Source organism: Mugil cephalus, chromosome 7, assembly GCF_022458985.1.
Source record: "Mugil cephalus isolate CIBA_MC_2020 chromosome 7, CIBA_Mcephalus_1.1, whole genome shotgun sequence".
Classification (NCBI taxonomy): domain Eukaryota; kingdom Metazoa; phylum Chordata; class Actinopteri; order Mugiliformes; family Mugilidae; genus Mugil; species Mugil cephalus.
This window is the reverse complement of record NC_061776.1, coordinates 16,894,157-17,000,260: the sequence shown is the minus strand read 5'-3', so window position 1 is coordinate 17,000,260 and position 106,104 is coordinate 16,894,157. Positions and strand designations below refer to the sequence as shown.

General features: G+C 41.5%; 1 protein-coding gene across 3 annotated transcripts; it reads right to left on the bottom strand.

Moving 5' to 3' along the window:
• Positions 1-8,634: 8,634 nt before the first annotated feature.
• On the bottom strand, positions 8,635-102,540 carry gpc5c (glypican 5c). 3 transcript variants are annotated; one of them, XM_047590239.1, is made up of 9 exons: positions 102,382-102,540; positions 91,017-91,178; positions 76,531-77,231; positions 63,054-63,217; positions 61,887-61,943; positions 61,150-61,272; positions 38,492-38,612; positions 25,953-26,094; positions 8,635-11,383 (listed from the first exon to the last, which is right to left on the bottom strand). In XM_047590239.1, exons 2-9 carry the CDS (start codon positions 91,123-91,125, stop codon positions 11,214-11,216), a joined length of 1,587 nt encoding a protein of 528 aa, XP_047446195.1. In that variant the 5' UTR covers positions 91,126-91,178; positions 102,382-102,540; the 3' UTR covers positions 8,635-11,213. The 3 variants fall into 3 exon arrangements, with proteins under 3 accessions (XP_047446195.1, XP_047446193.1, XP_047446194.1); XM_047590237.1 differs by lacking the exon at positions 102,382-102,540 and adding an exon at positions 100,161-100,630; XM_047590238.1 differs by lacking the exons at positions 61,887-61,943; positions 102,382-102,540 and adding an exon at positions 100,161-100,630.
• Positions 102,541-106,104: the final 3,564 nt, after the last annotated feature.

Genomic DNA, 106,104 nt, shown 5'->3' with positions numbered 1-106,104 from the left:
AAATATAACATCTTAAAAATAGTCTAAGAATCAGGTAGTAAAGTTACAAAAAATATTCTGAAGGTATACAGTCCAATCTACAATCACAGACATGAGGCATATACATTTTAAAGTGTCTCAGGCCGGAACCAAAGTATCTCAGTGTTTGTTAAATAAAGTGTCTATAAAGTGTCTTGTATGTAGATGCAGATGTGCAACACCCATCACCCATAACCGCCAGCCTGCTAACAGTTAGCCATGTGACAAGCAAGTATTGATATAGAAATGTGGACATTCACTTTGCCAGGAAGTAATGTCTTTGCATCACTGTTTTCTAAGTTGCTAACCCTAACCCCAACACATTAAACTGTCATTCCAATTTTTGTCAACTCTGACCCTGACCAATGTGCTGTGTTCTGTTGTGTTAAGGTTGGGAAATGATTCCAGATTGCAACAAAAAAATGCATAATTCTAAGTAATGGTCAAACCAAGAGGAGTGTGTTTTTTTGTGTCACTGCTGTGACCAAGAATCTGCCCGGTATGAGCAGGGGACAAATGAGAGTAACTTCTGGTAGGCCTGAAACATTGATTTCCCCTACCTCTTGCCCCGCAGAATCGGACAGAAACAGAGCGGATCAATGCTGCTCCTGCTCCTCATTCATCCTTGGCCACACGCAGACGTCCCGCATGCTTTTGCGGAAATGCGTCCGCAAAACAAGTTTCAACAAACAAGTCAGTTTGTGCCTTTATGTCACGATTATGTAAGCCGTTCAGGAGAGAAATGCGTGAGAAAATCCAGACAAGCCAGAGACAATAGTCATGCAATTTTCAGATCTAACGTGACAGAGATAGAAAGGAAGGGGAGAGAGGGAGAGAGCTGGAAAGGTGGAATGGCACCCAAGGGAGCTGTGGAACATTCACACTGGTGCTCATCCATCTCCAGGACATGAGCAAGGAGGCTGCCTGTAGCATGCCAAACAGAGCGAGCCCGATGGAGGATTCAGCAAGAGACGCGGTCCAGCCTTGAACACACGTGACAGACAAGCACGCACACACACACACACACACACACACACACACACACACACACACACACACACACACAACTCCTTCTTAAAACTCCTCAATCACCGCTCACATTACACACACACACACACATCGATGGCGAGCTCAGTGGTCTAATTGGAGCGGGAGACTCGTGCTAGCAGGGGCTACATTTCTCTCTGGCTGGCTATTGTCGTGTGGAGACATAGTTAATCTGTTTTCCTAACGGCCGGGCATTCATGTTGACTAACGCCTGTGCCCCTCTGCACTGCCTTATTAAGTCACGATACATTCTAACGACACCCCGCACTTGTGTTTCTTTCGCCGGCCAAGCAAATACCTTTGAGTCTTTTGTGGGAAATGTGGTGTTCGCGTTATGTGCGACAGTTTGCATCTGTCGGTCAGACACCTAGCAGAACGTGTAGGTTGATTCCTGTCTTTTCATGTGTTGCGCTAAAACCGGGAAATACAGTGAAAACGGTGACAGCCGGACTTCGGTGTCAGCAGTCACTCTCTTCAGCAGATGGCAGAGATCATGTGAATGTGAATGTGGGCGTTGTTCAGTCAAAAACACGGCTCTAAAACTGGCTGGGACAAAGGCTTGGAAGAAAAAATAACTATTAACATCACCATTTTTTCATGCGGCCAAAGTGGAGCAATTAAACCCTGATTATCCTGTCCAGCTTTGCTTTTCGGATTATAATTCAACAAGCTTCAACAAACGAACCATGTTTTAATTTACTGTAATTAGACGAAATGCGAAATCTGAAACACATGCGACTGTAAAAAGGGGAATTCTCGGCTTCGCAGCAGGACATATGACTTCGCAGAAGTGCTTTCAGACAAAGCAGACGGCTGTAATTTATTATCGGTTCGTTCTGCAGCCCAGCGAGCTTCCTCTGTCATTTGCATCAGCATCTCTTAAAGGAGCAACATCCCTCTGTGGAATACATTTGGATGAATAAACGGAGTTTCGTCATTATCGGATGACCTTCCTGGAAAAATAATGTTCGACATTATTAAAATGACTGTAGACCGGCCAGCCAGAACTTTAAAACCACTGACAGGAGAAGTGAATAACACTGACACAGCTGTTTTTGGAGACCTACACAATGTTAGAAAGAGGGTCATATTGTTATGCCTGATTGGTGTAGAAAGACCCTGTGTAATGTCACCTGTTCTGATGAACTGGGAGCTTATTTCTGCTATAACGTTTTAGCATTTTAATATTCTGGAGCCAGTCTCGAGTGCTCATTTTCAGAACTGCTGTTTTTGGCTCTTTCGTGTTTGCATGTTTGCTTAATTTTTCAGGCCCAGATGCTGCCACTTGGTTAAAAATATGCAGACATGCACTGTAAAACTGAAGAAAAAAAAACTCACTTCAGTTCACATTTCAAGTGAGATGCTAGTGCAATTTTAGCATCTTATTTCTGCCAGGCACCAACACGAGCCTCTACAGTTTAATGAGCTGAGAGGCTTTCAAATTCAATCCACAATTCAAACATACGATAAACTGCACAAGCCGTATCTATTTGTTGCATTAACTCGTCTCCTCTCTCTCGTCAGTTTCAGACATGTGAGAAGAAGCCAAAAACTGGCCTCCCACCCATCTTTCCTGGTATGATTCTGACAGCAGTCTAGAAACCCCTTTCATCCGTGTCTCTCCATCGTGAGTGGTTAGAAAGTGGTCCAGGCCAGCGATGCAGTCTGCTGGTCTGTGGCGTGTCGATTCAAGTCTGCCTCTATTTTTCTTTCATAACAGGAAGAATAAGTTGGGATTCTTGAAGGATCTGGAACGATTGCTAAGCAGAATGACTGTTCATATTTGATGCTCTTCGTGCACATTCAGGGTCGACTTGCCAGAGGGAGAGAGCCACAGGCCGCTGGATGACACGTGCAACTTTCTTTCTTTCCTTTTTTTTTTTTTGCGGCTCTTGCCATGCATGAGTTGGGCTTTCGTAGATTCTGTCCGTAGGAAACAAAATGGATGGATGCCTTGTGGACGGCCTTGCACCACTTTTCACCCAGCGTCTGACAGAAAATGACAACAACCACATCGTGACTGGCAGGAGGATGACACCACCTGATGCTGCTTTCCTGCCCTCTGCTAGCAGAGCAGTGCATGATGAGAAACACAAGTGACAAGTGAGGCCAATCAGTGGATAGGATGGAAAAAGAAAAGGTTCTTGTGTCAGTGTTGCCGTTCTCATGTCCGTCGGAGTTGCTGGTGCTCCTCTTGATGCTCCATCGCGTTGAAAACGTGTTTAATTAGACTCAATTAGGCAGCTCAGGAACTCACCGAGCACAATGCCAAGTGGACGGGGGAGCGCGGTGACAGATCGACGACTGGCAGCGACAGCATGTGTTAGCCTGTTGCGTGAGCGGGAGGGAAAGGGATACAGTTGACGGCTGAAAGTCAAGAAGGGGAGCTGTGGTTAACAGGAGCCGCAGGTCCCCCTTCATATCATCCACCCCGTGGCTCACCCGATTGTCCATGTTGAAAAAGCTATTTCCAGTGCTCTCCTCTTTCCTTTGCTTCCGTCATCCAGTCTCGGCTCCTCACTGTGATCCCTCCGCGCAAATGGTAAGACAATCTGGGGTCAGGGGTACTCCACTGTCACCATGCTATTGCACAGGTTGACTTCGGAGGACATCTGTTGGAAAATGCATTCATGCATCTTAAGGCTCTGTTCACAGTGCGTATGTAACTGTGGTTCAGGTCTGACTGTGCGGATAAGTGTGTGTTTATGCTAAGCGTGTGCGAGATGCTGCCTAAAGTAAGGTAATGTGTATATGTAGGTATACTTTTTATGAATTCAAATCTCTCTTACAAAATTGCAATCAGACTTCTTGATTTAAAAAAAAATCCATATTTAATGAGCGCGTACTGGGTTTATCATTATTCTCACACAATGCACACAGATCCGAATTTAATAAGTTTATATCAAGTGCACTGACATACAGCGAACTTAGAACGGGGGACTCATAAGAGCGGAGAAATTGCCCCACCGCCACATAGGGGCTTTATCTGGCCTTGAGCTGGCTGATAGCAGATATTTCAAGAGCAAAATGACTGCGACAAGGAATTTTGCACTTGTCACAACAGACTGGTAAAAGATCAGCGACACCACGCTGCAGACATTAAGCATGTAGCATCTGCTCTGACCCTTCATGTAGGGTAACCGTATATTGCATTTCCCATCAGGTCTGTTGTCGCATAAGATTTAAAGGTGTTTGTATTCCATCAACCTCTCCTTGGTAATGGCCACAGTAAAGAGCAGGGTGTTTTTTTCCCCCAAAGTAGTCGAGCAGGTGTTGGCACCGCTGACGCATCCCACTCAAAAATAATTAACTAAAACAATGCAAACTGTTTTGTACTCACTGCACTGTCAAGTGATTTCAGTTGTGTAATTCATAATAACAATGCAGCCTCCAGATTATATGCATAGTGTGTATGCTTAAACCATCATCTGTATATTAATATGGACAACGTGTCCCCAGTTCCTTGCATTGCCCAACCTGACACTATTTCCCCAGGGATATGGATACAAAACTCAGAAACAATTACACTTGAATGTGAATTAGAATTAATGTGAATTATATTAACCACATAAAATGACACAATCCATTACATATGGAAGAGGTGGAGCTTATGACCTATACTTCATCTAGTCACCAGGGGGAGCTCTACTTGCTCTGGCTTCACTTTTTTTTGAGTATCTGTTCCACCGTCCATCTTTATACTGTCTATGGTTTAAACATTTCACTGTTGGGATGTTGTTGTTGCCAATGGAAAGGCTGGAGCAAATAGGAAATAAACTTGTGGTCAAATTTCCTTTTTTTCAAGCACTGCTTTTTTGCTTCTCGGTGGTTTCTTTGTTGAAAGGCAAAATTACCCTAAAATTATAAGGTTACAAGTTATTGCTGCAACATGCCAGTGTATTGTCCGTCCCAAAGTTCACTATCAGAAACTGAAAAAGTTGACTTCCCATTTGCTCTGTAGTGTGGACTCATAAGGTGGACTTGGATGTGTTTGGTTTTCTGAATTAGATACCCAGAAACAGAAACATGCATCTAAGGGCATTAACCGCTCATTTACACCAAACTGTGCAAAGGTGTATTGAGCAAAAACAAATGTATTCCCTCTCTTGACCAAAAATAATTTAATATGAGCTTCATCAGAAGGCCAACATATTTAAAATGTATGAAAAACTGGTTTCACAGTGTAATATACAGAATGTTAAAGATGTTGACGCGCTAGTGTCGCCTTCACCCGAGGATCCTGACAACTGCATGTTTGGTTTGGGCTTGTGCAAGCACTGTTTTTTTTATGAGTTCTCATTGAGCCCCAAACTCCAAGAGTTTTTGGGAGTTGGAAAATCTTGGCTCTAACTGACAAGTGAGGCATAGTGATAATATTTTATTGATGGGTATAGAGTTGGGCCCTTTGTCCATGTTTAAATTTGAAAAGGGTAGCGACAGAGACAACTATGACCTTTGGCTCCTTTGCATCAGTTCTCCAGCTTACTGTATCACTTGCACACATTTTTAATTCAACTTTCACCTGAGGCAAAATCCCCTCAATATGGAAGATTGCTCTGGTACCTTCACTGTTGCAACAACAACAACAGCTCACAACTATGTGTTGTTGTTTTTTTTGAGAATAATTATGTCCTTATAGCCACAGAATTCATGCTTGAGACCAGCCCATAGCGCAGTCACTGCTGCTGCTGTCATATCTTACAACTGGTTTGCATCTCAGAGTTCAAGTTTAAGGTTGCTGACAGCGAGAAGTGAAGTGCCCATAAGAGCTGATAGAGGTGTTCCTCAAGGTTCAGTATTGGGGCTACCAAGAATTCTATAAATAAATTCTATTTATATTCCAACTCAGCTCTGCATTTTTATGCTGATGATATCACTGTTATAAACTACAGACCAGGTCTTCTCCTGGTTACAGATTGCTTTTAGGGATCTGCAGACCTCTCTGTTCAAATAAAAAATTATCCTAAACTCTAAAAAAGCTAGCTGTGCTAATATTTTCAACAGCTCATGCCACTGATGTCCCCGATCTCAACTATAATTTAAATAGTTTTGTTATGAAAACAATCATAAATAATTAGGAATAAGGTTTTATAATGTTTTGTCTTACAAAACTCATGTTGACAATCTTTCTGAAAAATAAATTGCATTCTTATACGGCAACATAGACTACTTTTCCTACAAAAGCAGAACAAATCATTACACTGTCTACCGCACTGTCCACATTGGATTCCAGAGATATTCTTAATGATCACGCCGCTGCCACCACCCTTAAACCCCAGACGCTGTCTGCCACAGCACCCTGTGATTCATTACCATGCAGTAATCTCACTCACCACTGTCACTTATTATGTCAAATGGCTGTCTGGATATCACTGACAACTACGAGGCACAAGCACATTTCATCTTCATCTATAAGGCCTCGCTATCTGAGCTGCTGAAATATGAAACACCTTTAGTTGAGCTCTTAGTTTATCATCAGAATTCAAGATCGCAGGAGAAATTACATTTACAAGTCCTTTACATAGACATGGAAAAAGGCAACACTGGTTGGCAGCACTTTGCACCGGATCATGGGAATGAACTGAATCACAGTTCGGACCCATTTAAAGAAAAAAAAAAAAAGTAAAGCTCTACTAGCTCTCATTGTCTTTACCACTTTTAATTATTTAATCTGGAGATGCTATTTCGTTGCATGTGGAGTGTGTATGTGTTTAGGTGAACACTTGGCTAAGCCAGTGGGACAGAAGCGCTGATGTGAGCTACCGTTTAAAATAGCCCAGACAGACAGCTGAGCAGCTGTGACCTCAGGTCCCCTGAACTCTCCGTTATACTCAGTGACCACACTGTGTCCTGCAATGTGTGTGTCAATACCTGCAGTGTAATACTCTGAATCAGTCATTACCCTTTTTAGGTACATTCTCATAGTTAATTTAAGACCGAAAGGGTAGTTTGAAGTAATTCTGAATCTTCCATTTCGACTCCTGAGTTTGTTCCTCTTATTGTCTCTATTTTAAAGTCAGCCATAGTTTTCCACGTCAGTCAGTGGTGTTTATTAAAAGATGACAGACGGCTTTGGTATTGCCAGGCAGGAACAATGAAGCCCAATTACAACTCGGGCAAAGTGGAGCCGTGATATCCTTGGCCCGGACACTCTCCCCTCTCCTCTCCTGCAGCCAGACACTCACATTCGCAGCAACAAGCATGAAATAGACTCCAAGGATCAAATATGGTGTGGGTGCAATTGGAAGTGTACAACTGTTAGACAGGGTGTGTGAATGAGATCATTGGTGTGTGTCTGTGATGATTTTTTTTTTTTTTTTGGTGTATGTGTGTGTGTCGCGTGTGACATTGCGCCCCTTTGCCAGGAAAGTGCTATTAGTTACATGCTCTCAGGCTGATGGCTAAAACAGTGGGAGGAGTGGTGAGACTGAGAAGGGCCACTGTCGCCTGATACACTGCCATCGAATGCTTTTATAATAACTGTGGAGGAAAAAAAAGATCAATTCTGCCCTGAAGACCAATTACACAAATTACTTCTGAATAGTTTTTGCTTCGGCCCTATTATATGTCTATGTGACTAATCTGGCTAAGGCTAGTAATGCTAAGATACATCCAAAAACTGAAGGACCGCATGACTTACACCTGATATAAACCAGGACCTCGCCGTCTTTCTTCTTCAGTTCTTTCCGTGTACTCTTTGTATCATACCAGCAAAATTGTGCATGCCTGCTTTATGTCCATGTGTGCTGGGGACAGACAGTGTAGACAAACTGGGGTCAAATCATGTTAATGAACACGCAAAGTTCCCCTTCAGGAGCGAACAAGGGGCCAGCCAAACAGCAGCAGAGAGTAGAATGTGACGGACGATGTCGCTGCCATTGTGACGCTGCCGAACCTGTTCATGTCGTTTGCACTTTCACACCGCCCCTTCTCTCTATTCCTGGTGCAAATACAGGCTGATATGTTTAGCAAAAGGCTTCCTGGATGCAAACAGAGAAGGTCAGAGCGACACAGCTCGCCCTGCCAATGCCCCCATAACTCTTTCTTCCTCTCTGTTGATGAGCAACAACTATGATAATGCTATTTATGCTAAAAGCTAATCCTCTGCTGGTTCCATAGTAGTGTCAGGGAAACCACAGGCATGTAGCACATAACGTGTACTTCCCAGTGTGTGTTCCTTCAGAAGCTCATAAAGTATCTGGTAGCAATGCTCCTACAATGTATTCCTTTTTGAGGACAGGGGAAATGTGTGTGATGACAACATAAACTATTGAAAAGCCTGCACATGCGCACAGGTGTTCGTGTTTATTAATCAGATGGGGCTTAAAAATGGGCGGAGCTACGCAAGAAATTACACAGCACGCTATTAAAACAACCGCATGTGCCGCCCTGACGGGCACAACACGAGAGTGGGTTACATGTAAATCAAGCACTGCCTGTACAAGCTTGCATACAGTCATCCTAAGGCCTCATCGGGAACCACAACTAAAAATACCTGCGTGTGTGTGAGTGTGTGCCATGACTGTGAGCCCTTTTTAAGGAGAACCTATTGAAGCTATCGAGACGATCAAAAGAGCAGAGCACTTTTAATAGAGCTCAACTACACTGTATCATAGCGATACAAAAGAAACAAAATGAGACACAAAAACAAATGGCAAGTGATGTAAAATATGTACATTTATACACATGCGGGGGTATAGGACTGTAAGTGATCAGCGGGTGCAATGCACATTGGTCTGGAACAAAAGCGTACATGGTGGGAAACAAACAGTTATGGTTACAGAACACAAAGTGTGACACACTTGAACTGCCAAAACCCTACATCGCAACAGTCACTTGTCATTAACTGCAGGGTTAATGTATGTATATGCGTGTATTGTATACACCTATTTAGCTTAGATACTCTTTCTGTGTAGCTTTTTTTAATTTTTTTTTTTTTTTTTTTACATGGTATAGTCAGCTTTATACTGAGTTTGCATAGCACTGACCATACATTCATTATCCTCATTCACACAGGCACTCCACCGTGCTAATAACAGTAGATATAATATTCCCGTCAGCACAAGAAAGGAAACAGCTGTACAGAAGAAGCCACTGTAGTCAGGTCATTCTGTCTTCTCCATTCCCATGCAGAATCATTTAGAAATAATAAACTGAAGATTTTTGCTTTGAACTGCTGCAGTTCCAAGGAATGGTGTGCAGATATCGGAGCTTAGGAGTCCAACAGAGGACTAAACATTTGACACAATACAGGAGGAGGAACTAAACAATACCATAGTCGATCAAACTGAGGAATCATGCAGGATTGTTCATATAATTTAGGGGTTTTTGTGTGCTACACCTACCTGGGTTGTAATCCAAAACTATACTTTGGAAGAAAAATGGAAAATCAGATGTGACAGTAATGATGGGAAAGAAAGGTTTCCATATTTTAGGTGGTATCACTTTAGAAAAGTTTGAAAAAAAAGCTGACTTTTTTTTTTTTTTTAAAGGCGCTTAGTGGGAAATGGAAATACTTTAGCCAATCCTAGCTGACATGAAAGTATAACTTCCTACATGTCCTAAAATCCTCGAGCCCTCTCCTTTTTCTCTTGTTGTGGGCCAAGGTGACTGCTTCTTCTTGTTCTTTGTTGAAGACTTTTAACACACACTTGTTTTATTTATTGCACCCATGCTTAAGGTATCCTCTCAGACCACCTTCTGATGACACCGCATTGCATATTTCATGTGCTCCTAACCACCTGATGGAAACGTGCTGTTCTTGTAAAGCTCACACAAGTCGGCTTGCTAATAATGTGAAGGGACAAACAATTTTGACAACCTTTTCAGATAATACATGCATTAATGTGCAATTCAACAAGCAAACACACAAAACAGGATGCACGAGAAACATTGGTTAAACCAACATTGTGCACATTTCGTTCAAATGTCCTTTTATGTGAAGGGGTGTTTTTAATAACATGTACGTGAGCTTGTGTATTTGGTAGTTCGGACTTGAAAAGATGACCATTCTGTAACAGAACAGCACACATGAATTACTTCCTGGGACACCTGGTTGTCTCAAGGGCACACAAGTTACTTCTCAATGTGTCCTTGATAAAAACGAGCCAGGCAAAAAACACACGTGAGTATGTGGGCTGTGCTCGGGCAGCAAAGTCCTCAATATCCCCCTCAAGAATATAAGTATAGACAAAAACACATATTGTTAAATGCCCAAGGGCTTGAGATGGAAGTTGATGCACATTCCTGCTTTATTTTTGATGGACAATAAATTTTTTGTGTTTTTTTTTGCATTGGTTTCTATCTAATATGGAGCGGTCAAGCACAGTCCATCCATTGCTAATTTCTGAAAACAAAAACCCATTCAGCTCAACCTGTTCAGAGCTTCTTCTTTTTTTTTTTTTTTTTAAGTATCAGACCCTCATAAACTCATCAAATCTTTCCACCTATATACAGTTACTATACACACCTAGTTCATCTGCTCAATATGTTCAGCCGTGCAAGTGTGCCTGCGTTGTACCTGTGAAGTCATTACATTTTAATCCCTGCCAAAGTACACAGTCATTAGAGTATGTCAAATCTTCACTTCTGGGCCAGGCGCCTGGGATTCATCTATCAGTCTATCATGCATTCCTTAATCCACAAAAAGAAATGAGTCGAGTTTTCAAATGAGCTGAGTCCTTCTGCCTGGCTGTCGAGCGGCGCCGCGATGAGCTTATTAGCTTGAAAGGATTAAAACCAGCAGCAGAAAAGGAAGACTTGCATATGTAAAATTCTTGTGAGTGAGTGTTTATATTTGTTTAAGTAAAATCAGAATGACACAGTCATTGAGCTGTAGGGCCGTATTCGTATGTCAATACTCATGTTTAGCCCCTAACTGCGCAGTGGAAACAGGAAGCCATATCAATGTAGATGAGAGTACATGGAATCAGTTTGTGCAAACACTCACACTGGTGATGCTACAGAACGAGTTCCTGTAATAGACCCACATCTACAGTGTCCTAAAATGCTTGTAGTTTCCCTTAATGGCCATCCAACCCTGTAGGACAGGAGCAAGGAGCATATGTGTGATATGTATATGAATATCTGTGTGCATGTAGGATCCTAAAGGGGCAGGGGTGAGGGTCGATTCACAGACGGCGCTGGCATCAGAACAGGATCCACTGCAAGCAGAGTCCAGCAAAAAGCAGTGCAAAGTTCCAGCTGACAGATGGCAAGCCCCCTATCACCCTCACTGAGGGGGGCCTGGAAGGGTTCACTTGTGGGTTGTCACCTCCGGGCACTCTCCCAAGTCCTTCACTGGAGACGACTTCATGTGCTGTGGGGACAAAAACAGAGAGAAAGGCAGAGATGAGGAGGCAGAAACAGAAATTAGTACTTCAGTGTGATCACGTTAATCTGCTTCAATGTTCACAGACCTTTGGCCTTGTCAAATTGTATATCATTGGCTAATCATCAGGATCCAATCACCATTCCCATTTCCTCATTCCAAGGGTTTCCAAAAACAATCAGACATTAAAATGATGTATGATTATAACTGTTACACTTTAAGTGGGTACATATGAACATCTGAAGAAGCACAGCTGTGACTGTTTCTTTTCAAAGCAGCCATAATTTACTCTCAAGAGTCCTTTAAAGCATTTCACAGATGCACTGACAGTGCCACTGCATTGCTGTTCATATACCAGTTCACTTATACATTTAACACAGATCAAACCAGTGTCACTGTATACAGTGTTTTTCCTCTACCCTCTATCTCCGTACACATCAATGAGGATTGACTAAGTGTCTGATCTCCAGCAGTAGATGATGGACAGTCCTCACGGTGTCATGAGGGTATCATTTTATAACAGACCCGCATTGAAAGTTACACGCAAAACACTCAACTTTCTTGCTGACATCAGTGAAATCTCAGCTTTCCTAAACTTCTATTTTGAGTGGTGACAATGTCAGTTGGTGTGTCTAACAATCGAAGGGAAATGGATTCCCTTTGCTCATTACTTCTGGATTCTTTTCATGGATCCATGTTTTTTTTTTAAACTGCTATGACTCCCACTGCTGTGTTCAGGTGTCCGATCAAGTACGTCTCTGTAGTGATGACCTAGTTGTCTAACAACTTGACAGATGTGTGTAATCAGTTAAAATAAACTCAACTAAATTCTAATTCTTGAGTGATATAGAAGAACAACATTTTTACTCTTACTCTAATGAATATTTTGCCTCCTTGTATTTCTAAGCATGCATTCCTTTGTTGAAGTGAGAAGACACATCAACCCATCCCTAACTGCTCTCGGGTTTGTAAGCATGCTTGTCTGAATAGGGCTAGGCAGAGCTCTAGAGACAAGACCGTTTCCCGTGCCAATGGTTTTTGTTGTTCCAGTAGACAATAGACAAAGACATCACTTATCCCAAATCAGATTGCTGTTATTGTTTCAATGGAAATGGGCTGCATCTCATCAGGGAGATGTCAGAAAACAGCATCTGAATGGGCCAACACAACACTAACACTGCTCTGCTACAGACTAACCAACTGGCTAATTAAGGGATCAGCTCCTTGCCAGAACAACTAATTATGGCATGGACATGGCTACTGCCAACTAGCTAAAATCTGTTTTTCATATAAGGTAGGTGCTTTGTGATCTTTGGAAAGAAGAATATTGGATACAATAACAGTTACAATGGGAATCAATAACCCATTCACCCAGGTGCATACACCGACCAGGCATAACATTATGACCACTGACAGTTGAAGTAAATAACATTGACCATCTTGTGATAGATGATACAATATTCTGCTTGGACCTGGCATTTGAGTGTGATGTTACCTAGGCATGTACCATCCACCCAGACCAGGCACCCATTCACAGAGGCCCCCACTAACAATACTACATTGCCAGACACCACAGGACACCAATCAGAAGACCCATGTCCATTCCCTGATGAGTCACAACTGTTTTGGAGGCACATGAGAGACCTACAAAACATTAGGAAGGTGGTCATAATGTTATGTCTGACTGGCGTCTATGGCAAATTAGTAAAGAAGTATTCTGTGCTCACTAGCCCAAGACAGAAGAGAGATTGAGCTCATTTGTGTATCCCGTCCCAAGAATGTTCTAGTATCCCTCATAGTGACCTGGAGCCAAATGGGTCCCAAATAATGGTGGAGGGATGGATCAGTTTTTTAAAGATTTTTTTCAAAATGCCTTAAACATCTCAAATATATAGATTTACAATAATAAATCATTAGCAAAACCATGGGCTTGAAGTCTCCAATACTGTTGAAGCTCAGAGCTCTACCACTGGTAGGGGCAGTAAAACTTTACGACATAGTTATTACTTTGTACTAAAAATGCAATGAAATATTTATCTTGGAGAAATTACTTTTCAACAAACTCTTCAACGTTTACTTTGGCAGGTTAATGAGGAAAAGTTCGTAATGTAAAAAAAAAAAAAAAGGCTAACAAACGCATAGAGCCAAACATGCACATGACATTAAAGCCCAATATTTTTTATTCTCTCTTTAGTTTTAACTACTTATTTTTATTTCAGATATTTGGAAATAAAAGTATATGAATACAACATTGTGACATACAGTTAATATGAAATCCATTTGAGAGAAAAAATAATATAATAAATAATGTCACAGGTTGGAAGGAGTTAATTAACGTAGAACAGTAGAAACAGAAAAGAGACAAAAAGAGGTTAGAGAAAGTTCCTACGGGTGAGCAGTAACTTGAGGCAAAAAGAACAGGAGGGCAGGGGATAAAGGAATGTGATGTTGTTGTCATAATGAGACAATGTTAGCAGATAAGCCGTCCTTCATGAGCTGGCTTGTGTGTAAATCCCCCAAATATGGTGGGGAAAACGGAGCGAGATAGAAAAACACAGGGTGGGAGGGAGTGAAAGATGACATAGAAGGTTAGAAGATGAAAACAGTTAGTTCAGTTTTTCAGCATGAGGAGGATGAATATCCATCGTCACTTGTGTCGAGACAGATGGAATCAATCACTTCAGGCGACTTCAAGGCTATGCGATGGCACATTGACATGCGCCTCCCATTAAAACAGTCAGTGACACGTGTTCTCCATCAAAGGCAAATGGGATTTGATTTGTAAAAGGAAAATCAAAAGCAACCAAAAAAAACTGACCTATGACTTTAAATTCTGTGTAAACACACAAGTGTGTGTGTCTATGAATTTGATTTGCTCCAAGCTTGCAGTAAACCGAGACTGACTGCGAGGAAGATAATAGGTATCATTTCCTTTTGTGCGTCTAACCATCCAACACTCAGTCTGTTATATATTGATCGTAGTACGTTTATACAGTTTAGGACCTTGTTGACCTTTGTGTTGGCGAACTGTGTGAGAAATTGTTCATACTGTCCTTTGCCACTAATGCCTCTCCAGATGGGTAGCTTGTGTGTTTGGAGGCGCCTCCAGTCTCACTGGCCAAAGAGGAACAACAGCTGCTTCTAACAAGCCTGGCCAGTGCACTGAGGAAGAGGTGGACGTCAGGCTCTGGCCAAGAGGGAGGAGGGGTGTGAGGGGTGGGAGACGGAGACGGAGACAGAGAAATAAGGGTTGGAAGGTGAGTGGGAGGAATAATAAAAGTCTTGGCCATCACTTCTTTGGAAAAATTCTGAGGGACAGAAAATTGCATGATGGTTCTCTGGGCAACCATGTCCGTTGCTTCCCTTCTCTCCCCTCCCACCGTGTTTCTTTTGGCTTGCCAGCCCACAGCCACTGTGGCCTCAAAGATTAAATCCTCAAACCTATGCGAAGGGAATTCAAAGACGGTTCTCAAACAATTCTCTTTCTGCCTTCAACTGATAAGATTTAGTCTCTCTTCTCCTCAGAGTCTCCTACTAGAATGCACAGTCAGATGGCATGCGCACAACACACAGGTATGTGCAAACAAATGCTTACAAAGAGTGTGTCGGACAAATCCATTGACTCAACAGTGGAAACTCAGGCTAATTTCCAGAATGTGTTTTTTCACCCTTGTGTGTAAGTATATACTCCATGTGTGTGTTGTGGATGCCTGCTTAGGACGCTCGACACACCGTGAGCTGCAGAGCTGTAATCCAGAAAGGAATGGTGCTACTGTATACTGAGGCTTAGCACATTGCCACACTGTCTGATATCAAGATAGCTTTCCAGACTGTACACAGACTTGTATTCACTACAAACATCGGTATGCAATATACTAATTCACTGAACTGTCTTCTATTTCCTTGACTTCAAATCCATCCAGAGCAGTAACGACACTGACCTGTTATCATGACATTTAAAACACGGTTGTCAGCTTTCACTCCCCTTGCCTGCTATGTACAATTAAAGACAGTCAAAAGGTGGAAGTTAGATTTATGACACATTGAGGGAGTGTAATGGAACTAAGTGGGGGTCAGTAACTTGTTTCTTCTCTGTTTCACTCTCCCTGTTTTCATCTCTCTTGGCTCATATCCCTGTCTTGACCTTGCAGCTCTCCTCCCTGCTAAGCTGTTGATGGGAGGCGGATGCAGGGTGTGGGGGTTGTAAAGCAGCGCATGGGTCTGGCTTTTGACAAGGCCACTGGATCTGCCTCATGGCGATGTTTCATTAACAGAGGTGACCTCTGACACAGTCTTTACCACTCACACAGGCAGACACATAAAGTAAGTATGCACACAAGTGAAAAGATTTATGCTGCACATGGTGCCTGTACACACACACACACACACACACTCAGAGACACACTAACAGGCTGTCTGAATGTCAGGATTATAATGTGATTAGCTAGTCACCTCTCACCTGAGAGAAAACAGGGTTTATTTAACTGCTATCTTTCATCAGCAAACGCTCTGGCAAGCGGCTAAATAATGAATGATGATTTTTCTAGATCCTGGAAAGTCCTTTTATGACTTTTATGCAATATACATTATGTCTGAAATGCTTGGTTGCTAGGTCACTACAATTCAAAAGCAGAGAAGTGAGTAAAAGTTATCTGCCATTAACAGAGGCAGAGCATTCTTGGCCGATTCAACCTAATGTGTAACCTTTGCCAAATATTTACTATGGTACCTGCCATCCATCTCTTTGACAGCAAGAAACGTTCTGGTTCCAAAGTGAAGATAGGAAAGTGCCACAGAAATGGTACAACATTTTGTATATGCACAAACTCTAAAGAAGAATGAACACTGGTTGTTTTCTACACTACGTTTTCTACCATATTATACTGAGCTTGGATAAGCTGTTAGCCAGGTCTCCTTTCTCACCACTATAAGGTCCTACATCAAAAATACAGTGATGTGAAAAGGTAAGAGTGTCTCACAGAAACTGTTGACTTTTTCCATCATATTTGAACAAGCAACCCCTCATCCTCTTTAAAACCAAAAAAAAAAAAAAAGGTCAAATAAAGGGTATATATTCAAACGGCTAAAAGAGTCATTTTTGTAATTTATTGGAAGTAGAATGGTATATTCACAGAGGTAAGTGTATTTATTTCAAACTTTCAAATCCTTAAAATTAGAATGAGGTTTGCCAGATTAGGTGCAAAAGACTAGAATCTTCTTAGTGAGTGACAGGTGGAACTTTATTTAAACTTTGGATACAAATGAGCCTTGTAAAGGATTTGTTTAAGCTCCCCAAATCATTTAAAATACATAATTCCACTGGAATGAAAATCATTTACAAGTGGTGTATATTTCAAGTGACTGTCAATTTGTCCAGGACACACTGTCCAACAACTCCAAAGGTCTGCAGGTAACTCTTGTACCTATTAGTCTCAAAATGCACGTCTTAATCAAGAGGTGATTCAATGTACAATGCAGGAGATGAAGCACAGTGTTGGAAATGTTTGTGGTGGCTTTGGTATCTCTGTCACTCAACAGTCAATCAACTTTAAAGTCTCATATCAAAGAATGCCTCCGTGCCAGTTAGCGTTGAATCAGTTCAATGATCACTGTTACTCTATGGTTTGCAACATTTTTTATTAACACTGTTTCATTGCCTGCATGTTGAGCCCTTTACACACCAAGTAGTATGCAGGAGTCTTTTTTCATTCTTGGGCAAAACCAACCCATTTCCATGAGTAATCAGCGTGCCTCCAGTCAGACCTTTGGGCACCAATAAAAGACTGATGTTGCTCTTGGTGGCCATGGATCATTGGTATCCTGACATTCTTTGCTACAGATGGAGAATGCAAAAACTGTTGGGCCACTATGCTTCTTAAGGCCCCTCTTTCACTGTTCCACACAGACATTTACCTTCCTGAGCACTCACACAAAGTTTTCTTATCTCTTTTCACACACACTGTCTTACAAAGAAGGGTAAGGGTAGTGGGTGGAGAGGAGGGGAGGATGAATTCACACAGTTCATTACTGGCCATCCATCTCTGCGCTGTTTTTGTCCACAACCCACTCTTTATGTGGTGGCATGTAAGGCAGGGGCTCCTCACCCCATCAAACTAATCTCCCTATTCAGTTTTCTAAAGACACACACACACACATGTGCACACACACTCAGACACACACAAACTCAACATCTCTGAGAACTGTCCTACTGGTTCATAGGCAACCTATATAGAGAAACCAGGACACTGGTACAGGTTTTCTGGCAGGCAATTCAAGGGGGCAAAACTACTGGGGCACCACTGGGGTAAACATCCTAGCCTAGAGCTAACCTAGCAACGAGCATTGCAGCATGGCAACTCCAGCGCGATGGAATTTGTCCAGTGCCATTCTTGGCTGTACCAGGCTATTAAGCTCCTTGGCAAGATTTAAAATTTACACCCTCAACACACAAACACATATGGACGGAAACAAATCGGGAAATAGGGCCCTGGGAGGACAGTGACCTCCACCAGTCGACGTGACAGTTTCTCAAGATGGAGTGGAATCCTAACCAGAAGAAAGCAGCCTCTATCTGAGGCGGACATTAAAGACCCAGTACAACTCTTCAATCTCACACATGGAGGCACACATGCAGCACTGCGCACATGGGAACACACACACACACTACACCTGTGTGCACTCAAACACCAGATGCCTCATTGCATTGACAGGTGTCAGGTTGTCCTTGTAGATAGACAAGCGTGAAGGATGCGAAAATAAACTCACATTCGTATTTCCTTGCTCTACCTTTCACACTCGCACACTTGCATGCACACACCATCCATTATAGTCAAGAGGAAGTGCACATCAGGTACCACTCAAGAGACACTGTGTGTGCGACGCCCCTCTTGGAATCAGCCAATTGGTAGAGAAGACACAAGATGAATGCTCTCACCTGCTCCTCTCTGTGCAACAGAACCTTTTCAGGGTGCACATTTTACAGTTTGTTGTAGGAAAGTATAGATATTACTCCTGACAACAACAACGAACATCTGTATCCGAGCAAGCCAGAATGTATAACAATGTATATGTATGACACTTGCTTGGCCACATACATAAACAGAGCGGAGTAATATGAATTAAACAAAGGCAAACTGTTTGGTGTGCTCTCATATCTGTGCAATCTTGCCCTGGAGTGTTGCGGTATAGGATTTTTCAGCTGTTGAAGTTCAATTGACACTAAAGGATGAAAGGGCTGGGGGAGGAAAAAAGGTTTTAATGTGAATAAACTGTCATTGAGCAGGGTGCTACCTGCAGTACGAAAATAGGGCATAGAGAAAAGAGTGCAGGCTTGTGTTGCTCCATGCAACCAACCTCTATGAATTAACTGATTTAAGCTACTCGCCTTTACAACTTCAAAGTGTTTTCAGAAATCTATGTGCTATGAAAAAGAAAAAAAAAAAAACAACAACGGCGTGCTGTGATGTTATAAATGTTTGATTATGCGGGGGTGAGTGAGATACTTTGATGTAAACTCTTGGTTGCATAACTGACTGCGGTTTTAGAATAAAATTACTTGAAACTCAGCACTAAGTGCTCTGTCATTGGCCGTTTGAATCTAATCTGTAATCAGCAGAATCAGTGAGGGGACATCTCCGTCCCAGCCCTCAGGTCTGACTGTCTGTTCCAGGTTCAGCCCTAATTGCCACATTAGTTATGGATAAGAGAGAAGGGCTTTGTCGCTCTCAACACTGATCAGTGGGATTGGCTTTTAATGAAGTGTTTTGTGTCTGTGTGTGTGTGTGTGTGTGTGTGTGTGTACCTCTGATGCAGATATAATGCCCGTACACAGACTTGCATGGCAGGTAGTCAATACAAAATTGGTCTCATTGTTACCAGCCTCCATTATCTGACCACTCATGCAATGCTAATGCACTTCCATCACATAAAACAGATACTCAGACTTTACTTTACCATGAAAGTTTGCATTGCTTGAGATTGAGATAAAATTGCCTCCCGACCTCCTTCGGCACTTTCCTTCCCACTCCCCTCACCTAGTCTGTGTCTCCCCTAGAATACCAGGCTGAGATGAGACAAAGAGGATCATACTCATCCTTGCTTATCCTGCTACTGTATTTTTCAATATAAATGGAATGTCTGCCTTTATTTGCAGAGTGCGGTGTTACAGAAGGAATGCCTGTCTCTGTGTTAGTATCCAGGGTTGTGCTCCAGACGAGGCAAGACAGCCAAGGGGGTTACTCACTTGAGCTCAGACCTGCACCCTCCCCTCCAATCCCCATTGCAAGCCGCAGCATAGAAGCCAGGGTATGGGCATTAACAAAGGAGTTTAAATAAACTATGGGCATCATAAAGTTGTCTCAGCTGTGGGTCTGTCGGTTTCTGTAGCCAGCGACAAAATATTTCCGTAAATGAATTGAATACTGATTAAATCTGGTCTGAGTGAGAACTGAATCTAAGCCAGACTGGGGATAAGGGCAGAAGAGTGATATAGGGTGCTACGCATACAATAAACCTGAAGTCATATCCACTGCATTTGCAGCTTCCTATAAAGAACACTTTATGAGTCTGGACACAATCTTTAAAAAGCCATTTACTGCTTGGAAACTTGCACGTGTTGTAGGGACTTCTTGTTATATTAGTGAATAAGAGTTCCTTTTGTGGTATAATAGTTGCGACTTATATGTAGTTATGGTATCAGAGCACTGAGCTCCTTGTATTGTGTGTCCCTCCGCCTCACGGCAACCATCCCAAATGTGGAATTCCATGCATGATTTTCACTAATTTCTCTGGGTAGTAACTCCCACCACTTCCTTTGGTTTATAACCTGTTGCCACACAAGAGATTCTTGGTGCTTCTCACCCAGGTTCATGAAGGTGTGCTGGAGAGGCTCAATCATAAAGGACTTACAGGTACTGCTTAGAAAGGAAATGATGATGCTGGCTAATGAGAACCATTCTCCTCTGATGACCGTGCGCCTAGGGAGCTTTTCAAGTTAATATGCTCTCAAAGTGCTATGAAAACCACAGGGCAGAATATTCGAGGGTAGAAGAAAGGGCCCACTGGAAGACAAGGTGGAAGAAGTATAAATGGAAAAGACACAGACAGCAGGAAATGGAAGGAAGCTGGTTGCAAATTTAAAAAAAAAAAAAAAAAAAGTGAGAGTGATATAATAAAAAAAAGAGATAACCTTGTAGAGAGTTTAAATTTTGACAAATGGGTTTGAACACGTATTAGCCTCAAGGATTTGCGCCGATCATTAAGAGTTCTCTCATGTTCACTACACAGAAAGGACATTTCTCTGAATAGTTCACAGACTTGCTCGAGCCATGTATGGAAATCTTATGCAGTTATTAAGGGTCAGATACAACAAACAGATGACTCTGCATATATCAGACCAAATATGTGACTCACTGCTCCCATATCTATCCTCAAACCAGACCATCCTCCTGGCCAGCCAAAGCCATCTCTGATCCTCTTGTTCCTTCCTCTACAGCCCTACTCTGCCCTGCGGAACTCTCCCTCAGCCCCTTGAGCTCCAGATGAAAGGCTAAGGGAAATGGCAATCATACTGGTAATATCCGCACTGGGACGCAACCGCTACATCTGCGAGCCAGCCAGTTTCTACACACGCCAGTCCCTAGGGGCCCCATTCAGCCCAGGTCCTAGGATGGGAAGATTGGATCTATCCAGCTTGCCAGGGCACACAAGTACCAAATCCTCCATCCACCCTCCTAACCCTCCTGTCTCACGGTAGATTGAATCATAAGTTTGTAGGTTGAATATGTCTTCTCTGGACCTCAGTCTTTTTATTCTCATGTAACTGTACTTCCATGTCTCTTGTGCTGTAATGTCAAACTCAGACAGCTTTGGCTTTAACGTTCAATTCTTTTCACCGTGTCAGATCCTCTTCTCTCCCCTTCTCCTTTAGTTATGACCTTGAGTCCTCTGCCACGTTGCACTTCAACCTTAATTTCAACTTTTCTGATCCTCCTTGCAAGTTCTTTAACATTAAAGGCAGGTGCGTGCCGGGTCCAGGTCAACAGCAGGCTGTAGTGGGCTTGTGGTCGCTCCAGTGTAATCCTACTAACACGGGTGTAGGTTTGGCGTATCCTGCCCAAGCAGCCATTCATGACAGGAATGTGCTGCCCTTGCCAGGGTGAACAGCTGCTGCACACCTTTACGGCCTTATAGGGTTTAGAGAGAAGTTCTCTCTGTGCCTTTGACATTCAGTTAAAAACATCCCTCCAGTGCTGTTATAAAACTGGTATGTCTGACCACTGACAAGGTCAGATTCAAAGACATGTTGGACAAACCTCTTCTTGACAGTCAGTACATATATGTAGACAAGAATACAAAAGTGAATAGCAAAATACTCATGAGTGTGTGTGCATGTGTGTGTAAGAGAGACTGAAACAGTGGGCATTGATGGATGGGGAGCACAGATTTGCTCTGGTGCCCTTCAGGCTTTCATGCAAAACCTGCTGAATGGAGCTTTCCTGGGCCATACTGGCCTACCTTCCTTTCTATAAAATGTGTATTTGGAGGTGAAGTTGTTAAGTGTAGAGCAAAATACACAATAACACAATGCTGCAATGTCAAGAACCACAAAGCTAACAGCCGTAGATGTAAAATAGAGTTCAGAGTTTATATTCCTTGAGGTCAGGTTTACACTCAGGCACACAAAACACACGGTCATATCCGGGAGTTTCTTGACAATACACACAACAACTCAGTCTGAAACCTTGTCATAGCTAGATAATTATTTTATGTTATGTAGACAGGATGGCAAACCAAAACAGTAATTGCATATGCTTTCAAATTAGGCAGGTATAGCTATGGAGCTGCAGAGTGTGTGGAAAAAAAAAAAAAAGAGAAAAAGCCAGAGGTGTTGTGAGTTTCTTGATGAGCTCACCAGTGTTCCTGACAGATGGTGTTTGTTACCAGAAGAGAATTGTACTTTCATGGCTGTACGGTTCACACTTTTTCACTGCACATCCCTCCGGCTCAATCACAGGAAATGTTTATCCATGCATTTACTTCTCCCCCCTCCTCTGAGGTGAATAACCTGTCTTCCCTTCTTTTATGACTTCTCACACCCTTACCAGGCAGACGGCTTCGGGACACTGTAACAGTTTTTTTTTTTTTTTTTTTCCCCAGCAAATACAAAAGGTGTTAGCAGTGTGAACATATTTTGTTGTTGTTGTTGTTTTCTCCCAAGTCCCATCCTAAACTTTAAAGATGTCATGCCAACTATAAGCAACCCTACAATATTTCCTCTCTGTTTCATTCCCTCGATTCACCTGTTCTTACAAATCTATAGAGAAGGCCACAGATAACTCTTCCTACTTCCTTGGACTCATGAAAGCAGGCAGACAAATAAAGCACTGTCCTGTCTTTTGATGCACAGACATTTGGAGTCATCTTCTCTAATGTGCTGCTGTGGGTATTTTAGAGATTAATACATGAACGAGCTATCTACAAATGAATGGCTCCTTTGGAAGCAGCAGCGTAAGAGTTCCCCGGCTAATACAGCTAATAAGCCATAGTCACGCCAGAAAATGTACCACAGAAGAGGCTCTTACAGCTGCAGGGGAGATGGATAATATGGTTCATTAAAGATTTGCTGATTTATTATCCTCTTCGTGGCTGTGGCATCGGCAGTCCGTACATGACCATGCCTTGTTTAGCTGGCACACAAAGTACGCCCGCATGTCTTGAGGCAAAACAAGCAGGAACTGAACCAAGATCAAACACGGATTACATCATGTAATCACGCTGAACTTTCTTTGAGTAGTGGAGAGAACGGCAGCCAATGGGATGGGAATATGAGTATTAAATCTGGCTTGTAGGTCTTTTTATTGTTGGGGCATATCTGTAATATTTAGCTAGACAGTCTTAGTCTTTCAGTTTACCTACAGTATAAACAAGCTATAAAATCTAATGGTAGGTAAATCTTAAGTATGTATGTACAAATATATGTATGTACATTCTTAAACATACCGTACTCTCTGTATGCAATAGGCTACAAGTGTGAATCTATCGCATCTGAATGACTGTACAGACAGTGAGTCTGTTCTCTGCAGATTAGCACTGTTCATTAGCTTGGTAATGAAGTCTCTCTCAGCAGAACAGTGGGCGGTCATGCCCCCTTTTAACATGGATCTTGGGAACTCTGCCATAGCTACACAGAGGCAAACAAATGCAAAGACTGATGGAAAGTAAAGTAAGTCTCCTATCCTACAATTTCACCCAGTATTTGAAAAGTCATAGAGCAACAAAAGACATAACATCTGTCTTGCTGAACCTGCCCGCCTTGTAATACATGCATTAATTTTGATTCACTACGATTAAATATCATCCATCAAGATCAAACTGGTCACTTCAAAGATCCTGGAAGAAGATAATGTGACGGATGCCACATATGACTGAAAAAACAGAGCTGGACAGCCATTATCAACCTGAAGCGTCCAGAAATTCCCCAATAGTTGGACTCTCCTTGTGTCAGATAACAAGTATGCCATCTCTTGCCTCTATCTTTCAACTAGGCAAAACTAGTCACAGTTGTCATGTAATAGATCCAATGGAGGAATTAGTTTTTATTAGGCCAAACAATTTTCTAGAAGATGTGATTTTGTAAACAGATGACAAACATGTTTTTAAAAGCTAAAAGACAAGCATGGGATATGGATTTATACTTCGAGCTCAGGCTAATGGGGTTTGTTCAGCAAATCTCAGGCAGTGGTTTTGATTTATTATTCCCTGCTGTTGAGATACTGGCACTGCTCTCAGAGCTCCAATAAAGGCTGGCAGTTTTTATCCACATTGGAACAAGGTGCAAAGCTGAAAGGACCTGTTTTGACATGTGCGTAACCAGGATTGTAATGGCTATTGACTGGTGTATTAACTGTACTGTGGAGTTTATTACCTGTGTTATGCCCCACTGGTCACTCATTCTTTATATGCTTACCTAGTCTTATTCCTCTATTTTAAGGAAATTACCAATCAGGCAGAACATTATGACTAATAGCATGAATAGTATGCAGGTCATCCTTGTGCCTCCAGAACAATTGCGGCCGTCCTGAGGGTATCCTAAGGTGTCCTGACGTCTTAGTGAGGGACCTCTGTGGATCAGGCTTGTTAGTGCATCCCATAGATCATGATCAGTTTAGGATCTAGTGACTTTGGAGGACAGGTCAAAAGCACCTTGTGCTGTTTTTTATGTTTTTTTTTTTTTTTTTTAGTTCTTCCTAAACCATTTTTGTGTGTGTTTTCGGTGTCTGGCTGCCTACTGCTGAGGGTGTCATTGCTATGGGCTGGGGATGTCTGGTCTGGTCTAGGTGGGTGGTACATGTCTGAGTAACATCCACAAGGATGTCAGGTCCAAAATTTTCCCAGCATAACACTGTATTGTTATGATCACTGTGAAAAAATCTTTTTAAAGGATATTTTGGGTCCATTTTGGCCTTATTGTGACTGAACAATAACAGAGGACAGGGAACATGCAGCAAATTCAAAATAAGGACATCACTAGACACAGAATTCAACTATGTGTCTAGTGTAAAGTATCTGTTAATATGGTGGTTAGGGATTTGTGTTGGACAGAGTTAACATGCCACCTACGTACAAAAAACTGCTGAATCAGCAGCAGATATTTTCAGCAGTCTTGCCCTTGTAGGTGCCCCCAGTGGGGTCTTAAAACTTAGATTTTTATGCAACAACACCGAGGCAAACTGTGTTCAAACTTGTATGAACAAATATACTTAACAATAAAGTCTTTCCTGATTCTGAGCCTTTCGCTTTCAATATTTCGTATGTGCTTTCCTCCATCTCAGACAGTAATATCTGCTGACTGCTTATTTACAAGCCACATGAAAAAAGTCAGAATCTCGGTATATACATAATAATATATACATATTTGTTGCCGTGTGCATAGATTGGCGTATTTTTGCACCTCTACATTCCTATCTAATCCCTCCGTGCTCATAAGACAAAGCTTTACAGCTGACTCCCTTGTGTGCAGGTGGAAAAATCAAACAACATGCTTATTAGTGATGATTAAATTAAAACGTCTGCAGGAGATCAAATGATTATCATCAAAGCCAACACAAGCCCCCACAGCTCCTCTGTGACACCTCGTACTGCACGTGTCGGTGTGCACGCGGAAGTAAATTGGCTTGTTGTCTCAGGATCTGAAGAAGCTCCTGAGACACCACCTTTGCTGAGCCTCCGCAGAGTGTGAAAAAATGGGACTTAAAGCTAATTTCTCTTGCCATGTAGGAGGTAAATACGAGTGAATAATCTGTCCTCAGAATGCAGTTCAAGCATCACTGAGCTAGAGAGAAGAGAGAAGGGACACTGTCTTGTCAGAGGCACTGCTGTTCATTGCTGTACACTGCAACATGTCCACTTTGTGAAGGTACAATTAAAACAGTGAATCACCCCATAGATGGCCATCACTATAATGTGAATGTGATCTTTTTCTATGGATCATGAGAAAATATGTGAGGTTACAGCATGTCGGAGTTTGTGCAAGTGGAAATGGGTATGTGTCACTTACACTCTTTTTCTTGACCATCTCCCGAAGCTTGACAACCGTCTTCATCATCACAGTCTGTGGTGCTGCCCTCCTCTGTTTCCCCACTACCCAGCTCATCCCAGGGATCCATCTGGTCCAGTTTTGGAAACTTCTCCTGGGTCTCCTACATGGACAAAGACATATGAGGCTCATTACACAATGGTTCATGTCTGCAGAAGTTTCTTTTTCATACTTACCTAATTTTGAGAGAGAATCATTCAAGAATCAATGATTAGATTGATTTATATAGAACAGATTAGAGAAATCCACATGCCTTAGATTACAAGTGTTTTGTCAGACATTTTTAGATAATATTCCATAAGTGTACACGCTCAAATAAGAAACACTTATAGATACTGCCACACTGTTGTACCAGCATGTCCCAGAAGAACACTGTGCTTCCTAGAGTCCCTTGTGTAACAGTTGTGAATTTGACACATTTTGTCTTGACATATAAAACCTTGTTACTGAAAGCAAGGGCCAACAGATGACACATAGTTTCCCGGGGAAACAAAAGAGCAATGTGGGCGGTGTACAACAGAGAAGGCCCCGGGTGGTAGGATGATGTGTTTCATTTAATTACAACCACATTTTACGAGAAGCATTTATTTAAGCTTGAGAAAGATCCATGAAATAAAATCCTGTTAACATTTTTTTATCTCAATAAAAACTCTCATAACTACTGTATGTTTGCGCATGAATACATCACAGAACAACACTGCTCATCTTTATGATGAAGCATTTATTATTAAACGATGTCCTCAAACGGTTGCAATATACAATACACATTTTAATTATAAAACATTTTAAATCAGGAAACATATGCAACAACATTTTGAGATAATTTCACTACTTTTATGGGAGGAAAAAAATTCCAACACCTTCACTTAGAGGAAACATCATATCATTCTATGACCACAGATCAGCATGGAGACTTCCTCAGCCTGGAGCATGAAGAATGACTCCTAATGGTGTCCTTCCCTCCTTGCATGGGGCCAACTAATTAGATCACCCGCTGGTCCTTCCTGCTGTCAAGCACCGTCAAGGTGGTCTCGGTTCTGTCACATCATGTCTGACAAGGGGCTCTCTTGACACAAGAAGAAATGAATCTTTTGGATTAAGAGGTTGAGAGGCACGAAAAACCAGGAAGGTTTGATGCATGCATGAGAAAGCAGGATAACGAGATCATCCTGGTACACAGCTGACCTTCATGTAAAGATGTTGAGAGGTGAGTAGGTGAGTGGGAGGGATGGGGGGGGGGGGTTGGGGCTTCGGGTGTTGAGGGATGACAAATATCCTTGACAATGACACCTCATGTACCTGACAGTAAAGGTGACCTTGAGCTAATTTTCTCAGATGTCTTCAACGCCCCCATACGAAATATGTGTACATGCATGTGTGTGTATGTGTACATGTGTATATATAATATAATAAACTTAATGCTAAATGTAAAGCACCACCGTGAAAGAAGATTAAGTGTCTACAGCTATGTCATCAGCCCCATGAGGCCATACTTATGCACAGTGGTACTTCAAGGTAAATGTCAACATCAGCATGCTAACATGCTCACACTGACAATGTTAACATGCTGGTGGTTAGCAGGTATAATGTTTACCTTGCTCTTAGCTCAGTTCATGCCACTGCTTGCTAATTAGTAACGTAGAGAGTAGCTCAGACAGATGGGAATGTTATTATTGTGGCATAAGAGGAAAAGTCAGGGAACACTTATCTTCTAATAATCCCCTGGGAGGCCAGAATGTGTATATAAAGACTTGTCTTAGTTTTGAGTGTTACATTAATATTCAAGTCACTGACCTGACAAGCAGAAATAGTGAGGTAAATAATATGGAAGCCACACAAAACTTCTGGAATGCTGTCTTATGAATATTTGATTGTCAGCAGCAATTCAGTAGCAGCTCAGCTGGTGTCAGAGTTATTAAAAGAGTAGTTACAAACATTCTTTCTGCATTTCTTCCAGTGGTGATTACAGCTGTCTGCCAGGAGGAGTGACAAGGGGAAATTAAAGAGATCCTGACAAAAGCAGGAACTCATGATAATGTAACTCATTACATCTGTCATACACCCCATTAGAATTCAGTGTGAACGAAGATGTACTTCCTCTAGCCTGAGTGAGTAAAATTAGTGCTACACTGCAAACGTACAACCACAGCACAAAGCCAGGCTTCATGAAATTCAAGTGGGCCCTTAAATACGAGCAGGCAAAACATATCACTTACAGGAAAAGTGAAAGCCGCTGACAAAAGCGGTGTATCTCAGTTTCCATAGATGGACAGTTAAGTTAGAACAAGATTGCTTAGAAAAATGAACAGTATTTCATGCTGGTTTCAGTTGTGCATTTTGTAGTTATGCGTCAGCTCGCATTACAACCTGTTGGCAGACTCTTTGTGTGTTCTGTATTTGTTTCAGAGTTTGCAATGTGGTATTGTGTGTTGGAAATATGAGCAGTCTTAGGTAGAGAGCCCATAGCATGCATGAGTCAGACTAAAATGTCAGGCATAACATTATGACCACTGGCAAGCAAACAGCGCTGACCGTCTTGTGACAATAAAACATTCTGCTGAGAAACTGACATTGGTGTGCATGTTACTTAGACATATACCACGCACCAAGGCCAGACCAAGTGCCCATAGAAATCCTCCTTGATGACCCCCACCCCATAGTAATGACACTTCTTGATGGCAGCAGCCATACCCAGCAGGATGCAGCCTGACACAGGAAGACCAGCATAAGGTGTTCACCTAGCCTCAAAATTCCCTGGATCCCAAAATGAACAAGCCTGATCCACAGATCCTGGTCCTCCCTCAACCCATAGGACCCAAAGTCCCCCTCTAACAGCATTCTGTTTCCAGACTTCACAGGTCAGAAGGCCCCTGTCCATTCTCTGATGAGTTACAACTGCTTGGGAACAAGCGAGACCTACACAATATTAGGAAGGTGGTCATAACGTTGATGTGATCATATGCTCTCTACGTCTATTTCGATAAGGCATGTGATGTTTGTAATTATTGCAAGAACAGACAAAATGCATTTCATGGTCCTAGACGGCAACCACGATAAAACATGAACCTTTTTATATTATGTAAAGCAACTTAATAAATTCAGTGCACATTCCATGAATTCACGAGCTAATGCTCTGCTGAACAGCAGGATATTCTGTTCCATTAGCATCCAGACAACCAGTTGGGTATTAAGCTTAATAACTATGCCGTTCGGGGGGCGATTAATACAATGCTGCTTGGCCCAGCTGTCCTTAAAGCATGTTAATTAGAATAGGAATCAATTAAGGTGCTGCGGCTGTGGAAACCACAGTCGTACAATTGGTGGTTGGCTGCTGTCCAGTGAAGTTTGTTGGGTTGTGTTGTTTATGCCAGGACTGCAAAACTAGAGTTTTCTTTCTCATCCTTCTCTTTCTTTCAACTCGTAATTTAAAAATGTTACACATGGGGAGCTTAGATGTGGTATTCAAACAACATATCAAAGAAGTTTCCAATTTATCCTTGGAGGCAAAGCAAGAGAGATATGTAGTATTTCAATATGAGTTCTAAAAAAAAAACTGCAGTTTGCATAGAAAGCAGTGAACAGTCTTCATCTCTCTCTCCCTCTCTGGTCTCTGATAGAGGCTGCTGCTCTGGGCTTCGATGAGTCTCTTAAGTTTCTCAGATTGTCTTTTTCAAAAATGCTTTTCTTTCGCCTTTATAGAGGAAGCATTCATCACATCGGGGGATATGTCACACACATTATATGATAAACTGTGTCAGTGCATTTCAAACACGGAAAAGGACCGCAACTATGAAAATGATAGAAGAAGAAGAAGATGATGATGATGATGAAAAGAACTCAGATCCCATACATGAACAATATGTTCAACAGTAGAAAGGATGAGCTGTAAAAACCAATCTCCATGTCATATCCTGCTGCTCTGTCTGCTATGGTAAATGTGGACCTGGCAGAACATTCAATAGCTGCAGGCTTCATGTGATGTGCTAAGCAGAGGTCCACTGTGACCTTAAACCCTACAGGGAAAAATACCTTTGTTCTAACATCACCCAGGCTTTTTTGAAACACAAAAAATACTGCACATTAGCGCTGGATAAGACATACTTCTGCTGATTGAGAACAGACTTCTGGTAATGAGAAAATAAGCTGTGGAATTTCCTATATTGTGTATTTCTTATTGAAGATAATTGCATGTGCCAACTTCTCCCAGAACGATTTTCATTATTGTATGTGATGTAAACTAGAGCAATCAAGATTTGCAGATGCGCAGGCTAAGAAAATAGACACACTATGAAATGAAAGGAGAAAGAGAAAAGTGGGAGAGTCCGAGAAATAAACTTGAACTGAGTGATACTTTGCACGTAAAATTCAGACAGGCGTTTACCGTTGTGTGAGCACATGTGAGGGCTGAGTGTGGAGGAGTTGGAAAAAAACAAAACAAGATACCAGCGTTTGCCTTTAAGGCTCGCCTTGAAATTACCCTGGCATCCAAAGACAAATCAGGTATTCCCAAAGGGCTTTGAATGAAATCCCAAATCATGAAATATTTTCTAGTTCTCCTCTCGCCGTGCCAACTAATTCCCCTCTCTCTTTCTTTTCAAAAGCATTCTTTAGTCAGAGGATGATGGGGCAGGTTTTGAGAGCATCAAGGGCTGAATTCTTGCATATATTTGACTGCAACCCAGTCACGCTAAAATCCGCGCTGCCAGGAGTAACCAATCACCTCCTGAAGGAGTCTGGTAGAAAGACGGCACAGTTCAGAGTGTGTATGTGCGCGGAGCTTAATCAGACGGCTGCTACAGACAGAAGTTCCAATTTTAGGTGGAAACTCTTTATAAAATAAATGATGAAATGTAAAAAATGTGAAATGTGGTCAGTGGGGATGGAATAAGAACCCTGAAACTTTTGCAATAGTTGTGTGTGTGTGTGTGTGTGTGTGTGTGTGTGTGTGTCAGCGCACACAATGTGTAATATGTGTGATACTGCCAAACTAATGAACCAAGATCATAAGTCATAACCTTTGCATGCCCACATCAAGGCATGTGCTCTTTTTCTGCACTAACAGTTTGAAACAGTATCCCTTCATTGAGGGCAGGGGAGGCGAGACTACATATGTGGACGGTGAAAAAAAAAGAGATGAGGAAGGAAAAGCTGGAGGATGCTGAAGGAAAAAGTGACAGCGGTAAAAAAAAAAGAAAGAAAGAAAGAAGAAGTCTGCACAAGTCCTCTCAACTTTTATAATAAAATTCTCTCCATTCATGTATACTGTATACCATGAAGGCTTTTGAGGTAAAGAAAAAAAAAACATTGACTGAGAGATATAATAAGCATGTATTATGGGTGGGGGAGTCTGTTTATGTCCACAGATTCAGAGGAAATGGTTGCAATTCTGTCTATATCTCACACTGCCTCTCTAAGAAAAGGCAGCCATGGGAGGACAAAGAAACAGCATATTTTCCAAGTGCAAGTGTGGACAGAAATGGAGCATTCTAGGAAGAGTGACAGGCTGCAAACAAAAGTAACTGTAGAAAACTTTGCTGCTCAGTCAGCCATAGGTGCTGATTCAGGAGGAGATACAGTATGTTGTAGGTGTGGATTAATGGGGGTCTTTTCGGTCAGCCGGTCTCCAGACAGTCCCTCAGTGATGGAGAAGCAAGTTCTAGACCGGACAGCACTAATAATACTCAAGAGTGGGGACTTAAGCAACAGCCTGCATTGCCATCCATAACACAGACAACCATGTATTTGAAATCAAAGGCTTGACAACACTCTGGGACAAGTACTTTTCTGCCATTGCTGTTAAAAATGAAGCCGCTACAAATGCTTTGTTCAGAGCTGACGGACTGATATTTCGCCTTGTTGACCTTTATATGCGAAATCCATACAGAACGTCTGAAAACAAAAAGACAGACATAAAGCTAGATCTCAATAAATGGCTGGACTCAACGATACACAAAAGCATATGTGTGTGGACAACATAACGAAAACTTTTACCCATGGTCACATTCAGTGGGTGGAATGAATTCACAAAATCAAATTGTGTACCTACCCTTTTTTCCTAGTTTTCCTTTTATTTAAGTGGTTTGCGTCTCAAGTACTTTTCCACATTTCCAGTCACAGTCAATAAAAAAAATTATGTCCACTGGCAAGAAAAGGCTGGTTTGGTTGGATCTGCTGGAGGAAAGAGATTTGTGTCCAGATAGGAGACACCCAGTCACTCTCGGATCACATTCTCTGAAAGATATGTTTGAATATTTTACTTCAACAATGGAGGTTCACCGACCTCTTCTGTATCGAGAGGTGCAGGTGCGAGAGTTGCAGCAGAATGCATTGAATTTGTTAGGGGACTAAGATTAGCATGTAACCTGTCTGAGTAAACTCAATTTATCATGCAATGCACCACCTAACAAGCGTGCTAAGTGACCCAAATCAACCACATGATGCTGCATGTCAGGAAAAAAAGGGTGCATGTCGTGTTTGGCTAAATGCCAGAGCGCTCACGGTGGACCTCCTATCTCCAACTTCAGCATAGGAACTTTGATTTTAAATGAGGTGTGGAAGTCTTTTTTGGCAGTTTGTGATAATCCATCGTGCTAATTTAGTTCGGTGTTTGAAAATGTTGCCTGAGTGGCTAAATGGACTGGATATATTTTTAATTTCAGTACAATTGTAGAGCACTTTTTTACCATCCTTGTATTCACTCAGTGACTTATGAGTGAAACTTATCAAGCTGTTTTCTAGTTTAAATGATGACAACGTTGTATATTCATGGATCTAAAACTGCATCAATCAATAAATATTGCTCCTATTTGAGGGTATTTGTTTATTTGGCTTATCACCACTTAAACTGTTCAACTTTTTCACATCACATTCAAAATTTGCCAAATTATTAGAGGAAAATTAACAATGCAACAAGTGTGAAATCTGGGTTGAACACAACTGCTAGAATATAGAGAATATACAGTAAATGAGACCAGAAAAATGTGGCACATAATTTGTGTAGGCATTAATGCTTACAGAACGAAAGATTTGTCTCCAATTAGTGAACGCAGTTCTTCTTTCTCAGGTATTATGAGCCAAGTGACCGCATAGCTGTGTTTCCTAATCAGGTCATCAGAAAACCAACTAACTTTTTCCAAATGTCTGAGCAATGCTCGGAATATTTTTCAAACAACAGTGGAGCCACACGCACACCTCCCCACAAGCTAGCACAAGCTCATTGTGTTGCAAACTTCTGTGATTCTTTATTGGCCATGACCTCACGTAACCCTCGTGATTCAATCATGGCAACACACAGTGGCTTTGGGCTGTCACACCCTGCTCCTGTCAGGCACTGACTGGAGCTGAATGTATGCATGTGTGAATAAACTTTGCCTTCTGTCAGGCAAATGAAGGAGAGGATATTGAAAAATGCATGACAGTTTGAATGATATCAGCATTTTTAAGGAGAGCGTGCCCCAACAGCTACCTAGCAGATGAAAAGTTGTTGTGAGTGCAGCGAGGGTCAGAAGATGGTGGAGGCCAGCACCTGTGTTGGCGGGAAGCAGAAATGTTTGTTACAGAAAAAAAAAAAAAAAAGGGATTTTGGAGACCTTAAAAGGCAGCGGCACAAAAAGTTTGAAGAGCTGCCTTTATAAGGTATCACTGCAGGTCACTCGCCATGAATGTCTGCCTTAATGGTAATAACCAGCCTACATACCGGCTCAATCAGTGCAGCTTCTACAGCGATCAGCCACAACATTAAACCACCGGCAGAAGAAGCAGCCATCTAGGCCAGACCAGGCACCCCCACCCCATAGTAATGACACTTCTTGATGGCAGCGCACACTGATCTGTGGGATGATGCATAGAGGCCCCTCTCCTCAACCCATAGGATCCAACCCCACTAACAACACTGTGTTTCCAGACACCACAGGACACCCTGAGAAGGCCCATGCCCATTTTCTGATGAGTCACTGTTTGGAGGCACAAAGGAGACATACACAGTTTTAGATTGGTCTGCACCTGCAGTTCTCCTCAGTGAATACGAGTTCTTTTATCTGATAAAACTCTTGTTCAAGAATTTAACAGAAATTAGTTCAGTCCAATCAAAGTAACGTGAATCAACATTTTCACAAATGAAACTGAGTCAGATCAGGGAATTCAGGACAGGCATCCAGCCCTATAATCAAAAACACTTTATAACCCGTCATTCCTGTAATCAGTAAAAAGCAGTCTCTCTCTCTTTTTTTTCAGTAATATTTACCAAATAGGAGAAGCCTCAGGAGTGTTTTTACACATGCACACCATATCTGATTTAAAAAGGGATTTCCGTAACTATGTGCCAGAAACACAAACAGGTCACATAGTTTCTCTTTGAGACAGATTCCCTCTCTTCATGGAACCCATGAGCAAATATGACCCAACTCAGAAAAAAGCAGTCACAGTTCACTTCATTTTTATGTTCATATCTAATTATGGTGGTAAAAATGTAATGCTTAAATTACAGCCTGGGTTAACGGAGAGCTCTGGGCAGTGAGACTTGTTGCTGTGTAGTTGCCACAGCAGCAGCAAAGAGCAGCAGAGCTCCTGTGAAGACCAGCTCCACCATCTCCTTCAAGTGGAAAGAATGTCCCCTCCCTGTGACTGACTGCCAGCTCAGCCCAAGTCTTTCTTCATCCCCGGACTCCACTAACACTTTAAAGCTCAGACCCTGTCAGAGTGCTGCAGGGACTGCTAAAAAATAAACAGAATAAAAGAGATGTACTGTATACGAAGGCATATAGAAGTCACAAAACCAACTGTTGAGTTTCCTCCACACTTACATGCTGTTTAGGAGTCATTTGGTTACTTTTGCAGTCTTCTCATGTGCAAACTGAACTTTCTAACAGAGAGAGTAGCTCTAAGTCTGTGCAGTAGCTGATAGGGCAATGAATTGACTGGACCCAGGGAGAAGATGTGCTGAGTGTGTGTTAAACACAAGCGTGGCTTCTTTGATGTGGAACCTGGCCGGGCCCCTAGCCAAACCAGACAGCAAAGCTGTAGTTAGTCTCATCAATCACATATACAACTGGCCTTTCTGCAGTGGATTTTTATGCTGGACACTTTCCAACACTCCAACCAACACAACTTTCACCATTTTTAATGACGCCGTCTGTGTATGTACACGAGTGTGCGTCTGAGAACAGGCCGAAGTAAAGCCTGAGAAGCGGTTCTCCTGCCTCGCATGCTGCCAGAGACTCTTCATTTACCAGAGTGCAAATGGACAAACTGACAAATGATCTGGACATGATACTCAAATGGAAACAGATAGACCATTGTAAAAAGATCCCCACCCAGAAACAGCTGGGCCGGTGGCTGGGAATCAAAAATCCACTTTGAAACATTTATTGTCCACATTAGCAATATTTACAGGAGAGAGAAAAAGGATAGTCAGAGGAGATACACAGTGGAGGACCAACTTAGCCTACTTAATGGACCATTTTATAGGAGGCCAAGAGATTAGGCTTGCCCTGTTATTCCTAGATTTTACGTACTTGATTCGATGGGAGAAATCTTACACATGTACAACTGTGTATGTGCTCGTCCACCAAGCTTATCATTCCACCTTAGTCTGTATGTTTGTGTGGTTTGCTTTGGGAGCACTGTAAGGTTCTGTGAATGCCAACTCACACACACACACATCTTTTTTATGTACGGCTTTGAATGCTCACACAGAAGAATGCCATGTGTGGTTGAGGGAAGTCTGTGATATATCAGCAGCAGTTTTTCAGGCTTCTTAGTGCCACGGTGCTCTGAGTCTTCCTGCTATTGGGTGGGTAAAAATATACACGTCTGAACCTCGCTAATCCTAGAAATTGAGGTTATTCAAATTTGAAAAAACTAAGGCTACAGATTCATTGAAATACCTGCGATACCTTTCAAGTCATAAAAGAATATGCATGTATTTTAAAGCCAGTCAGCTGCAAATGTTTTTTTTATATTCAGTGAAAATAAGAACCCAAACTAGTTTAGAGGACAAAGAAAACACACACATGCCTATGTCTAACATTGCCGCAAAAGAATAATCTAACCTGAAACAGTCCTTTGAAGAACTCAAGACTCAAACACATTCTCGTTCTGAGAGGCTGAAAGTCAGAGTGGTTTTTGCAAAAAATGAAAATAAAGGAAACACTCCCACACATATGTAGACACACCCAAAATCCCAAATTAACAATACGGTGACAGATAACATATACAGGCTATGATCTGAATATGACTATTACAGCAGAGCAGACCCAGCAGATGCATTTATTAAACTATGTTCCCATCTTCTAAGCTTCTGTCACTATTAGTGTCAAGATTTTCATACACCCAGCAAAAGGCTGCTAGGGTCTGAACATTTTATGCTTGTTTATAACAAAAGGATCAGATGTTTAAAGGAATGTATTTATTTAAAGATGTAATCTGTAATATTTTACTGCCTCCTTTGACATAATGACCATAACATACAGTACTAACATGTCCTTGCAGGTGTTCCAGATCGATGCCAAGCACTTTGCTATTAGCTCAATAGCTGCTGAGATTGCAAGAGTTCTTTGTGTATTGTGTATAGGAATGCTCCTGGCTTCCAGACCATGTGAACTACCCACTGTGTACGAGGCACTTAATTTCTCTCCTGTTACTCAAAGGACTATGAAAAGCATAACAGCTTTAAACATTTGCTTCTTGTATTATCCTTAAAATGGAGATGATGATTTTCTTTCTCCCGCTAGGCCAAAAACTGTGCAGTATCAAATTCTTATTCTAATACCGTCACAAAATCGTGAAATACTCAAAACAAGAAGTGTGTAAAATAGATAATTAATTCACAACAATGATATAAAAATTTATAAGAGTTATGCAGCCTCTTCAATGAATTCTCAGCTCGCCGTTATGAAATGTTTTTTTTACTTAATATTCTATTTTTTTTTTAAAAAAAAGGTTATGTCATAATTTGTATCTAATAATGTAAAGACATATACCACTGAATAATGTATTAATATCTAATAATGGAGCTGATAGTTGCATTTGTGTACAAACTTCCGTAAGATTGTGACCAAAACTCAGAAGCCATCTTAGCCTAGCTTCGGCGGTAGGAGTCACCTCACATAATCCACAACATTTTTACAAGTAATGGTGTAATCTACTGCACAATGAGAAGAAAGACAGGAACAGTGAGGGCAGAGGAAATATGAGGAAATATGAGGGCTCTATAACCAAATTGGGGAGTACACCTGTCAAACACATCCTAGGACTTTTGAGCCTGGAACATGGATGGTATTCGCTTAAAAATTCAAAACTTGTTTCAGTGCAGACTTTTTCCTACGTCATACATGCTGCACCTCCGTAAACTGCACTTCAGGAAAACTACACACACATTATGCACTTAAAGACTCTGTGATCCTTCGCTCTTATCTGGCGCCGACATAAAGCTAAGCCAAGCTCTGGCACCTGGTCTAGATTCAAGGTAGGCTTTTCAACCCTGTAAATGTCAACAGGACCCTCGCTCATTTCTGCATAGTTTCCATGACAACAAGGTGCTTGACAGCCACTGTGCACAGTGGCAACACAGATGATCTTGAGCTGTCAGTGGCAGACAGAGTGATATACTCCACTGTATGCAAGATACATGATACACATAAAAAAAGTGGCAAATGTGGATAAAGTATATGTGCATGAAAGTAAGGTAAGTGTAAATTCATTCACAGACAAAAAAAAAGCTTGATGTATTAGATTAAATGTAACTACAAAAATATAAAAAAGGAGAAAGACAGAGCGATTCAGAGATAGAAAGTGAGAGATGGGCAGTGAACTATCTGTGGGCATAATTTTCAGGGCAACAAAAGGGCGGGCAGGCAGAGGGGAACCAAATCCTGGTCCGTTTGTCTCCTCAAATGGCCTCTAGGGACTCTCTGAAATAGGCCTTTTCTTCTTGGTCCTTTTCAGTCCTAAACCCCATCTACATGACAAACAGTGTCACTTTGAAGCTGCTTGTGTCATCTATGCCTATCTGTCACTCATTCCTGACCTTTTGCACCCTCCTCTCATCTTTCTTTTTCTTTTTTCTTCTCCACCACAGTAATTCACTTTTTTGTCGCTGTCTCTCTTTCACCCACTATCCTTTTCATTTATCTTTGATATGTGCCTCTGTCCTCAAAACAAGTCTTTGGATGGAAAGAAAATGGCCGGGACATTTCAGCGGCTCTAAGACTTGGTGTTATATTGTATGAGGAGCGCTGAAATTAAGAAAAGGCCATTAATTAAGACTTGGGTGATGGCTTTTTCAGTTGTCTAGACACAATGTTACTTAACCCTGAAACCTTTATTAACACTTGAGGTTTTATTATCCATTTAAAGCACCGGTAGGCTAAACAGTAGCACTGTGATGTTTACTTGTATTGGTATATTATTGCAGGGAACCCTTGACACTCGAAGACATTACAGAAAAAAAAAACAGATACATATATCTGTTTAAAGTATGTAAAGTAAGTTTGTGATTGTACCTGGTTAAAGTGCTCCAATCTCTCCTTGACCTCAGCCATCGAAGGGTCCACAGTGCGAACTTTGACCTCTGGGTTTTGCCTCTGTGCGTGCACACCTATTCCTACAACTTTGCCGTTGTAACTGTGAGAAAAAGAAAGAAAAACACAGTCATATTAGTCGCATGACATAGCACCAGACGTTTAAATAAAGTTCTTTATTGCAGATGCGTCAATGTGTTAAATGTTACGAATGACCACAATGGAAATACAAATTGAGAAATAAGCTGACGTATTTTGCTTTTACCGTCAGGCTGCTCTGAAAACCCAAGCAGAATTATACATCATGTACAATCAGTTCGCTTCAAAGTGTGCCAACTGCACCACGGCACCTCTTCAAAGCAAACTAAAAACCATTAAGGCCTCATTTGTCAAAGACGAAAAACAGAGCATGTTAAGTGGAAATCATTAAAAGCTCCGTCATGCAGTATCTCTAACATCAGCACGGAATCGAATGTGGTCACTTAATGTTTCTTTCATGTTCTTCTGTGACAAAAAAAATAAAAATAAAAATAAAAAATTCGGGGGAAATAGGAAATACACCTGAACACAGCCGCGTAAAGACAAGACCGGGGGAGGCGGTAAGCTTCATCTTCTGACATGCTCCGCGGGCCTGCAGCTCTCCAGGTTGGAGCTGTTGATTTGTTGCGTAACACACATCAAACTAATGTTTTTATAGTTTCATGTCAAAACTTTTCAAAAGCATTTGATGGTTTATTAAAGGCATCTGTACCTTCGCAAACTGAGCTTTCACTGAAAGGTTGTGATTGAACCAGAATGTAGACACGAAAATAAGCTTAAACAACATGAATACTACATTTGTTGATATTGATTATTGATATCAATATTAATATTGAATATTTGAAGACTGCTCCATTTGTGTGAATTGTTAGTGAACCTTTGGTAAACAGATCCCCTTCATTTTCATTTTCACTTTGACTTTTGTTATGATGCAGCCAGATGGTACAACTAAACCTTTTCACATTCATCTTCACTCTGTACCGCATAATGACAAAGCCAAAATAGAATTTTAAAATGTTTTGCAAATTTATTATAAAGGAAAAACTGAAATATCACATTGAAGTGCTGAGACCCCTTACTCAGTAGTTGGCTAAAGAAAGAGAAACCTGCACAATAGGTGGTCATAATATTATGCCTTGTCTGAAGTTGTCCTCTTGTATCAATGATTTCATTCAACTGCCAACACAAAAGCTCCTAACCATACAGTATAGATTACTGTCATACACCCCACTGACTCTTAATGCTGTGTCACACACACAATGGTCACCCATATTAATTTGAGAATCGTATATCGATCCTAATCTCCCATGCGTGGGGGGATCTAACGGCGCTGAAGAGGAATGACGTGTACTGGCATCAAATCAATTGACGCTTCCACCAGCAGTGCGAGGCTGATAAAGTCATTATGGATACTTTAAGTGAGCGTGTCCATATGGATGTGTGCGTGCCGTTTGTGGTTGCGCATGCACACATTCATGTGAATATGAGCGGAGGCAATCTTAAAAGTGCTGAACCTGAGAATCTCTGGCTTGCGATCTAAGCAGCGTCTTGATAAGGTCTGTGCTCCTTCAACTTGCTGAAACAGCACTTCACAGATCAGCCCCATAAAAATGCTAACATTTCTCACTTAACTCTCCAATGCTGCACATTAACTTAACATCACATTGTGTTGTTTTTTTTTTTTTTATTTCCTCATGCTCCATGAATTGCTTGGATTCCTCCGAGTCAGACACACACAAACAAACTTCTGCTTTAAGAACGATTAAAGCTCTTAATTGCCGCCTGTTTTGTACGTTCCCAACATGGAAACAATCAATAGCTTTCGGAATTCCCCTTTCTGACATAAATGATTAATTGAAGAATCAAACAGCTCCCTAAGCAGTGGTTGAGAGAAAGAGGGTTGGCTGTGTGTTAGGGAGCATGTCTGTCTCCAGTCTTGGCTAGTGATAACAGCTTTGGCGCGGAAATGAGCTCATCAGATTGGATGCCAATGAAAGGGAAGTGTCATGGTGAGTCTGGCGTGTGTGTTAAGCCCGAAACATTTCGTTGCAGGGCATGTTTGATAGCGCATAGGAGAATGTGACAACTGCCGCAGCAGGACATCCCAGAGTGGATTACCTGACAGACAGTCAATTAATGCTGCACATTTCTGGATAAATCCGCATATGACACCAGCTCATGATCGTTTTCCTGCCAATAGCAACAGCGTACTTTTACAAATACTGCAGCACCCAAATGTCGTTCTCTACATGAATAATCATTAAACTCCTCTGGTGGTCTCAAATGTTCCACCTCAAACATTTACTCGCGTATATCTTCAGCCTCTGACTCTTTTCTATGGAAATGACTCATTCCCCTGTGAATGTTCAATTGATGCACTCTCCTAAAAGCAGCTTTGTCTGTTCTCGTCTTTCCCCTTTGCCTGGAGCACAGGCTAGCAGTGACCTCCACTCCCTGATCCTGACCTCAAACTGAACTGTCTTAGTCTTTTTAAGGCAAAGAGGAATGCTTGAGGGTTTTGAGGCAGAAAACATACATTAAATATTCATCTTCATGGCGCGCGGGGATAGAACTGGAAGAATGCGAGCATCTGGAGTTTACTGAAGTTTTTGAATATTTTTATGGGATTGACCATTTAAATAAAGTTATGGCTGTAGGATAAAGGGCATTTCAAGCATATCTGATAGGGTTTTTAAAGAAGGGGAGTACAAGAGACCTCATACATATGTTTTCAAATGAAAATTAAACTAATGTGTGGTCATATTTCCCATTTAAAAAAAAAAAAAAAACACTGTTTATACAAGGTTAGTTGATTATTTTTCAAATCTAATTGATTAATTGCACTCCTGCTGCCGCCACTGAGATCCGAGTTGTTAAGCAGATTATCCACTTGTATCTGCCAGGTACAGAAATGGTTGAGATGATTAAAGGCAGTTTGGCTGAAATTTTGGCTGCACTTAAAAAGTCGCTGAAGGCTCAATGAGCACAGCAAGATTAAATTACGTGCTTGATATTTTGGATCTCAGAGTCGGTTTATCTGGACCTCTGGTTCAGTAATTTGAATCAATAACCCATCTTGTACGAGCTCAACAATCTAGCTGGTACATCAGTGCCCTCATGCAGTGAACAAATTGGATCATAACACTGCATAATTCATTATAGAATATAAACACATAAGATTAAAGGAATATATATGTGTGTATATATATATATATATATATATATATATATATATATATTAGTATGTCTGAACAATACAGGTTTCTGAATAATATGGAGGAGTTCTAGTAGACAGTAATCAACATTAGAAGACAGACATACTACTGCTAGAGAGCAGTTTCTACTGTAGTGAAAACAAATCTGAAACTGTCGCCCCCTGAAAGCCATGGCTCACCTTCAGGCAAAGCCTTTGACATGTTATGTGAAGAAATACCAGAGCATTGTGGGTGCATGTGTGCGTCTGTCAGCAAGGTGTTATTACAATTCACTGACATTTAAACATAAAAAGACCACCTGTTCCTATGGCTGAACTACTAACTACTAACAGCGACTAAAAATATAAGATGAAACAAACTTTCCATCATCACCATTTTATTAAATTTATACCAGTATTAACTTTTTTATAGCTCATTTATTTTTACTGTAATGTTAAAACAAAAAAATAAATAAATAAATAAAATACCAGGACTTAACTGACTGGTTTATATTCGCTTGATGGATCTGCCTTCAACGTATTTCTGTTTGCATCGTTGGTTCCCTCATTGCCGCATGTTAATTGATTTGGATAAATGATTTCAGAGAAACAAACATCAGGCGAACTGAGGAGGGGGGAAAGAGTCGGTGATTAATCACAGAGAAGAGATGAGGCGGTTTTCATGTGAGCGAGTGTGTGTGTATTTTTGTGACTGTGGGTGGTACCATCTCAGCTGAGGGGAGCGCTGGATTAGAGCTGGTGGTATCGCTACAAGGGTAAGCAACAAATTGTTGGTTGGTCGTGATTAATAGAGCTTCTCCTCAGCATTCTGGATGAGTCAAGTCCTGTGATTGCAACTCACTGGGTCATGTCAGTCGTGTCTCATGATGCTGTCTGTGAGACTTGGTACTTTCTCTAAAAATGTTCTCATTTTTGCTGTGGTCTCTTTGCTGCTTCCCACTCAAGTAATGCAGACATTGCACACACAACACAACTAACTACTGTATGATTACTGTATGACAAGCACTTTGTAAAATGTGAACTTCTTGCCAAAGTCAAGAAGAAAGGAAACTGCCATAGAGTTTTTAAGTTGATCCTCCACGAGGTCTGGTGTTTATATTTCAGGAACATGTATGCCATAAATGTGGGAACCCACTGGCTATCATTTGATGATTTAGATGCCAGAGACAGATTTTTTGGGGGCTTCTGGTGTAGCTGATGAAAATCAAACCTGATTTGGAAACCAGGCTGTGTCTCATGATGTCTGAGGAGAAGCTTCCCAGATATTCTTCTCTCCAAACTCAAACTTGCACGTACTAAAGATATTACTTAGATTGTCATGTCAGATCAGGGAGCATCGAACACACTACCACGCAGGATCTCAAAAGGAAATGGACGCAAAGAAAATGGAGACTGCGGTGTGACAACATTCTGTAAATCTACCAAACTTGAAGAAGTAATGCTCCTGCAAGTTTGCCAGTTGCGAAGAGTTCCAAAAGAAGCAGCCATTAAGAGGAAGAAATGTAACCTTTGCAATACTTTGTAGTAAGACAATACAAAAGCTAAAGGAGAAGGTTAAAAAATGTGTGGATGAAAAAAAAGGTTGCAGAGACTCAGCAAACATCAGGCGCTATTCTTCAATCTCCCTACTATGCTAGCTCATGTTAGCCTCAAGGACTAGAAGGATTTCTCTGCTGATGGTCAGTTTTCGTTTTTAGTATTTGACAAATGCGTTAGCTTGCTTTCCATCAGGGTGTTCTGTCTATTTTACTCTCCTCACAGACTATTTACCTGCAGGCAACCAAGGCGTACTCAGTCGAGACTGGTCAATAACACCGAGACTACCAATCGGAACAAGAAACCTCTCCGCACCAAGATTTTGTCTCTTGCCTACAGATTCTGCATGTTTACATGCAGAGATCAGGACGACACAGACCAGTCCAAAATAAATTGAATGGACACGGTACACATGACATGAAAAAGTAAAATAAAATGCTATAATGTATTCTTTCATTATGTTGTCTTTATGCACATGCTTAAGGCATAGACACCAAAAAATAAACAATGTACCACATTCCAGTCTGAAGAAACCCATTAAAAACACTAATTTAACAAGAGTCTACTTGGACAAATGTACTAATATATTTTTGGTTTGATTAATGTTAATATTACAAACCGCATCACTCACTATGCTTTTCTCTATATACAGCTAATCATCCAGTAACATTAAAAGTGCATCATGCACACATGCGGCTTTACAACTTTCTGTTCCAGCTCTGTGGTAGAGGGGGACCTAAAATCCCAAGAGAAGGCAGTAGTGAAAGCAAGGGAGGGGCTGAGTAGCTGTTTGTAGCCAGCTAACTTTACGAGCAGGGCTTGGACATGTTGAAATACTCTGAACGGGAGGTTTTGTTCTCAAAGGCCAGACTGTTCTCACATGCTGGGAGCTTAGCAGCTATTCACTGTATAACAAACACCAATCACATGAACAGGCAAGCGGTCAAAAGCCAATTTGCAAACATTTAGCCAAGATGACATATGAGCACAGGCTGTCCCTTGGACGGTAAACATAAACAAGTGCGAACACATAAAAATGCCTGTGCCCCGTAACGTAATGTGAACATGTTCACACAGCACACGCAGACCTGCCATAAGCCCTCAAACCCAAGATGTGTTCCCAACGGTAAACAGTGAAAATAAATATTTCAAACATGCACCGGCAAAATCAGTTGCTCTTGAAGATGTCCAAACTTTTGGCACCATGTAGCGTAGTTTGCCGTACTTCAAAGACATCTTTATTAGAGATGAAACACTCGGATCATAAAACGTGCACGGGGAAACAGCAAGCAAATCAGGAGGGGTCACCTGCGGGTGAGTCAGACTCAAACAGTGTGCTTTTCATTCTATGCTCCATTTCTCTCATCCACTGCCTCTCCCGCCTAATATTTTCTGTTCTTAAATGATGTCTGAGTTCAGCAAGAGTTTTGAGTTCAGGACATCTTTCTTTTCTTCCTCTTGATTTCCCTTTACCACAAACTCCATTAAATGCCGCTTTCTCCCTCTTTGTTCTTGTTGCTGTCATTTGTGACACAGCTGGGAACCATGTGTACATTCTGAATGCCACCGGTAGCTGTGGTCACTTGGAAGTTTCCAAAGTAACTGAGAATACAGTCATGGCTTAATTTTCCTCTAGCTTTATTCCCAACAACTCCTTTTCTGCCCTCTTTATCTGACTCCGATTTTTTGACCTGACATCTTGCTTGTTAAAAGTTTGGCAATTTAGAAATGAGACAAATCTATTGTCGGTCATGTTCAACAGAGACACAGGCCAAGCGCATGTTCAGAAACAATGTTATGCTGCTAATAAGGCTGACTTTGAGAAGTTGTCCAAACCAGAAAACTTAACAAAGGCTAATCAAATTTACTGTAACTGTTGACTTTCATTAAGGGTTTGATCGCCAGTTTCCTCTGCTTGAAAGTCTAACTTTTGACTGTATTTCCAAGCAGTGAGACTGTGTGACACTCCCAGTTAATCTCTTTAAGAGCTGAGTTAAGGGTGCTGTGTGAATTTGTAGACCTGGCTTGTAGCCCAGGAGGCCTGCTGTCATGGCTTTTTGTAGCCTGGCAAGCTTCTGTATGAAGTGATGACTCATAGATGTCGACAAAGTAAGGCAGGGTCAGAAATATAAAGAGTAGCAAGGGTATAGCAATCATGCTGGCAACTACATTCATGATCAGCAGTCACTTGACGAATCCAACGGTCTCATCCCTCTTGTGTTGAAGTTAGCTGGAATTTGTTTTGATGATCTAATACTGACTAGACGCTCTCAGTGTGCCTGCATGACTAATCATGGGATCGAGAGGAACTCTTTAAACTTGTATTGCTTGTATAATAATTCTTGTCTGAGTCCACGTGTAGACTGAAATGTTCATCTGAGACTGCATTTAGTAGCTAAATGAATGCAAGTAGTAGCTCCTAGATCTTTTCACGTGTGACAACTTAAATAGGCCCTATTATGCTTTTGGGTTTCTCCCATTGTTTTATTTTGGTAACTTAACATCTCCGCAGCAATGTGCTGTAAAAGAAAATTAATGTATTAAGAATACGACTCCCACACTTACATCACACTTGTCTGTTACAAATAAGGCTACGGAGCGCCGCAGGTTAGCCTAGTTTTACACAAAGACTCTGTGACAAGATGCTAACCAAAGCTAACGGGCTGCGGCCTGTTAGAAGGGTAGTACTTATTTTGATGATGTGGCTCCACACACATACACAGACTTTAATAGTCCACAGGCTGTTTTAACTCCAGTTACACCTACTCCAGGGTTGTGTCATGTCAGCCAAGATGAAACATTTTTGTCCAGGACATTTACATTAATGGATCTTTAAAGGTTTTGTCTTGGACATTACCTGAGGCACGACACCTGTGTGGAGCTGTCGGTATATGTGGCTTTGTGGAGCTTTGCAACCAGTGAAATATAGCTGTTTATGGCTGTGTGGTCGGGTTGGAATTACACACCACTATGTCAGTCTCAACTGCTTTGCCACTTCTTAAGAGGTCCCAGGGTGATGTTACCAAGACCAGCCTGGTTTATTGAGTGGCTGCACTGTTCCAGCTATATGGCTGAAGGTCCTATGGCTCAAATTACTCACTATTGCACACTAAAAGCCTGTCCTCTGTAGTGCAATAAAAGGTGTTACAGCATCTACGAATGCCACCCCTCATTGCGTTTGTTTTCGATATCCTTTTTAATGCCTTCAAATACATGTGCATGGCCTTTATTGGGTCAGGTCAAGCAGCAATAATTCTCTCGCATCTGTTTTTCAATGCATCCATCACTGCAAACACTCACTTAATATTTCTGAGGGGAATCTAGCTTTCATAGTCAATCATTTATGGCACAATTCAGCATTTAGTTTATTGACGTTCCCCCTTTTTTTTCACAGTGACCAGAGCTCTGTGAGGCAAAGCGAAGCAGCCTGGATGTTTGCTTGTCTCAGAGTTTGTTTGTGTGATCAGGCTTGGTGGCTGTTGACTGGATGTCTCTTATCAGATTGGTTGGTGGATGAAGATGAAAGCTACTGGACCCCAGTCCCTTCTGGTCCAGTAGACCATAGGCTTGTGGAGATGTGGCCCACTGCTAATAGCAGTCTGGAATGCTATTTGATGCAGGGATTTCCAAGATGTTCAGTGCCGAATTAATGAACATACTAAAAGAAAAAGGAAAACCCAGCTATATTTCTAGTGAGAGTTTTCAGTGAGCACCGGCAACCATGGGTATATTCCCTGGATATATTAAGACTAAAATATTAAATATAAAATGTGAGTCTAGTCCTTGTTTGTAACATCACACAAGCTCGGCTGTAGGCCACGACAACTTATACTATCTTTTGGACTCAGCCCAGGCCTAGTCATGTATCGGTATGCTGTCTAGGCCACTGTGACCTGGGTCAACCCTGAGGATAGTCAGGAAGCTGGAATAGAAACTGAGATAAGGGTGAAGGCAGTGACTTTGTATTAGGAAAAAAAAAAAAGGAATGGAAACATGGAAAAGGATGTCTGACTAGACTTCACTTAGAATGTGCATATACTTAGCTGTAATCACACTGTGTGATTACATGTACCCGGGAGGTGTTTGATATCATTAGGGCTATTATATTCATCTATTTTTATTTCCATCTTCAAGCTAGGTGAGACAATATCTAGCTCGGCTCATCATCAGTCCATTACTAGCCTACACATCGCCAAGCATGTTTCATTTCAATGCTACTCCAGGCTAATGAACATGTATTGATTTATCTAACAATCACGGCAACTGCAAAGAGCTGAATTAATTTGGTGTAAGTGACTTGCTCTTGGCAACAAACTGCTGTTGCTCCTGCTTTGCTCTTTATATTACGAGACGCTGTGTCTCTCTCGATCCCTATGGCCTCTAGAAAAATCACAAGTAGCGGAAGAATATAATGTACACGCTATGAGCCATCAGCTGCAGCATACTCTGCGTACTCAGTTCTGCCTTACACATTCCTAAAGGGCTGAGATACTTTGTCAAGCAAAAAAAAAATAAATAAAAAAATAAAAATAAAAAAAAGAATATAAATTGATAAAATTAGAGTACAAGCCTAATGCCTCCCGGCTAAGTTGCAGATCTAACAAAATATGCTTTCACACTGCACCCGTGTGGCCAGTACTATGTACTGAAAGCATTCAGCATCCATCATTAAGAACAAGCTTAGAGTCATACAGTATTCACAGTACAGTATGATAATATATACAATATATTTTAACAACATCAATTCATTTGAACATTGTCCTCTGGTTCAGAGGAAGGATAGTGAATATATAGGTTTGGAGGAAGACCAAAGAGGAAGTTTATGGATGAAGTGAAGGAGGACGTGAATGTACGTGGTGTAAGAAAAGAGGATAAAGAGAAGAGGGCAAGATGGAAGCAGTTAATTCACTGTCATGATCCCTGAAGGGAACAGACGAAAGGAAACGAAGAACAATTCATTTGAACCTTGTATATTGGCTCTTAGAAGACTTACAGAGAGAACATTCTGACATTAGTTAACAGCGTTTTAATGCTTAAACCTTGGTCTCTGTCTCATTCTGGGGTTTGGCAGTTTTGTCTGTGCTTGTAGATGTTTAACTCGATTAAAATGTAGCTATTTCAACTCAAACAAGTTTACTCAAACGTTTTCTCTTGTTTTATGATCATCTTTCAGATTTTAATAATGCTGACATTAGTCTGATCAAGAGTAACGTAACGTTTTTCCTGTAAAGGATGCAGAGCAAAACTTTCAACCTAAGTGAACGTACAGTAAAGATTATTGCTGAAATGTAATAAAATGTCTGATGAAAACTGTTTATATCTGCAACAAAACAAAACACTCAAGTATCACTAGGTGCTGAACATAAACTGTACTACAGTAAATGCTTAACATCAAAGCAAAAAAAGTATTTTCAGCTATGCACTCGAGCCACTTCCCATATTCTCTACCCACAACTACAAATTTATGTGACTCCTTGGTTACATGGAAGTTAAACAAATTACAAAATAAAGGAGTTAAATTTGTCAGTCTCAAGTGGTACAGACAGACAAATGGAAACATAGAGCATAGCTATAGTTTAAAAGTACTAATAGTCTCTGGTGGCAATTACATAGATTACAACTATAATTGGCTCGTGGTTTGCTTTGAGGACGTTCCCAGGCCTGACTGTCCCGGCTCTGTCTGTCACTGGGTGTAACTGCTCCCCACCTCAATGTGTCGCCTGCCTCGATGTACCAGCAGACGCACTGCAGGCTGAGTCAACAGACCACACAGATTTCTGGGAAAACGCTACGAAGCTCCATTAGCTCGGAGTAGCAAGAAAAATCATGCCCACACACGAAAATCGCATGCGGACGAGCATCATTTCCGGAAAAATATGCCCCAAACCAACAACAGCCTTTGCAAACATGCACAAACAGCCTCATCTGTATTCAAATTCAAGCGGTTAACTTCAAAAGTAACTTCACGGCTTAAAAAGACATAAATATTAGTTACAGTAAACTCTGGCTTGACAGTTCTGACTGTAAAAATGTGACACGTTGAGCTGTTTTCCTTATATATTTCCAAATTTAATCCTTTAACCTGTGTAAATTACTGAACCAAGGGCACCTATTACTATAGCACAGACAAGTCTGTCCAACATATTTTTTTTTGCTTTATGCAAAACACTTATTTTCCCAAGCCCAAACCTCTTAACAGGCAAAGTACATCCCTGTTTCAATGACACCACTTTGCCAGTAGGTGGAAGCACTGGCCAATTTATAATTCACAAGTTCCCAGCAGCTAAGCCGAATGACACTGAATCTGTGACAAAGGGACAAAGTGATGTGCAATCTGACAGAGAATGTGACAGAAAAGAAAGTAAAGACAGAATTTTGGTTTTAATTCTGATCTCCAGGACAGATGCTATAATATCTATTACAAGTAACAGAAAGTAAAAGAAAGTAAGAAAGAATAAAAGCATACAAGAAAGATAGAAAGACAGAAAACTTTTACCCGTCATACAGTGATGAATCTATCCCCTCTTCTAGCCACATGCCTACATGCCGAGGAGGGCACGGATGACTGAGGTTAGAGGTCTGGGGGGAGCTGGAGGGGCAGTTGGTGTTTGGAAGGCAGACAAGGGCAGGCAGGGGCAGAGCCAGGAGAGTAAACTATGCCCCAGCGCACAGACGGGTGGAGTGGACCATGATCCTCTGGTGTGGTACGACCACCTGTTTGTCTGTCTGTCTGTCTGTCTAATCCAGGTCAGAATGGCGTGATCTACTGCTTAAGGTTGACAGCTCCAGTGTTAAGTAAAAACCAGTCTTGGGGTTAACCGCCGAACATACCGTACGTCCAGACATTATGTGTTTAATTCTCATCCGTATATACAAGTTGGTTTTGTAATCACAAAAATGTCCAAGTGTATCGCAGACGTGTCCAAACACAGAAAGGGGGAGACGTGGCGTCACATCTAAACTGTATATGGTGCAAGTGTAGGCAAAGAGGACTTAGTGAAAACATTTTAGTTTCAACTCAAACATACTGTAGATCGGACCCGAGGCAACAAACATGCAAACGCACCCTCCCAGTCTGATGAAGCGGAGAGGGTTTGCGTGGGTGTTGAGTGGGGGGGGTCAGGGTTCAGATTCTCTGCTGCTGAAAAGGGCACGTGGGAGCACGGCTCATACGGTCCTCTGAAATGAACACATGCACAAACAATCAAGGCACCCACAGACAACCCTTAAGCCCATTTATTAGGCCTATATGAAATCCGTATATAGTCATCACCCACGCACAGTCACGAACATGTGGACACGGTCCCCAGACACTCAGCAAGATGGACATTTGAGAGCATATTGTAGATAGAGAGATAATGAGCGTGCTCCAAGTGAAGCCACCCGACACCAGAATAACACATATAAGGATTATATGCTGCAATGTTATCCAAACTGCTGCTAAGGTCAAGGAGTAAGAGAGACTGACTGTATTGCAGTCAGAGCGAAGAAGGGCAAAGGTTAGGGAGCTGTTAGCCAAATGAAGTCAGGCAGATGGTAGCATTGACAAACATGTGGACAAAATGGCTTTCTTGGCACAAATCCCAGGCATAACTATCAAGTTTGTCATAAGCAGACTTATCTATCAATCAGCCACAGTTTGGAAATGGTGCCCGTCATTATAAGTGAGTCAGTAATTTGAATTCCAGGTTTGGATTAAGAGGTTTCAACCATAGATGAATAAATGTGTCCCCGGGGTCATTAACAGTATCACTTTTTACTAGATTAGTGCAAAGTCCTCTACAGACTTCCATGCATTTTAATAAATGACATTCAACACAAGTTCTTTTGTTCTGGGATTATTCGTGGATGTGGTGATAGTTTAAGGCCACTGTCTTGAATGAATAAGTATATGCAGTAGCTATTAGCTACAACTGTGATGGTGCTGCCAGAGTCCTGATAAGAACCAGAAGAACCGAGCATATAAACCCTATTCTTAAATCTTTGCACCGGCTTATAGCTGCTTACAGAGTAGATTTTAAGGGCCCAAGTCACTTTCAATTTTCAGACGACACATGAATAAGGGTAAAAAAATTCTCCAACAAAACTCAAACAAGTCCAGTTGCCTTTGTTTTACTCTTATTTTTTGGATTAAAAACAGGTAATGTTCTCATGTGCTCCACACTTTATTGTTCTTACTTGATTTGATCCTGGCTTAAATTTGTTTTTGAAAGTCGTTCTGATGCCGCTAATTTGCCTCAAGCACTTTGAACAGCCTCTGTGTTTGAAATGTGCCATAAAATCTGAGGTTGCATTTATTTGCGTAACAAGCATGTAATCTTTCAAATATGAACGACACGATGTGGGCTTTGATGGGTAAAACAACCATAGTAAATTTAAATGGAAAACATTTCTTTTTAGTGTTTATTTACTGGCGTCTTTGTGGTGCTCACCAAAAAAAGGACTTGTAAACTGGTAATAAAGTGTTATTTTTTGGGTGAATTTAGCCTTGGGTGAATGAGGCATGGTAATGCTACTGGCATTGGTACTAGCATATTCCTAAATATGAACATGTCTGTTTGACGCTCTCAGAAGCTCAAAAAGTTAAGTGTTTTTAGCATTTTCCTGATTTCTCTGTCAGCTATACACGACCAACATTTGTGCTCAGTCAGATCACCCACACTTACAGGGACGACTACTCAATTAAATGTCGTGTTGAGGCGTTAAGCTGTCTGGCTCACATATAATTTACGTCTGAAGTCGTAGACCGTGAGATGAGGCCTGTTACCTGATAAACGAGCCACTGTTATCTAGCGATGATGACCGCATGGCGAAACAGTTTGGCCCGAATCCTCTAACACTGGCCAGAAAAGCTAGCCGGAGCGCTGCTAAATAGAGCCGATTCTCCCTCATGGATGGGCCAAGTCCGCACCCTCAAAGCCTAGTCAAATCTGGCAGCTCTATATGAGCCAGGTCCAGTTCACATTTAGTCCTTCCATGCAACATTACTCATTCACAATCAGGCCCGACTGTGTGCAAGACATTGATACGCCAATTTTTCAAGCTACGTTCCCCGACCTCAAATTAAGTTATTTAGCAAAGGACGGGACACGGTTGCGTGCAGGTAAACAGATTAATAAAGACTAGTGGATTAGTAAAGATCGGTAAGAATGCATTAGTTGATGAGTATGTACGCTGCACCTTAACTAGACGAAACTAGTTGGTAACAAATATGTCTGCGCTGGTTTGGCAGCAATGTAAAGTGCATATGAACGTATGAAAATAGGGCGGGACTTTCCCTTAATTTGGTACCTCTTCCGTGCAGAGGCCGCATTCCCAGCACCACTCAGGGGGCTCGAGTGAGCGAGCCACGACACCAAACCCACCCGGAATTCTAGGAACGTTTTCCCTGTGGTTTCAGGTTACCACACACACACACACTGCTGATCCCTGACACACTCACACAACAGCCTCCACAGTAGCATACTGTACTTTTGTTGTTTGTACAGAGTTGGTTTTGTTAGCTTTCCCTCTCCTCCCGTGCCTGTCATTCATTTTCATTTTAAACTCGCATACCTTTGCGGTGGGGTGAACGACGACTGGGACTAAACGCTTAAACTTGCAATTGGACTTGGTTCAGATTCTCACTCTTATGGTAAATACCACACACTGAAAACTTCAACTTATCCACACATTCACACTAAAACCCTACAGGGCATCTTGCCAGTGCTCAGTGTGGGCCCCAAATACAGAAATCCAGGTAAAACATTGCATCATGCAATATTCACTTCAACTTCAGATGAAAAAAACAAAAACACAAAAATTAAGCAATCAAGATCAGCGTTACATTTTTAAAAGTCTGCTGCAGCTCCTGGGAAAAAGGATAACAGTACCCCTAAAAATAGTTGCGACAGAGAGGTTTGGCTTCGTAAGTCAGGCGTGAGCACACTGTGCGAGTGTTGTTGCGTGTCTGCAGGACACAGAAATAGTGTGATGGTCTATATGGTCGTAATCCCGCGCCCACACGGCTACGAGCTGCATGTCTGGATCAAAGCAAAGGTCTGAAAGTGGATTTTCTCTGCCTTTGAACTGATGGATTTTTCTCATACCATGGGCTGCATTACCTGAGAACTAGTTTTATTTTTATTTCTTCTTTTAACTGCGCTAGAAAGTCACACTTCGCCACTTCAGCAAGTGCCAAATGTTTCTTACTTTAGTCGGCATCATGATGTGGACATGTGGTGCTGCTCCACGACTCCAACTTCACAAATTCAAACCACATGATATCTGATGCGTGATATACCATCAGATTTTGTATGCAAGACTTAAAAAGGAAGGAAGTAAACTGACTCCTTTACAAAGTCCACGAGCATCCAGACATACAGAGACAGCTCTAATATCTGCAAAAACAAGATACACATATCACAGACTGGGCTCCAAACATCAACAAGCACTCAACAGCCAACAGCCGCTGCATAACTGTGGTGTCTTCCGAGGGAACTTCATGACAAGAGATAAAAGTCCGTCTAAAATGTAGAGTTCACCCTGACTTTTGTTATATACGTAATACTGCAGGTTGTTTACGTGCAGCAGAATATTATCCGTAGTTTTGACATCAAGGGAAACACGTCTGTCCTTTGTTCTGTGGTGCGCCACATCAGAATGCGTGTCAAACTGAAGAGAAATGTTTGAGAGGCTTTCAAACACACACAGAGGACAGTGATATACAGGCTGCTGTTGGCTGGCACCCGGACACGCTAGCACTGAGGACTTCAAACAGGCTCACAGAGGCAATTAAGCCACAAAGACAGAGGGCTCTCCTAAAGCCACTGCTTCCTGCTGCCACTGACCTATATCCCTCATTTTCCCCTCAATATCCACGAGTTCATCTCTCCTTCTATCCATTGTTTTCTCATTGACACTTCCTTCCCCCCCGTCCCCACCACATCTATCCCTCCATTTCTCATCCTCCTCTCCTGCTATGAGTTTGACGCCTTGCCAGTGGGCAGGCACAGAGGTTAGTGAGTACACTATGTCTACCTCGCCCAGTAGGAACTGCTCCAGTAAAACATGCCAAACTATTGTGCCATTTTAATTATATTAGCTCAAGCCACTCCATCGGCTGGACGCAGAACACAAGAGCGAAGCTGTAAAACTGTGTCCTTTCCATGAAAGTGACGGTAACAAGGCTGAAAGGAGTTGGAGGGAAGCGTGCTACGTGCACATGACACACTATAAAACCACGACTTGAAGACAATGAAACACATAAACACTCTTCACTCAGAGGCACGTTAAAAGCCACATTTGCAAATATAGTAATTGTACAGTGAGGCTGATAGAATTACATTTCCTTACGCACCATCTACACAAAAGCATCTTCCATGACTTTCCCAGCTTAGAAATTCAATGAACCCAACTCACACAATTCCAAGATGTTCTAGAGGGAATAAATAACTCAAAGACACCGAAATATGATCGCTGTTGTTTTCTTTTTCCTCTCTCTTGTGCACACACCACAGAGATGCAGCCCCAAAGTGAGAGTCAAAGCGTCGTAGAGAGGGTCATGCCGAGGTTCCAGGCAGAAGCCCAGGGTTATGGGAAAGGAATGGGCCACTGAATTAGAAAAGAGCGGAATTGAGGGAAGCACAGAGGAAAGGACTGACCGCGGAGGCTGTACGTGTGTACAGCGTTCACCAGAAGAGTGCATATAAACTCCCTCACTTTAATTCATGGCAAATGGAAATAGTTTGTAAGATGACGATATCCTTTCAAAAATGGCAAAAGTCTTGGGATGATTTTTGGTGGATACACAATAACCTTCCATTATATCTTTGAATCTCAATTGAATGATTTCATTACTTTCACACAATTTCATCATGTCTGTTTTATATCAACTCTTTTCAGTTCACTCTGCTGTTGTTTCACCACAACCAAACAAGCATTTAGGCACATATTCACCAAACACACAGCACAGAGCACTGCATGGCTTTTCTCTGCATATAGTAATTAATTTATTGTCCCCTCTGCTAGAGTTTCATTATCAAATTCACTTGCATTTTTCAAACTAAGCTCCCCTGACCCAGGAGACTGACACAGAGAAGGCGGGGAAGAAAAAAAAATGTAACTACGACTGGATGTGATTCGAAGGAGTAGAGACAGTGTGCGGGAGTGTGAGGGGTGACGGCTTTGCCCAGTGCAGCTCTCTCCCCGTTTCTCCTCGTTTCTCCCTGCAATAACAGAATAGATTCCAGATGTCAAAATGCTAAACAAATAGATTGTCATAACCTTATAAAAATGCAAGGCATTGAGAAGCACTCAGCAATGCACTGTGTGCAGACAATCTTTTGAGCTAATCCCAAAACCTTGCAATCATCCCCAAAGAATGGAGAGGAGTTATTAATTCTCCATTCTTATCGAAGAGAGCAGAGCACATTACACATCGATACGGCACACACCCACTCATTTTAAAATGTCATCCACAGCAATCTGAACGCAATTTGACACACTCGAGCACCAAAGGGATTCGGTGTCCAATCACTGTGAACAAACATTTTACATATATACCGAAGGAAAATGATAATTCCCCACTATTGAGGGATTTGATCTTGGAGCTGAACTGAATGTCCCTCCTCATATAGGTCAATACAGAGATAGATGGAAGTGTGTTGAGAAACAAGCATTATTATTTCTCACTGCAGGCAAGAAGAAGATTGGTTCTTCCCCTCTATACAGATCACGCAGTGTGCTGTGTGTATATAGTGCATAAATCAAAACAATGCAAGTGGACCACTAAAGAGTTAGTGGGCCATAACACACTGTGTGTCTAGTATGCCCCCATTTTTGTTTCCTTGTCTTTATTCTCTAGCTAAGTTCAAATCTGAATGCCAACTTCTTCCTGGTTCATATGATTTCACCAGAACAAAGACAGTAAAGTGAGACTACAGGAGTTTTTAAATCATATCTGATGCTGCTACACAATTTGAAATCAATAGTACAACACATACTATGAGATATTACTACAGGTTATCTAGCCAGATTAGGGAGTACACATCCACTTGATCTCATAGGATAGTGTACATTAATGTGCAGGTGTGGAAAAAATGAAAGTTGCAAGTTGTAAACTAAGATTGCTTTCAAAAATATATAAAAAACTATTGTTTATTTTATAAATTTACAAAATGCAAAGTGAGTGAAAAAAAGAAAAATCTAAGTCACATCAATATTTGGTGTTATTACCCTTTGCCTTCAAATCAGCATCAATCCTTATGGGTACACTTGCACATAGTCGGGGATTTTGTAGGATCATAGACACAGTGGTCGGCCAAGGAAACTAAGAGCAGCAGTTGAAAAACACATCAAGCTTATTTCCCTTAGAAATCAGAAGATGTCCAGCAGCCATTAGCTCAGAATGGTCAGAATCCTGTGGGACCCAGGTACACCCATCTACCGTCAGGAGAAGTCTGGCCAGAAGTAGTTTTCATGGAAGAGTTGCAGTCAAAAATCCATCCCTCTGACATGGAAACAAGGCCAAGAGACTCAACTATGCATGGAAACATAGGAACTGGGGTGCAGAACAATGGCGGCAGGTGCGCTGGACTGATGAGTCAAAATTTGAAATATTTGGCTGTAGCAGAAGGCAGTTTGTTCACCGAACGGCTGGAGAGCGCTACAATAATGAGAGTCTGCAGGCAACAGCGAAGCATGGTGGAGGTTCCTTGAAAGTTTGGGGCTCCATTTCTACAAATGGAGTATACTTATCCACCATACTGTACGAAGAAGCAACAGCTGCAGAAAAAGATGAACTCACTTGGATAAAAACTAACCTTTAAAGGTTAATGACTGGTTAGACAGAGTCATGACAATACTGAAGTGGATTAGCTAACATTAGCCTAGAGGCCTATGTTGCTTGACAACACCATCAGTAGCTTTGTGTCCTCAGAGATTAATTTCTCTCATGGATCACTGTGAAAGTAACAACGTAATCATCCAGACTTTGGATCCTGAATATCAAACAAGCTTGATTTTGCTCGATGACTCAGAGAGCAATTTGGGAGGGTTTAAGAAGGGATTTGTAAACACGTCACATAATCAAATACTCCGTGCAAAACTGCACTGAGTTTCTCTCCCGATTGTCAGGAGTGATGAATTGAGGAATAAATTGTCCTGAAACTCCTGTAGGGCGAGTGCTGCAGACGCTACAGATAGACCAAAAGCAGAAAGTCTGCCAAGCCTGTGACCCCTCCTTTTACTGAGCCACCAATCACTACATGCCATTCGCGTTTTCAATTCAATTAGCTGTGCGAGGAGTGCTTTCCTTTCAGCGCTCTGGTTGCTCATGCCAACATCTATCCATTGTTCTTCAACCACCTGCATCAAGAATATTTGTAACCCAACAAAGGCATCTAAGACTAAGGGCGAATTCATTGTATTTGAAAGCAGAATATTATTCCACCCAGAATGTGTGTAACTGTGTAACTATGTAACAATGGGATATTGTCTAATGATCGTTTCCTTAGGGTTACTTCCTCATGTGTCTTCAGTCAACAGGCTAATGAAGGCCGTTACGATGCCAAATAGTGGCTATAACCTGCAGCATAAACTCAAAACATGCACACGCCATCTGTGTCAAAGTATGTGTCAAAAGCTTCTCTAATAGACAAGAAACAACAAGAACAGCAATTAATTTAATTAAAGCGGTGGGGTAATACTGCATTATATATATACAGTAACTGGTTAAATTAAATAAAGAATGTGGTAACTTCGGTTGATCTTATCTTTCCAGAAAGTATTCACACATGTGATGGTGTAAATGTTCAGAGATGTTTGAACACATGCCAACACGTACTTTTAGTTGTACGTACAACTGCTTGCTCCACGCTTGCCACTCTGTCATCAGATGGTGAATAAAGAAGGGAATTTCAATCCCCAGTGCCTTTGATGTGCTTTGAAGTATTACAACATACAAGCTTGCCTCTGTGTGCGTGCGTGCGCGCATATGTGTTCTCACATGTGGACGTGTGTCTCCTAGCCTGAGCGCATTATGTTTGTGCCTGAATGAATAACCCTCCAGCTGTTGACTACCATATGGATCCCGTGTGGATTGATACATGAGTGTGTGTGCGTATGTGAGTCCATGTCCGGCGCATGGGGAAAACCCGCAAGTCCTCAGAGGCTTTTTGTGCCCACCACACAGGAAGTTAAGACTGAAATGGACTACAATGCTCATTTTGGATCATGCTAGCTGCGCGTGCACATGCTTTAAAATCCTTTCTCATCTGCACTTCTTGCTATCTTCCTTTCTCTCATCTCCACTGGCGTTTCCCAGGCCTGGTCCAGGCAGTGATGTCCAAGTCTTTCCCATGCAGCCTCATAGGAGGGTCTTTGTTCCCCCCTCCAGGCTTTGGGGGTCCCCACGGCAGGGCTGTGCCCCACTCCACTGACGCCACAATGAGTCTTTATGCTGCCAAGGGCCCCCCCCTCCTCCCCACCATCACTCCACACTCCACCATGCTTCCCTCATCGGGGCCACACGGAGGCACAGGGGGCACCACGGCACCAGAAACGCCAACCCTTTTCATGCCCAGTGCTGCCCTCCTTTCTCTCAAATATAAGCCAACGGAGTCAGATGTAATGAAAGAGAGGGCCCGTCTGAACGGTTTATGAGTGGTGCCAAATGTCTCAGTAGGGCACTGTTTTCTTATTCAAACCCATAACACTTGACACCAAAAGCAAAGGCACGGCACTCACCAGGGAGTGTGTGATAACACACCGTTACAACCCATTAGCACCGTTGTTGAAAACCCAGAACCCTTGGTAGCGAAATGACAAGCACACGGTCATTTACAGAGGGAGAAAGAAATAGGGGACTGGCATGAAATGCAGACAACGACGGATCTTGACAATATTAGTTAGACACTTTTTGTGCTTTAGGTGCTGCATGGTTGCCTCACCCTGTGTTTACTCTCTCATATGTTACTGATCATCAACCTAGCACACACATTGGCTGGCCCCTGTGCTCATAAGCTGACATACTGTCACAGGCCCTGATGAATGGGTGGTCTGCTCAGTATGTCTCCGTCATTGGCAGCTCCTTTCCAGTTGGGAACATTATTGAAGAGAAGAGAAGAGAAGAGAAGAGAAGAGAAGAGAAGAGAAGAGAAGAGAAGAGAAGAGAAGAGAAGAGAAGAGAAGAGAAGAGAAGAGATCCAAACTAAAACAAAATAATAAGGCTTGGAGACATGCCTAACTTTTTCATAAATATCTCTAACAAAATGCATTTGCCAACCACTGAGGATAGTAAAACAGGCGTTTCTGGCATCCAAGACATCTGTTCCTGTGCATAATATCCTCACATGCAATCATGTAAAGCATAATGAATGGCTTAATCCAGCGAAACAAACAAGGTCTGAATGATCTGACAAATACTCTTGGGGAAGGGCAATCCGTCAGACCCTTAGTTTTCTTCTGTCAAAACCAATACCAGCAGGGCCAGGATCTGAGGTCGTATGAGGAGCCAGTTTAAGGCCACTGTTGAAATCAGAGAGTGCAACCTTGTCATAATTGTGGCCTGTTGGTGGAGGAATTAAGACTAGATTCAGCTGGATGAGTCAGCACAACAGTGAGCCCAAAACCATTAGCGGGAAAAGGGTTTCAGGACCACCTCTATAAATGAGCACAAACTAAATACAGAAGAGAAACACAATCCAGACAAAATATAGAGAACGACACAGATAACAATTCATTAACTGACTCTAATACAAAAGAGACAAGACTCTTGCAACTATTGCTTGCATTCACTCAGATGGATTTAATGACTTCCTTATTGCTGCAGTGATTAACAACAGGCAGCCATGCTGACTCACAGCCTGCCATTATCCTACACAAGACCACAAACAAATAAGACTTGACAAGGCTTTTGTCTCTTTTTCTCAAATTAAAATATTGTTCAAATCTAATATTTCTCAAAGCAATGCTTTCCATGTATTAAAGTCCTAATGAAATCTTATTTGATGTTGCCTCAAGGTCACCAGTATCTGGTCCAGAGATAACATACACAATACACAGATACTTTCACAACAACATGATCCTCTACAATCTAGACGAACTCTTCAGAATGATGCAGGACAAGATCAATCCAGACTACTGTCACCTGCTGGTATGAACTTGTGCAAGCTGGCTGTCGTCTTTTAACTTCTTCTTTTTGGTCCAGACACAGACAACATGACGCAACGTCACAGTCGGCCTTTGTTGCCAGTTGGTTTAGCGTGTCTGTACCTTAAGACTAATTACAGTAAATAGAGAAACTTTTGGGAGCGCTGCTTTCACAAAGAAATAATGCCCACAGTCAAATGGCACTCTGCTAGCCTGGAAGCCAGCCCAGCAGAAAATGTTACGTCGGAAAGTTTGTCACTCTGTCTGCCTATGGACTTGAAGAACAACAGCAGCGTATTCATAGACATTCCATTTACAACAAAATGTTCGATCAGTTGTAGGGCAATCCAATTGTGGGTGACACATTTGAAATGATGGCTGAAGGCCATAACTGCAATGTCTTCGGGAGAAAATGAAAGATTTAATTTGTGAATACCAGTTCTTCTGTGGTCAGTAGTTTCATAAACAACGAAAATAAACACTGTAATGAGATACAAACAGTCTCCTAAGTCTAAGAGCAAATTCTTTCACAGCAAGAGAGGTCTTAATGCCAGCGTCATTCAATATACACTGTTCTTATGAAATCTGAAAAGAACAATGGTAGCAGAAGACAATGCAAGGACAGCTGGGGGGATGTTGTTGAGGGACCCTGCATTTTTAGGTCAAAAGTGAAAAAACGAAACAAAAAAACAAACAGAATTCTTGAGCGCAGCTTTCTTACCTTTGCAAAACACCGTCTCCTCCCCAACAAGTGGAGTCGTCCACTACATTCTCACCATCGCACATCATCTCTGGCAACGCGGCAAAGAAGGATTTGTAGCGTTGCAGGTACACCAAGAACTCCCTGAGGTCAAACAAGATGAAAATTTATTAACACCCACGTTATGAATATCTTTATCGATAGCCATATTGGAACGCATGTAATTGTGGCATAGCTGGTTGCCTTTTTACTAAGGTTGGTGGACACACTTCTCAACGTAGTACTTTGGCACAGTTCCACCACCAGCAAACGGTTCTGCGATAAATGCACGTGATGACATTGATGGTGACAGAAAATGATTGGCTTTGAATGTGACCACTTCACTGCATCAGCACATTTTTCTCAGCTACGCCGTGCGGTAAAGTGCTTGCTTCACCAGATCCGCAAACACATGTTATCAATATTGGGACTGTCATCTTGAGCGAAAACAATGGCATCGGACACACACGTTGCCACGTATGAGGCAGAGCCAAAACAACGGGGGTCACCGGATGTTATGTGCTGAGTCAGTCAGTGAAATCACTCTTCAAGAGCGACGCATGATGGGTTTTGTAAGACATAAAATGTGCATCAGGCACGCAAAACACAATTAATAAACTGTTTGAATGTGGTTTACACAAGCCACTGCAATACTGTATGTGCTGTCATTTACCGGTGTGAGGGATCGAGACCAATAAGTCCCTTGGGTGCATGCTTACCTAGAGAGCGTTCTCAGACTATGTTTATTGTTCTTGGAGGGTTTCAGGGGGAATGAGCTGTGAATGATGGGAGTTGGAGTCCCGAGGAGGTTGTTGCAAGCAGGGAGGATGCAGGGAGGTGAAAGGGGGATTGAGAGAAAGGAAAAGGATACAAAAGGACGACATGACAAGACACGTGGGGAAGAGGGAGAAAAAAACAGTCAATTGACCCTGGAAGAGAGTGATTAATCATGCGCATGCAGAGACAGGTCACACCACAGATAACTCGATAACCTTTACACCCCAAACCACATAAAAAATGAAAACAGATAATGGTAAGGCAATGCCTGTGTTAAGTCGATAAACAAACACAAGCAAACATCTGCACACGTGCAAACCGTTAAATATTCACCAGAGAGCCAAAGAAAGTTTGGCTCGAGTCCCTGATTCACTTTATTCCCCATTAAGAAGAAATGTAAATGTTGCTCTACTCTATCATGTTTCATATTTTTCAGTGGTACACTCTGCTGCCCTGCGTGCTGCTGTGACTCTGAAGTGGTCAGCACTCACATGTGCTCTGGTCAGCACTGGCAGCAGGCAGGGAGCTGGATTGTGTAGCCATGAATGGTGGTGGCAGTGCCAGCCCAGACCTGTCAGCTAGGCCGGCATCAGTGCAGTGATTCATGGTTTGGGACAAGGTCAGGCAGGCAACACTGCAAGAGAGTGTCTGTGAGCGTTTTTTTTTTTTTTTCGTGTGTGTGGCGCTATTTAAGCCGAGGCCGGCTGGTGTGCAGAGCTGGTGGTATGGCCGTCTGGGTAAACAGGAAATTGCTGGTCCCGTCAAGATTAATCTTACCCGCACTCCCCCCTCGCTACCAGCTGCTGTGGGCATGGGATGGCTGCCTCGTGGGCCAGGTGGAGGGCATGGGTTTTGTGTGCCAGGCTCTACATCTACTGTGTGTGGGTGAGCGTTGTGTCTAGCTAACCATATGAAAGCAGCTGTGAATATCCACTCTCGGGATCCCGGGGTAAGTCATATATTCACTTGCTGTAAATTCACTTTCCATTGAGCAGTGCAACTAAATAACAAGCAAAAATTTACAACTGCATTTTTGCCAATAAAATAAAAACAACAGGCAGCAGTACACTTTTTAATCTTCTTGAATTAATCAGTTGGTGTTGCCTTACTTCCGCAAGTGGGCTATCTGTCCCGGCCACTGTTCCGGTAAAGCTTGGGAGGAGGCGGCAGATGGAAGAGGAGAAGATGAGGTCACCGTAGAGGTTGCGACCTCTGTGCTAGTCGGCTGCGTGCCTGTGGGTTCACTCGTAGACAGGCCACACACCTTGTCCACCTGCGGGGAGAGCGAAGCAGACGCACACCTGTTAAGCTAAGAAAACAAATAAAAGTAAGGGTGGAGCTTCAGGGTGGCTTCCAAACCACCAACTGACACCCACACAATCGAAAGCATTTACACGCAAATAAATTATTTGAACACCCTTTTTTTTCAGGCCGATGCCAGAGCCATTCAAAACCAGGAATGCGGCACGGTAAATTTCAGCGGAATGATTACTATGAAAAAGAGAGGTAAAAAGGAATTATGGAGCGGCTCAGAGTAACGGACAACACTGTAAAACGGAGGGGGCGTGAAGAAGAAAGACGCGATGAAAGAAAACGCTGCGATGAATGAGTTATTGCCAGGAGGGCTGACAGTAAATGTAGAACATTCCACTACCTCATGGACGTGAATGCATGTGTGAGCAGTTGGCAGCGATGGCAAGAATCTCCAGTGGGCTATTAAAGCCAGAAGCAGAGAGGAGGAGACAGCGGGGTCATGAGAATAAAGGGGCGTGTGTCTCGAACTGAGAGGTAAAATCAATGACATCTCATTGGCTTAAAAGCTTCTGCGCAGCATGGTCTTCAATTAGGCAGAGAGACCGACTGCAATAGCTCTTGGGCACTTGACTGAATAACTTTAGTGATCGGTGCCTATACACTGAGTCACTCTACTGTGTAAGGGCATCCAATAGGACTATGTAATATTCAGTAGCAGAATGTAGCCGTTTTATCTCTAAAAATAGAGATGTAGTTTTAGGTCAACTTCACTGGTCGTCTAATTCTTCATAATCAAGGTCATTTGAATGCACAGTAATGCAAACAGACTCATACCACAACTAATGAACCTCATTCCTTTGCTAAGAATAGTATTCGATTATTTACTCTAGGGCTGAATTATGCAGTGTATTTTGAAATCTGTTCTCATGTTCCAGTAATGTCACTGTTTACGACATCCTGCGAGTGGCTCTAAACAATGGAATTCACAAACAAATACATAATCCGGGAACGCTAAGGGCAAGCATGTGCGTTCAAATTGCTGCTCTGAGGGGCGAGTCCGCATGATGGCAGGGGTTTGGATTAGTCTGGAAGCAGCTGAAATATGTGTTAACAGTCTCAAAATGTGTCTTGCCGTTCTGCTAAAAATATACATTCCCTCCGGGGTCAGGCAGAGCTGTCATCTCACGTATATGTGGACATTTTTACATGACGTCGGGCTATTCCCAAAGCAGCGGGACCGTCAGGGGCTCGGGAATCTGAGATAACACCACAGCTAACTACCTGAACGGTTTTCTTCTTTACTGCACTGTTTGCGTTTCATTCTTCACTACGGCTTTTCTCTCCAAACTTTTTCTCAACTGCATTCTGCTCTTAAACGCTCCCTTTAGGGAGACATCGGCCACGCGGAAGGCTGTTTTGACTGCATTAACCTTAATTCCCTGTGGACCCATAAAACATGCTCACATGTGGTAGAGCGACTCCCAGCCACACATGCAGAGGCAAACGCGGTGCAGCACACACGCGCGCCACATTACATTGTGGTGTTGAAAAAAAGATAGAACATAGCAACTGTTTTGTCCATCTAGCCTGTCAACACACTAAGCCAAATGTGCTGCAATGCTTCTGTGGACGATTGCTGTTCTATCTCATTTGCATACCGCCTGTGTTCAGACATTTATTAGCTTCAAAGCCTTTAAGTTCATTGTCGCACCAAGCAGATTTTTCCAAATTAGAGTTGGATAGCTTGGCCCAGCGATCAAGACTGGCAAGACGGCATTGATACGTCCTGTAATTACAGACTTGCCCAAATCTTTACTTGAGTTTAATGTACACTTGGCTCGTCTTGCAGATGCTGCAGAAGAGACTCATTTGCCTCCTCCTTATTCAGCAGAAGAAAAAAAAAAAAGAATCTGTAAATCAAATTCCAGAGATTCATAACACATATTTCAGACAGCAAAATGCCCCATGACATCATGTCCAGACTGTTGTGTTTGGGAGGTCTGCCGCACCGTGCATATGGAAGAGAGCGAGAGGGGGAAAGAGAGACGGCGTGTGTGTGTTTGTAAGAAAGCAGTGAGGTTGACCGGCTGTGCAAGAGACATGTGTGCAAATGGTTGACAAGAACCAAAACTGCCCTATAACACACTGTGTGTTTACAATGCACTTCTGGAATGATTCTGCTTCAGTCTTTGAATTGTGTGTTTGGGAGTTACAAATAATTTTGATTATCTCTGCAAATGATTATCATGGGTATACTATGGGCTAAAAATAAGCTGGTACATTCCTTGAAGGAGTCTCTACAACAAAGATAATAAGTGTAAAAAGAGGAGTAAAGGGGAGCCTTTCACACTGCTCGGGACCTCAAATCTAAACACATAATAACATACCCCAGCAGCATACTGAAACATAAATTACAGCCCTGTGGCTGTATGCCTCCACCAAACAGTTTGATTTTACATTCATGCCTATCCAGACAAATATAGTGTACACAGTGAGGACATTGAAGGAATTTATTTAAACGTATTAAGTGCAGGTTTTTGGGAAAATGGATGATTTTCAGTGAATAATTTCCAGTGGGAGGCATGCTGTCTTTACAAAGAGAGGAGTATAGAGGACTGACATAAAGCAACTTGAAGCTCAATTGCAGATTTAGGTGGACTAGCATAGATATCATGCTCAAGAGAATTTTCAGTACATTCAGTCCAATGTATATTTTAAATATCCTTAATAATGTTCCCAGTAAGTAGCAAATCATATATATGCAAGGGTTTACATTTCACAACTTCTGACGGGCAACTCCCAAAAGTTTGATTTTTAAACTCAGTGAATTTTAAATACATGTCCCAAGACTAAAGGTGTGATAAATGAAGTCTGGCTCATGGAAAAAAAAAAGGGCTGTAGGTTATCATGTGTCTGCGGTGGTGACGAATGGAGCATTAAGACAGGATCTAATCCTATCATTGTGAACTTTTCAAAGAGGCAGGCTGAACTTTCAAATCCAGTGTCGTTTCTCACCTGCCTTTGTGTGACACTTTGCTATTCTCCGAGACAAAAATGTAAACATCTGCGTAAAATATGAACATCGTGAGGAGGTCACTTGCAGTTTGCACGAATCCAGTGTTTTTGGAACCACACCACAGAGAAGAGGCTCAAAAATGCAGTAGTACTGAAGAGCCCAGAATAGACTGCGTAAAGGCATGCGTTTCAAAAACAACACATTAAAACGCAAATTAGACTTGTGCCTAACTAAACATACATCAGGGCAAACAGAACACAGGGTATTTGTAGGGAAAATAAACAGCATCCTCTTAAGGATCCTCTTGAGAAATAGAGACATGCTCTTATAGGCTAGATCTTATGACTGCATAATCCTGAAAGCCAATCAGATGACAGGCTGAATAACGACATGGACCAAAGCATGGCCATAAATCAATTATCTCCTGACCCGATGATGGCGTGAGAATGAAAATCCCATGTGGGCACAGCGTGACTACTTGGTTTTAAGTGCGTATATGTGTGCGTGACCACCTGTTTGTCCTTGTTATACCTCCACAATTTGAGCTATTTTGTGAAGCATTCCTTATATGATTGCCTGAGGACAGAGGCTGACGGAGGGGACAGATTGATGGGAGGCATGTTCTCCATGTGGGAAGACTTTAGGGAAATACAAGGCATGTATTCTATGCGCATTTGAGCCACCCAATGAAACTTGATTTCTACTGCTACCGGCAACACAGATCAGTGTTTTACATCCGTGTTTTACAGGTTGGATTTACGGTTTCACGAGTAAACTCCACTCCAAATAAAATCGTTTATTTTTACCTTACAAAGGACAATTCCCAGTGTACATATCTTTCTAAAGCAACAGGGTGTAAAAAGAGCACAGCGAGAGAATCAACTCTAAGCTAGCCAAGCCCAGGGCCATCCCTCCTCTTGGGGAGTATTGGCTTACAGATAGCAGCGGTGGTCTTTCTTCCCAGTTTATTTATCAAGGGATTACCCAGTAAAGCCAAGGGAACTTTCTCAGCCCCCCTCTCACCTCATGCACACTGCCCTGTGGGACAAGGAAGGCTCACTCAGACCCCATATTTTGTATGTTGCTCACATGCTAAATGTGCACATACACTCTTTTGGCCGCATATTAAACAGTTGGTAGCTCCATCTGTTTAATTCCAGAAAAAATACTATATAGGTCAGCCGTGCTAAAGTGAACAACGGTTAAATTAAAGTGGAGCAAAAAAAAAAGGTGTGCACATTTCTCCTTAGATCGGATTTTGACTCTCTTGGTAGTGGAGCAGAGGATTGTTTTTCAGTCTCACAAAGGTCAAGTCGCATACTGAGATTGTGTTATATTAACAGTTCTCAAACTTAGCGAAAACAATATCCTCTTTTCAAGCCTTGTATTCATTTATCACAGTTGTATTATATGGTTGAATGGACTAAATGGAAGCTCAGCTCACAGAATTAGAGCCCATCACGTTTAAATTAATCTCAGAGATTAATTTAAGGACTCTTTGTACCATCGCAGTTGTGTGAGTGTAGGTGTAAAAGAAACTGTGTTCATTTTATGATTGATTATAGTAAATAGGTCAAAGCTGTGGACTGCCTTTCATTAGAAAATAAAAAAGAAGAGAATATTCCTTTAAGAGACAGTTAAGAATACTAGTCTCAAATGTAGACATAAAAAGCCCAAGCAGTGGTCTCCCACCATTAAAGTTCACATCCATGACATATGGAACATATGTCCGAACACCTTTGGAATGGCATATTTATTCAGTATGAATGTTGTGAGATTTATGTTACCACTGAGCAGGCTAGAAAAGACAAGTGACTGTGAGAGCAAAGTGCAAATAAAGATTTTAGATTTATTGGGTATTCGCTTCAATCTCCCTTCAAAGAAGAAAATACAGGCAGAGAGTATAACGGGCCGCTGGTTAAAATACTGGTTGGCTCTCTATTTTACCGTTGCTTTGGCAACATCACTGTTTATTATATTTTCCCCCCAAGAAACCCCAGGGCAACGATTTTACATCAAATGACTGGAATTTTTCCCGCTGAGTGGCCTGATAATTGTGTTTAAACAAGTAACAATTTCCATCCCTAATTGCAATACATATGAAAATAGAAAGGGAATGCCCGTTGCATGTACGGGAGAATTGTTTCCACTTTTTTCATCCAAATACAATACAAAATACAACAAAATCAACAGGTTTGTACCAAGCGTTTCAAGACCTATATAATCCTGTATATGAGGCAATGAATCTCTCGGGTACATCTGTCCCACCGAAGGAAACAATTACATGAGCTGGTGAGGATAAACACTGGATGCCATGTCTAACAGCGTGTAAGCTCAATATATTGCCATCCAAAAATAACATATAAACATATAGTAAGGATACAGCCAGATAAATCCCTTTTGTCCTTATTTTGCAGGAGTTAGCAGTGTTGTGGTGGAGGCCTTGAGGTTAAGGAAGCAGGCCTGTGACTGGATAGCTGCCAGTTCAAACCAAGGACCATCTGGGAAAATCTGGGTGGGTTTAAGGGAATAGGAAGGTCTCTCTCTTTCCCCAACAGCACTGTTAGGCTGCGTTTAACCACACGCTGAGACCGACGGGGGCTTTAAGGTGTTGAGTTTAATCGGATCATTCGGGAACTCGGACACCCTGGACTAGGACGGCCTTTCTTCAGTAGAATAGATAAAAAGCTAGGTAGTATAACAAAAGAAAAACGGCCTGCGTGCGTCTCAGATGATCTTTCTGGGTAGAGCAAGCAAACATTCTATATCAAATGCTGATTATCTACAATGACAGGGCTCTGCTGAAAATGACCAAGACCATCACGTATAGAACGTGTTATTTTCATAAATTAGAATGCGTTTGTTATATATAGCTACTTGTCTCTGGATGATTGTTTGCTGGTTAGGGTTTAAAAATTGAGCTCTGTGGTTTGACAGGTTGATGATACCTAGTCCTGAGTAAAAGACACAAAGAAGTATTGGTGTGACTCATGAACAGAATGTATGGATGGACTGTCCTACTAAGGTGCCCGCTTAGGCTTTTTTCCACATACTTATTGAAGTGAAAAGTAAGGAACACCTACATTAATTAATAACATAAGGTGTCTCAACACCTCATCTCTATGTGACATAAGTGTATAAGTGATATAAGTTTTTCTTTTACTCTTTTACTGAGTTTTGATGGAACAACTCCATTGCTAACTAATTGGTTAGCACGACTGACTTGAGTTCTAAAATACAAAACTAAAAGTCACAACCTTCTGACGGAACTAGTTCTGACATGAAATGAAGTTTAGAAAGTGAGACTAGACTTCTATTCTCTTTGCAAAGAAATAGGCTTGGATGGTTGTCCAAGTCAAATACTGGACTTTCAGGAAAGAGACGCTTTTCAGACTAGTCAAGTGGGACTGCGAGCTTGTCGACTGAAAGCCACCAATCAGCTACTAATTCTAAGCTGATGCTGATGAATCAACGCCATACTCAATTATAGTTATGAGTATGAAGTAACGCTTCAGTTGTTTTGCTCAGAATGGTTTAAAGCTGCAGTGACCTTTAGACCTTGATTCAAGAATGAACTGCATCAGAAACAGATGCAACTGTCACATGCACTGCAGAAAACAAAACTATAACTAATAAATTATAGAATATAAAAGAAACCAAACATCATCGGTTTATGGCTCTGGTTTCATCCAACACATTGTATTCTATCGATCTAAACGATATGATAATGTCTCGTGGAGTCACTGCCAAAACTTAAAATAGTCAGTCTGTTTTAATTAAAGCGATAACAATCCACAGCTTTCCACTCAGAAAGCATTCACTGAAAGAGAGAATTAAAAACAGTACTCTCCAACCCTTACTTGCCCTTTTGTTTCTTTCTGACAGCTCTTCGTTGCCATCTTTTTGGGTCTCCATTCTTTCCAAGTCTCTCTGTCTAGATCTTCGAGTCTTCGTCAGTCAGTCCTCCCTTCCTCGCCTTTTAGTCTCTGTTATCCGAATGATGTCAGTGCTAATTAAAGAGAGACGCAGTCGCTCGTATATCACAGGAAAAAGTCCTTCAGATTCCAATCAGTAAAGAGCGCACTGACTTCCTCTATCCACACTCTATCCATGCAGAGGCTTGTTTACCCTGATTAAATCACTCACAGATGATCTAAAAATGAGAGACTTTTTCTTGGGTGGTGTTACTGTAGAGGTTGTTGACAACATTTGTCCATCTTTGTAAATATATTCAGAGAGACACAAAGTGAGCCAAGATGTCTCAGTGGATTGAAGTGGTGTTATATATAGAGACAGCGGAAAGGGAGCAAAAGACAGAGACAGAGGAAGGTCAAGCGAGTTCATCTTGTCTGTGTCTCCGATATGGTGGAACATACAGGCACCAGGAATGAAAATAATTGAGAGTTTGGAAGCCCATGGTTTCATTTGAAGCCTTCCAATGAACCAGCAGTTACCACTAAAATCCTAACACAGATGCAGTAGCCATTTATGCTAACCCAACCCAAGAGCTGCTGCATTATATTATCATGCTAGCTCAAGATTAAAGGTGATAATGGACAACCAGGCACTGTTTATATGAAGATAATTTAATTAATTGATGTTTATTCAATTAATGGCAAACATATCTCCAATTAAGCCATTGTTGTAGGTACTGTGATGTTTATACTGTATGTGGCCACTGCATTCTTCTTTTTAAATGTTTAATGACTTCTCATGTAATCTAGACACGTCGTTTCCTAGAATTAAATGGACTGAGGCAATGCCAGAGGGCTTTCTTCTGAAAAAGTAAGAATACAGTTACACGCAAGCTCATATTTCATTAGTAATTATATAACAATATTCCACTTTTGTAAATAGCTTTTTCAAATGTAGCATTTTCTGATTAGGACATGGGCCTTCTGAGGATGTCCTGTGGCATCTGGCAACAGAATGTTTGGGCCTCTGTGGATCAGGTTTGTTCCAGTGCATCCAACAGAAACTTGATCAGTTTGGGATCTAGTGAATTTGGAGGCGAAGTCAAAACCTGGGGCTGTTTTTCATGTTATTTCTAAACCATTTTTGTGTGTGTGTGCCTGTGTCAGGCTGCATCCTGCTGGGGATGACTACTGTCATCAAGTGTCATTGCTATAGGGTGGGGGTGCCTGGTCTGATCTAGGTGGGTTGCTCATGTGTAAGTCAATATCCACACAAATGCCTGGTCCAAAAGTTTCACAAGATGACCAATGTTATTTACTTTTAGTCTTTGTACACAGCACGTTTGTAATGACGCGTCTCAACTGGGGTTTTTACTGCAATTTGTGGATCACGGCCATTTGCCTTGTTCTGCAACTATATAAGGCCTTTTAGGGTACTGCAGGACATAGATGCCGTAACTTACACATGCAGCCTGCACCAGTGCATGCCATTTATACCGCAGTTGTCAGTCAGGCTCTGTAAAAACACCACCCAAACACTAGCAGGCACTAAATCTTTTTGGCAATTCGGGTTAATTGTTGAATTTACTTTGTTTTCCACTTCCTGTTTCACTTTCAGCAATGGTGACTGAAACATTTGCCAAAGCTGCGTCATACAAACATTTGAATCTCTGAACCTTCTCAGTCAATCTGTCCTCAATGTGTTCTGTCTTTATTGATGCGATAATTCCAATCAATTGGAAAACTGATGGAGAAGCAGCCTGAAATACTAAAGAGGAAGCACGCTCTTACCCAGTGAACCAATCACAGCTCTTAACGTACATTTTTGAGGAGGTGCACTGTTGTCTGTTATGGTTACAGTTAGGGTCTGTGTAGTGGTTTCCGGTGTCGCTGTAGCTTCTGTGTCAAATTAACGCAGAAGTCTAAACCATTGGAGCAGTGACACGCTGTGACCAGCATACAGAAGCGCTCTGACCCTTACCATAGCTGTTCAATTTATTAGTCTTCTAAACAACATCAATCATATTTTGTTGTTTCTTTTTCTTGTCATCTGTCTCTCTCCTGTTTCCTATTCTGTGTACAAAAGTCCAACTGTGTATCAGACCTCAGACTCTGAAAGAAGACTCCAAACATTACCCAATTTCCCTTCTGTGAACATTTGATCAACTTACAATTAACTACATACCTAACAAATTACATAATTTCTCAAATTATATGAGTCCACCGACTCAGGTTGTGGGCCAAAGAGAGAAATAACACACTAAAGCAACTGCTTTGTGTTCAGATCCAAATTTAAAAGCCCATCCATCAATCATGGGGAAATTTCTCACTATTAGCACGACAGCTTTAATACAGAGGAGAAGAAATGTGGGACTATCTTGTGGTGTGGAGAGCTGTTGCATACTGTATTATCAGCATAGCACAGCAAGGCAAAGACTGACAGAGGGAAGCCGAGGGTGGGGGAAATGTGTGAGGGTGACTGAGGAGAAAATAGGCTGCACCAACCATCATTAGCTAATGGACTGCTGAGTAAGTCAGTCAGTCAGTTTGAGGGTTAGACCCACTGCCAAAGGCGCACACAACTTAGAAAAATGGGTTAGGCGTATAGATTGGCTATGAGGGCATTTAGCGTCAGCAACCATTCTGTACGCAGTCTAAAAATATGAGATACAGGAACTAAAGGCCTGATCATGCATGGCTAATCATTTACTAGAAGAACTGATCCCATCAGTGTATCTAAACTGTAAATGTGTTTTTGTAATCTTACCTCAACACCTCAACATTTTTCATTTTGTCAACAGTTTGATGTAATGAATATTACAGTGTAGTAGTTGAATTAGAGCAGATATATGATTTCTAAAAAATCTACATACTAAATACTGTTAAGCTTAAATATCAGATAGACCAGATAGATCAGATAAGCTAACCCTAACCCAAAATAAGATTATATATTTCTGTCTCTATTTCCTAGAGTTTTTCTATTAAATTATCGTTATTTAAATATAAACAGAGTTAAGTTAAAGACACCGTGCTTTCTTTAGTTTAACATGCTCCAGCATATCGGCCAATAACTGTGAATGAAAGCAAAGTTTATTTTCACACCAATAGTATTCTTTCATTTTATGCTGGTTACAGCCAGAGAGTGCTTTCAATGGAAGCCGCTGCTGTCTATTGAGGTGCCGCCATGGTGAATGGAAACCTTCCAATCATCCCACTGGCCCGTGTTTCCATTATCTAAAGGCCCAGGCTGCTATTATCATTCCTCCATAAGACGGTAATGAGAAGGTGGGGTAAAACCAACAAGCGTATAAGGTAGACCTGAATATAAACTACTGTAATCTGGACCACTGTTACTGTTTTTCTAGTAAGACTATAAAGAGCTCTGTGAGCAACTGAGAACAGAATCAACGAATGACATAATTAACGCTTTTCTGTGTGTTAAGATTTATCATATCTACCCTGCTGGTCAAATGAGCCATATAATCTTTATGGCCATGTCAATAAACAGAAGGCTGTGGCCCAGCTTTAAGGGGGTGGCGTGGGGGGCTTGAATTCATCTTAAACGTTGAAAACCTCATTTAACACTGAACTGGGGCCCAATAAGAGCGGCCACTTTACTGGATATCTTCCAAACTTCTCTTAATTGTGTCTACTCGACATAACCCTTCTCAAGACACCCCCGACATCCATAACCATTTCCTTTCGACACGACGTCCACACTCTAACTCAGTAAGGTACTGTGCAGGAATGCGTTAAAACAAAAATGAACAGATTTACAGAACAGGACTAAAAACTTGATACTTACACATGGTGTTGTGTGTGCGTACAGTATATTATGACCCAGGTCCTACCCTATGACGTATGGCAACATATAGTAGAGACTCTGTGTAGTCTGCAGCACACCGAGTGAGTGAGAGAGGAACCACAAAACGGTTTGGGATAACATCCCAGTATAAAACCACACAGTCACAATAATTCCTTTAATAACAACTTCATATAATACTCTGACTGGGCAAAAAAACTGAGTTACTTCTTTGTGCTTGAATGCAGCATATATTATATATAAAAAAATATATATCAAGGGTAACTCAAGAACATTTTTGCTCTGTATTTGCACTGCAATGAGATAGCATGGATTAAATAAATAAAAAAAATGTTTAAAATAGTAGTAGCTTTAAAATGTGTTCATTTGAGGGAAGGGGGCTATGGACAAGGTCACTACCATGACTCCAGTAGTTGTGCACTGGAGACTTAATAGTTTTCCTTGACAGGCCACTGTGGCTTTATAAAAACACATGATTTAGAAAGGCCATGGGTTCTATGTAAAACATGGCAACAGACCTGTTGGTTATACTGGGTCTGTTTGCACAAACGAGTGAATAAACGTAATTGTTCGTGGTCGTACTTCAGCCTGGGTGAATATTTGCCTGAAGCGTTTGAGGGCACGGAATATGAGAGACACCAACATCTGACTCAGGCCACCTCCATTTCTAACAACAATTCTCTTGGTGCTTTTTTCCGGCTGGCTGGTCTAGTTTGTATGGCCTAGCTGGAACCCTTTCAATTCTGGCCCATTTCTCCCCATGCTGGGCTCCCTGCTCTGGGCTTTCCTGCCACCCCATGAATACCAAGCAGGCATACACACATGTATGTAGAGGCACACACAAAATATGAGCTGGGTCTATCTCTGAATCTCCGTTTTTAAACCTGGCAACCAACTCTCTTCTGTCAGTGTCTACATGCACGTGTACTGTGTTCATGCATTTGAATATGTGTCAGTGTAGAGTCTGACGTGAATGCTAATGTAGAAACATTCAGGTTGATTGAATGATGTTCCTTCACAAAGGCAAGACTTTTTAAAATTACAGTCCATTAAGTACAAATGACTTTCTGTTTCCACCAGATTTGCTGCACATCTTACATTTACTTTCATAACTTCCAGAAAAATATTGGTTTCAGTTGATCTTGGTGCACTCTGGAAATGTATTTTTAGAGAGCACTAAACCTTGATGGCGCAGAACCTGCTGCAGTGAACTCGTATTCAGTATATTTGTCAAAGATTCACAAGCTACACTGTCAGGAAACCAAACCTTTTGTCCTTGCAAATTAACAAAGTGCTTAATATGAATAATCAACAAAAATCGGAAGATTGCAAATGTGTATGAACTAAATCGGCAAGCTTAAGCCGCTAATAGCTTGCACATTAAGCCCTAGTGTTCATGTCCAGCTGTAGGAGCAGTTCCAGTGTAGACTTGTACAGTACACAGGTGGTCCCATTAAAGACATTAGGAAACAACTGCTAACTTTCAAACTCATTCGGTACAAGGGGCGTAACACTCATGCCCAGAGGCACACACATTCAAGTTAATAATAGTGAATACACATACACTGAGCCGACAACAATGCGTGCAATTTAGAGGGACTGGCTTGCTAGGGAGACTTGAGTTACTTCCCTCTTGATGATGTATATAAATCCCTGCTAATCACCCTCTGCTCCTTGGTGTGTGACTCACATTACACCCACATACATGCCTCCACCTTTTAATTTTGGTATTGGGAAAGAGGAGTATTGTTTAAAATATGATGGTAAAGATTACAGTGTACTATATTTACTGACAATTCGGATGGCGTGTTGTGGAGCAATTAAGTTACATACAAACAAAACCATTACTCAGTATCTGGCGTGTGTAATAATTGGTATGCTTGCATTTATTTTTAAATATTACAGATATTTGGTCTCTAGTTTTACAGCTATGGCACTTTGCTGCTAATATAGTCTGATCATAGTGCTTACTGTGAATATCCTGAAAGAGTACAAGATAAATGGCTAAACAACAGTAGAATTTTGACTGCAGATTTAACTTTGCTATTTAGTGAATGTCTGGGAGTCATTTGTGAATCTCATGCTGTGAACAACATTCACTTATAACTACATATAAAGTAAGACATATGGTAGTACTCACAGCATGCAAGTGCACCAAATCCATGTTTTATTCCGCATATGTTTCAGTTTCCTTGTAGTCAAAAAGAAACAATATTTCCCTACAGCCAGAACCTAAACAATGGTGATCTTTAGCTGCCTCGCTGTTTTGGAAAATTCCTCCTAGTCTCTGCTCAGTCTGAAGTTCTTTGGAAAAGACTGAAGTTCTTTTTGTGTAAACACCATTTTTCTCTGAATAGTTTCAGTGCTGCACAAACATTAATGTAGTGTGTAGGGTTCTTTGTTGTACTGGTGGAAAAAATAGCTCAAAACCCACTAGAAATCTGCAAAGGCTTTCCAATCAATACATCGACCATTGCCAAGGTATATGTATAAAGCAAAGACATCAAACAAAAAAGGTTAGGAAGTGTTTGCATGTACCATTAAACCTTGTGATTGATGCTTAACCCATGTGTACTCACCGTGGCAGTAATGAGTGGACCGTGGAGCTGTGCATAAAGCAAAGCCTCATTAACGTTCTCCCTGACCCCCAGCAGGGCTAGTTCCAGGCTGTGGTGTCCGGCCATCCCATGGGTGAGTTGCTCCAACAAACTGGTGTACCTCCTCCAAGGCTGATCCAGCTCTGACACGCTGGCCAAGCAACCTCGCATTACATTCAGACAGTACCCCACACAGGGCTTGATTAGCGTCAAGCCTCTGCAGTGGGAGCAGTACACCATCTTCACCAGGCCCTTTACACACTCTTTGCTCAGACTGGCATGTTGGGTGACATTCATAACCTCCAGACCTTCCTCCAAGGCCAGAACCAGTTGTCGCCCTGCCCCCAAAGCCCCCGCCAGCTTCTGGGCCATGACGTCTGGGTGAGGCCCAAACGGGTTGACATCCTGCCTGGTCATACGGAGACAGTCACCCATTTCGTTTCCCATCATGCTGCCTTCTATGCCTGGATTGATAAGCCGCATGTAGACGAGCGGGAAGATGTTGTTAAAAAACTGGTGAACTGCTGCCTCCACGGAGACGTTGGCCCCACGGAGGTAGAGCGAGAGAGAGGAGAAGAGTTGATTTACATGGGGCAGGGTCTGGCGGGAGACGGCTGAATAGCTTCCCTCCAACAGAGAACTCAGGTGGCCTTGGGAGAAGGAGAGAAGATACTGGAACATATCTGCAAGGAGACAAAATAAGAGACAGAAACTGAGATGAAGACAGAAAAAAACATTTCAATAAGTTATTAATGTTATTATCTCCAGGCTTGGTATGGATAAGACATTCCAAATGCAAACACATATCCCATGCTGCTTCATAAGCAGCCAACCTTGGCTTGTACTTCTCAATAAGCTGGCCTGAGAAATGTGGTTGGATATCATTATGTATGAAGTCATCACTGCATAAAGCAAGTCTAGAGGAGGCCATCTCTGCTTGTCTTCGCATAGAGACAAAAAACAGAGAGATGCAACAGCATGCTGATAACTGCGATCAGTTTGGATTTTCTGTGGCAAATACTATGTTTGAGATACATTGATGTACATGCCACATGCCGACAACACAATTAGAGATGGTTAAGTCATCTGGTTTGTGTGCCAGCTGAAAAGCAATCAGTTGAGGCTGAGAGGGTTCACTTTTTTCTTCCTTTCCTATTTTGCCATTTCACTGCTCATTTTACTGTTTCATATTACAATGTAAAAAGTGAAATTACTGTATCAGCGTTATTTGCCTTGCCAACCCAGTCAATCCAGACTCATGACATACTTTGTGAAGTGAATGGAATTTAATAAGAGTGTTATTGCAGCACATTATGAGCTCATGTTAGAAGACTTTGGATATGAAATGATACATGTATGTGACATTTCTGATTAGTATATGACATGTTTAGTCAAGCCAAAATATGTGATTTGGGTGGTCACAGTGATCTTGACTTAGACCATAAAATTTTAATCAGTTCTTCCTCTCATAAGTAAAGTCAATGTTTGAGCCAAATTTTAATAAATTACTGAGATATTGCGTTCACGACTATGGGAAAGGATTGATGCTGCCAAATAAGAAGGGCGGACATTGCAGCTCATGACTTGGGCTGTCAAACCCGTTTTTTTTTTTTTTTTTTACCACTAAAATCACCAATCCAGTTAGTCTTGGAGGCATCCACCCTGTTGTTCTTCTCAGAATTTCATTTCTGTCTGTGTGTATTCAAATGTCTGAGCTTGTGTATGTGTGTCCCGACTCCAAAACTCTTCTCTGGGGTGTGATGTCAGCTTAAAAGCATGGCAGGACATGAAGGAGCAGGAGCAACTGTACAGAAACTGAGACAGGAAAAAGAAGGTGCCAATTCACATATCCCCACTACAATGACACACACACACGCATTCATATATAGAAATGAATAAAAACTGATTCCAGATAATACTGCATGTGGTACTGACAGGAGAGTAAATAGCATTAATCAATGGTTGAAGTTAACGCTTGAATATTCATTCACGAAAGTGTCTTACCCACTGTGAATCTATTTCAGAACAGGGATTGTGTCTGTGTCTGTGTGTGTGCATTTTGTGTGTATCCAGCCCCTCCCAGCTCACAGACAGAAGGATAACAACAGTCATGTCCTCCTCAACAGCTGCACTAATATGTCTGCGACACACGGGGACTCCCCACTAGCCAGTAAAAAGCACAACTCATTTGTAATGCACTAGCACCATCATGATTAAAGCAGCTCCCACAAATATTTAAAGTTGCAGCCTGCTTTATACAATGTTTATGTTTTTGTGTGACAGAGATAAAGCAGGCAGACACAGACATGGGAAGTATCTGTTAGGATCATAGCTGCCAGTTTAACTGCGACCTTAATGTTGCCAAAAACCTCCGGAGATTCCCCACTAGAAACAGACTAACACAAGAAGAAAGGAGTGCTCAGAATAAAACAAAAACTGGCAAAGAAGATTCTGTTCCACTTCACGGTCCTCCAAGCCCCCAGAGCTGCAGATATGGTACCAGTGTGAGGTCTGTCAGTGTGTGTGCCTGTTTGCCTGCCAGTCAAGGCCTCTAGGCTCAGCAGCCACGGGGCATTTATGTAGCCGCAGACTTGAGTTACAAAGTATTACATAATGTTATTATAAAATTACCATGCTCAGAAATACCATGGTTTTATCTTTCCCTCCGTAATGTCTCGTCTACATACAGACATGTTCCCTCAAGGCAAGAGGTGACATTTTCAAATAAAACAAGACTTACACCAGCACTATAAGTAGATGCAAATCTTCCAGAAGGTTTCTGACAAGACTGCTGGATCCTTAGGACATTCCATACTTGTTAAAAAAGCTTATTTTCATGTGCCAGGAGAGTGACACAGAAAAAGAACATGAAAGAAATAAAGGGGAAGACAGCGTGTGAGACTGCCAGGAAAAATGGAATAAAAAGAAGCGACTGAACTTTTAAACAAGGAAAAACAACTACTGTACAAGTCGACTCCACCTTGTGAACATGCTCTGACATCTGGATTCATTTGGCCCTTGGGCCCAGAGCACTTCCCTGTCTTTCCATGGCTGTTACTTTAAACATGTCCTCTGACAAATATGCAGAAGTGGGACAACAGTCCACCTTTCTTACTTCCCCCCACTCCCGCTGAGGAACGAAAAAGTTCTGCTTCCCAAAAGAAAGGAGTGAGGCACAACACAATTTGCATGGAAGAGGTTTCGTATCAACAATGTCGTTAGGCTCAAATGGAAGGCCGCAAAGAGCCTAAACCACCAACAGGAAATCCCATGCAAGAAGCAGAACTTTCCGAAAAGAGGGATCTTCAAAATGTTTGCTGCCAGCAGAGTGATAGACAATCTTTGAGTACTGTCGTTGTAGCCAACTTTCAAGAGTCATAGGACTGTGGATCTGAAAACCTGCCAAGGAGGGCTCTATGGGTAGTGGTTTAGCTAATCCAGCTGTAAAAATCATAGTCGACATCCATACACAGTCCCTAGTAAGGCATTGCCTAAGCCAAGAGATGAACTTCAGGCAAATAGTTTGTGTCGGCACAAACAAAAAAACATGAACTGCTTTTCCAAGGTTGAACACCAATGCCGGGGACAGAATGTAGACAACACAGACAACTCAGAGACAAATAGGGTGGGCTTTGTGTAAAAAGACCCACAGTCCTACGTATAAACAGAAGATTTCTTCTTTTTAAGGTTTTCTTTTACACACTCAGAACATTTGTGAAATGTAGTGCAGTTAAAGAGACATACGCCAACACAAGACACAGAAGCTTGCTACCAGCCTGTTTTAAAGGCATGTGGGTTTGTGATATCCCACATGCCAATATGTACTATACTGACTGAATTGATTAAAAGGAAACTGAATTACTTGATTCATTTTTTTTTATTCATTGTCTTTCCTCTGTAAAGCTCTTTCCCACACTTAGGCAAATTGGGTATCTCATTCTGTGATAAATCAAGTACAATTTTTGTGGGTCTCTGCACTTCCCACTACCGGGAAATAGGGTGAGAACGAAAAAACAAGAAACCCAAGACTGCGTTTGCTTTTTAAGACCTAACTACCATTGCATGAAAGTCAGTTGGGTTTGATTGTTCTGTCTGACCACAGTGCCTAAATCTGGATTTGACCACACTCAATTCTGAGACTCACTCGTGGGTGGCTATCATTACCATGTCACAGTCTACCATCTGTAATCCTCTTGGGAAATGAATTCTGGCTGGACTACGGATATTTTGCATGAGGCAATTATCTTTAATTTGCAAGGAAGTCCTTAAACACTAAAATTCAAAACACAATTGCCAAGCTAACTATACAGGGATAAATGAACAAGTCTGCATTGTTTGTGGTCCCGTAGGTTTAATCTGTCATATTCCTTTTAGGAATAAACAGGTAATACATGGACAAAAAGGCAGTAATGGCATAGCAGATGAAGTCTTTGTCTTGCAGTGACTTGAACTCAGTATGTATTTATTACACTGGAATGGGATATAATACCATATCTTTCCACAAATGCTAGGCCAAGGTTGCTCTCTGAGATCACTGGGTTTAAATCCTGAGAAGCTATTTCCACTTTACATTCTGCATGGCAACCCAGTGTTTAACTGGTACAATTAAAGCTAAAGTGTCACCATGGCGAGGCTGCCACAAACGTTGAGTGAAAATAAGCACAGTGGCAGCTCTGTAGTTCGGATCACAACTACATCGTTGGAACAGAGCATTGTTGATCCTTGATCCATATGGAACATGCCTCTCATTTCAAAATCAACCCTAAGGCCCCTTCATGTAGCTGTTCCCCCTGCAAAGCTCCTGTAATATGCATGGACCTCAAACTTTGTTATGAGTAACTGTTATATGTGGAAAGGAAAAGAAAGTCACAAAGCAGCTACAAGATTGTTTTGAATACAGAAAAGAAACAGAAGACTTGAGTTCCAAAGTGTGGCTCAGCTTCACAGCAAAATGCTACGACTCAGAGAAAACGGCAATTTCTGCTAAATGTTCCATAACCCGAGCCAGTTGTAAAGCCCCCAGTAACAGTGTTTAAACAAACATGCAAGTTAGACTACAAATGCTAAAAAAGGAGAGCAAGCATGACGGTAAATCTGTCTACTCTAATATGTATGTCTTTGTATGTATGTCAAGTGCATGTATATATGGCACCCTTTAAATATGGGTGCGCTTAGTGATGCAGTAATATTGTGATAATGAGATCGGAGACACTGTTCTCATACCATGTAGCTGTGTACTATCTTGGCAATCAGTCCTGACTGAACCTGACCAACCATCTTCTCAGGCAAAGCATTTTAATCCAACCACAGGCTTGGGTTTCACACAGGTCACCACACAGATATGTGACATAGTGACACGTGTGTAGATTACATATCCTTGTTTTAATTAGCAGAAATACTGTATAGAGGGCCGTCCTCTCCCACGCAGCCGTGGTCGTCTTACGTTACAAGGGAGAGCTGCAGTGACATACAATCTCACAGTTTAATGGTAATAAACTATTAATAAGTCCTTGAATCAATCTGTTGATTCATCATACTTGTATGGCAAAATCATAGATCTAAAGTCTAAAGTCGGAGCATGACTCATCTGTCAAACAACAGGCGCAGACACGCTGTTCACACAGATTTGACCTACAAGGACTGAGAAGCTGCTCTGCTGCCAAAAAGCTATCAGCTGACAAGCCCCTTAGAAAGCCCACAAACAATCATAAACATATGTGCACATATAGCTAACCCTGACCACAAGTCCTAATATGCTTGTCTTGTCCGATCAGGAGGCTAACAGGTGGTTTAATGAGCTTGAGAGGGGAGGGCAGGAGGGGGCTGAAGAGGAAGTAGAGGTTTGATCCATTTCTCCATCAGCTTTTAGGTAATTATAAAGTCTGCCTGGCTATACTACAGCCCTAAAATATAAACATTTCTATGGATACCAATGGTGTTTAGCTTTAAGTTCTGTAGGCTGATGGACTGAACAGGGGGACATTGGTCTCTGCTCTGGCCAAAGTAGGGAAACATGATCAGAGGCAGAGAAATGAGCATATGAGAGAATGACAGGAACAGAGCACAGGGACAGTGGGTGAGGTTGGGTCAGGGTGGGTGAAGAGCAATGGAGGAAGGGTAAACCAAAAGGCTAATACCATAAAGGGAAAACGTGGAGGGCCAGCCTGGGTGCAGACTGTTGACAGGCTGATGGACAGCACCTCTGGTACTAAGCATTAAGGGGGCCATAGATTGGCGAACCCCTATTTCTCATTTGTTTATAAGTGTATACAGTGTAAACAAAACTAAGTACATCCTTGTGCAATATAACACTGAAATCCAAAATATTTTTTGTGTATGGTATTAGTAATTAAAAAACAACCATTTATGTGTGTTACTTTTTAAAAAATAAGGCAAATTGCATATTCTCATTGCAACAAAAGTGACTACATCTGTGACCACAGCAACAAAAGTGATGAGAAGTAATTTCTGATTAAACTCATTACATGAAATATGTTAAAGAGGAGGTAAGGAAACGAGTAAACAAGAAACCATGTAAAACTCCATAGTTGTAGGACAGGAGGGCACAGAAGCAGGAGAATGTGACGGTATTCAAGGTGAAATATGCATCCCAGTGAAAATTGAGCACCAGATTAATAGATTACATGTGTGAATGCTACACTGATCAGCCACAACATTAAAACCACTCACAGGAGAAGTAAATAATAGTGGATGCAATAAAAGCTACAATGGGAATCAATACATTTTAAATGAATAATTTAGCCAGGTAAATACACAGATCAGGCATAACATTATCACCACAGACAGACCATCTTGTGACAATACAGTGTTCTGCTGGGAACCTTTTGGACTTGGCATTCATGTGGATGGTACTTAGACATGTACGCACACCTGCACAAGACCAGACACCATCACGTCATCCGCCCTGGCCTCCAAATTCCTTTGATCCCAAACTGATTAAGTATCTGTGTGATGCACTGGAACAAGCGTGATCCACACAGGATCCACACACACTTCAACTCATAATGCTCCCAATAACAACATCCTGTTGCCAGATGCCGCAGGACACCCTCAGAACACCCATGTCCATTCTCCATGTCCATTAGTAAGAACTGTTTAGGAAGCAAAAGGGAGACCTGTAGTCAGAAAGTTGAATTTTGAACATAGCTCGATTAAGCTCTGCATGTAAATGCACTGTTAGGTAGGTGGTCATAATGTTATGTCTGATCAGTGTAGTTCATAGCCAAACAATGCATAAAAAGATGGCACCAAGTCTCAAGGCATGCAAGGTAGTGTGAAGGTAGACCTCCATAAAGCAACTTGAAATCTCTTTACAAATGTGTGCATGGCTGACATAATCCATGCCTAGGAGCCTCACATCTATCATCAAAAGTAAAATGGATTTTGTCAGCTTCATTCATCTTTGGCCATTTCTAAGAAAAGCTGACATTTTATTAAGTTGACAAGATTTGGAGTAATGGATATGGAGTATTCAGCTTTGTTGTATAATGTGTCTTGCGATGTGATATCACAAAAGCCATGAAGCCCTTTCACCTACAATCAAAGTTAGCATGAACATGTTTCCTGCATATAAAGTATTCCTCTTTACGCCACAGAAGGCTTGTTACTCATGTGGAGAAACTCAATATGGTTTATTACAGACTAGAAAACTAGAAAAGCCTAGCAATATTGATGTCAATCGGTAGTTTGCGCTTAACAAAAAAAGCAACTCAAGGTTTTTAACCATTATTTATGTGGAAACTGAAGATGCCTAAGCTAGGGACGGCCAGAGACTGGACTCCAGATTTTCACAAAAAAGGAAAGGAAACATTTAGGCTAACAAAGGATTAACATGAAACAGACCCTTGAACGGACTCTGAGGTGTGGAACAAATCCAAGATGAAAGGAACTCTAATGAAGAATTTTCCACTTTCCTCAGCAGGTGTGGCCCCTGTTTTCATTTATCAGCTTTATTATAAATCAAGCATACCAAGGGTCATTGTTTAAATTAGGAGCAAATCTGTTAAGGCAAAAGCCTATATGCGTGTGCCATTTAAAACAACTAAAAAGAAAACCCTTACATTTTGTGGACTGAAATAAATCTAATGAAAACCAGCAATAATCAAGATGAATGCATGACCATATTTGTGCGGGACAAATTCCTTGAAATTACTGAAACCAGAAGGATTAACAGTTTGCTAATGATAGACTGCATTATGGTTGATTTCAAACCAGACCAAAACCTCTACTGGCCTTGGCAAACAATATAGTAGATATAATCCACCATGGATCATACTAACAGGACACGGCTGCAGGGTCAGAGTACCATTTCATGTCTATTTTTAATATTTATTTCGCCTCGTCCTTTAGAACACAATGGATGAATGATGAGAGGACTGGTGAATAAAGCCTACCGCGGGGACTCCTTAATGGTGCGCTAGGAGCCACAGAGGCGAGAAGGAAGGAGAAGAAGCAGAACAGTGTCCATCACAGGGCGTAATGAGGAAAGCGAGTTGACTGGAATGTGGGAGTGATGAAGTGAGCTGGTAGGAAGAGATGGGAGGAACACGGCCAACTCCAACCTAGTTCGGGCTGAAGTAACCGTGTGACTCATAACATGGAGACATGTGCATCACAATGCTCATACACTTATGCGTTAAAGTCATATATTAAACGCAGACCTTGAACTCCCACAGGGTTTGGATAAAAACAGTTCTACCTCACAAACTAGGAAGTCTGGCCAATTTTCAAAGTTCAACCCTGTTTCCCTCTTGAGATACATCTCACCAATACTCCCTTATGTTACCAGCACGGCCTTGTTGTGGTTAAATCCACCAACATGTCCCTAAACAATATCTACTTTCATTAAAATGCAGATAGATATAAAATTTCGCAGGCAATTTAGTCAGTTATGAGGAATATTCTGATGTTCTGGCTGACACTTGCTAAACAAAGACACACAAATCTACACGTACATGTCTATGTCTATGTGCCCACACACACACACACACACACACTCCCAGACACATTTCATGGTTTTTGGGATCAGTCAGTGGAGCAGCAGAGTAAGACAAGACACAGGAAGAAGTCAGGCTGGACCAATCATCAGCAGGAGAGTACAAATCCCACTGGCCAGCCAGACAGATTGTGTTCCAGAAAAGCTAAAATGTCTTGGAAGGGGAACAAGCCCAGGGAGCTATGACTTTGTCTGATTACCGAGAAACTTCCTGGACATCAAGCTTATTGTGTTATTGAGACACGCAGGAACAAAGACGGAAAGTTGTCAGAGAAAGGCCGTGCACAGTGAACCTAGGCTGCAAATACAAGTTGACTCAAAGTTCTTTAAAGGCAGACCACAGTACACACTCATGCATGCCTGATAGAACCATATCCAAACACACCTGTGCACACTTTTTCTTAACCTTTGCTTTGACCACAAGCACTCCCTTCATTTCATTTTTCCCTCCTCCCTTCTCCTTTCCCAGGTTCTCACACGTTCAGGCTGAGGCGCGAGGGGCAGATGAAAAGCAGAGGTAATTAGGGAAGCTTTGAGTGTGACTTTATGGCATTATGAGGCTTTGAGCTTCTCCCTCTCCACCCTCCTTTTCTTTATTCTTTCCCTCTTTTACAGCATGAGCCTGAGTTCTACAAACTCTGATGGGAAAGCATCCTAGCCCTTATGTGTCATGTCTACTCAGGAGACTAGGAAGACAGAGTTACAATACAAACGAAAGGATACACGAACACACACACACACACAGAAATACGCAATGTATTTGCTCCACTATTAAATCCATAAACACATTTCCCCTCCACCCTGAATGATTAAATGAGACGTGTTGGGATGGATTCCGGATATCCTCCCTAATTTGAGCATGAGCTCATGGTACCGTGCAATGTCATCCTGTGTCCAAGCATCAGCCTCTAGAGCAATAACCCTGTCGGTCAAAACATCTGCGGAGAAAAAAAACACATGCATGCAGACATGAAGTGAGAGAACAAAAATGATGATGTGAGAGACGACAAGCAAGAAAAAGATCACAAAAAAATGAGTGAGAGAACTTCCAGACAAATGCAGAGATTGTAATAAAGATAGAGAGAGCTGTATCTGATGAAGGAACGGCGATAGGATGCAACAGCAGAGTGATTCATCATTCCTCTCAGTTGCACACACAGACCGTATATTGATTTGCATATATAGACGTGTCTACACAGACTACAAACACATATCCATAAATCATCCCTATTTAATAAAACAGACAGATATCTCAACAAAGGAAATAGTTATGTGAACCACCCAAGGTGATTCTGCAAAGAACTATTTCATCAAGCAATAGGGCTTAAGGCTAGATATTGTTATCTGTACGTCAATGCTTAGACATGAGGCCGGGATACCAAAAGCTACAGACATGGAACCTACTGCCGGCTGTTTAAACACACAATCAGTAAGGTTGCAAAAATCTCGCCTTGTGCAAACATTCAAAAAGTGAGACATATTCACCCAGGCATACAACTATGGTGTCTTATACTAATGCTTTCCCTTGATCAACTCCCACCCCCCTGGTTACCCTGAATAGCTGAAGACTCCAAGTATCTCTGTGCCCTAGGTTGTGGTTTTAATCGCTTCACAGACAGTCATGCACCATGTAGTCTCCCAAGACACGGGCATCTGGAAAGTTCCCAGACTATAAAACAGGGATCAGCTAATTATGTCACCACAGTGACGAAAGGCACCCTTCTTGCCACGGCTTCTTTTTCTGGCTGACTGTCTTTCTCAAATGGACTCCATGTCTCTTCCATGAAGGGCACACTTTAAATGCAATGCACTTACATTGATGATAGAGAGTTATCTAGGCCAGGAGAGTTCATTTCTTTGAAAAGTATTAGTCAACTCCTGTGAAGACAACTTGATCCTTGAGGTGGTCATAGTGATTAGTGAGGGTGGTAAATACTATCCATCCTTGCATGTTTTTGGTGGATACGTATGCGCACACACACACACGCACTATCATCAAACTGCACGTGTAAAACATTTTCAGACACGTATTATTCACACACACAAACATAGATGTCATGGCCTTTAGCTGTGGGCAAAGTCCCCCTCATATCGGTGACACTTGTGATCAGAAGTGTCAGCATTTTCTTGACATCTGCTTCCCAGCAGTGTGACTATATATCCAGATACTCTTGCTCATCATTCCCACCTGTCGTTGACACGCACACACACAAATAGTTCTGCCTGTTCAACACTTTGCCAACAAGAGTTTGCTGAATATTGGAGTGAACAAGTAATTTATGAAGGCTTCGTGGAACTGACTAAAAGTTGGGCTCTAGCCCAACTATTCTAGCATTTAACTAGTAACACAGGCAACAAACACACAAACATTTTCTCATGCCCAATCCATCTGTTCCAATCTTCTCCCAGCCAATCAGGACGCAGCAGTCAGCTTTCCAGTGAGATGGATAATGCCAGAACTGATTGGCCAGAACAGACTGACAGGCCAAAGCCCTTGATGGCAGCTCAAAGCTGGCCCAGCTTAGACTGGCCTCTGTGGTTGACACCTGCACACCATCAGGCCGCCATGCTCCTTACCTATTATCTATGGCATGGATTTAGCCTGGAACCCAGACAAACCTCCCCTCCCTCAAGATTTTTTGCGGTCTGGAAACCCTTCCGTCGGAAACCTATTATGCTTCGGCGAAGATCTGCTGGGCCAATCAAATCATCATTTGGGCAGGGTTTATAGAACCATGGGCACAAAACCAATGGCGATGTACTCATCAGCTGAGCACCGTGGAGTTCAAATGGTTTACAACAAAATGGATCTAATCCGATGGGGAGGTTTTCTATTTTTCTGCAATGACTGAAATATGTCCCACAATGAGATAACAAGGATTAACAGTTTATGATAAAAAAACTGAGGACTCATAAGTCTGATAAGAGTTAAATCTAGTTATGGCAGGCTGGTACAGATTAGGAAAATCTGTCAGTGTTAAGGATAAGAAGGAGAGAAGGAATACAGGAAATAACAAAAACTGCCTGGGAGATGTAGGTGTGGCAGTCGCAAGATGAAAAACAAATGAAAAATATGAAGAATAATTATTATTGGTATAGTGTTTCACTGGAAATGTTGTATTTTTTTGCAGAGAACAACTAAACCTCTTCCTTGATATTGATACGGTATCAGAGGTATATGCAGAAACAGAGCTCAGCAGAAATGTGGTCTGAGTTTATGAGGTCAGTCTCTTGACATGGCAACTCCCACATATGACAAAGCACAGTAGGAACTTTAAGGCTGTCAAAACAAAGGCAGGCCAACAAAAACACACATACATACCGACACACTCCTCTCACACACATACACACACGCAATAAGATCTCCTTTCCAATGGGCATGTCCTTTTGGCTAAATTTACCAATCAGCAGGAGTGATTTGAGTTTAAACAATAAAAGACACAGACTTACTGTATGATTTTCAGGATGGCTAGAATGAAAGTTTAACGGAAAACAATAGTGAATAAACACAACTGAGTTAGTAGTCTACAGAAGATACAGGTCAAACTGAAATGAGTAAGTGAAGGTAACCACTTACAAAACATTTCATACCAAGCAGCGTGTAAATAGCACCACCAATGTTATCAGCCAAAATCATATTCTCATTACTTCATGTGGTATATGATCCACTTGCTACTTCACATTCCTCTAGAGGCACTCAGACAGCACAGAGACTGTCCTTAGAAGGCCTTGAAAGTTGAGGGATAGTGACATCATCCTTTTTCAGCACCATCATCCTCCAGTTTCTATTGTTATTCCATTGTTATTTTCCATCTTGGCCTTTTCTGGATATGTGGAACACCTGATGTTCTTTCTCCAGACAGGCTCAGACATGAGGTAAGGAAGAAAAGATCTTAATGATGATTAAAAGGGAAAAGTACCAGAAACACTGCTCAAAGACAGTTACTTCTTTTTACGTAACTTGTTTCTCAAAACCTCTGTAAGAGGTGCTTATCTCCAACACTCTTTAAACATCTAGAAAGTATGCATATGAAAGGACTGGAATTATATGTGTTGATTGTTCTATAGTTCAAGGAACATAGTGTGGCACTAATATAGTCTGACCAGATGACGTTTATAAGTAACATAGGACAGTAGTAGTTGTTTCCAGGACAGCAATGTCAACAAACCACTGTTCCATGACTGTTTCTAAACCAGTTTCATTGTGTATTACACAATTTGTTCACATGACTTCTCTCCAAGACCACCAAAACCATCCATCATAAATAAAACTTGGCCAACACTGCATCAAAGCAGCCCTTGTGTTATACAGCTAATTGCATGTTACTGGAATTCCTGCAACACTAAAACCATCTAAAGCATGTCGAAGGATTGTGCTGGAGGTTTCGGGGAGGAAAAAGTTGGTCTGTTTCGGAAATTTTTAAATTTAAATGACAGTGCAATTAGAGGGAGACAGAAGACAAGCGTGGGCAATTGCACTGCTGGATTCGGCCGAGAGTCGCAGAAAGCTCTCTGACAGGGAAGACTTCTTTTATCTAATGCAGGGCCGTGTTTCTTCCAGAATAGACGTCTTAACTGGCCAGGCTACCAAAGAGTCATCACAAACAAAGTATATACCAATAGATGAAAGCCAAAGAAACAAACAAATTTAATTACACAGCATGGATTGTTTCATCCTCCAAACCTACAGTAACGGTTTTGCTGTCTTGGGAGCAGGATCAGATAATAACAAAGCACACCATTTTACACAAAACACTAGAGGCTAAGGAAAAGACTTCAACACCAAATTTTCCTCATCTACCCTCAGTGATGCTTCTCTGCAGTTCTGTTGCTGCCAAACCCACAGAAGACTGGAGGGGCATGCAGATTTTCTGAGTTGCACCTGCCTGCACGCCAGCTACCGCAATTCTGGAGAACTGAGCGAAGATTGAAGTATGGCATCGGTTCAGGTATGGGTCAGCAAAAAGTTCAGTCAAATTTTTAAATGAAATACTTTGCAAAAGATGGCCCTCAGCGGTATTAGAACAATAATATGGCAGCAGAGGCGCAGCTTGTCAACAGGCAAGACAGGCAACTGCTTGGTGGCCCTGAGGGCTGCAAAACTACTAAATACAGCAGGGGCAAGTTTTTACTGTCAGTAGGAAACCTCCCTATGGGGCCTCCACCTATAACAGTAGTGAATACTCAATCCCATCACATGTTGTAATCATGAAGTGCTTTATCACCCAATAAAAAAATTCAAATGAATTGGATTATAATCCCTCTGGGAATGAAATAAAGAAAGAGCATGAACTTATTTCCCCCTCCCACAAGATGGGAGAGGGAAATAAGCAAACTCACAACTTGTCAGTCCACTGAATTGGAATATCTCTCTCTGATTAATCAACATCTGCTCACTTTCCCTGGCCAAGCCCACCCGACCCCAGCATAACACAAATGTTCAAAAACTTACCATGAAAGGCATCTGAGTGGCCAGAGATGAGATGCTCAAGCTCGTAGCTGTAGGACTGAATGTTGTGCAGTGTTTCTCGTTTTACAGCTAACTGGTAGCTCTCCTCCATCTTCCGGGTGCAGCATGATGGACCCTGGTGCTTACAAATCAGCAGATCCACATCTGGAGAAGTGAAGAAGAAATGGACAAATGTTTCTTTCCTCTTGGAATTTTTTCAAATTAATATTTTTATCACAAGTCTATGATTCATTTTCTATAACTCTGTAATTAGATATTAGTGCAGTTTATATCAGAGAAAGCAAATGTGTTAATTCTTGTCTAACAAACAGAAAAAAGGGATCCTCGCCCACGTTTACCCACTTCTCTACCTGAGTAATCTAAGAAAGAAGGCTTGTTCAAGATGAGGCAGGCCAGAATCCATCGCTGGTAATCGCTGAACAATGTACGCCAGATAGATTATTTGTGTGAATTGTTCCCTACTTAGCAACATTCAAACACAGGCATAGAGGAATGATAAATTCATAAGCTTCAGATGGCTGCAGTGTTTAAAGCCAGGTCCCACAATTGATCCCTAGTAAATGCACTAATTCATGGTACGATCTAATAACTAATCTGTTCGATGATGGATCCATGGAAAAATTGTAATGTTAAAATGTAGTGACGAACATGACTTTTCAGAGACTCAAATCTCAATCTGAAATTGAGTCATAACTAGCTACAAAGTATTTCCAGACCGATATCTGTGAAGAAAGGGGATACTAGCTTCTAACTTAGTGCCTAAAACTGTATGTTCATTTATTAATCATTTATTAAAAAAAGAAAGCTTGCATGAAGATCTGAAAAGGGTTTTTTATTAACACCACTATATAGCGTGGCCAGGGGGCCCAAACTTTGCATACGACTGAGTATGTGGGAGTGTATGTATAGTGTCCTGAGTATGCACATAGATAGACGAGCCATAACTCCACCGGGAGACAGAAGAGGCACCACGATAGGGTGAGGAAGTAGACCAAAAATTCATCCACGTTTCCTGCTATAAATACAGTCTTTGCTACATACACAGACACACACATATATATATATGTCTCTAGCTGATATGACTGTATATGTCCTCAAGGCATATATTTGCATGTACTGTATAATGTGTGTCTCAAAACAAAATACATGCATTCACCTGAATTTTGAAATGCATGGATATTTCTCACACAGACAGACAATAAAAATAAAGTTAACCTAAACTTAATTCTGACTAGACCTAACTCTGCAGTTCATAACAGTGACATACACACTGACCTAACAGCAAGTTGCCAACCAAAGGTTAAATCATACACAGTTACATCAGCTGAAACTTTGCCCTGCTCTTCCAGTGTCACTTGCTTCTCACCATCACCACATATATAAACACCGCGATGACATCACTGAGACTGGTCACAAATAGCGCAGGCTTTTCAAACGCTCCATTCCCACACATTTATTTGCACTATTTGCACATGTACACATGCACGGGCATCTCCATAATGCACAAATATGATATGATAACTCATTTTACAGGGGGGAAGGGGCGGACGGGGTTGGCTGGAGGCAGGTGTTGTAACCAGAGACTAAAGCATGGCCTTAGGACAGACCGCAAGACCAGTGCCTCACTATCCAAATCCCTCCATGAAACACAATAGGCTCGCATTCTGAATCCCTCTTCCCCTTTCTGCTCCCTCTCTCCCATTTGCCTGGCATATCCTTCTGAGGCCTGGGTGTCTCTTAATTACCCAGCGAGGCTCCATTTGTTCCCAACCCAGAGCCAGATGAGTGAAGTCATAACTGGCTGTCCTGTCGCTTCCAGCTCATTATCTTCATCACGGTAGCGATCTGCTCATTCTGATATTGTTATCTTGTCGTCCGTCATTAATGTTTGCATGAACAAAGTATTCCAGTTATTACTCGTATATTAAAAATACCAAACTCCTGTTTTGCCTGCCAAACAGAAATAAATATATTCCCCTAATACTAACACAACTCTTTACATCTCCCATTAATTATAAATATATGCTCAATAGTGTATCTTTTTTTTTTCTCACCATATTAAAACAGTTTCCCTCTTTCATTTAATTCACCTCCTGGCATTTCTTGCTTTGGTATTAACTTATATCTGAAAGCCTGCTGATATCCACAGCATTCATAATTACAAAATATTGGTGCATTTCTCCTATAAACCATGGATGTGACCATTTACTTTGGACAAATATCTACTCTCCATCCAATCTTCAAATCATTCCCATGACCTCATCACATTCAGAATGGTGTCGTGTCCGAAGTAATAGAAGAACATTAGTGTGCTTGTAATCTTACCAACTGTTGCTGCAAAGTGCCTATAGATATAAATGCTTTGCACCATCACAGTATATGGTTTGCCTATTACCAATGTCAATGAAGAAACATCAGTTACAGTTATTTTTAAGATACACATCTGCACATCTGCCACTTCCAAATTTACCTCCTCCCTACCGTCTTGTGTTTTGGTTCACAGAGACACAGGAAGAAATGAGTACTGATAGTGGTATGGCTCATCCTTGGACCTTTTAAAACTGATCTTGGTCTGTAGCCACCAAGAACTCATAAACTTAACATTTACATTAACTCCAAAATAAAGACATTTATCAATGAATAAATGTAAATACCTAAACTCAGCTAATCATTGCTCTGTGTGTTAGGCTATTAATAAAATCCTTTACATCAGTTCCTGGAGAGCATAATAAGAATTGTTCTGGAAATTAAAAAAAAAAAAAAAAAAAAGTTTGAAAACATTAAATATTTCAATTCTATTTTAAGATTATAATTTCCCTATATGTGGTATCTGTCCTTGCGCCCCTTCTGTCCCTGACCCTGTTCTCTTCACTGGCTGGCTCCTTCTCCCCTTTGTGTTTGTGTGTTATCTGTGATATGAAAGTAATATCCAGGGACTCACAGTGGAATCCAGACTGGCCTCTCTGTCCCTTGCGAGTAGCTGCATGGAGTAAGTGATACTCAGAAAGACTTTGGCTGTTAAAGCCACCACAGCAGTCAGGGCAGGCTGACTGCGTCCCAAATATATCAAGCCACTTTCTGCAATCATAGAAATCATGTCACAGCTTGTCTATGCAACAGCAAACAAATTGCCGAGTTTGATCCTCTTATTTACAGTATATTAACAGATTTTATTGGACTGAAGAGGGAACGAGAGGAGTTCCAATGACTCCAAGAATCATTGCAGTCTCCAGTGTGGGACATATGCATCAATGATTGGTTTGTTTTTGATTATAATTTATATAAATGTTCTGCTTGCAAATCATGCAAAACCCCTGAAATGCATCAACTGTCTTTCTTTGAAACTCTTTCCACTATTTATGATGTTGGGACATTTAAAGCATTAGATGAAACGGAAATTCAAATATCTAGACAGATTCTCACCCTGTTCCAGTCAAAATTTAGTAGGCATATTTGGCAACAGTAACCATCTGAACATCTGGAGACTGCAAATTTCTCCCAGTATTTGTTGCAAAACTACTCAAGCTCTGTCAAATTGCTTTGGGACCATGACTCAACGCAATTTGCACATCCTGCCTCAAACGTTTGATTGGATGGATTGGTATGGTATCTGACTGGGCTACGCTAGGACATCAACTTTGTTGCTTTTTTTTTAAGGCACTTTGGTTTTGGGCTTGTCAAATTGCTGGAAAACAAGCAAGATGCCGTTTGAGTTAAACTTTCTTCTTTTCGTTTTCACTCGTTACCAAGCATAAAGTCTAACTTAGTCATGGAACCATATGCCCACTTTAAATAGGCATCTTGGTGCTTGCTCGCTTTTGCCTTGTCACACAGATGTTTTTGGTGTGAGCTCTCCTTGGAAAACTGGTACATTAACATACCTCTGAAATTTGCATTATGTTCATTTAACTTCATGACATTACGTTAAGCTGTAGCCACCCAAAAACTACTTTTAAAAAATGTAATTCAATAAAAGATGGGCCAAGAATACTGAACTCTACTGGCCTTGCGCAATTAGAACCCAGTGTACATGCTACTCATTCTGCCTGGGCAAACCTTAACACTCTCCAGACTGGATGTCAGCTTTGATTCCTTTTGGCTCCTAATTCCCTTAATTGTCCTCAGGTGACAAATACCTCCGGAGTAATTTGTCGTATTAAAGCCAGGGCTCAGGGGTCTTGACTGGTTAGTCACAATCCCTTCAGCAACACCTCATTGCCCTTCATTGCACAAGTCAAAACTTTGGAGGAGAAACTCTACCACTGTATAACTGCCCTGCTACGTAACATGGCATTCACGAAATGTGGCACTGAGCTGAACAGAGTATAATGCCGAGAAGATAGTTATGTTAGTACCACCCTCCCCAAACACTAACACGTCAACTCTGGCACATACAGTGGTTTACATGCAGCTCACATCTCTTCCATGTGGTATGGAAATTTTGTTTTGATTTGGTATGCACTGATGAGCAGGGGGAGTGGTGGGTTTTCCTGACGCTGCTGTTTTGATATTTTTCTGGAAACAAGAATAACTTTGTTAGAAAGTGGCCAATTAATGCAGTTACCCCTCTCCTGCCTCAGGAAACCAGTTCCCTTTGAAATTCCAAGAACCGCCGGACATACAGGATATTTACTCTTTACAGATTTGCTGTGGATAGACCACGCTGAAAGAAAACACATCTCAAAAAGGGGCTTTGCCGCTTACCTGCATTTTTGGATTACCTTGAAGCTCTTGAAACTGGAATGTTTAACTTTACCAGACCCCAAGCTGGAACTGCCTACAGTGATTGGCACAGAGTCCAAAGCCACACCAGAGGGCAGGGGTTAGACAGAGTGCATAAAGAGAGATGTAAGGCTTGTGGGCAAACAGATGAAGACCTGATGAAGCAGCATAATATATTAGAGGGGCATTCAGGCACACAGACTGGTAGAGTAATTATGTTACTACTTAATATTATCTGTTCAGTACACTTCAGAAATAGACTCTCTTCTCATGTCCCATTTCTATTCCTAGAGCACCAGATCATTAATCTTTTCTACATGGTTATTATGCTGGAGAGGTAGATAGTATACATGGAAGTCTACCCTCATAAAGCTGTGTCTTCCTTTACCACAGCAGCGAGCCAGGACAGCAAAGCAGCACACAATCAACTGAAACACAAGACAGGATTCGGCTGGAATCCAATAAGAGATAATGTGTGGAGACCAACTCAGACAGAGTAATCAGCTTCAGACTGGGCACCACTGGTAAAGCTGGAGTATACCAACTATTACCATAATGAAGACACAGTCTCAAAAAGATGTTTGCTAAACCACTAGTTTTTACAAAACTCTCTGCAAACGTTCATACGCAAGTTTCATATTGAAGTAAGAAGTTAGGGAATGGCCAGAAAAAGAAAACACACATGCTCAATGTTTTCAAATGTGTATGGAGTAGGTGTGCTCCATGTGCGTGTGCTGTCTCAGAGAGAGGGGCCAAGTTAAAAAGGGAATGAAAATAACTACAGCCAATCAAAGACTATGGTGAGCTTTGAGAGCTTGCCAAGGCCTTTGACGCTGTAACTGGTTAAGGATGTGGCGACATGTGATAACACACTGTGTTCCCATTCCCTTGCTATTAACACATGACCCTGCTTGAGATGTATTAAACATACAAGGCACTTTCCCTTTCACTCTAAAATAGCTGTTAATGACTTAGTCAGGTGGTGGAGCAATGAGATTCAAAAAAAAACATGGGTAGTTGCATACGAAATCAGATAAGCCCTGCTCAGTCTGATCACCAAATTTGCTGTAGCTGAGCTGTAAAATTCATTGATGATATCTCAGGACATTATCCGAGGACCAAATGTACGACTTCTGCATCTGAAAACAGCTGTTCTAGCTGTGAGGGAGCAGTTGGCTTTGCGTCAGTGTATCAGTGTGGCTATATACCACAGGTTAAACAATTTCATGAATGAAATGAAATGTTGAATCTGGCATGAGCCACCCCAAGGAACAAATATTTTATGTTAAGAAGGTATGAAATTGTTCAGTTAATGACATAAAGGTAGCATACTCATGAACACAGACTAATGACTGACTTGTTTATATATATATATTAGGTTTATATTTATATTGTAGACACACATTTTAAGAACAGTGGGAAATTCACCAATAAAGTGCTATAATTATGAATTCCTACAATGTAACAAAAACTATTGAGGGAGTTTGTACCACTACTATTTGCTACATTCGTATACTTTTCCTTTCTTAATCTAGGACTCTGAGTATTCCACTCAGTGCCCAAAAGGGCAATGGCAAATCAAAGGGCACTATTATTATTTTTTTTACTCCAATCTATGTTTTCTTTGGACACACAAACTGAAAAACAAACAAATACTGCATAAGTCATCTACACTGCAAAAGTGAAGTTCTTTTCGAAAAGGATCATCCAATTGGCCAAATCCCTGGCTGCCACACTCCTGACACTTAGTGAGAAATCCGTTCACCACACATGAAACGCAGCACTGTATCCTAAAACAAATATCAGACTGTGAAATGGGCTGAAGTCTTGCCACTTCAAATTTCAAGAGTTGCTTTTGTTGGCATTTGATCTGAGAACTGGTGCAGAGTAGCATAATTGTGTACAGACACACACAGACACGCCAAATCTCCCACGTGAACAAGCCCGGCCATTGGTCAGCACTTTGAAGACGAGATCCGCATCTCACCCAAAACACCCGCTCCAGGACAAGAACAAATAAAAAGCAACTTCAGCTATAAGCCCTAAATGCACTGGTGAAACTAAAGCAAAGTTTTATCAATTCACATTCCGAAGCCACAGCTTGTTTTCTATAAATAGAAGCCGTGTGTCAGAAATAAAGTATCTTTCTGTTAAAAAGAAAGCTCATTTCATGCCCTTCACACCTGTCTGCTTTTCACTGACTGGTAAAATGCTCAGCAGCTGCAGTTGCAGAATAACATATTCATGCAGCTTGTGCCAGTCCAGACTGTAAAAGCTTGTGACACAAGCATTGTTCCACAATGCTGACATGCGAAGGCCAAAGTCCTTCTGTTGTCTTTAAGAGCCACAGTGACTACTGCTTGCAACGGAATTGATATTCTCTGTTGCTACTAGAGACACTCTGCTACAACAAACATATCAAGTGGTTTGGATGCACCTCTAGGTATGTTTCCCACTCAGCTATCTATTGCTCCTCTCCCACTTACCAGCATGCAGACTCAAACTGGGTGATATTTAAGCTGCCACCAACCTGCAGCAAGAATTCTGGTCTGCTGTCATATCGCTGTAAGTCTGGGCACCTCCTGAGTAAATTACATATGGTGTTGACTATTGAAGTCACAATATGGCAACTGAACCCACAGCAATCAGCCAATAATGTTATTTTAATATTTTTTCGATTAATATTGCACTTGCAATTGAAACATGTGCAAACATTTGGGCTCCTTCTACTTGTAACGTCTCAAAACTTACCTGACTCTGTACTGTAATCTACGCAGAAGTTGTAACTGACTTGTTTTCTTAAAGGCATTTTGCTACTTGTCCAAAAGGCTCAAAACTAATTCCTTTTAACTGCAGGTGAATGTCTGGTTGTTAACAGACATTAGTCACCAAGTTTTAAGTTTTGCACCACCGACAGATCTTCCTAATGAAAATCCCGCTCTCTAAAATGGCATTAGGAAATTGCAGCTAAGAGGGACAGTGGAGGCTGAGACGAGATTTGGAATAAAATTAGATCATTTAGCTTTATCAGTGGTGTACCACTCCATTGTGCTTCACCGTTTGCACAAACAGGAAGATTCACTGTAAAGAAACCTGACCTCACAACTGATATGAAAAGTGCTGTGGAGAAATTAATCTCTTTGGCCACAACATTAATAGTGTATGGTGAAATTAAAAGGAGCAGATTTGAATGGATGCAGAAACGATTAAGTTCAAATACATATGACACCCCCACAGAGAAGAAACACGACGTAATTAATGGGTTAACAGAGACAGAGTGACATATGCTGTATGTATGATAACTTAGAGGCTAAATTATCGCCTACATGTTAACCAAAGCTAAAAATGAGTTTTGGCTCCAAAACAGATATGGAACCAGAGTTTATCCTCATAACATAACTCTTCCTCTGTGCGCAGGAAGAAGCTCATACCACAAAAACCTTCAAGGCATTTTAAGCCTCCTTTCAAGCATCCGTCTGACTAAAATAATCCAACAGAGACATAACACATTTGAGAATCGTGTCAATTTAGGTGTAAAAGACTCTAGACTCTATAGGCCTATTGTAGATGAGGCTTCTAAATTTATGAGCATGACCTAAAGACATGACCAAAACAGTTTATTCTGGCTGCTGTCTGCAAATTAACTCCTGACTGCAGATCAGTCAGTCCTGCTACTTCAAATACATTACCACAGCCTCTTTCTCTGCAGAGATTAAACGACATGATACCATCTGCACCCCACTGGACCTGTTACAGCTCATAAACCCTGTCTCTGCACCAAAATCTGAACGCACCTTCGCTGCAAAAAGACCTGCTAAATGATTGTTTAATTCCTCTAAACTGAACCCATATGAACAGCAGCTGAGTGGCAAGTTAAGCTGCAAACTGTGGGGAAACACTCTGGTGTTTTAGGTCAGATGGGACCCACATGTTGGTGAACCTATAATATTATAGGTGGGGATGTTTCATTTTTTATTATTTTGATGTAAAATTACTGACAAATTTATCAGGACACACTTCATGTATGTATGATTACTTCATGTATGGCAGCACATTGTGGTTTCGAACATAACCAACATGATGAGGGACAAGGTGAAAATGAAGATGAAGAAGTTTCCTCTCTTGCATTTAAACTGCTGTCCCTTGAGTGACCTTAGTTTTAATCTTCACAGAACGCACTGAACCACCTGTGATCTTGACAGGGGCGTTGTGCGCATTGGACAACAACTACAACTATAAAACAACAACAACAAAAAGCTTAAAACAGTAAGAAGCTTGATTAATTAGTGCAATATTCACACATCTGAATATCGTGTGTAACATGCGTAAAACAGGAGCTAGGATGCCCGTGGTGCGCTTCAGCCTCAGAGCTCCTCGCCATGGGCGCCAAACCCCCTCGCTCACCTGTGCCAGGTGTCTCAGGTACGCGTTGCAGCGGTCCGACCTGCCGCACCTGGAAAGCGGTCCTCACTTCATGACAGCTGTACGCGTCCACGCAAATGACGGTCGCCGCAAAAATGGCCAACGACGAAATCCAGAAGGATCCGCAAGAGTTCACGCGTGGGCATATTCCTCGGGACATTGCCGCATCTCACTCCGGGTGTCCTTGTGGATAGCCTACTGTAACCTGACTGCAAACTCTGTGACAATGTTGAAAATAGACGGGACGCGGTGATAAAGAAGCGACGGTTAGTTCAAACATCTGACAAAGGTTTCCGCCTGATGTTCACATTATTGGTTGGGATGAGTGTGGGCGCCTCACAGCAGAGGTTTGGGGTCTTCTTTTAAATAGAGGAAGAGTGCCGTGGGCTAAACCCCGTCTGTCCTGCGCTCAACACTTTGCAGTGGTCGACTGCCTGCATGTCTGCTCCCAAAGCCGTGCGCGCACTCCCCTCCCTTTCTGTTTACTTCAGCTAAGTGCCCTTAGCGAAACGCACTACAATACCCTTACAGAGACTTGCAGTGTCATGTCATCACAACCCTTTCATTGCTGACAACTAAACAATTTCCAGCGGTATCATCAAAACAAACAAACAAACAAACAAACAAAATACCTATAGTCCATTACACTACAGCCGCATGTGCATTATCATATTAAACACTGTGCTTAGTTTGTTATTTTTTAACAGAGCTGATGATCACATAAATTTTAAATTATTTGATGTTACTGATATAAGTGAGGGACCGTTCTTGAGAACATTGACTTTCTCTACCTGGACTTATAACAATCAGTGCCAACCTACACTGAACTCTCTCAGAAATGCTATTTTTCAATGCATGTGGGGTAAAGAGTAAAGACGAAAAGACAACTGATTTAATTCTTCTAGAGTTTATTCTAGAGTTTATTCTGTTTTGTGAAACACTGTAGTGCGTCGGGTTTTTATTTATTTGATTTGCAATGCTGCCATCTACTGGTGGAAACGTTTAGAAGCCATCGATGGTGGGCTCATATGTAGAGGTCTTCATTGGTTAAAAAAACATAAATCAAAAGAGATTAAATTTAACTTCTGGTTTAAATTGAAGTTACTATGTCCTGGTGTTTTGTTTTTTTCTTCCAAACACCAATGTTTTATTATCTAGACCTGTGCAGCTGGTATGCGATCTGTGTATGATAATGTTAATTTAGTAAACATGCCACTGTAAGAATGGACGAAAGTCCTATTTTATGTAAGAATTAACACTGGACCATCTTTATTCGTAATGCTATAGGCCTACGCTGCTCAGGAACTTTCTATGATGCACTGACCATCCTCTTCTCTCCCTGATCTAACCATCCATTCATTCATATTCTACCACTTTATGACATGTCATTAACTTTGTGTCTGTCTCTCCTTTTCCTTCTGGTCTATGTTCCCATTTCCTCTCTATCCAACCAGCCTCAGGCAGAAGGGTCCCCACCCCTTTATAAGGTTTTCCTTCCAACTGTCACCTTAGTGTTTACTTTGGAGTTATAGGGCTCTATTAGGGACTATCTGGATCATTGTTGTTATTATAAAATTGAATCAAAAAACCTCCAACTAGACACAAAATACCATAAAAGTTAAAATTAATTCGTACCTGTGGATTTTTTTAAACAAATGTTGCAAATAATCCCAACTGCGCTGTAACATTTACTGTAACAGAAACTGTTATATTTTTTGTGTGCACAATAGTGCACTCTATCGGACGTATATGGTAATACGTATGAGAGCCCTGCAAAATCTGCTCTAACAAATTTGCTACATAAATAAAGCACCGTGGGAAGTGGGTGAAGGTCATAAGATCATGGAGTTCACTACAGCACGAACCCTATGCCGGAATAAAAAACCAATAATGTCGGTAAACAGGCGTGAAAGCATAAAAAGATAGACTATTTATTTATTTTTTTAACAATGTATTGATGGCTGCATTCCATTTATGTGTGGTTCTGCTCGGACTCGTAGTAAGTGCGAGTCCAGTGTGACGCTTACCACCGTGGCAATTAATAGGACTGAACCATCATCATTACATGTATGTTCGGAGGGGAAGAATGAAAAAAAAAAAAAGATATTACACAGAAACAAAGCACCAGCACGCCTCATCAAAATATTATGAGACGTTAGAATTTTTATAAAACAAAGATGTAATTAAATACAAAAACACTTACGTGCGCAATTCCGCGGTGGTCGTTTAGCCTCGGCGTAGCTTCAAAATATAGGCTATTTTCTGAACTTGTGAAACAAGGTTCCTATTTATCCTCAGTTAAAGCTAGCCACTAAAGAACAACCCAAATTAGCGCTAGCTTTATAAACTAACTGATCTCAGATGCGATCAACTGGAACGTTAAGTTATTAGCTACCAGATATTAGCTAACCCGGAAGTTGGAAAAAGCAACAGAAACAAAACAATACAGAGTTGGAGAAATCATTCAAAATCTACTGAAGAGTTAATTGGTCTCTATGGCTACCAGTTACTACATAACGACTGTAAATCGCTTTGGTTGCTGCGACAGGTGTTGTGGATTTACCTTAATGACCATCTGCTGTTAAGTAGGTAAATTTGTTCTGAAACGTCTGCATTCACTAAGTCACTGAGCACTTCTGAGCAACACCATGTTAAGGGCTAGGCTCTTGTTTGATAGTCTGCTCCATGTTGTAATGGTTGTATCACCTAATTAATCATGATTTCATAATTAATCATGATTTCAGCTGCATGTTCATGCTGCTTCTGCCGCCTTTGTTGATGATAGAGCATCTTCACACTGGAATTGGCCACCGTGAGTGGATGATTCTGTTACTGATTAGTATTAGGTGGGTCCAAAGTGTCATTTCACCACCAGCGACAGCTTAGACTATTGACACAAGACAAGCATTTACAACTTGCCTTTGCAGAGATGGAGGTTCATCTTATTCCCATTATCATGGAATCTCGTACTTTAATCTGGCACCGTTGGGCTGTTGGCCTTCAAGTTGCATCTGCTTTGCCATCTACCACCAATAATCAGTCATGTCACGCCACAGTCGGAGTCATTTCTAATCTTAGATCTTAGGTGCTTTATGTCATTGCACTGCTGGATTAAGCAGGTTTTCCTTACGAAGTGCCAGGTGAGTGGATATCTCTAAAACTGTCTGTTTTTCCCGCAATCAGTCACGACTCTTTTTTTTTTTTTTTTTGTCAGGGCTCCTTAAAGCAAATTGATCACATTCACATTCTGACTTATCACACTGTAGCTGGGGAAAGCACAGGTGGTTTTAATAACATTAAGGATGGCTCAGTTCCACTGAGTGTCAGGAAGCTACTCCAGCGAGCCAAAGCGCATACCAGGTCCTCGCCTAAGTGGAATGCAGCCATCATTAATGTTATTAAAAACACCTGTGCACTTCTTTCTGTTACGTGTCAAAGTGCGGGCCTGATCTAGAAATACAGTTCATTTATATGACATGAATCTGCGTTTGTGTGTCCATTAGCCCAGCTCCTGTCAGCATGCAGTGGTCCTGAGGTACCTGAGCAAACCCCAAACACGGACTTCCATCACCACCAACAGTGTCGTGTGAGCTGTGAAGCATGTAACTCTTTGCTTTGTTTGGAATTTAACAGAGCGTGAAGGTATTTGATTATATTTTATGACGCGGCTCTGAAGACGAAATGGGTCTGTTGGGACGGAAGTTCAAACTTATTTCAAATATTTTCATAAGAAACTATCAAATAGTCTAGGATCTCTCTTTCTGTAGGGAAAAAAAAAGCTTTTAGGAGGAAACTCTTGATGCCGCTGCTGCAACGGGTGAATCTGACTTTACTTACCTTTACAAAAGGTAAGGCAGAATTTCTATTTATTGTTTTTTTGTATTTTTATGTTTTTCTTAGATTTGGACTCCCGCTGTTGATGAATTTGTCCAACAGATGGCGCCAATCACCCTTCTTTTCTTCCCATCCTCAAATAGCCTCAATACTCCTTTACACTCATTAAGTTGACTGCATGTAGTAAACATATTACTAAATACATTCAGCTTTAGACGTAAGGGATGACATGCTATCTATATTTTCATCCTCTCTGGGGAAGCAGAATATTTTTTTTTCCACTGCAAAAATTTTATCTCATTTTAAATAAGATACTCTAAAATGAAATAATTTCTTGTTTCCAAATTGTTTGATTAGTAGTGAGTCATCTGCTAGTCCTGGCCGTCTTACAATCAAAACAGAAAACACAGAAAGCAGCTGTTGATTTCAGAAGAACATTTTGTTCCAGGGCGTACACCACCAGCAGAAGTGCATGTCCTCATGCTGTCATTCTCACATTAACTGTGTAACAGTCATGAATAAAACCGTGTTACCTCAAATGCCAATTAGACCAATTCGGTCCTTTATTTAGTCGGCACGAAGAAGATGCAAGAGTCACACTGAGGTATCCTTCATACAGTGAATCCTCACGCTATGTCTGGGTACAGTAGTTAGCACACAGTCTGTGGGGGCTTTAGCCCATCAGTCCTGGCCCTCTAAACTGGGGATTTAAGGGGCTTAGAGGGGGTTAAACCCTCAAGATCGGAGCCCTCAACCGCCTGTTTGAGAGATTATGGTCTTCAGTCTCTTATTTTCACCTCTCTGTCTGGGTGGAACAGCAGGAAGTGTCGAGGGTGGTCGTTTAGAGACATGCCTCAGCTTGCCATCTCTGGAGGGAAGAAGTGGTGATAAATGAGTGTTAGGAAGCTTGATTAAGAAGAACATTACCACATGCTGCGCAGCTGAACTCCGAGGAACTTGAAGATATTAGTTTAAAAAAAAAAAATCTTTCTAAGTAGTGATTCATCTTCTCTTCAGACACTCCTTAATGGGAAATGTTGTGCTTTGAGTGGGAGCGGGGTGCGTGCATTAACATCGGTGCATGCATACTTGAGACACGGAGCGGTCAGATGTCTGCACGTTGCCGATCAGAGCGGGAACCTTACGCTCCATTTCCCCCTCGGAGATGTGAGGAATGAAAGTGAGCTGCGCTGCAACTTTAATGAGAGTGTGACATTGGTGCAAGTGTCTCACTATCTGTCCTGCCGGTGCCGTCGCCATCCTCACCTGCATGGCACTCCCAGAGAGGACGGGAAACAGGAGACGCCACTAAGACTCTTTCCAGCACTGAGGAAGGCCCGCGCCCTTCGTGGAAGGAGGTGTCATTTACAGCTGCATCCCTCCAATCCCTGACAGCAAGAAACATCACTTAATGCGACACTGTAAAGCAGCGTCTGTGCTCTATTTATAAGACTCTGTTTCCTCCGAGTCATTTAATTGATTGGTATAATGGTTTTTATAGACTCTTCATTAGCCTGTTACAGCCCTGGATCAATACAGCATCATTACATGCATGAGTGGACCGAGCACCAGGCATTTGCTCCAGGGGATATTGGTCTATATGTGTAGACAGTCATTAATGTCACAGGGTTCCACTACATACATGAAGCAGCAGGGTTATGTTACTGTGTCAGTGATTTAAAAGTCTTAATGGATAAATACGTTTGATTGGCTTGATAGAAAATAAAAAAGAGAGATACTGTTTAACCACAAACCTGATCAGATGTACTGTCATCAGCTATTGTTCCAACAAATAATATCTATTGTTTAAACAACTCAGTGTCAATCAGTGTTCTTTTTCTCTCTATAAAAAACTAAAAGTATTGCTTTCAGTTGAAGCTTGTGTAAGCTGATGATATGCACACTCTGCTCAGTCTGGATTTCTTTTCCTCTCTTGTACGCAATTCTCTGTTGATATATATATATTTTTTTTTTCTTTTTTGGTAACTGTGCCTGAGCTGAAAAGTTTGTTGTATCCTGATTCACCCTCCGCTTGCTCCCAGAGGGAGTGTCCTCTACCGTTCACAAAACAAAGTACTGCTGTGCACATAGG

What these genes read in the sequence shown, in the direction of transcription:
- gpc5c (XM_047590237.1), bottom strand. Translation starts at nt 100,338, where the DNA reads ATGTCCCGAGGAATATGCCCACGCGTGAACTCTTGCGGATCCTTCTGG. An exon ending in GTCCACTCATTACTGCCACG is followed by an intron (nt 63,218 to 76,530) that starts GTGAGTACACAT and finishes CTCTCCCCGCAG; the next exon opens with GTGGACAAGGTGTGTGGCCT. An exon ending in GATTGGAGCACTTTAACCAG is followed by an intron (nt 26,095 to 38,491) that starts GTACAATCACAA and finishes TTGTCCATGTAG; the next exon opens with GAGACCCAGGAGAAGTTTCC.